The sequence below is a fragment of the Medicago sativa genome, chromosome 7 (genome assembly GCF_051527215.1).
Source record: "Medicago sativa cultivar Bolivia chromosome 7, Bolivia_mono, whole genome shotgun sequence".
Classification (NCBI taxonomy): Eukaryota; Viridiplantae; Streptophyta; class Magnoliopsida; order Fabales; family Fabaceae; genus Medicago; species Medicago sativa.
The window spans coordinates 19,911,934-20,034,217 of NC_140755.1; the positions used below are offsets into that span (position 1 = coordinate 19,911,934).

The 122,284-nt window shown below is 33.4% G+C and overlaps 5 protein-coding genes, 2 long non-coding RNA genes and 3 pseudogenes across 9 annotated transcripts in view; 7 read left to right on the top strand and 3 right to left on the bottom strand.

Annotated features, from left to right (window-relative positions):
* LOC146904888 (uncharacterized) overlaps positions 1-4,171 on the bottom strand; it is a 6,510-nt gene extending 2,339 nt beyond the window's left edge. The window contains exons 1-7 of one of the 2 annotated variants that reach the window (XR_015018441.1): positions 3,571-4,171; positions 3,424-3,462; positions 2,585-2,596; positions 2,395-2,460; positions 2,121-2,179; positions 1,511-1,571; positions 1-213 (exon numbers count right to left, since the gene is read on the bottom strand). The exon at positions 1-213 is cut by the window's left edge and continues 509 nt beyond it. This is a non-coding gene — a long non-coding RNA (uncharacterized LOC146904888). Of the gene's footprint in view, positions 214-1,510; positions 1,572-2,120; positions 2,180-2,394; positions 2,461-2,534; positions 2,597-3,423; positions 3,463-3,570 lie in introns of both variants that reach the window. The other variant, XR_015018440.1, reaches the window with a different exon arrangement.
* Positions 4,172-12,235: 8,064 nt separating this feature from the next.
* Positions 12,236-14,773, top strand: LOC146904889 (putative disease resistance protein At3g14460; annotated as a pseudogene).
* Positions 14,774-31,473: 16,700 nt separating this feature from the next.
* DPL1 (dihydrosphingosine phosphate lyase) lies at positions 31,474-40,622 on the top strand. The gene is made up of 15 exons (XM_085722861.1): positions 31,474-31,730; positions 31,849-31,894; positions 33,083-33,234; positions 33,380-33,439; positions 35,097-35,321; positions 35,404-35,545; positions 35,868-35,918; positions 36,023-36,114; positions 36,609-36,735; positions 38,333-38,348; positions 38,540-38,647; positions 38,799-38,853; positions 38,930-39,076; positions 39,186-39,264; positions 40,314-40,622. Exons 1-15 carry the CDS (start codon positions 31,528-31,530, stop codon positions 40,434-40,436), a joined length of 1,626 nt encoding a protein of 541 aa, XP_085578987.1. The 5' UTR covers positions 31,474-31,527; the 3' UTR covers positions 40,437-40,622.
* A 1,741-nt stretch (positions 40,623-42,363) lies between these two features.
* LOC146904891 (uncharacterized) lies at positions 42,364-44,513 on the top strand. The gene is made up of 4 exons (XM_085728387.1): positions 42,364-42,721; positions 42,779-43,268; positions 43,511-43,670; positions 43,842-44,513. Exons 1-4 carry the CDS (start codon positions 42,364-42,366, stop codon positions 44,511-44,513), a joined length of 1,680 nt encoding a protein of 559 aa, XP_085584513.1.
* Positions 44,514-59,235: 14,722 nt separating this feature from the next.
* Positions 59,236-64,262, top strand: LOC146904892 (protein LAZY 1-like). The gene is made up of 5 exons (XM_085725354.1): positions 59,236-59,285; positions 59,391-59,460; positions 60,460-61,322; positions 62,854-63,043; positions 64,019-64,262. The coding sequence occupies exons 1-5, from the start codon at positions 59,280-59,282 to the stop codon at positions 64,036-64,038; spliced, it is 1,149 nt and encodes a 382-aa protein (XP_085581480.1). The 5' UTR covers positions 59,236-59,279; the 3' UTR covers positions 64,039-64,262.
* Positions 64,263-72,825: 8,563 nt separating this feature from the next.
* Positions 72,826-76,161, top strand: LOC146904893 (Gap junction beta-4 protein). Its single transcript, XM_085723807.1, has 4 exons — positions 72,826-73,609; positions 74,343-74,583; positions 75,443-75,560; positions 75,662-76,161. The coding sequence occupies exons 1-4, from the start codon at positions 72,984-72,986 to the stop codon at positions 75,751-75,753; spliced, it is 1,077 nt and encodes a 358-aa protein (XP_085579933.1). The 5' UTR covers positions 72,826-72,983; the 3' UTR covers positions 75,754-76,161.
* Positions 76,162-79,503: 3,342 nt separating this feature from the next.
* Positions 79,504-81,941, top strand: LOC146904894 (large ribosomal subunit protein uL10 pseudogene; annotated as a pseudogene). Its single transcript, XR_015018592.1, has 2 exons — positions 79,504-79,640; positions 81,087-81,941. The product of XR_015018592.1 is annotated as a large ribosomal subunit protein uL10 pseudogene (transcript).
* A 4,715-nt stretch (positions 81,942-86,656) lies between these two features.
* On the bottom strand, positions 86,657-87,412 carry LOC146904895 (secreted RxLR effector protein 161 pseudogene; annotated as a pseudogene).
* Positions 87,413-109,242: 21,830 nt separating this feature from the next.
* LOC146904896 (uncharacterized) lies at positions 109,243-112,296 on the bottom strand. The gene is made up of 3 exons (XR_015017552.1): positions 111,174-112,296; positions 110,534-110,643; positions 109,243-109,978 (listed from the first exon to the last, which is right to left on the bottom strand). It is a non-coding gene; the product is annotated as an uncharacterized LOC146904896 (long non-coding RNA).
* A 1,733-nt stretch (positions 112,297-114,029) lies between these two features.
* On the top strand, positions 114,030-121,385 carry G6PD2 (glucose-6-phosphate dehydrogenase 2). Its single transcript, XM_085722764.1, has 10 exons — positions 114,030-114,281; positions 115,652-115,884; positions 115,987-116,081; positions 116,967-117,081; positions 118,292-118,500; positions 118,856-119,005; positions 119,092-119,212; positions 119,522-119,751; positions 120,042-120,242; positions 120,773-121,385. Exons 1-10 carry the CDS (start codon positions 114,107-114,109, stop codon positions 121,026-121,028), a joined length of 1,785 nt encoding a protein of 594 aa, XP_085578890.1. The 5' UTR covers positions 114,030-114,106; the 3' UTR covers positions 121,029-121,385.
* The last annotated feature ends 899 nt before the right edge of the window (positions 121,386-122,284 follow it).

The following is a 122,284-nucleotide window of genomic DNA, read 5'->3' on the forward strand; positions in this document are numbered from 1 at the left end:
TAGGGGAATAAACAACACAGTGTTATGTGAATTCAATATCAAGATTAAAGGAAGTTAATCAATCTTTTAATAGACAAAATACTCAAAAATCTATTCATGTGTTACTTATCTTTTTTCTTTTTTCGAGGGAATGTGTTACTTATCTTGTCTTGGGTAACATCCATCAAAACATCTTGTCCATTCCAACTGATTTCAGAAAAGGAACTTGATCACCTACAAACAACACATGAATCATTTCAATGTAAAATAAATCAAGGAAAAAATACAACTATAATTTGAACTTCAACTTTATGCAAATATTTTAAATTTTGGCTAAATCCCAATCTCAAGAAAATGGTAAAAGATTCTAAACTCAGTGGATCAACTTCATGCAAATCACATGAGTTAGGCATATAAATACTCATGAGTTTCATATGAATAAGGACATGGGATGTGAGATAGTTAACTTTGTTAGGCCTATAAATACTCATGAGTTTCATATGACAACTTCACATAACCAAATTCATATTTGATGATCTTAATGAGTCAGTTACACATACATGTTAGGTCAGAACATGGGATGTAAATTGTTAATTTTTCTAGGCTTATACCTTCTCATCAGTTTCATATGACAATTTCACATACTCATCAGTTTCAAATAGGTTTTAATAAGTCAGTTTCACAGTTGCTAGTAGTCACATGAGTTTGATAAGTCATCTTTAAATTCCTAAGGAATTAAACTTTGATAGATATAGGAAACATTAGACATGACAATCAACTTTAGTTAACAATTTATTAATACAAACTATAATTCAAAAGTATATTTCAATCCCTTTTAGAAAAGATTTGGTTACTAACTAAACTTCATAATATGAATGAGAAGGAAATAAAAAGTAGAAAAGAGTATTTCACAAAAGCACTACACCGCACACTCCATTGGAGGCTTGTAAACTAATGTAGAATAACAAACAATCAACACCAAAATTTAATTGGTATAGTTATATTAAATGGGAAGCAAAATTCAGATTAAGCTAGCAAACATGTGTCAATGAGTAAATTGAAATGATCATGAACGCATCAATGAGTGAAACCTCCGACAATTACTTTGTTTTTGTGGTTATTTAAGTGTGAAGTTAGAGTGACTTCATAGAAGCTTTTTCTGTAATGTGAAGTGAGACTGAAATGATTGATGTGTTCAAAAGATGATTATAAGAATAATCTGACCAACAAATTTAGGGTCATTAATAAGGAAACAAACTGATATAGTTTTGCTTCTAGGATATTCCAAAAACAGACCAAAGTAAGGAGAAATTCTCTAGTTAAATAGAATTTGTGAATAACATATGTATCTCTATAAGAAGATAGCAAACCACTATTGAAATCAGTCGCATGACAGGAATATAACAAAACAAAAGAAGAAAATATATGTAAGCAAACTTCAATTGCAAATATATTTAGTCAAATACAATTTTAATTCAAATTGAAATAAGATAAACATAAAAGTATTTCAACAGTATGATAGAACTTGAACCATTAAAGTAGTTTCCATGTAGAATTACACTTGATCTTGTTCTGATTTGATGTCTTTGCATCTGCAGATTTTCCACTAATGATTAACATATGTAAGGAAAGATGATTAAACAATTAGAAAGTCAAAAACTAAAGTGACGTTAAAAATAGAAGCTCATTAAATAATATTCTGACAATAACATTTTTACAATCTTTTATTAAATAATTAAATAACAATTCTTATAATGTTATTAAAGAAACAAATATTCCAAATTTACTGCATTTAAAATCAACAAAATCATCATAATGAACAATAAATGTGATGATAAACAGATTCTGGTTAATTGTTATAACATGCTATATTTTCAGTCCAACCCAATACTCTGCCAGTTGTAGTATAGCAATCTATGAATCAGAATTTAACAACACTTGTTTTCATATAAAACTGAATCCAAATATTTAAAATATCTAAAACAAAACTGAAGCCAAATCAATCCAAAACTACTAACACAACACTCATTTGTACAAACTTAAACAAATCTAATTTTTATCCACCTTTTAATGTATGAAAATGAAAATAGAAAATCATACATCATAGAAATTCAAGCCATGATTAAAAAGCAGGATTATACCTTCTGTTTGATTGCCTCTCCAATATCATTTATCTGAACTCTCATTTGATGCATAAAACCTATCAACAAACAAAATCAGAATTAAAAATTGAATAAAACATATCATTCTAATATTTAGTTAGTCAAAATTGCATGTCTTTAAGTTTAGAAATCATTGAAGTTTTAATGACAATAACATTTTTACAATCTTTTATTAAATAATTAAATAACAATTCTTATAATGTTATTAAAGAAACAAATATTCAAATTCAACAACTTAATATAACATTTATACCTCATGCTGTACAAAATGTGTAAGAGCTTGAGTTGGTGAATCAATGAATTCTCTTATGTTGTATAACTGTTAGGTGCCATAAAATTAATAAGATCTATGTGCAAATGTCCAATAAGTTACTAATAAGATAAAAATTATACCAGAGTTGTATTTTTTTATAAGAATCTCTGTTAACTCATCATATGCTCACCTCAAAGGCCACCTGATTTGGAGAGGGAAAAAAAACGATGTTAACAACAAAAAAATCTAATTGAACAAAAACAATATATTGGAGGTCTAAATGAAAACATATCCAAATTTTAAACTCTCCAAAAAACAAACCATATAAATGATTAGTGGTGGAGACAATTTTCCTTTGCCTTCCCCTTCTCTCTCTTATAGTCGTCACCAAAACCCTAGTTTCTTCACTTTCATCTACTAAAGAGGGGTGATTTAGGGTCAATTTTTGACCCAAAATCACCCCTCTAACTCGTTTTTTCTATTTCCCTTTTATTGAAATAAGTGATTTTCACATCTATTTCGTTTTTTCTTTCGTGATTTTGTCGTCTTTGTGCGACGTTGTTTTGTTCGTCGTCTTTGTACGACGTTGTTTGTTTTCTTGTTTCGTTCAGGTATTTGTTCGGTTCAGATTGTTAGATCAGCTTCGATCCAGTGCAGATCAAATCAATGACTTTGGAGTCATCAATGTTGCAGATCCGGAGACATGAGTATTCCGGTGACTTAAGTATAGTCATATATGTAGGCTTTAGTACTTTGCCGATTTATGCTATTAACATGGATGTTGTGAGTTTGTTCACAGAATCATCCTTTTCGTTTTTAGCGAATTTTCATTGTATCGATGTACTCTATCAATTTGAATGAATGAATGTCATTTATTTTTGTCAAAAAAAAAAAAAAAAAAAACCATATAAATGATTTGAGGGATGAATGATACTTAAATAACAATAAATGAAAACAAATTTCATCCCAAAATGGCTATTTTCGGATCTGAGAAAAAAATGGGTTAGAGGTTTGAAATTCAAATATCACCTTGGTTAATCTGCTTCCTCGATTTGTTCTTGAAAGAACCTGCACGAAAAATGAATGAACTCATAAAACATCAGAGACTAAATGTGAAAAAGAAGAGAAATTTGGATTAGATAAATCTGGATTAGGGTTTTGAAATTAAAATTTTACCTTCTGATCGTAATTCCGGAACGGCGGAAACGAATTCCGGTGTGGTGGTCGCCGGTAAAGTTTCTTCGATTAAGTAAAGTTGATAGATATATAAATGAATGAGTGTGTTTTAAAGAGGATGAGGAGAGGAAGATTATGGTGGTTTTATTTTTGTGTGAGGCGGACGGAGTTGATCGGAAATGAAGAAAGAAGGTAGAGGAAAAAGGGTTTGATGGAGGGAGGGTGAGAGAAACGTGAATGAGGAAGAAAGAGAGAGTTATGTTATGTTTGTGTGTGAGATAGAAAGTGAGGAAAAAAAAAAGGAAAGAAGTTTAGAGTGAATGAGAGAGAAATGATATAGAAAGTGATGTTTGTTGGGATAAGAGAAAAAGTAGGAGGGAAAGAATGATTTGAAAATTTTTTAAATTTGAATTTTGAATTGAAGAGGGAAAATGTGTGACAATAATATTATATTGTTTGTATTGTGTGAATACTTAAAATGGCAAATCCAAAATTATTTTTTAATGATGATGTGACATTCGGGGGGTTGAGAGCTCGCCACATTGGATTGAGTTTGAAAATTTTCCTATTTGTGTCTCCATGCTTGTATATTATTAAGATACATGAATTCTTGTCAGAACAATTAATTCCATCTGACTAGTACACAAAAATACACAACATCGTTCGTAAACTAATATGAGATATATTTGCATAACTCATCCAACTTCTTCTGCTTTTCTTCAACTCAAACAACCGACTTGCGAACAACCTCTATATCTGAAATGAAATAAATGGATTTAGGTGAGAGAGAACGTCTCAGTGAGTTCCACCTATCCCAGGATGTAGGCAATCTTGGAGATCTTATGATCGCCATTTGTTTGTACATATACATAGTATAGGGTTTACTGTTCTGTCATGCCTATCACAACTATCATAAATCTTGTCATATTCGTATCATATCTTTCATATTCATAATTATTATGTTAGCGTGGAGCAAACAAATTATCTGCATTCATTTTACAGAATGAATCTGAGTGAAGTAACCCCGAACACATTCCCATAACATAACCGATGAAAATTCATATCGTAATAGGCTAACACCGGACTCCTCTTGTCGTCATGTGGGCAATCCAGTCAGAACATACTCCACAACAACCATTCATGGATGTGGGTCATCCATTCAGAACATACTCTCATCATTCTTATTATGGAATCACTAGGATCACGACTTAACTCATACATATACTTATACTTATTATTGTTAGGATATATTACTATTCGAATATATCACTGTCTGAATAATAACATAGTTCGTATCATAGGTAATAACTCGTCCAATTAATTTTTTATCATCATTTACCCAACATATGTTTGAAGTAATATACCAAACACTCATGTTAATGCAATTCTTATTATACTCGTCTTCGTATGAAAAATTGAATAGTAAACGATTACCAAGTGTACGCATTCAGGACAATTTCTTAAGAGCATTGCTATTTATCTAGTCTAGAGAGATTATATCAAGAATTGATCATGAAAAGATTTTAGCCAATTAGATTTGTTATTGGGCGGAAATCATGGAGTTAATGGGGTATAATTAAGGAGTGTTGATTAGAAAATATACCATCGTGAAATATTCTTGAAACTCTTTTTCGCTATATCTATCAAATCCCATTTCTTAAATACTAGAATGGATAAAGGACCTTAATGCCTATTCATAAGTAATTCTTCTCATACACGATTAAAACGATACTGCAAGCTGCTAGAAATTAAGCGGGATACTACACCCTACTCCCTACATGATTGCCCAAAAACCAGGAATTAAAATGTGAGCAAATTTGTGTTGTCATTGACTAAATACACCTTCGTGAAATGTCTCGTGAATTTTTTTCGCTTGATATAACATTACTAATAGGAAAATGCTACTTCTCAAGAAAAATAGCTTCAAGAATTTTTCAAGACACAGTTGGCAAATTTTAATTGGATGATTTATTTGTCCACTTCCTATTTTCCAGCCACACCTCCTTGAATTGTGGCAAATAGTGCATTGTGATTGGCTACTCTTTATTCTTGAAGAATTCTTGATGTTATTTTTCTAGAGATATAGCATTGCTCTTAATAATATATGTAAGTGTGCGAAAAAAGTAATACATATTTTACAAGTTTATTGCAACGATAAAAGTTTCTGTTCTTGGAGAGAAACTTTCTGTTCTTCTTGGCCAGATATTGAAGTCTGTTTGAGAGCATGGCCATTTCAGCAGCATCTGGTTCAGAATCTGAACTTGACTGTTCTTCCTCTTCAGATTCAACTACTTTGAGAGCTTTTGATGACTTGCCTTTGGATGGAAGAGCTATTGATTTACTCTTCTTAGTAGACTCATGTTCATTAAGACTTAACTCATGAACTTTGAGAGAACTAACAAGATCTTCGACACTTAAAGTGTTTAAATCTTTAGCTTCCTCAATGGCAGTCACCTTTGGTCTCCATCTGGCAGGTAAGCTTCTGAGTATCTTGCTTACATGATCAGAAGCAACATAGCTCTTCTTTAGAATCTGTAGCCCAGAAACTAAGGTTTGAAACCTTGAGTACATTTCCTCAATAGTTTCATCATCCTTCATCTTGAATAACTCATACTGATGTACAAGCAGAAGAGCCTTTGCTTCTTTGACCTTCTTGCTCCCTTCATAATTTGAACAGAGAGAAGCAAACATAGCTTTAACAGTGGATTTGTCACTCATCTTCATGTATTCTGCTTTGGGTATGGCAGTGACAAGAGCTCCTCTGATAATATGATGCTTCTTGTAAAGTTTCCTCAGTTCTGGAGTATGTTTCTTTCTATCCACAGCAGCTCCTTCTTCATCAAGGACTAAATCACCAACACCATCTTCCAGAATATCCCATAATTCTTCATCTAGGCTCATGATGTAACTGTAAAAGTTGGTCTTCCACCAAGAGAACTCTTCAGCATCTCCATTGAACTTTGGAACTTTTCCAACACTGGTTTTCTTACTATCACTATAATCATGTGAGACATGTTTATAGCTAGTATCACTAGGACCAGTAGGAGGAGGAGTAGACATGTTTTTCTCAGATCTTTGACTGTTGCACGGTTAAGTGTTACACAACAGACCAAGGCTCTAGATACCAATTGAAGGTGAGAAAAACACAAGAAGGGGGGTTGAATTGTGTTTTGAAAAATTCTTCGTTTCTCCTAAAAACTGAACACACTGATCAGAAGCTAGGTGAGACAGCTTCTGAAGTGATAATCAGAATCTAAATGCAGCGGAATAAAACAGAGAGAGAAGAAGAACGACACAAAGCAATTATACTAGTTCCTTCCACAATCTGGAAGTAGTCCAGTCCCCCTTGCACTTCCAAGGAGATTTCACTATGAGTAATATCTGATTACAAATGCTCAAGCACACAAGCAAGAGACTTCCAATGCTCAAGCACACAAGCAAGAGACTTCCTTTGCTCAAGAACACAATCAAGAGACTTCCTGCTCAAGCACAACTGCAAGAGACTTCCTAACTAAACAAAATTACACAGAAAATTGTTTAAGGTTGAACACTTGATATACAATCAGAGGTGCTCACAATACAAATCAGATACAGACTCAATGGACTTAAGAATTTCTAAGATATGACTTTGAGACACAGAAATTCTAAGTGAATGCAGAACAATTTCAGCAGAGGTTTGGTACTTGTGAAAATCTTGTGAGTCTTTCGTTCAGCGTTCTTGCATTACCAAATCTCTAGGTCTTCACTCCTTTATATAGAGGTGTGAAAGAGACGTTGTGAAATTGCCAGCACACCAAAGAGTCGTTGTTGAAGCTTGATCTTTCACCAATGATCTTTTGCCTGATTTGGTTGTTGTCCTACGAAGAACCAATTTGAAATCCATTCCCCATCCAAAGGAACATATATGCAGGCGAGACCGTATTCTGGAGCTGTTTTCTTGTCTTGTAGCGTGGACACAAAACAGAGTGGTGGAGAACGTGGTTGTACAATTCGTACAAAGTACAATGTCAACGCTTTCGTCCAAATTGCAAGCACAAGCCTTCAAACACCTTTGAAATGACCGTTGCAATGTTCCACTAATTTTCTGCTATGTTTTCGAATCCAATAGACAGCTTTTGCAATGTAGATCCTTCAATCTTTGAATGTTTTGCAAATCCAGTTGATCTTCAGCTTCTGGTGAAATGACTTCTGATGAGGCAGCTTCTGATGATGCAGCTTCTGATGATGCAGCTTCTGATGAAGCAACTTCTGCAGCTTCTGATGGTGCAGCTTCTGATGATGTGGCTTCTGGACCTCTTGTCTTCAGAAGCACTATTCTTCAGGAGCAGCTTTACTTCAGGAGCGGTATTTCTTCAGGAGCAGCTTGACTTCAGGAGCGGTATTTCTTCAGGAGCAGCTTGACTTCAGGAGCGCTTTGCCTTCAGAATCATCTAAGCTTCATTTCCTTTGCTCTTTATTTGCTCATTCAGAACCAATGATGATGTAACTTTATAATTATGGTCCTGTACACTTGAACAAATATTAGCTAGTCCAATTTACAATTTTTAATACCTTGTTATCATCAAAACTCTTTAAGGTTCATTGTTAAACACATTTTGTTCCAACATAGCTTGTGTTGGTGTGATGAGGAAGGTTGAGGATGAAGGGGAATTTATAAGAGAATGAATGTAGAGCTTGCATTTATTTTAGACTTCACCTACCACAATTGGTGAAAGACACGTTGATATCAAGGAAAAGATATTTAGTATACGAGGTATTATGATGTTGTAAGCTTTTTATGCATATTACCAAGAGTTTCCTTAAGTTATTGGAGAAAGTACACAACTCAGGCCCTTTCTAGGGTGAGAGACCTCAACAGGTCTCCTACGGTGGGAAAGTTAGAGATTTTTTTTTTTTTTTTGAAAAATGGTTATAGAAATTTTTTTTAACCGTTTGGATTATAAAACTTTATGGATCTTATTATATGTTGTCAACACCCAATATTTTCTCTCATCTATCCACTATTTCTGGTTCTATCTTTTTCCCTCAAACAATTTAGATCTGCAAAAACCACCAACGAAGGAGCTTGCTTTATTGATGTGCAGTGACAAGGAACTCAGAGGACGAGGTAGAGAGAGCCTCTTCCAGCGGCGAAAGTCCACATCAAAAAGTGTGGGAAGAAGTGAAATGAACTCTTTAATTGTGAATCCTCTTATTGATTTGTTACTTGTTTTATAGAAGCATGAATCTTATTATTCAATGGGTTTATCTGAAATCTTTTTTTATAATAAATAGATATGAAAATTTGAATATCACTATTAAGTTCATGCCAAATCTGAACATTTATTTTTCAAGAGATATGTGGACAATTAGTTCAATATAAGTACACAGAGTGATGAAGGAAGAAAGAAACATAGAGGAAAAAACATGTAAATGACTGCAATGGCAAGGAGATGGTTGAGATCTGCAATAAAGAAAGGTGGATGGGATGAAGAGGAAAGAGCCTAAAGTGACAGTAAAATAAAAAGTATTGGGTGTTGTTGGTGTATACTAAGAATCATATAACTTCACAATCTAATGGTTAAAATTTATTTCATTCTTTGTACCAAAAAAAAAAATTTGTTTCATTCACTCACTCATGGTAGGAGACCTATCAAGGTCTCCCACCCTAGACTGAGCCCACAAGTCATGCAAAAAAACTTACAACATCACAAAACCTTGTGTACTAGATATATTTTCCGTAATAACAACTTGTCGCTCACCAATAATGATAGGTGAAGTCTGAAATAAATGCAAGCTCTCCATTCCTTCTATAAATTCACCTTCATCCTCGACCTTTCTCATCACACCAACACAACCTATTCATCCTTGTATGATCAACTCAAAAGCTCCTTCCTTTTCTATCCTTAACCTTTCACTTCACACCAACACAAGATATTCATTCCAGTTAAATCAAGAAAAAAGTTATCTCATTTTTGTTGAATTTTATTAGATACCCTTTTAATAAAAATTCTATTCAATTTTATTTCGATATTAGTCTCTATCCCTCCAATTGAAGTTTGTCTTGCATGGCTGTAAAAAAAAAATACTATCATGTCGGGTAAAATTTTGCAAAATTGAAGGACTGATGAAATGGTAAATAAATTGATCCAAAGCAACATTCATCAAATGCACATGGTCCATGATTTTTTTTTTCCATTCAGATATACACAAATCTCCAAATGGAGCAAAATTGTTCATTTTATATATGTACAACAACTAAATTGAAACATGAACTACATTAAAGCACAAACACTTGACATATATTGGTCAATTCAAATCAAAATTGTATATAATTTAGGCATAAATATAATTTAGGCATAAATATAATTTAGACAAATAAAAAATATCAATATTAAATTATATGGATATGAAGTTTACAGGAAGAAACAATTACTTGACATTGGTGTAGTGATGATAGTAGTTTTGCATCAAAAACAAGATAAGTATTTGTATCGTCTCCACAGGGATTAGTGCGACATCACGGATAGTTTAACATCAAATATCTTTCTAAGTAAAAAGGGTTATTGTTTGTTTCATTTACAACTATGTTAACTAATTGCAAAAAGTAAAAGATGAGATTAATAAGGATTGAAACTTGTTAGGAGTAGAGTTCCTTAACCAAGCGTCACACATAACCTAACAATCCATACGAATTCTAGCTTTATAACCAATATTATCACAATCAATTCTAGACTATCCTTCGTGTCCAAAGCGATATAATTGACTCTAAGGTATCGTTTAAACATTCGTGTCCAAATCCCTTAAACGATCACAAAGACGATCAGATAACTTAATCGACCGTGTCCAGTCTGACTAAGTGTCCGAAAGCATTAAACTCTTGATTATGGTGATTATCAAAGATAAACAAACTTGTCAAGAATGACATAACCTAAGATATATTGCTACTCTAGCTCTAGATTCAAGAGTTCGTGTCCAAATCATCTTGAATCTCATTGAAAGCATTAACAACAAGAATAACAACAATAATGAATATAAATTGCTAGAACCATATGTAAGCTTAAATCAAAGGATTACATGTTAGCAAGGATCAAGTACCTCTCATCCCAACAAAGGATATTTAGCTACACATCATCATGGAAGCCTTGCAAGGATGGATTGAAAAGGAAGGAATCATTACACCTTGTGATGTCTCACAAAGGAAGAAGAATCCAACTTCCAAAATCACTCTCACTCTATATGCTCTACCCTATTTTCTCTCCTAGCATCTATAAAAATATCTAATGGAATAGTATATATCTATGAAAGAGAAGTAAAAGTGTTATTTAAAGGGGCTGAACTTTTGCACCTACGCTAATAGCGAAATCCACGCTATTAGCGAAGTAGGTCGGCCTATTTGGTGGCCAATGAGATTCTGCCACGTTGGTCCTTGGGCCTTGCTTCGCCCAAATTACGCTAATAGCGTGGTTCTCTGGAGCATTTACGCTAATAGCGTAGATCACGCTAATAGCGTATTTCTTCATGACTTCTTCTTGGCTTCGCTCCAGATACGCTAATAGCGTATCTCTCTGGACCTTGACATTTCATTGAACACGCTAATAGCGTAGAATACGCTATTAGCGCCATTTCTTCAAGCTTGCTGGACAGCTTCTGCCATTTTGCACTTTTTCATGATGAATTGGTCTTTGATCAGTGTCTTGAGGCTTATTCCTGCACAAAAGGATAGAGTAATGATAAGTAAAGCGTAATAAGGCATTTAACGCTTATTTCTCGGCTTTTCCTTCAATTACTTGCAAAGCAAGCAACAAAAAGTGCTTAAAATATAACATGAATTTAACACTTTTATGACACTTATCATGTAGCACTATTTGATACTTCATTGATGAAAATGGTAGATGAAAGGTGTGTGAAGAGGGAGTACATGACCTCAATCATGAATGGGAAAATGACTACAACATGAGACACAAGAACTATAATCCTAGAAAGGGTATTTATATATGATTGGTTGAATGTGAACGTATTTATGACAATGTGAATGTATTTATGACCGTCTGAACATATTTATTATAATATTAAATATATATTTTTTGAAATGAATATTAAATAATTATATTACTTTATTTACACGTACCAAAATATAAGGAAAATAAGTTTAAAAAGTCAATGTATTTAATCAAAAAGTTTGACTAAATGTATTTGACTTTAAAGATCATACACCCTCCGGTCATTAATATAAACAAAAATCCACTTTTTAGATACATTCAATTAATGATGTATGTGGTCTTTATTATATGCTACATACATCATTAATTGAATGTATCTAAAAAGTGGACTTTTGCTTATATTAGTGACCGGAGGGTGTATTTGCTTATAATGGTAAAGATTACTAAAAGGGAAGTGTTAAAATGAAAATAGTTAGTTAGTATGTTGAAAGTTTTCTTTTGTCAGGTTGGCTTCTGCAGCCTTTCGTGAATTTGGACGGATTTATGGTTTTATGGAACACAGTTGAATCTGTCAGAGCTGTGCTCCTTGATGCCGAGGAGAAACAGAAACAAAATCATAGTGTGCAAAACTGGATAAAAAGACTCAAAGATGATGTGCTTTATCCTGCTGATAATTTGTTAGATGAATTTATTATTGAAGATATGAGACTCAAAGCGGATGAAACTCCTAAGAAAAAAATTGATACAATGATGGTGAAGTAAAAAAGGTTTTTGAGAAGAGTATGTGGGTATGTATCTCTAATAACTTTGATGTCAAAACTATTGTGAAGAAAATGTTGGAGTTATTAACCAAGAGCAAAGTTGACGATAAATTATCATTGGAAAACTTGCAAAATATGCTTCGTGACAATTTAAATGGAAAAAGATACTTGCTAGTCCTTGATGACATTTGGAGCGAGAGTTGTGAAAAATGGGCTCAATTAAGGACTTATTGTCATCAAGACAGTAAGGTTATAGTGACAACTCCTACTAAAATTGTGGCACAAACAATGGGCGTAGTGTCCCGTATGTTTTGAAGGGTTTGACTCCAGAAGAATCTTGGGATTTGTTGAAGAACATCATTATTACAAATGGGGATGAGACCAAAGGAGTGAATAAAACTTTTGAATCAATTGGTAAGAAGATAGCAGAAAAGTGCAGCGGTTTTCCACTAGCAATCAGAACACTAGGAGGCCTTTTACAAGGTAAAAGTGAAGAGAGAGAATGGATGGATGTTTTACAAGGTGACTTTTGGAAATTATGTGAAGACGAAGATAGCATTATGCCGGTGTTGAAACTGAGTTACCAAAGCTTGTCTCCTTAAATGAGACAATGTTTTGCTTACTGCTCTTTGTACCCTAAGGATATGGAAATAGAGAAGAATGAGTTGATTCAACTGTGGAAGGCACAAGGTTATCTTGACTGTTCTGCAGAAAAACAGCTCATGGAAGATATCGGTAATCAATTAGTAAACCTTTTCTTGAAGAAGTCACTTTTCCAAGATGCAAAAATTGATGTTTTTGGTAATGTACATCGGTTCAGAATACATGATTTAATACATGACCTTGCAATGCAAGTAGCCGGCAATGATTGTCGTTACTTGGATAGTGAGACAACAAGACTTGTAGGAAGTCCCGTGCATGTAATGGTGAAAAGTGATGCTATAGGTTTGTTAGAGTCATTGGATGCAGGCAAGTTGCGAACTTTAATTTTGCTTACCAACATTTCGGAGAATTGGAACGAGAAGGAAGTATATGTTATTTTAAAATTCAAATACTTACGCTTCTTAAAGATATCATGTTGTTCTTTATGTAAGGTGTGTGAATCAATTGGAAAATTGAAGCATTTAAGATATCTTAATTTATGGCGTTGCAGAGATTTGGGAAGCATTTCTAAATCCAAAAGTAATTTTGTTTGCCTACAGACACTAATATTGAGGCAGTGTAACGAAGTTAAGTTCTATGCAAAAGGTGGATCAAAATTAATTAATTTGAGATATCTTGATGTTAAATTTTTAAAAGCCTCCGAAGAGAAGAAGCTAACATCTGGAATTGAAAGATTGGGTGTGTGGTGGTGGAATAAGGGTGTTGTTTTTGTAAACTGGTTTTCTTTGCTAACAAATGTTGTTATAATCTCTCTACATCAGTGTCGAGGTTTACAATATCTCCCACCATTGGAACGTCTTCCATTCTTTCATTTAAATTCGCTTGATGAATTGGAGTATATATATTATGAAAAGCTCCTTTTGCGTGAGATATTCTTTCCGTCTTTAGAGAGGCTCCTTTTGTGTAAGTGCAAAAAGTTGAGGGGATGGTGGAGGATGGGAGATGATGTCAATGACAATGATACTGACAACTCGTCAAAATCACATAATCTCTCTGTCCCTTCGTTTCCTCGTTGTTTTTCGTATTTATCAATCAATGATTGTGAAATGTTGACTTGCAATGCCTAATTTTCCAAACCTTGACAAGGCATTGACACTGATTGATTGTAATTTGGAGACGTTGGAAGCAACAATAAACATGGTTGGTTCAAAATGTTTGATTGAATCCACTCTTCTTTCCATGTTAAAATCCATGATCCTTGATGGAGTTCAACTGGATGTGAAAAAATACCCGAAGGATTGGGTGCAAAATCTGACTTCTCTCGAGCATCTTGTTTTTATGAAGCTTCCAAGTCGAACATTTCAGGAAATAGAAATTTGGTATAAGGACGACCTCAACTATCTTCCCTCCTTGCAAAGTATTGAAGTTTCATATTGTTCCGATCTAAAGTCATTGCTAGATTGGATTTGCAACCTCTCGTCACTTCAGCACATCACCATTAAAGACTGTCAAAATTTGGCTTCGTTGCCCAAAAGAATGTCTCGTCTAGCCATCGTACAGACCCTAGAAATCATTGAGTGCCCCCTCTTACTTGAAGAATGTGAGATACAAACAAGTGCAACATGGCCCAAAATTGCTCACATCCCAAACATAATCTTAAAGAGATATGCATTTCTCTAAAAGAGGTACCGATATCGTCTTAAAACCGCTGATAATGTTATTTGCTTTCTGTTGATTGATTTTCTTGATTTCCAAAAAATAAATGGATTTCATTCTTTGTAAATGGCTTCTCTGGAAAGGTACCAATGTCCTAGCTTATTGATTTTCTTTCTAACCTTCAAAATGTCTTATCAATCTAAAACATGTAAAATAGACTAAGGTTTCTTTGTTTTTGATCCATATATGTTGCCATCTTACAATCTTCAGGTCAAATTTTTAATTTCTTTCAAATATTCTTTTTTGAAAAGGTTTTTGAACCCAGTTAATAGCATGTTGTAAAATATTTTTAATTTTTAATTTCTTTCAAATAATCTTGGAATTTTGTTCGTCTCAAGTATAATTTAAATTTTTGTTGTTAAACCGATTTATCTCACCAAATTCTCACGAACATGTGGTTTAGAATAGATTATTTCCATCATTTTCATTTCTTTCTCTTGAAATAGTTGATGAAGCTAGTGTATCTCAATAGTTCCTTAGAGTAGACGAACAAAAATCTTGGTCAAAAAAATTCCCTTGTTCATATACATTTTTCAACACCCTTTTTGCATCTCTAACTCTTCCCCTTTTTCATAAACATCCATTGAAGGTGACTAAGTTTGATGAAAAATTAAATATTGAAGAACACAATCGTCCAGCATAACTCCATTGTATAGCTAAATCAACATTTAAGTGATTTTCTACGTCTTCGTTTTTTTATGTTTGTGAATCCTTCGTTCTCGTACGCAAACTCGTTAACGTATTCGTAGATCCTCTTTTCTTTCGTATTCTCTCTTTTCTCCATACCAAAGATTCCATTGCCACCAGCATTCTTTCAAGTCTACGAATACTGTTGTTTATGTTCAATCTTATATTGAGTTACCTTACTGCTGGATAAACATGCTTTTAATAAAAACTAGTTACAAACCCCGTGCGAAAGCACGGGGTTCAGTAACGTATTTGACAAAATATTATATTGGAAGGATAGATTGCGAAATGACAGATAATTATAAATCATAATACAATATTTAGAGTACTCTTGCATTATGGATTACAAAATTAAATCTTCAAAATGGCTTGATCACGAGTAACAAATGAAAACATATTTAGTCAGCGGTAGAAACACTTTTCCAATAATAATTGATATCTATCTATAAACCAATGAAAACCCTATTACCAAAGCTACCTGATTTATATCATTTTGACTTTCAGCTTCAACATATATAAATCATTTCACATGATCTACAACAAAGGCAGATATTAACTGCAATTTAGTATCCAGTTCTTTCAGGTGAACAAACTTCTGCATCAGACAGATAGCTGAAAGCCTCTCTACCTAATTTATATCATTTTGTGTTTTAGCTTCAACATATATAAATGTTTTCACATGATCTACAGCAAATGTCAATGGATACCCATGGATACGGATAATATGATACATGTCCCCGCCCCGTTGGATAAATATGATACCCATGCCCGCCCCGTATCCTCGTGGGTACCCACTATACTGGTACCCGATGGTATTGAGGTATCCATGGGTACCCATGGAGTTTTGAATTTATTTATTTTTTGGTACAAATAATAACTTTTTTTGATTACCAAAAAACTTCAACTTTTAAACATCCATACATAATCCACTCAAAATTTCATAAATCATACATAATTCATAGAAAATTCATGATTCTTATATAATTTATATGTTTTATGATGTGAATGAAGTGGAAACGGTGAACTTAATAAGATGAATTAAAAAAATTTAAAATAAAAATAGGTTATTATTGAGGATTTTTAGGTGGGCGGTAAAATTTTCTTCAATAAGGTACCAACTTTAAGTAATAAGATATGATATATAAAGATATATTAGTAATTTACTTAATTTATTATCGGGTATGGGTACCCGTGGGTATGGATACAATCCAATCCGTGTCTGTGTCCATATAATAATGGGTAGTCAAATACCCATTTATTATACCCGTGGATACCCGTTTAGCTACCCGCTCCATACCCGTGACAGATTTTACCCACGGGTACCCATGGGCATGGGTATTTTTGCCACCCCTAGCAAAGGCAGATATTAACTGCAATTTAGTACCACGTATATAAATCCCTTCACATGATCTACAACAAAGGTAGATATTAACTACAATTTAGTATCCAGTCCTTTCAGGTGAACAAACTTCTGAATCAGACAGATAGTTGAATGCCTCTCTACTTGATTTATATCATTTTGCCTTTCAATTCAACGTATATAAATCATTTCACATGATCTACACCAAAGGCAGATATTAACTGCAATTTAGTATCGAGTCCTTTCATGTGAATTATAGGCACTTTTAAAAAACTTATTTTAAAGGAGAGATGTTCAAATTACGGAATATTACCATTCTTCGTAAATTTGAGAATGAAGGTCGCATAATCCAAATATTTGTGATGCATGGTCTAAGGCATGGGGTTCAGTAACGTATTTTGTAAAAAAAATTGTTCCGAAGGAAAAATGAACAAATTAATGAATATTGCACAAAAATTATAAATCTTTATCAAAATATTTATGAAAGCTTTATCAAGAGCAGAAAAACATCATAAATTACATATTAGTTAAAATTATAAAAGTGAGCGCTACTGTCATAGAGTTACCAAAAATGGATTAATACCAATATTTACATGACACAAAATGAACGAAAGAAACACATTAAACTCTTTAGCGTCTTGTGTAGGAACTTGATTATTAGTAATTTGACCGTTAAAAAATAAAAAATCTCTTTGACGTCAAAAAAGTAATATCAACTGAGCAATATTCAGCCTCTTCACATATGCTTAGTAATATTCACTCTGGAAGATTACATTGAAAGGATAGATGGTAAAATGACGGATAATTGTGTATCATTGTAATATGTCAAAATATAAACCTTAAAAACCATGAACCATCAACTTAGTTTTAAATAGTTAAAAATAAAAAATTGTAAAATAGTTAAAAGTTTTTAAAAATATAAAAATTGGAAAATAGTTAAAAAAAAATTGGTGAGGTATCACTCAACCAAGCAACACTAAAAAAATTATATGCATTAGCGTAACAAAAAAAGACAGACGGACATAAAATATTACTCTATACGTTAATGTGTGTATATATTCGCGAGGTTGAAGAAATGAGATAAAAAATATTTGGGATCATTAAATGACAACGTGAATAAAAATATTTGTGAGATTGTGATGATTAAACGATATTGAAATTAAATATATAAGTGATAAAAAGATAATAAAATTCCTTTGAAAAAAAGGTAATAAAATTAAATGGAACCTCCTTAAAAAATTAATGGAACGGTTAAAAAAAATAAAGTTAAATGGAAGAAAAAAAACATATTGAAATATAATATTAAAAAATAAAGAAAAGGTTCTCAGCGTGAGTTGAAAAGAGGTGCTTGTGAAATAAATTGTCAAGAAGTAGTTTTTTAGTAACATTCAACAGCTTCTGGTCAAAGCTCATTCCATTCAATTTTATGCTTTCAAAAAAGTACTTTTTTTAGTAAGTACTTAATTGATATTGTATTCGGTCTAACTTCTCCTTAAAAATGTAGAGAAGTTTTAAAAAAGTCGGGTCAAACGATTCCTTAATCTCCCACAACGGCAATGTAGAAGCAACTGAATTTGGGAGGAAAAATTGAAAAATAGCTAAAAATATAAAAATTGGAAAATAATTAAAAGTTATTAAAATATAAAAATTAGAAAATAATTTAAAAAATTGATTAGGGGCAAAAATGGAAATTCATAGGCCAGCCCTAAAAAAAAAACTTCCAATAATTAATTTACCAAAATGCCCCTCCTAGGGGCAAAATGGTAAATTCGATGGACATTTATTTTCATATTAGTTATAGATTAGTGGAGGATCGATGATGATTTTATTATAAAATAATTATAAAATAAGATTTACAGCTTTTATTTGTAATGTTATTATTTGGTAACCTTTTCTTTGCATTGAAAACCAATCTACTCATAGTCTTAATGTTTTTTTAACCGCACCTTAAATAAATAAAGGGTCATGTTAACTTGTGCCCTTAGGACACATGTTAAGGAACCTAAAAAGGGTAATTTTGCATTGGAAAACATAACATTTTAGCTTTTTTGAAATTGAATGCACGACTTTTGATGCATATATTTCTATAATTAGTTCCTTAAAATGTGCCCTTGAGGGCACAAGTTAACATTTGCCATAAATTAATTGGTTTAATGTATGAAATTTTTTTTGATCAAGTAACAAATGTTTTTAGTACCGATTCATATTTTGGCTATAAAAATATGATATACTTTGACACCAATGGAGATCAGAATAAAATATAAGATGTTTATGGTTGCTTTAAAAATATTGTAGCGAGTGATAAAGAAAAGGATACCGAGCAGTATTGGTAGTATTGAGGGTGTTGGTTTTGTGAGTTCTCTTTGTGTAGACAGTATTCATACTCAAGTTTGGGAGGGCTGTTTTATCCTAGAGATGACAAGGCAAGAAAGAACTGTTGCACCATTAAAATAAAACGGAAAAACATCTTAAATAAAGTGACATTGTCCACGACTCAACTCAAATTTTTTATCTAACGAATTACTTTGGTGTTCAACTTTGATTTTTTTACAAAAATAATTTCAGGTCTTCGATAGATGCAACAACAATTTCAAGAGTTTAAGAATTGTTCGAACAGTTTCTCATCACAACTGAATAATAGTGGTGGAATTCATAAATTATGCATCAAATATAGTTGAACATTCATCCAATTTTAACAAGCATTGACTATATCATTATATGCACCATTGCTGGCACCAAAATTTAATCACCATTTCACACTTTTAGTTTGGCACTTTCTCTCATCTATCACATTTTTAGAAGTTACTCTTGTTTTTTGTATGCTACACTTTAAACCTTTTTATCTCAGTAAAGACAAGCTTCAATGGTCTCCACCTCTTACACACAATAACTGTATCACGGTTGAAGACGTGAAATATTTCAATAACAACGAGCGTAACTCGAATTTACTCCTTAATTTTATTGATGACGCAACTCAAATTTTATCTTTAATTTCATTGGTGAGGATAAAATAATCAAATCTAAGATCCAATGTGATTAAATATGATATTATGTTAAGAGGATATGGCATACTGCACGTTGTTTTCATCACTTATATTATTGATCGCTATACATAGGCTTAGATATTATTGGTGATGATTTCAAGGTTGTAATAATGGATTGCAAAATGACATTTAGGTGGAATAGAAGGAGCAACATTGAGAATCACCAATATGGTAAATAGTGAGATCATAATAACCAACACATATTTGTATATTATAGGAGATAGGAGACAAGAACACATATCTGTCTCCCACATGATACCACGTAAAAATTTCTTAAGGCAAAAAGAAAAACATCTTAATGAAATTGAAGAAACAAGCTAACAGTTTTTTTTTTTTTTTTAAGGGAGAAACAAGCTAACAGTTTTTTTTTTTTTTTAAGGGAGAAACAAGCTAACAGTTAGCATGTCCTTTCCACCATCATTGACAAATCATCATAACTTGTTTGATTTATTATCCCTTAGAAAGTAATTTGAATTAGAATTTGTAGTAACCTTGTTACCGATAGTGCTCGTTTGAATTTTATTAATTCATTGTTTCAATATACTCCCTCCGTTTCACAATACTTGTCCATTTTGAAGAATAATTTTGTTTCACTTTACTTGTCACTTTCAAGTTTCAATGCAACATTAATTATTGGTTTATCAATAATACCCTTACTTATTTATTGTAGATAGCGAAATAATATAATGAAATAATAAATGAGTAAGGGTATTATAGAAAAAACACAAAGAATTTCATAAAAAATGACAACATTTATTTGATTCCTTGTTTTGTGTAATTTCTTCAAAATGGACAAGTATGGTAAAACGGAGGGAGTATTTGTCATTTTCTATTAATATAATGCGGTAATTCATTACTTATATGATTTAGTATGTAATTATTAATTTCATAACAATGATATTGGTAATTATGGGTTTTCAAAGTTATTTAAATTTTAAATTAATTATGCAGTTATTATTTCGTAATAACTGTATTGACATTATTATCATGTTAATGTTACCAATGTTATTTAAATATATTTAAATAGCATCATTAACGTTAACACAATAAGAATTAACACAGTTATTATGAAATCATATTTAACAGTATTATTATTTTCAAATTTAAACAACATTGATAACTCGTAATTATCAATATCATTATTATGAAATTCATAATTACAAATTCAAATTGCACATTTATGCTTATAACTAATGAATTAAAACCATCTATGAGTAAAAAATACAAAGATATAAAACCGACGAATTAACAAAAATTCAAATAATATATAGAACCATAAGTAACCAACTTACTTCTAATTCTAATTACACTTAAGGGATGAATGTAAAATCATATATGGCTAGCTTTGCTTTGTCAATGGTGGCGGAAAGGGCTACTCATTGTATTATTGTTTCTTCAATTTCATTAAGTTGGGTTGTTTTTGCTTCAACAATAACTTCTTCATGTACCATTGTGTGGAAAAATAAATATATATTTGATCTTGTATCCTATAAAACACAATCATGTTAACCATTTCGATATCGTTCTTTACCTCGGAGAGTTTCTCAATACTTCTCCTTCTATGCCATTTATAGGTCTTCTCATAGTGATTTAACCACACACCATCAAAGGACCACTCCCTGCAAGCCTTGATGAACATCATTACAACCTTGAAATCCTTATATTATTATAGATCTTATTTTAACATGAATTAATGAAAAGACCGCAAAATATGCCATACCCCTCCTAACGTCTTGTTTAATAACATAAGGATCATTTAATTGATGATCAATATTCTCATCATGAATTGATGATCAATATTCTCATCATGAAAATTGATTAGTAAATTTGTGTTACGTTCATAGTTAAATCTCTCTTGGTGGAAACCATACACTTTCAATCTTGAAATGTTTGTAAGTGGTGGAGGCCATGGAAACTTGCACGTACATGACTAAAAGGGAAGTATGGGGTTCGAACCCAACCCTTGTTTATACAATGTGATGGACCAACATAACTATTCTCACGGACTATTTTTGTGAAGAAAAACAAACTTTGTGTTTTATAGTTCGTTATTTTTTCTCATCTCTGATCACTCCCTTTTCTTTGCGAAAATCATGAAGGGATATATCATTGAAATCAATGACTCATATTTGCTTATGATTCAAACACTCGTGATAAAAAATAATTTCCCTTTAATTTTCAACTTTTGATTATTTTCAAAATAAGGAACAGACATAATCATAATGCTAAAAAAAAAAAATTAAAACAAATGTCTTATTTGCACTTTAGCTCCCCTGTTTTATCACATTCACAAAAATAATTATTTTTTAAAAAAAAAAGACATTTTAGTCCTTCAAATATCAAAATTTGTTGCAATTTTAATCCATATTTTTAATCCTAAAAATGATGTTTTCTAGTTCCAAAAGTGACGATTTTTGTCTCAAAAATTACATTTTCTATTCAAAATAAAAATGTCCACGCTTATAAGGTAAACAAGTCTAATTTGATATCAAAATTCCAACATATATGATACTTGAAGATAAAAAGGCTCAATTTTTAAAAATGTCTATTTTTACGAATGTGATATAATAAGAGATTAAAGTATTAGTAAACCAATCTTTTCATGAAATAAGCTAAAAACAAATGGGTTCCTAAACAATCAAAAATCCAAAAATTAAAAAAAATTAACGAATGACTAGAAATTGCAGGAAAAGAGATAAAAAAAATAAAAATAAAAAGAAGAAAAGAAGGATATGGAAATTGCAGTACTCTCCCATTCGAAGCTGGGCCGGGCGACACTAAAACTAAACAACCATACAACTTGGTTGACGAAACCAGTGGCGGATGGATCTTGCCGGTGAGGGATGACCGAGAACTCGTCAAATATCGCGACATGATATCCCTTTTTTGCTTTGTCATTAGAGTCAACAAATCCTTTCGCTTGCTCACTAATTGATCAATGGGTGGGAACACACAACTCTAAACTCAAACAGAATCAAAGATATCAAAATAAATAAAGGTTTATACTGGTTTTGTCATGTAATAAGTTTAGATTTTATCATTAACATATTTTTATTTGTCATGTAATAAGTTTAGATTTTATCTTTAAAGGGGCCGAAGCTCAATATCCTTAACATTTTAGGTTCTTCAATTTTAATCCTTCATTTAACTTTAGTCATTTGAATATGTCTAACCAACATTTTAGTCCAAACTTAAATGAAGGACTTAAATCAAAGAATATGAAATGTTAGGGGTAGAATCTATTTATTTATTTATTTTTTTAGAGAGACTAATACCGAATTCGCTCCATATATATATTGTAGAGACCAAAAGATATATTAACCCAAGAATAAAAACTAGTCGATCTACTACATTTGTTCTGCTCAATCAATAATAGTAGAGAATATTTACCAAAAAAAACACCGGGGGTTGAAAAAAAACTGGGTTACAACTTACAATCTCAACTTAGACCACTTAGTGAAACTCAACTAAACTAAACATAAATAAATAAAATAAAATAAAGAAGGGATAAAAAGTAACCTAAAATAAGTTGGGAGAGTGAAAATCTTAAAAGCATGTAGCTAGCTTAAAGAAACGAGAGAAAGTAAAAAAGAAGAATGATAAAGAAAGGATTTGCAATGGGTTTAACATCTTTCCTTCATATTTATAATCGACCAACAAAGTTATGATCCATGCTAGAGGTAGAAAAACACCAAACTTTATTTTAATGAGAAACAACAAAAATGTACCATTTGCTGCATGGAGTAGTTGGAGATGATGTACTATTGTGTTGGCAGAAAACAAAATAATAAAACAGAAATATGTACCATTGTTAGAGGGAGTGGTTAGTGATGATGCACTATTGTGTTGGCAAACACAAAAATAAAGCAGAAAAACAAATACTTTTTTATAATGGAAAACATGTTTTTTTGGTCATAATTTATTGAATCAAAAAGGAAAATAATTTACCAACACAAAAAAAAAAAAAAAAACGATTGTATTGTTTTATGATAAAGAAGCTAATTCAATATAAAGTGTATCAATTATTTAAAACTAAACACACTTACTCATGTAAGCACAACTCACTTGGTAGCCGAAAGACAATAATATACAGGGGTCAGAGTTCGAACTCCGGACTCTTTACTTCTCTATATTTAAAATGTGTGAGTTTCAATCACTCGACTACTTGGAAGAAGAAAAAAAAAACTAAACACACTCGTCGGTGTGAAACATGAGAAATATTAAATTGAAGTGTGTATTTCATGAAAACTTAAATCATTTTGGCTTTGTCAAAGTTGATGATGACGGGACCCATTTCACAAAAATGTGAGGTACATATTGTTTTTAAAATTTTATTTTTTGAAAAAACAAAAAGAAAAAATCATGGAAAATATGGTGCAACAATGTAACCAGCCCAACAACTGATTTTGACTAATTTTTCTAATTTTCTTCTAGTTTTATGATTTCCCACACGGTTCTATTGCATGGTGGTTTTAAGGGTCAATTATTTAGACTAAGACAGAAATATAGTTTTAACCAATTGAACTGATATTCGATTTTTATATATACAAAGTAGGGCTGGCAATGAACCGAGCTAACTCGAACAAAGTTCGGAGTTCAACTCGACAATTAACTCGTTGAACTTGGTTCATGAACCAAATGAGCTGAACTTGAGCTGAAAATTAAGTTCGTTAATTAAATGAGCTGAACTTGAGCTATATATAGTTCGGCTCGTTTGGTTCATGAATTAACTCGATAATATATAAGAGAAAAAATAAAAGCTAATTATTATAATAGTGTAACACAGAATGTTGATGCAATGGCAGTCTTTATAGTTCAAACTTTTAAATTATAATAGTCCCACATCGGGGAGTTAGTAAACAATAGAGAGGAGGTGTGTCTATATAACGGAAGCGCATCACCTCACTGGAGCAAGCTTCTGATGGTGAGCACTACAACAAATATAAAGTGCAACTACCATTCTCCCCTAGTAATATTTATTTTTGACGGACGTTGGTATTATTATTTTGTTTTCTGGTACATATTATTCTTCCATATGGATATGAGTTATGATGTACTAGTCTGATAGAGACACAACGTTTTGGTTCTTTAGTTTTATTTTAGTTCAATCTTTGCCTTTTAAAAAAAAATTAAATTGAAAGGCCAAAGGAGTAGTTTTATTGAAAAATAAAAGATTTTTAAATTGTGTGATTTGAGCTAAAAATTTGAGCCTAATGAACCGAGTCGAGCTGAACCGAGTTGTTCGTGAATCTTAAACGAGCCGAACTCGAGCTCAAAAAAAAGTTCGTGTCGAACTAGAGTCGAGTTTCGAGCCGAGTTAATTCTTATCGAGTCGAGCCGAGCTCAGACAAGTTCGACTCGACTCATTTCCAGCCCTAATACAAAGTGATAAGTATCTATCGAAATTCACACACATAATTCTGTGATTTAAGAGTTTGAATGCAAATAAAAGTGTTCAGTCTAATAACATGGACAATGCTCTTTGTCTAAGTTGAATTATGCATTATAGACAACAAGTTCCATTTTGATTACCCTGAGTAAAAGTGAGACTATGAAAATTGAGGGTGGAGATAACATAGTCCGCGATTAACTTTACCGCTTAATAATACAAATATGTTTATAAATTCTAATTCAACTGATAAATTTTGAGATTTTTAGACCGAAAGACTTAACAAATATTCAAACACAAGATCTATGTTTGTTTGTGTGTTAGTTTTCAAATGATTGTCATTGTATTTTAAACAAGGGTAGTATTAACTTGTGCCCTTAGGGCACATGTTAAAAAATCTAAAAAAAGAAGTATTCTATAAAATTTTGTGCATTCAATTCATTAAAAAGTTAAAGATTAAATATATTGCACACATTTCAATAAAATATTTCTATATTTGATTTATTAACTTGTGTCTTAAAGGCACAAGTTAACATTTCCCTTTAAACAAATAAGGGTCTTATTAACGGGTGTTTTCGGGATATTTTTTAAATATTTTGATTTTCAATGCAATGAATACATATATTTTTATAAATACTTACAACTTATGATTTTAAAGAGTGTCTCTCTCCCATACAAAATTAGTTACATTTATTAATACGGTGAAATGGTTAAAACGACTTATAATTTGGGACTTGGGGAGTACATACCTATCTATAGTATATACACACTTATAATTTGGGACGGAAAACTAAACACACTTACTCATGTAAGCACAACTAGTTGGTAGCCAAAAAACAATAATATACAGGTGTCAGAGTTCGAAACTCCGGAATCTTCACTTCTCTATATTTAAAATGTATGAGTCTCAGCCACTAGACCACTTAACAAAACAGAAACTAAACACACTTGTTGGTGTGAAACATGAGATATATTAAATTGAAGTGTGTATTTCATGGAAACAAATCATTTTGACTTTGTCAAAGTTCTCATGAGTCCCAGCCACTAGACCACTTAACAAAACAGAAACTAATTAAACACACTTGTTGGTGTGAAACATGAGATATATTAAATTGAAGTGTGTATTTCATGGAAACTTAAATCATTTTGACTTTGTCAAAGTTCTCACGAGTCCCAGCCACTAGATCACTTAACAAAACAGAAACTAAACACACTTGTTGGTGTGAAACATGAGATATATTAAATTGAAGTGTGTATTTTATGGAAACTTAAATCATTTTGACTTTGTCAAAGTTTGAGATGATGGGACCCATTTCACAAAAATGTGAGATGACATATTTTTGGATTTTTCTTAATTTTTATAAAAGGGTATTGTTAACGAGTATCTCAGGAACACTCTTTAAGGATCCCAAATTTTAAAAATATTCCTCAAAAAAGTCAAATGCTACAAATTCTGATGCATTGATTACACATATTTTTGTAAAAACTTATTATTAAAGGTATTTAAAGAGTATCCTGGGATACTCGTTAACATTTCATTTTTTTTAAAAATAGAGAGAAAAAACATGGAAAATATGGTGCAACAATGTAATTAGTACAACAATGTACCCACCACCTCACCCACGTAATTGCGTGAAGTATGAGTTGAATTCAAATAAAAGTGTTCAGTCTAACAATATGGACATTGCTCATTGTCTAAGTTGAATTATGCATTATAAACAACCAAGTTCCATTTTAATTACCTTGGGTAAAAGTGAGACTGTGAAAATTGTGGGTGGAGATAACATAGTCCGTGATTTAACTTTGCCGCTTAATAATACAAATATGTTTATAAATCCTAATTCAGCTAACAAATTTTGAGATTGTTAGACCGAAAGACTTACAAATATTCAAACTTAAGATCTCCGTTTATTTGCATGTGTTAGTTTTCAAATGACTATCATAGAATAGAATCTAAAACAAATGAGGGTCCTCTTAGTTTTCAACTAACTATCATTGCATCTAAAACAAATAAATGTCGTTAACGAGTGTTTTTGCGACATTTTTTAAACATTTCAAAATAAACAATTACCCTTTAAAATAATTAAATATTTTGATTTTTAATGCATGAAATATACATATTTTGATAAATACTTACTTTCGCTGGTCACTATTATAAGCAAAATTTCACTTTTTAGATACATTAAATAATTAATGTATATAGACTTTATTATAGACTAGATACATTAATTATTTAATGTATCTAAAAAGTCAAATTTTGCTTATTACAGTGACCGGAGGAAGTATCATTTATGATTTCGAAGACAATTAGTTAACATTTTTCCAAGCTAGGATTCTCTATATTTAAACCTTTCTCCATTTCTCCCATTTAGAAAGAGAAAGACACCAAACATCTAAAAAACGAGTTAAGATTCTCTCCATTTGGTATTCTTTCCATTTCATCCATTTGGAGAGATATAGACAAAAAAAAATCTCGAAAAACTAAAAAGTAATTAATGATGGTGGGACCCATTTAATAGTGGGACCCACTATCTATTTTATGTGTCTATCTCTCTCCAAATTGCATACTCCATTTATTATACAAAATGGAGAGGATCTTTACCCCTAAAAAACAAGAGTAATTAACAACGCTGAGACCCATTTAATGATAAAATCCATCACTTATTTTTGTGTATATCTCTTTCATAACGATAATCTTCATCTATTTTTATAACTCCCACAAATAACAGAACACTGAACTGGCTTATTTAGAAAGATTCTGGATTAGCCAATTATCTCAACACAAGACTGTACGTAAACGCAGAAGCAGAAGCAGAAATCACACGTGACGGACTGGACTTGCATAACATTATGGCGGGCTATGTCACATGACATAGTCAATCGGTGTGTGCCACGTGGATTTTGTCCATATAACCTTTTAAATCGGTTATTTGGAAAAGCGATTTTAAAAAGCTTTTGTTTTTGGAAAAAAGATATTTTTATTTTCTTTTTTATTTTTGTTTTCACCATTTATCCCTTAGGATTGTATTACTGGCTCTGATACCAGGTTGGGGCAGAGTCGCCAGCGGAATTTTCTCGAACTTGATTTAACATGTTGTTCTTTACTTCCTTTAGTAAAAATTAATATGTCATCGATATATACAAAACAAATATGATCAAGACCTTTAAGAGTATTGTCCATAAATCTTTGATATATTGATGGTGCTTGTTTTAAACCAAATGGTAAAACATTCCATTCAAAATGTCCTTCTGGACAACTGAAAGCTGTTAAAGGTTTTGTTTCTTCTGATAACCTTAACTGCCAGTATCCAGATTTTGCATCTAAAGATGAAAACCAATTACATCCTCTTATTTTTTCAAAAATGTAATCTTTTCTTGGTAACTTATATGAGTCACTTACAGTTGCCTCATTAAGTTTTTTATAATTAATCACCATTCGTGCTTTCCCTCTTTTTATCTCATTATGTTTCCTGACATAAAAAGCTGGCGCTGAATGTGGACTAATTGAAGGGCTTATTAATCCTTTCTCTAATAGTTCTGCTATTTCTTTTTTAAATTCTTCCTTATCTTCTCCTGAATAAGGGATTTTGTATAGGGCTTTGACTTCCTTTTTAGGATCTTTAAGTTTTACAACAATTAAATCTTGTATCTTATTTATTATAGTATCTAATGGATTTTCAGAACAAACTTGATCTAGATGATATCCTAGATTTTGTTCAGTCGTTAAATAAAACTTTCTCTTATCCCACATGCATCTAAGTATATTAAGATTTTCTGAAATTGCTTTTAAAATTTCATTTTTTGTTATAATGTTTGTAGTAACAAATTCACTTTCTTCTGGGTTATTGACATCAAACCAATTTAATGTTATGGTGTCAGATTTTTGAATAAAAGGATTATATAACTTTAAAAAGTTATTTCCTATTATCAGATCTATTCCAGAGTCATGTTCATAGATTGATTTTACATAGAAGTATCTATGTTCAATTTTTATAAAAACATGTTTTAGAACAAACCATATTTGGTGTTTTTTCTTATCAGCAAAGATAATTTCTTTTGGTTTTTGTAGTCTAATCCATCCTTCCTTAATTATGGATTTTCTACCAAAACATAAAGTAGCACCGGTATCTATGTAACCCATGATTTTCTTTTTATTCAGTGTTACCTGGATAAATGTTGCATTAGGATTTCCATTTTTTAGAATTTTCCTACTCATTCTTCAATTTCTTCTTCAGTAGTATATTCAAAAATACTACTTTCGTCAGAATCTATATCTGATTCTATTGGTTCGAAACCTACTTCCCAAATTAATTTCAAGGTTTCTTTTTTAGAATCTTTCTTTTTAGGACATTCATTTGCATAATGTCCTTCTTCATTACACAACCAACATGTGCAAGTTTTCTTTCCTTTAGGACATGAATTCTTTTTAGGATATTTTTTATTCCTCCTAAAGTATTTTTGTTTATTGAATTTTTTAGGAAATTTCTTTTTTCTCTTATATTCAGAACGATCTATTTTCCTAAAAACTTTTTTCTTTTTCCTTCTTCTAGGTTTACTACAACCGTAGTTTCCTATTTTGTCTCGAATTTTATCACAACATACATTTATTTTTGCTTCTCTTTTAGCAGTTTTTTCCATGCATTTTTCGGATATCCATTTCCTTAATGCAGTTATCCTTGTTCCTAGAGTATCCTCTAATCCTACGATCACTTCTAAATGTTCTTGGATTACTTTTTCCATTATTGTTCCTACAGATGATGGAAGTTTATTGTAGAATAATCCTAAAAGATTATATTGTAATCTCTTCTGTGGAGATATTGCATAATAATATTTGCTAAACTCACATATAAATGGTTCAACATAACACATATCACATATTCTTAGATTAAAGATTCTATGAATGTTTGTGCTTTCTAGGTCTGACTCTGCTTCTGGCGCATCAAAACCTACAAATTCTTTTTTCAAAATTGAATAAACATGATTTATTACTTCCTCAGTTGTTGATGGAAGTTCTGAGTCTGATTTTTCAGACATAAAACTCCAAGCATTTCCTATAGTTTTTGTTTTTAAGTAGTTAAAAATACTCTTTGGACTTAATTTCCCAAGCGTAGGGTCTAATTGAATTGTTACCATGTGATCATGATACCAACTTCTTAACTCTCTTTTAACATCCTCACTACAGTCAATGTTTAAAACATCATCTTCTTTGTGGCGATTTATTGTTGGTATATATCTAGGTGGTATTTGTTTAAATTTTCTTTCATCCATTTTATTTTGAATGATTTGTTGATCAATAAATTTTTCACTATCTTCTTGGCGTCCTCTTTTACGTCCCATTTCTGATGATTCTGGATACTCATTAGTTTTTACAAGTCCTACTTGTGGTTCTTCTTCCATACTAAAAGAACTTTCTGAACCTAAGTCGTAAACAAACTTGTTTTCGTCATCAGATTCTTCAGTTATTTGGTTTTTCCTATTAATGTCTAGAGAAGCCATTAATGTTTGTAATTCATTTAGCTGGTTTGCTATTTCTTCTTCTGTTTCGTCCATATTAAGGTAACGGCGCGAAAAAGTTAATTTCTTTTTCTGATTTTTCAATATTCTCTGAAATTTCTATCATGTCTCCCCCTTCTTTTTTGACAAAAGTTTGTAATTCTTCTAGGGTTAGACATTTATCTCTTATAGGTAAGAGTTTTAATAGATCGATCAAATCATCTATTTTAACACAAAGTTTCTCATCTAACAATTTTTGGTTTTCTTCTAAGTTAGATAATTTTTCATTGAGTTTTTCTTCAAACTCTTTTTCTAGTAGAACTTCTACTATTTTATCTAACTGTTTCTGAAGTACTGTTAGGTTTTCAAAAATATCTTGTATATTTTCACTTACACCTTTACTAGCCATGTATAAACTTTTGTATTTTAAGGCTTAAAAGATTTGCAAAGTTTTCATATTCCCAATATGTGGAATAATTATCTTCAAATATTAGAAACCAATATGCTGTTTCTCTTAGCCAATTAATCTGATTTCTCATTCTAATTATATTATTATAATTAGGCTCTAATATAAATGGTTGGGGTATTACTTTCCCAAATGGGTTTATAAGACCTTCCATAAAATATTTAATTTTAGATATTATCCAAATTATTTTATTTCGTTTTAGACCTTTAAAGCCGGTTTTTATAAGAACTGGTTTTAAAAGATTTCTGACATGTGTCAAAATTTCATTGGTCTTATGTCACAATGTCACACAACTAGTATGTCACAGAAGTTTTTTCCCACACGTGACAATGACCCACTACGCAGCCACTAAAAGTCAAAAACAACTTACACGCTACGTTACAAAACCAAACGTGATTATCATCAACAATAATCCATTAAACAACTCTTCCTATAAATAATCACTTATTTATTTTCCTAATCAATCAACGTTATCTTTTCATTTTCTTCTTCTTTCTTCATTGCTTTCTTCGCACGATGGATTCTTCTGCGTTGAAATCGCAGTTTAATCACGTTCGCACCACCGCGAATTCGTTTCTCTCTCAATATGAACCTCTCACTATTCTTCTTGTTCCTCTGTTTTCTCTGGTTCTCGCAAACGCGGTTCGTTCGTTTTTTGGAGTTATTCATGATAAAGGATTCAAAGCTACTCTTTTAGGGTTCTTCATGAACTTCATCAAGTAATCAAAACTATCCCATGCATTATAATAGTTGTGGTGATTAGTGATTGGTCTTAATTATGTGTTTTGTTGATGAAATTTAGTTTAATTTGAGATTATTTTTTTATTGGTTTTACAGATTGATCCCTGGTGTGAAGAGTTATATAGATGCTGAAAAACAGAAGGTTAGTATAGTGTAGTAATAATTCTAAATTTGAAATGGATTGATTTAAATTTACGTGTTTTTTTATACTCATTAATCGAAGTGTGATTTGTTTTTGGAATTGAATTTGATTATGGGAGATATACTAACTAACCTATTAGCACCTACACTTATGATCGAACCGGTGTTCAAATGAATTGTCATTTTTTAAATTATTATTGGTGTACCCTATCTGTGTCGGTGCTTCATAGATACTAATGCATATTGCATGTTTGTTTGTCAGATTATTGGTTAGTTTAGTTTTTTGGGTTTTTGAAATGGTGTATGTAGTTAATTATTTTACTTTTTATTTATAATGGTGTATGCAATTTTTTGTTACAAGTGTTTGGCAACATGTTGTAGTATGTGGAATTATTATGAGTATTAAAATGATTTTGTGAAAGATGAGATAGTATTGAACTGGGTATTGTGGAATTTGAGTTTTTGAAAGTGACGTGTAATTAATGGCAATGCCTCTAGGTCAATATCACTTTTTGGACATTTCATCTTAGTGTATGTGTTCATGTGATTGATATTTATTGCACTTGTAGTAGCTTGTCAACTTTACCTTCACCTTTGGGACCAGTTTTATGGAGGTGAGAAAAGTTAGGTATAGGGGTGAATAAAATTATGGTTATGATTTGTTGGTAAAATTGTATTGAAAAGTGATTAATGAATGTTAAATTTAGGGTCTAGGAGGTGAAGAAACCAGATAGGTTAGTTGAGTTAGGATTGTAGGGTTCATTTTATGGCATTCATATTATTCCTTAAGTTGTAGACTCTGAAGCATGGATACTTGTCGTACCTGGTACTGGTATGCATACGATACTCGGTACTCCAGTCTGGTTAGTTGAGTTAAGATTGCAGGGTTCATTTTTGTGGCATTGTTGTTGTTCCTTAAGTGGTAAATGAATATTTGGATTGGAAATGTAAATTTTTTTAACAGGGTTACACTATTATTTGTTAATATTTACTGGGGGTGCTCGCCGTTTTAACAGTTCAATGCTTTCTATGAATGTTTGGATTGGAAATGTAATTTTTTTTAACAGGGTTACACTATTATTTGTTAATATTTACTGGGGGTGCTCGCCGTTTTAACAGTTCAATGCTTTCTTTAGGTCATATAGTGTGGATGGTAACTAAAGTTGTTATTGATCTGGTCATTGAGCAGGTTGTGGATAAGTTGCAGTCTGATGGTAAATCTAAAAGAGAAGGTTGGAAGACAGAGTTGCCTAGCATGGGGTTGGGGACATCCGTCCTTGAGAAAATGAGAGAGGAGAAAAGAAATGATGCAGTTTGGCAAGGCAAATGCTCTGGTACAGTGTATGTTAGTAATTTGTGTAACATTAAATGTTCAATTCTGATCATATATGTTTGGGGTGCTTATATTTATTGGGGGGTGGGGGTCCATTTGATTGTGCTTGGGACTGATGACCTTTTTTCCTTATAAATTATTTATTTCTTGCAGTTACATTGGAGGAGATGAGTCTGGTGGGCATTTTTCTGTCATAAATGAGGCTTGCTCAATGTTAGTAACAGCTGGAGAGTTTTCAGTTGAATTTTTATGTTTCTTTCAATATTATCTTTTTGATATGCTACCAATGAACATTTATAGAAACTGGTAAACAATAATTTTTTTTTACCAGTATAATTGAATCCTGTTAACAAATAATAGTGTAACCCTGTTAAAAAAAATTACATTTCCAATCCATACATTCATAGAAAGCATTGAACTGTTAAAATGGCGAGCACCCCCAGTAAATATTAACAAATAATAGTGTAACCCTGTTGAAAAAAATTACATTTCCAATCCAAATATTCATTTACCACTTAAGGAACAACAACAATAAGGGAAGCACTAGTATAATTGAATCCTGGAATTTTGTATTAAAACAGAACCAGTGGATCTACAGAATATCACACCAGTAACTGACATAGAGACACTAAGAACAGATTGGTCTACTAATGCCATAAAATTCCCTTCCAAGAAATTTGAGAGTCTTGGTCTCTCCCACCCATTACCACTCAATAATATCCAATTACCACTTCCCCCTTTCCTTTCTCTATTTGTTCTTAAAAATAAATAATATAACTTATTTTTAGTGAACAAAAATAAATAACATAACTGAAAAATAATAAAAACATAACTGCTGTAATTCTAACAATAAGAAGTCTAACACAATTATGTTATTTAGGTTTGTAATATACACATAATTGAATTATTGTTAGTACAGTGGTTCTGAGACGGAGTATAATTTCATTATACCTAGTTCAGAGTACCTACCCAAGCTTGTTTGCTTTTGGAGCTGGAGTCATCCCACTAATCTGGCTTCAGACATAATATGCCCCAGGCATACGGGAAGTGCTTCCCTTATTGTTTGAACTTGAAAATGCTCAAAGCAAACCTGTAGTTATGACTTCCAAATGAGCAATAGAGTTGACATCTTGTTGCTACTATCATAGAGTTGACTTCTTGATGCAGTTTGGCAAGGCAAATGCTACTATCATAGTGTTCTATAAAACGTGAGTTCCTACCAATGTTTATTTGCTTTTGGAGATGGAGCCGTCCCACTGCTAAGAAGTATTATTAAATTATGCATTTTGCCTTAACACTAAACTGGCTTCTGACATAGTTTGGCCCAGGCATTATAGAAACTAGGAAGTGCTTTTCTTTTTTATTGAGCTTGAAAATGTTCAATGCAAACCTTTGGTTATGACTTACTATTAGAAATGAAGTTGACATCTTGTCATCGAGACCGTGTTCAGAACATAAACAGAACGAAACAAGACAATCTGTTCTGTTCCTGTTATGTACTCTTTTAGTTCATTTTTCAGTGGAACCAAAAGATTCTAGTTTTTATTACGTTTTGTTCCATATTGTCCTACTTTCAATATGAACCTATCATAGAACTCACGTTTTATTTTGTCTTCTGCTAAATTGAATCAAATCTACTTGGCTGTTACTAGATTATTAATAATCGTAATCTGGACTAGTTCTAATATTTGTGTCATTTGGAATTGTTTTAAAATTAGGCTTTGACACTAAATTCGTTTATGATGTTGAAGCATTCAAATAACTGACAATTTAATGAATTTGAAGTCCTGAGGTTATTCCATGCTTATTAGGTGGTTTGCTGATACTGCTATGCATTTGTATTCCACAATTAATGTTAATAAAATTTCAGGTTTGCACATACCAATCCCTTGCATTTGGATGTATTCCAGAGTGTTGTACGCTTTGAGGCAGAAGTGGTTGCAATGACAGCGGCACTTCTTGGCAGTAAAGAAAAGACATCTGGAGGTCAAATATGTGGCAACATGACATCAGGGGGGACTGAAAGTATATTATTAGCTGTTAAATCATCTCGCGACTACATGAAATCCAAGAAAGGAATTACAAAACCCGAAATGTATGGTACTAATAATCAGTACAATATCTTTGGTATATTGTCTTCTTTTTGATATATTTTAAAATTAATTTTTCAATTATAGGATAATTCCTGAGTCTGGTCACTCAGCATATGACAAAGCTGCACAGTATTTTAACATCAAACTATGGCGTGTTCCAGTTGACAAAAATTTTCAAGCTGATGTGAAAGCAACTCGGCGTTACATTAACAAAAATACCATTATGGTATGAAGTTACTCAATCATGCTATTTTATTATATTTTTTTCATTTAAAAGATTCAAACTTGATATAGGGTGTTACATATTATGCAAACTCCTCACAACTTTAATTCTTATTATCATTTGAAATTAACTATCATGTGAAAGCAACTCGGCGTTACATTAACAAAAATACCATTATGGTATGAAGTTACTCAATCATGCTATTTTATTATATTTTTTTCATTTAAAAGATTCAAACTTGGTATAGGGTGTTACATATTATGCAAACTCCTCACAACTTTAATTCTTATTATCAACTGAAATTAACTATCATTTGATAATGCAGTTAGTTGGATCTTCTCCTGGGTTTCCTCATGGGATAATAGACCCCATCAAAGTAAGTTTCTTCAATTTATTTTGTCTAATGCTGAAAAGAATTCATGAATTCAGCTGGCTTTCTGAACTACCATAACATAGATAATTTGGCAATTTCTTCTGTAGGAACTTGGTCAACTAGCATCAAACTTTGGCATTTGTTTCCATGTGGACCTTTGCCTTGGTGGCTTTGTATTGCCTTTTGCTCGTGAGCTTGGGTATAGCCGGAACAACTTATTTTATATCAGTGAACTATTATTTGATATTGTTGTTAGTTTTGTTATACTTTTACCTTTGATTTATTTTTCATTATTTCAGTTTCTATATTTTCATACTAAAATTTGACCTGTGGAGATAAATCTGTCAATGTGTTAGAATTTTTCTTCTCCATCTGACAACATATTCCAACTTATTTCTCAATTATCTGGACTGAACATCTTTCCAAGCATTAGAGGAACTACAACTATTTCACTTTTATCAAAAAAATAAAATAATTCTCTGTATATATTGATCTTATTGTTTGTATATGCATTTCGCATATTATGTTTTGATGGCTGAATTTATACTAACCAAGTATAAAACATAAAATCATCAATCCCAGCCCCACACAAAATGGGAATAGTGGCACTGTTTGTACATGATACGCAGCTCTTAATTTTTTATTAAATGACATTACCAGTTTGAATAATTAATGTTTACCTTTTCCTCCCAGGTACCCCATTCAACCTTGTGATTTTACTGTTAAAGGGGTTACTTCAATATCAGTGGATGTGCATAAATATGGGTTGGCTCCCAAAGGAACAAGTGTTGTTTTATATAGGAACCATGAAATCAGAAAGGTAAGAGTCTTTAATTTATACCAGTGGAAAATTTTAGCTACATTTTTTAACATCTAACTGAATATGATGCATTTTAATATTCAAAAAGTATACTTCCTTTCTTTCATATCCGCTTTTTCCCTTCCTTTCGGTCCGAGATGCATCAGTGCTGTAAAAGTAGTGATTTAAGCTTCTTTTATTCCATTACCGATATTTTTACTTTTTACTTCATAACTTGATGTTTTCCGGAGCAAGTGATTTTTCACAGATATTTACTTCATTCCTGGAATATGAATACATTGACAGTAAAATAAATATCCTAGGCTACACAAACAAATGGACATAGTTTAAGAGTTCTCTGTTCCTTACTCTTATTTAGGAAATCATGAAGAGTTGCTCAAAGAAATTATCTTGCATTAGGTTATTGTCAATGGAGATAGAAGAGGAACTATATAACATGGCAAGTGAATGGTTGCCAAATCGCAATATAAATCGTTTATTGTGTTAGGTAACCAAGTAAGTAAGAAAAAATCATATTGGTAATTCGCAGATATAATATACTGAAAATACACTGATTAACTGTATTATTCAGTCTTATGAAATTAAATACAATGATTCCCAGAGCTTAAAGTTCCCATAGAAAGGTTCAGCCCTTTGCCAGAAACAATATATTGCTTCCTAAGTTCTACCCCTAATGTGATCATCATTCCCTCCCAATAACCCACTAACAACACATTTTCTCTCCTCTAACCCACTCCCTGCCATCTCTCCTACACTAACCTTCTAATTCCATGCTGCCTCCTGTCACAATCTTTGTTGACATTGGATGAAAATTTCATTTGAGGTGTAATCTATTGTCAAGAACAATACAATGTTCTCGGTAAAATAAATAAATGTTCTCGAGTAACATCCTTCTTCCATTTCATCTTTGTCATAGGAGCCACATAAAGTGATTGCATGAAGCCTGTGTGTTATAGAACAAAAACTCAGCAATTCTATATCCAAATAAGGTGCATGTACAATGAACAAATGACCTCTGTTTTAGAAGAATAAAAATAAAGTAATGAAAGTATGAAACAGCCAATTAGGATGCAATGAGAGTGAGCGAGTGACTGTGTAAAGCTACTGTGCATAAGAATAGTCAAATAGGATGCATTTAGTCCTAAGTTCATTTACACTTGACAATTTAATTGACGGAAGTTGGTGAAAGGAAAGAAAAAAGAGAAATAAATAGCATATTGTCGAATCGTGCAATTGAAATTGTTGATATGGAATTTCACCAATGGCCACATGTATTGCAGTTCAAAACCATTTGCAATCCATATCCATGACATGGAATTGTACTATTAAAATGAAAAACAACGTGATGTATCTACCCCTGAGACCCTTAATGATGAATATACAATCAATACCTGAAATATGAAGTGCATCATTATTTTTCATATGCCCAATCCTAGTTCCCTTTTATCTGTATTCCTCCTTCCCTCCTTTTTCATTTCTATTTTTTTATGGATTAACTTTTCTGCATCCTGCCTTTCTTTGTTATTGGAAAATTGTCTGTTGACTTACTTACAGCTGATTACTAATGTATTTTCTTTGTGGCTTCTGGACTCTACAGCATCAATTCGTTGCAGGTAAGACTACAATTTATTTCAGATAAATGTATTGGATAATTTTTTATTTTACTTATATGTTGAGGGGGAGATATAAAGTGAAGCATGAGAGTTGACGGGACATAATCTTGTTCATACATTCGTATAACCACTTGTCTGTTAATGGTATTAACACCGTCGCCGTTTTCTCTGTGGCTGCTCATTTGTCACAGTTACTGAGTGGTCTGGTGGGTTGTATGTATCTCCAACCATAGCTGGAAGCAGACCTGGAAGCCTTATTGCTGGTGCATGGGCAGCAATGATATCTCTAGGGAAAGAAGGTACCTGTCCAGAACCTATAGGAGTGTATCCGTGTACTTGTCTGTTATTGGGATTAATACCACAGCTTTTGAAATAAATAATTTTATTCGCTTGCTGTTAACGTCCTAATGTATCGTGTAAGGCTAATTGACAGTCCCATTCATTATACAGGTTACTTGGAAAATACAAAAGCAATTATGGAAGGATCAAAAAGACTACAAAAAGGGTACAAATAATGCTCTTTATCTATCTTGTGTGTTGTGAGTTTAGATTTTTTAATGTAATGGTTATGTTATATGCAGCATAGAGGAGATTCCCGAGTTGTTTATCATTGGAAGACCCGATATGACAATCGTGGCTTTTGGATCAAATGTTTTGGATATATTTGAAGTGAATGATATCATGTCATCCAAAGGTTGGCATTTGAATGCATTGCAGAGACCCAACAGGTTGGACTGGGGAATATCACACTTTCTAATTAGGATTCTGACCAATTGAGGATTATGGCTTACTTTTAATAAACTGATTTTTTTTCCGTCTTCTTTGTGCATGAATCAGCATCCATATCTGTGTGACATTACAGCATGTACCAGTTATTGAGGACTTTCTAAGGGATTTAAAGGAATCTGTGAAAACTGTAAGTTGTTCACTTATATAGAATCCTGGTTAAAATTTGTTTATTTTTATAGGCAAATGTTAGTAAGTTGGAATTTATTTGGGAGTTTGGAGAGGAGGGGAGGACTTTGCTGGGAGAAGAGGAGAGAGAGAGAGAGAGAGAGAGAGAGAGAGAGAGAGAGAGAGAGAGAGAGAGAGATTTTCCACCTTAGTTTCGAGAATGTTTTTGTAGTGAATGATAAAAGAATGCTTATGATTAATATATTTTTAATGTTGAGTATTATAAGTTATAACAACAAAAAAAGGATATGAAGAATTTATCGAAGCCCTCCAGAAACCCCTCCAATACAGTTTTTGAGTTCTCCATATCAAGGAGATTTTTTATTATGAAGAGAAATAAACTTTCCATTGAAGTTGAAAGACTACTTTTCTTTTCTTTTTTGTCAATGTTTTCCCCTCCCCTCCTAAACTCTTTGGTTGTGTTTGGGAGTTTAGAAGGCGAGAGAATGAGAGGGTTTGAAAAAAAGAAAGGATGAAGTGAAAAGAATAGAGAGCTTTGGAAGGCGATGACTTTAAGGACTTTAGTTTTCTTCATAATACAAAATTCCTCTAATTTGGGGGAACTTAAAAATTGCATTGGAGGAGGATTTTAGAGGACTTAAATAAATTTTCCTAATTCGATCTATGATTTTATAATACTCTCGATATTCAAAATCTATTGATAATAAATATTCGTTTATCATTCTTTACAAAAACACACTTTTAAAATAGGTGAAAAATTTCTCTATTTTCCCCTCTACTTCCCTCCCTCCAAAGTCATAATGCTAGTAGTTATCAGGGTTTAATTCTGGACCCCACTTAAAACACCTTCTGTCTCTTAATCTCTTAGTTCACTGACCGGCTATCTACTTGAGACTTTGGTTATAATTGGGTTATTTAGTACGTGACAGTTGATGTTAGAGTTCATGGCTTGATACAGCCATCTTAATTTGATTTGTATCTTCTACTTAACTATTTTTGGTGTTTTGTGTGGTGTTAAATCTTTGTGTCTTGTGTGGTGTTCAATTTCAGGTGAAAGAAAATCCTGGTCCAATAACTGGAGGACTAGCACCTATATATGGTGCCGCTGGGAAGATGCCAGATAGAGGAATGGTCCAGGAATTGTTGGTTGATTTTATGGATGGCACATGCTAGTTTGCGGTTCATAAAACTGCCACATCTGTAATTTTATTTTTCAAGGGGAACATGTATCATTGTATTGTACTAGACCCCCTACCAAATAATATTTGATTTAGACGTACATTCTTTCATATGATAAGAAAACGAATTATAAGTGTTAAATTGAATAGATGAAAAATACAGTCTGGTTGTTTGTGTGTACATCGACTATCAATTTTCGTTGTTGGTATGAACCGGGTTATCCATTGCACGTAATTGTATTGTATTAGAACCGGCAAAGCTCCCCTCAAGAGAGATAACCTGTTACATTTCTTGGGTTGCATTCAAACGCATGATTTTTGGAGAGGTCTTATCATATCTGGTCTAGTATGTAAAAAAAATTAATGAAAAATGTGAATGAAATTTATTTATTCAAATATGAATGGTAGAGTATAGATTAAATTTTTTTTTGACCGAAAAGTATAGATTAATTTAGAGAAATGATATTTGTACAACAACTTTTTTATAACTTTTGTGACAACTTTTGACATGTGGAGTTTCATTGCCCAATAAATATGCTTTTTGCTGAGTTCAAATTATCCCTTCTGTTGTTTAAATGTATTATTATTAGTGTCACACATGCATGGTGCATTCCTTTACAATTGCACGTTATTTAGAAGGGGGAATTGTTTGTAACACGTGGAGTTGTACCTCTCTTGATCTATTGCCTTGACCGACAAAACCATGACACATTGAAACACCTTGGCTGTGTTAACATTGTAAATATGCATGGTGCATTCCTACGTTTTTTTTAACCCTAATTAATGGACTTGTTACACTTTATGCACCATTCTTCACAAATTCTCCCCTATAAGTACCCATAAATTCTTCATAAATTCTTATTTCATTTCACATTCTTTCCTTCTCTTTTCTTCTACAATGTTTCACGGTTAGCCTTACATAGAAAGGTTTCTTTTATTTTTATCTAAGAATTGTAAGAATGATCAAAATGAAGTAACCAACTCTGCAAATTGGCACCCTCTATCTGGGTGTAAGTTTGCACTATGATGGGAGAGTGCCAACTTATTTCACCCTCCATCGTCTTTTATTAAAGATTTAGCTTTAGGTGTCTAATAGTTTATTGTAATAATGCTAATGTAAATGTACTATTAAAATATTGATCAATTAATAAAGTGAGAATTTGTATCATGCTTGTATCTTTACATTTTGTGCATCTTTACATTGATTTCATTTTTTGTCATTTCTAATTATGTCATATGTTGGTTATATAATAATCTGAAGTTATGGGTAAAACAACGTTTCAGATTATATAATCCAAAAATCCCTATAAATGAGTTTGGATTATATAATCTGAACAAATGTATTTTAGAGAGAAAAAATAGGACGCGTAAAAAGCGCATAGTATGTGAAAGATAATAATCTAAATTTGTATATGCATAATGAGTAGATATATGTGGATAAAATCCATCACAAAACGAGTAGTTTAATGGATATTCACGAGTAAAACGAACGACTATATTTTCAACTATCCATCATTTAATTGATAGGGAGGAAATGATATTTGTACCCATTAGTAATTAGTAAATAAGTAAAATTACTTTCAATATCGTATTGCTTAAAATAAACCTTTCTAGAATGAAAAAACCTAACATAATTTCCTTCTATTATTGGAATAGTAATTTTTGTTGTCCAAGAAAGAGTGCAATATATTAACATTTTTATGTTCTACGCATTTCAAATCCAATAGGGAGGAGAGGCCGGGGTTGGATGGCAGCCATTTTCGAAAATTATCATACATCCAAGCAGGTACTCTAACTCGGCCTTTTTCTTTGGATGAGGTAAAGGACACGGTCTGGGACTGTGACAGTTTTAAAAGTCCGGGGCCGGATGGTATTAGTTTCGATTTCATCAAGCAATTTTGGGATTTATTGAAGGATGATTTATGAGGTTTTTGGTGGAATTTCATCGGAATGGGAAACTGACTAAAGGGGTAAATTCAACTTTTATTGCTTTGATCCCGAAAGTGAACAGTCGTCAGAGGTTTAATGACTTTAGGCCTATATCTTTCGTGGGGTGCATGTATAAAGTGTTGGCTAATAGGTTACAAACTGTTATTGGAAGTGTGGTTTCAGACACTCAATCGGCTTTTGTTAAGGGGAAGCAGATTCTAGATGGTATTCTTATAGCCAATGAAATTGTTGACGAAGCGAAACCTTTGAAAAAGGAGCTTTTAATGTTTAAGGTGGATTTTGAAAAGGCGTACAACTCAGTGAACTTGAACTATCTTGATATGGTGATGGGTCATATGAATTTCCCGACTTTATGGCGTAAGTGAATTAATGAATGTATTGGGACAGCAAAAGCTTCAGTTCTTGTGAATGGTTGTCCAACTGAAGAGTTTTCTATTGAGAGGGGCCTCCGTCAAGGGGACCCTTTGTCTGCTTTTTTATTTTTGTTAGCGGCGGAAGGTTTCAATGTTTTGATGAATGCGATGGTAGGGGCGCATATGTTCCATGGTTATGGTATAGGCCGAGTTCATGATGTCAGGTTAACCCATCTTCAGTTCGCAGATGACACACTGATAATTGGTGAGAAAAATTGGTTGAATGTGTGCTCGGTGAGGGCAGTGTTACTCTTGTTTGAGGATGTGTCGGGTCTTAAGGTCAATTTTCACAAAAGCATGTTGACAGGTGTAAATGTTTCAGATTCTTGGCTGTCGGAGGCTGCCTTGGTAATGAATTGTCGAAAGGGGACCATTCCTTTTATTTATTTGGGTTTGCCTATTGGTGGTGATTCGCGGAAGCTGAGTTTTTGGAAACCTGTTCTTGATCGCATAGTGGCTCACCTGTCGCCCTGGAATAATAAATTCCGTTCGTTCGGTGGCCGTCAAATATTACTAAAATCTGTCCTATCCTCTCTTCCGGTTTACTTTCTTTCCTTTTTCAAAGCTCCCAAAGGTATAATTTCTTCTATTGAATCTCTTTTATAAAAAAAAAAATGGGGGGGGGGGGGTGAGGATAACAAGAAAATAGCTTGGATAAAATGAGATTTAATTTGTAAACCTAAGGAATTTGGAGGTTTGGGGTCAGGCGGGTGGATGCATTTAATCTTTCTTTGTTAGGAAAATGGTGTTTGCGGATGTTGACTGACAAGGAAGGATTGTGGTATAGAGTCCTTAAGGCTCGTTATGGTGAGGTTGGGGGCCGGCTGCAGGAGCGTGGAAACCAAAGTTCTCTTTGGTGGCGTATGGTGTGTAGGGTGCGAGAGGGGGTTGGTGAGGGAGTTGGGCATTAGTTTGATGATAATGTCCGTCGGGTGTTCGGTGATGGGCAAGGTACTCTTTTTTGGTATGATAATGGGATTGGGGAGATTCCCTTACGTTTAAAATTCCCAAGACTTTTTGATTTATCCGTTTGTAAGGAGAGTACGGTGGAGGAGATGTCGAGGTTAGGGTGGGAGGCGGATGGTTTGGCGTGGGTGTGGAGGCGTCGTTTGCTAGCTTGGGAGAAGGAGAGTGTGAGGGAGTGTTCTGCTTTGATAAATAACATTGTTTTGCAGGAAAACGTACATGATACTTGGAGATGGCAGTTGGATCCTATTCGTGGTTACTCTGTTAAGGAATCCTATCGGTACATTACGAATTCAGACGTGATGCTGGATAGGACCCTCGTGGACGATGTCTGGCTGAAACAAATTCCATCAAAAGTATCTTTGTTGGTGTGGCGCCTTCTTCGGAACATATTACCGACTAAAGACAACTTGTTACGGCGGGGTGTTATTAATGGTGATGCATCGACTTGTGCTGCTGGCTGTGAAGCTTCCGAAACGGCATTGCATTTATTTTTAAATTGCGACGTTTCCGGTGCTCTTTGGGCAGATGTACAACTTTGGTTAGGTATTTTTTCGGTTACTCCAGGTGACATTCGACATCATTTCCATCAGTTTACTAAAATGGCAGGCATGCCAAGGAGTTCTCACCTATTTTTATCGACCATTTGGTTTGCAGTTGTTTGGGTTATTTGGAAGGAGAGGAACAATTGTGTCTTCGAAAATGTGGTTGCTACCCCTTTCATGCTTTTAGAAAGAGTCTAGCTAAATTCATTCTTATGGTTGAAATCTAAACATGTTTCCTTCAGTTACAGTCATCACGACTGGTGGAAACATCCGCTTCCTTGTATGGGCATAATTATGTAGTTTAGCTTTTTGTTTGGTTGGTGCTTTCTTTTTGGCACCGTGACTCTGTAAATATTTCCTGGTGTTTCTCCTTGCACACCTTGTGTGGGGGGTAACTCAGCTGTTTATAATATATCTCATTTTGATTTGTTAAAAAAAAAACATTTTTATGTGTTAATACTCTTTCGTGTTATCAAAAAATAGGAAGAAATTCTACATAATTACAACAAAAGTATTTATTTATGTTTACATAAATGCATTTTTTCACAAATGCATCATGGATATCTTTTTGGTGGTGGCCGGGGTTCGAACATTGTCCCTACCAACTGAGCTAATCTCACGAGGACATGAATATCTATGAATACCTACAAATATATCAAAATCCACTGAATATTCGTCTAGCAAATATCTCCGTGGATATGAGACGGATAAAAAAATTAGTTATCTAATGAGACAGATATTGATGACTACTGTTTATTCTCGAAGATATACATTCTCATCGATGTTGATGGTATTGTGTAAAACAAATGATAACCAATAACCATAGGCTTTGTATAAAAAAATTTCCTCTCAAGTCAAGTTAACTCATTTCATTTGCAAAGAAAATTCAGAATACAATTAGTATAGGATAATGAAAATCATTGCAGTGAACATAAGTGATAGACATCTCAAATAAAATGTGATTTTTTTGTATAAAATTACTGAAATCCTTTTACCATTAGCTCGGTTATACACTGCTGGAATAAATAAATAAAAAGAGTTGTTTTATCTAACTTAAAGAAAAAGAAAATTAAGATGGATACTCAATTGGATGGGGATTCTTTCCAATGAACTTTTTTCCATTTTACTTTTTCTTTTTGGTGAAATACACTCAATATTTATATTTTACAATTGCAATGTGTTAGACTGTACTACTATATACATGTGAGTCTCCAAATCAGAGTACTATATATCCCTAGGCAAAAATCAGTAGCTACTCCTATATATGATAAGAAATTAACTATGCATGTTGCACAAAGGGTCAAAGACATGCATTACAATTTAGAACAATGTGGAATGGTGATGTACTTTCATTAATTATCTTGATAATATTACAAAGTAATGACTACTAAATTTGGAACACCATATGTATGGCAAATTCCTAATTAGCAATTGATGCAACACATTGTGGACCCTCTATTGATTGAGTAGTGCCACAACGTTACTATACCTTAATCAAGCTGCGACATGGCCCCTGTTGCGTTTCCACTTTCCACTTTTCAAGATACACTTGGTTACGAATGAATCTCTCAAGTAAAATTAAAATATTTTCAAATGGCAACAAATAATGAGATTAAATCGTGATGCACTCATTAATGTAAAACTTTGGTTTAAATATCACTTTGAAAATATTACATTGCTATAACTCTCGAAAGAATTTTGTTGTTCATTGTGGTTCTATCTAATTCAACAGATTAATCTTAACAGTTATGCATAAATGATATTCAATTTACAAGTTGTTAAAAAAAATCGATTTACAAACAAAAAGATAGCAAAACTTTGGTTTGAAAATGTTTTTGATTCTTGCAAGTATACTATTTTTTTAGTTTAATTTTAATAAAAGAAATTTTTTGCTTTTAGTCTTTCCAAACATACACTATTTTTTTTGGTACATTAAGAGGGCAAAGCCCTAGTACAAAAAAAAAAAAAAAAACTATGACGCTATGCGCATATTGCTATGAATACAAACTCTAGAAATATCATTAAAAATATACTCTAGAGCTCTCTAAAAGAAATTTCCAGTTTTTTTATTCTTGTATTATGTCCATAAAATATTTGTTTATTTTTTGAATTAAATCCGGTAACAAAGAACATTTGATTTTAATCTCTTTAATATAAAGATGTATAAGAGCCAAAATGGATATTACGCATCCAATACAAACAAATTTTTATCAAACAAAATAACAAATGCGAGAAGAAAAAAATGATATTGTAAGGACAAAAATCATTAAAAGAAAAATTATATATACAAGGCTAAAGCAAAAAAGGGTATATTGACACAAACAAAAAACATATTTAAATTCAAAACTTATTATATCATCAATCAATCAGAAAACCTCCTTTATTTAGTTTATAAAGTGACTATAATTAAAATTTCTTATTTTTAATACTACAATAACAACAACCAAGTTTTATCCCATTAAGGAGGTCGGCTGTATGGATCACATTAAGCATAATGTTCTATCTAAAACCAAATTTATATCCAACTCCTTAACCTCTAAATCTTTTCTAATTAGCTTCCTTTATAGTTTTTCTAAGTCTTCATCTACCTCTTCTAATATGACTCTCATTCATCTGATCTACTCTTCATAATACAACATCTATCGGTTTTTTCTCTACATCCACAAACCACCTAAGCTTGTTTTCTACCATCTTTTCTACTATAGGTGCGACCCCAACTCTCTCTCTCTCTCTCTCTCTCTCTCTCTCTCTCTCTCTCTCTCTCTCTCTCTAATGATGTCATTCATAATCTTATCTCGACTAGTCTTACCACTCATCCAACGCAACATCCTCATCTCCACTATGCTTACTTGATTTCTGTGTTGGTTCTTAACCACCCAACACTCTGTACCATACAACATCGCCGGTCTGACTGTTGTCTATAAAATTTCCCTTTCAATTTAAGTGATACTTTCTTATCACTTAAAACACCTGAGAGTTTTCTCCATTTCAACCACTCAACTAAAATATAATGATTTACATCTGCTAATATTCCTTCGTTATGATTGTTGGAGAGTTTACAAACTTTTTATGTAAGTTAATATCAATTAATCCATAAAGAATATAATAATATATAGTAGTTCTGTTTATGATAAGGAATGATGGGGTTGGATAGTCAGGTCGGCACTACCTGCATGTTCTCACAAAGTGTAGTGCTTTTACAATTTACATTACGACAATAAAAGATATTTGTACTTATAGTCAGCCATCACTACTTGCATGTTCTCACAAAGTGGATTGAATCACTACTTGCATGTTCTCACAAAGTGTATTGAATGATAAACTCTATAACACCATTTGGTAATGTTACTAACGACACATATTACATACCATATTCATTTAAGAGGAGAGAAGGGGTAGCATGACCTACCAGTTTAGGAATAATGAGAAGTTCGTGAATCAAGGTAACTATTTGAGAGAAAAGTTATAGTTGAAATTGATGCAAAGTATATCAACTTGTTTACCAAGAGTACAAGAAGTTGCCAAATGTACCAACTTGTTTACCAGAGCAAAGGATTCTAAAATAGGTTTTCAAGTTTACTACATCAGTTGGTGTGGTAACCATGTCAGAAAATTATTCAATATTATATGATATAGAACACACTTACTTGTCGGATTGGATGCCATGGCTGAGTCTTCCTTTGCCTTTCACGTGCTCCGGTTCTTAGGGTTGTCGATGGGGCAAACCACTAATGAGCGTATTATCAGAGTGATGGCAAAGGGGACCTAGCCTTTCTATTTATAACCGTGCAACCCTAGGCACCACCCATCATGGGCCTAACGTTTGGGCCTACACTATGTTTCTACACAAATCAGATTAAGTGCCCAAAAGCCCATTATTAATTGATCACTTTTATTAGGGCCTAAGCATCATCAAATGGATCACAACATCAGTCCGTTTTTATTAAAACCAAAACCAACAATTGATTGTAGCCCACAAAATATTAGAAGAAATTCTAACATTCTCCCACTTGGGCAAAATCAATTGTGTATTTTAAAAATAAAATAAAAATAAAAATTTAAAAAATAATTTTTGAAAACGACTCTCGGACTGAGAACAAACTTCCTACCGTGGCCACTACATGATCCCATGATGCAACACTTAATAAAGACTCCGTCCAACTACGAACTGAATGATATCGAATCATGGCGGTAGTTATATCCTTAATTGATACAACACCTTCCATGGTTACAAATATCGCCAATTCCGTCGACTAGTCATCTGTGTAGAGTGTAGCAAGAAATGATATGTCAACGTGATCATCGACCATACTATCATTTTCATTGTCGGTCCTCAATTTCTCTCAATGCCTTAAAGCCAGAGAAATTTATTAAATTTCTCTCAAATGCCTTAAAGCCAAAGAAATTATGTGATTTCTCTCAAATGCATTAATGCCAGAGAAATTATGTGGTCCACGGAAAACCACATCGCCTCAGCTCCAAAATAGTGTCGATCACCGGCGTAGTGATCCCAATGACACTGAGCTATAATATTTCATATTTGATACATCCATACAATCATATAAATTTTATGGAAAAATTGACTTTATTGATAACAAGACAATTAAATGAAAGTTCTACATCAATAAAGTTCTACATCAATGTATCAAATAACAGTAATTCAACATTCGAACTACAAACAAAATTTAAACTCCCACTAACCAAGAACATTAAAAGAACTCACTACTCCCATATTTTCAACATAACTCTTGAAAACAATGGGCTTGAGCCCCTTGGTTAAGGGATCAGCCAACATGGAATTTGTGTCAATGTGTTTCACCACTATATTTCCCTCTTTAACAAGATCTCTAACGGTTAGATACTTCAAATCCAAGTGCTTCGACCCACTAGAAGTTTTGTTATTCTTTGTGTGGAACACTGCAGCGCTGTTGTCACAAAAGATGGTTATTGGCTTGTCAATGGAGTCAACAACACGAAGTCCTGTCACTAGATTCTTTAACCAAACAGCATGAGTAGCGGCAGCATAACAAGCAATGAACTCTGCTTGCATAGTTGAAGAGGCAACAAGAGTTTGTTTCTTGCTCTTCCAGGATATTGCCCCTCCAGCTAACATAAAGATGTATCCAGAAGTTGATTTCCTGTCATCAGGGCACCCACCAAGATCTGAATCTGTGTACCCTTCGATCTCCAGGTTGTCAACTCTCATGTATGTCAACATGTACTCTTTAGTCCTCTGCAGGTACCTCATCACCTTCTTGGCAGCTACCCAGTGATCATTCCCAGGATTTGACTGATATCTACCTAGGACGCCAACTATGAAAGCGATATCCGGTCTACTGCAAACTTGAGCATACATGAGACTTCCCAAGATACTCGCATAAGGTCTATCATTCATTTCTGCTCGCTCAACCTCATTCTTCGGACATTGCTCCATACTTAATTTATCACCTTTGACAACAGGAACTTCACCAGGTTTACAGTTCTGCATATTAAATCTTTCTAAGATTCTATTAATGTAAGCCTTTTGAGATAATCCAAGCGTGTGACGCGATCTATCTCTATGAATCTCAATTCCTAAAACGAAAGAAGCCTCTCCAAGATCTTTCATGTCAAAAAATCTTGTCAGTGTCTGTTTTGTCTCACACAGTAAACCAAGATCATTTGAAGCCAACAATATGTCATCGACATACAACACAAGAAAAATAAATTTGCTCCCACTGACCTTAAGGTATATACACTGATCAACTTTATTTTCTTCAAAACCCAAAGATGTAACCACTTCATCAAACTTTAGGTACCATTGTCTAGAGGCTTGTTTTAGGCCGTAAATTGATCTTTTCAGCTTACAAACCAAATTGTCATTTCCACCAACATGGAAACCTTTAGGTTGATGCATATATACTTCCTCGCTTAGATCACCATTTAGGAAAGCTGTCTTCACATCCATTTGATGTAATTCCAAATCATAATGTGCTACAAGCGCCATAATGATTCTAAAGGAATCCTTTGTGGACACAGGAGAAAAAGTTTCATTGAAATCAATACCCTCCTTTTGTGTGAAACCTTTTGCCACTAATCTAGCCTTAAACCTTTCAATGTTGCCATTGGCATCTTTCTTTGTCTTGAAGACCCACTTGCAACCAATTGCCCTACAATTGTCAGGTAACTCAACAAGCTCCCATACTTTATTTACTGACATGGATTGCATTTCTTCATTCATAGCATGTTTCCACTTCTCAGATTGAGGGCACGTCACTGCTTCGTGATAACACTTTGGATCAACAATATCTCCTATATCAACAACATCTTCACTGAGATAAACTAAAAATTCATCTCCAATAGTGGGTTTCCTTTGTCTAGTAGATCTTCTCAAAGGGACGGCTTCATTAGGCTCAATTTGTTGTGGTATTTCATTCTCAATGGGAGCATCTACATCACCATCATCATAATCATTCTGAGGAGCATCTTCATTACTAGCTTGAACATTTGTCTCTGTTGAAACAATTGGCAGAGACAAACTCACCGATGATGGTGGACGAGTGTTGTTTTCACTTGATGGGACAATAGGATCAGCTACATCAAGCTCTAAGAATTTTGCATTTATAGATTCCACAATTTTTGCACCACCTCCAGAACAGTAGAATCGATATCCCTTAGCACGTTCTGGATATCCAATGAAAAAACAACGACTTGTTTTAGGATCTAATTTCCTTTGAAAAGGATCATAAATCTTTACTTCTGCTGGACAACCCCACACTCTAAGATGGTTAAGACTTGGCTTTCTTCCTGTCCACAGTTCAAAAGGAGTTTTTGGGACAGATTTACTGGGAACTCGATTCAAAATGTAAAGGGCAGTTTTCAAGGCTTCACCCCACAAATATTCAGGCAAGTTACGTTTACTCATCATGCTTCTCACCATGTCTTTCAGTGTCCTATTACGCCTTTCAGCTACACCATTTTGTTCAGGAGTTCCAGGCATGGTGTATTGTGGAACAATTCCACAATCCTGCAAGTATGAGGCAAATGGTCCCATATGTTGTCCTGCAACACCATGTTTGCCATAATACTCTCCACCACGGTCAGACCTTACAATCTTGATTACTTTTCCCAATTGTTTCTCTACTTCAATTTTAAAAATCTTAAATTTATCAAGAGCTTCAGATTTCTCTTTGATCAAATAAAGGTAACCATATCGGGAAAAGTCATCAATGAAGGTAATAAACAACTTATTGCCACAAATTGTAGGAGTTAGGGGTCCACTAATGTCAGTGTGGATAATTTCTAAGAGTTCAGAACTTCTAGTTGCACCTTTTCTATTGGTTTTGGTGAACTTGCCTCTAATACAATCTACACAAGTACCTAGATCATCAAAATCTAAGGAAGGTAGAATATTCGCTTTGGTTAATCTCTCAACCCTTTCCCTAGAAATATGACCTAGACGCTTATGCCACAAGGAGAAGGAATTTTCCTCAACCTTAGATCTTTTAGCAACATGATTTTCAACAACAAAAGATGAAGCAAGGTTATTTGAAGACAAAGACAATTTATATAAGCCATCAACTAAAATTCCAAAACCAATAACTTGGGAGTTTAATGTCATACTTATTTTTCTACTACCAAAAGTGAAACTGAAACCAAGTTCATCCAACAAAGAAATAGAAATAAGATTCCTTCTAAAAGAAGGTACATAAAAGGTGTTTTTCAAAACAAGTTCAAAACCAGAATCTAAAACTATGCTGACATCTCCCACTGACTCCACAGCTACTGCTAGATCATTTCCTACCCTCAGTGTTCTTTCCCTTGGACTGGGCTTTCTCAGGTTTCTGAACCCCTGCAAAGACACAGCAATATGGGTTGTTGAACCACTATCAAGCCACCAAGAATCTATAGGAACATCAACAAGGTTAGACTCAAAACAGACAAGGGCAAAGTTATTACCTTCAGACTTTTGCTTATTTTCTAGGTAAGCTTTCAACTTTGCACAATCATGTTTCTTATGACCAGAAGCACCAACCGGATTTCTTAAACGAATTTGGATTAGGACCTCCTACAAAGTTGTTATGACATGTGCCTGGTTTCTTAACATCCTGACCTTTGTGAGAAGCATGAGATGAGTTTTTGTTTTTCCAGTTATTCTTGCCAGAACGGGGTTTGGAATGGACAGACAGCAAGGCTAATGCATTCTTTTCATTCTTAAGTTTCTCCTCCTCAGCTACACATTTAGCAATAAGATCATTCACAGTCCAGTCTACCCCTATGGTGTTATAGGCAGTCTTGATTTGGGTGAAATCAGCAGGAAGGCAATTCAGGGCATGTCCCACGATAAACTTATCGTTCAGGTCAATCTTGTGGTTTTTCAGCTTGCCTTGAATGTGAACAATTTTCAGAATAAAATCTCTAACACCACCCTCATCATTATCATATTTTGCATCCATTAACTTTTTCAACAGACGGCCAGATTCAGCATTGTCAGACACTGTATACCTCTCCTTTAAAGCATCAAGGAATTCCTTAGCAGTGCACTCCTCAGGCAAACCTCCAAGAAGATGCTCGGAGATAGTCCTTTTGATAGCAATTAGGCTTAACCTGTCAGCTCTCACCCACTTAGCAAGACGTTCTCTCTGTTCAGCAGTACTCTCAGCATTGACCACAGGCTTATCCTCGCGTAATGCTATGTCTAAGTCAGCAATCCCCAAGGAAAAATCTAAATCTTGCTTCCACTTCTTATAATTCGACCCATTCAACATTTCGATGGAAGCAGAACAATTGTTCACAGAAAAATTCACTGTAGAGACAAAACATGAATGCATTATAAATAAATAAATCATATGACAAGATATAGCTCAAAATTAACAAGCTATCACAATGAGGCCAATACAATAGTACAATCACCTTTGGGCAGAATGTACAAACTAAGGTTAAAACCCCAGTCAAAACCTCAGGTAAGTTAATCAATGAGCATGTATTGAATTCAGAAATTTGTCACCTTTGGGCAGACAAATTCCTTAGTTCAAAACATTCTCCAATAACTTATCCCAAATAAATTTTTAATTGTAAAATGCAATAACCACCTTTGGGCAGGAAACTACATGTTACAATTAAAAACATTCCTCAAACTACAAAAAGAAATTTCATCAATCAATCAATAGAGGCGGTCCCACTTTGGTGGTAACGGCCTATATCAACGCAAGAAATTCTTTTGCATAGGAATCAACAACTCTTGTCAAAATACGACACAGAAAAAATATGCATTATTTAAATGCATCTAGACTGGTCAGTATCATTTCAATTCGCATTCATCATAACTTTGTTTACTACAGGATTGCTGAACAATTCAATAATAGTGTATAGGGAACAAAAAATTAACTCATAATCATGAGTCATTAATTAGGGAGAGTGAACAGTTCTGTTGAACTCCGAATATTAAATTCTAATTTTCCAATATACTTTTCTATTATGTAAATATTATAAAACTGTTTAAATAAACATATTAATGTCAAATAATTTACGGAAAATATTTACGCAGCGGAAAAAATTGTGAAAAGTATATAGAAAAATCAGAAATTTGATTTCGAGATCAACGCAAAAAACGGAATCGAATTCGGACCTACAGGGAGGTCACACTCGCCTGCACTCTCTCTGGGTGAGAGTGGGCTTCGCATGAAGATGAAAACTTCATCTTCAACCTCTGGCGGGTCAACCCGCGACCAGAAACCGGGTCGGGCACGGGTTTGAGTTTTGAAAACGGGTTTTCACTCAAAACTTAACGGTTTTATGCGATTTTTGATGGGTTTCGACCGGAATTCAATTTCCAATTCACCACACACAAGAATCGCAAGGAAAAAGCAACATAATCATGTTATTGAATACAAAAGAGAACCGGACATATTTCATGAAAAAACAACATGAATTCATGAATCGATTTTCAAAAGAAAAATATGTTTTTCAATGATAATCGAATTTCTAATCGTTTGGTAACAAAAGCCCCAATTAATTTGAATCGAAATCATGAATTCATATTTCACATAAACCCTAAAAGTTTTAATTGATTTTATTCGAAATTCTCTCTCTACAGACAACGAAAATTAACGATTTTGATCTCATTGAATTCGTATGATCATAATCTACAAAAAATCTTTGAGTTGCATAAGCCAATTTTCAACGAATCATGAGATATTAATTTTAGGGATCATAATTTCGAACAAAATCAATTAACAATTCAAAACAAGTGATTATTAGGGTTCTAAATCATATAATAGTGGCTCTGATACCACATGTCAGAAAATTATTCAATATTATATGATATAGAACACACTTACTTGTCGGATTGGATGCCATGGCTGAGTCTTCCTTTGCCTTTCACGTGCTCCGGTTCTTAGGGTTGTCGATGGGGCAAACCACTAATGAGCGTATTATCAGAGTGATGGCAAAGGGGACCTAGCCTTTCTATTTATAACCGTGCAACCCTTGGCACCACCCATCATGGGCCTAACGTTTGGGCCTACACTATGTTTCTACACAAATCAGATTAAGTGCCCAAAAGCCCATTATTAATTGATCACTTTTATTAGGGCCTAAGCATCATCAAATGGATCACAACATCAGTCCGTTTTTATTAAAACCAAAACCAACAATTGATTGTAGCCCACAAAATATTAGAAGAAATTCTAACAAACCAATCCAGAAAGATTATGTTTGGCTTGTTAACAAAAGAGGGGTTTTATAAGGAAAAGAAAGAATAACACAAAACGGCTAGGGTTTCATATGATAACATATCAAAAGGTCACAAGACAATATATAATAAAATTTAATGGTCTACTAATTTAAAAATACAGAGGCTCAATAACTTCAATCCAATAACTTGTTATCTAGAATGACACTCTCATCGGACGTAATTCCATTCATTTGGGTCAGAACCTCAGTTTTCATGTTGTGAGTCTAACCCTTACACCTAATTGCGGAGCTTGAAAAATTTGTATGAGGGAGCCAATTTGCCAATGCTTGTGCATATACATCCATAAAGTTGGTGTAAATGAGAAAACATATTGTGTATTCGTTAATATATTTCCTTTTAGAGTTATTTCTATAGATGTGACAATTGTAACTGTTGAAGATTTTTCTCTAGTATGAGTATTATTAAGAATCGAACGTAAAATTGCAAAAGAAATGAATGATTAAAGGATTCTTTTTTTTTTTTTTTGTAAATGATTCTTTATCTAATTAAATATATAGATATTTTTAATTAATAATATGAGAAAATCATTCAATATTTTTATTGTCCTTGTGAGTTTATCTCAATTGGTAAGGACAATGCATAATATATGCAAGGTTCGGGGTGCAAACCCCGGCCACCACGGAAAAAAAATATAAAAAATTGCATAGAACAATGATGATATATATTTTCAAAAATAAAATACTATATATATTTATGTTGTCCTCATTACTCAATCCTTTTGGGTCCAAATCAGGAACAAGGAAAGAAAAAAAAAACTGAGATACTAACTTATAAGCCAAAGAGTTTCCCTCTATTATAAACAAAATTAATAATTAAACAAATACATGAAAATTAAAACAACATACAATTTTCTTAATTTCAAATCGCATGGGACTAGTATCACAGTTCTTGTGAATCACATCCAAAATTGATTTTATATACATTATGATGCACGAATTCAATCACAATTAAGCATGACGTCAATCTCTGCATGAATATATACATGTCTGTCTCGATCAACATTATTATTTATTTTCTTTGAAAGAAATCTCGGTTAACTTTATTATCTTGTCTATTTCAAACATATAATAGATGAAAAATATTATTGTAACATAATATCGTTTTCACAACTTAAAGTTGAGATTGGATGAAGAAGTATGTCATGATCCTGATGACCTTCAGAACCATACTCAACATAAATTTTCTCTTGTAATTTTCTTCATTCCTTATGCATTAAAAGTATAATGTTTTGTTACTGTGACTTTAACTCAGTTGGCAGATACATTCTATAATATATGCAAGAATCGGGGTTTCAAACAACCTATTTATGTATCTTAAGAAATGAATTTCTAGCCACTAAACCTATAAAAAAAGAATATTTTACTTTTCTTTTACATCTTTTATGTTCTTATATCCATCTCTAAATCTTAAATATATAATTTATCCTAACATCAACCCAACAAAATCAACTAATTGGCCAGAACTTGATATCACTTGTAATCATTAATTTGGCAATATGACTAGTCGATGTTTGCAACAAAAGTATACAATATGGAGAGTTTTCCTGTACACAAGCTTTTTTTTTCACCTTTGGATCAACTTATTTGTACTAATTTACATTACGCCTTCAACACTAAATATTTCTCCCTATCCATCCATGTCACTTTATCTGATCGGCCTCGATTAGGTTACTTTGATGTGTTTAGTATGAGTTAAATTCTATATTGAATATTACGTTCCTCTTATGTGTTTAGTGTGAGTTAAATTCTATAGGTTTTAAGTGAACAACATATAAACCAGATAAATCATAAACTCAATGTCTTAAGGTTTTAAGTGAACATGTGATGTCCAACTCACTTGCATGGTTGTTTTTAGCCTAATGTCACGATTCAACGTAGTGAAACTTCCCCTCGTAACCCAACAGTGGTATCAAAGTCTGGTTCAACTTTCTAGGGGAGCGGAAGAGATTTATGGTGTAGGATCAAGGACGAGTCTCACACTTGAGAGAGATGTTGCGATGCGTTAAATATGAGTTTAAGTCTCGTATGATCGTTCTTAACTCAATGAGACTCCTCTCCATATCCCAATAACTTCACACGCAAACCATGTCCCTGCCAAGCTTCATGGTAGTCCTCACTGAACCGCCACTTCCATTTCTCGTAGTGGGAATAAAAAAATTAAGATATTTATAAGTGATGGAGGGTGTAATTCCAGTGGTTTGAACTTTTGGATCATAAACCTTATGTCGACTACTTTTATTTTATAGAAAAATTAGTCGACTACTGACTTGTGCAATAATCCACAAATTTCATCACAGATGGTGTATCATGTTTCAAGGAACTTTATTTACATTATAGTTTCCACTTGCTTCTTTCAAAAACAAAAAAAAAAAAGTTTCCACTTGCTTCAATTGCCAAGTTGGGACATTTACCATCATTCAAACTTCCTCTATTTGAACAAATTACAAACATACATGACAACTAAAACAACTATTTCATACAGTGTATATGTATATATATGTGTATATATGTATATGTATATATATATATATATATATATATATATATATATATATATATATATATATAGGGATTTGCTAGAACACACCCACTGGTTTTTAGATTTGCTAGAACACACCCACTGGTTTTTATGTGGGAGTGTTTTAGCAAAGCTACACCTTAGGGTGTATTTAACCACTTTTTAGTTATTCACTTGCTAAAATACTCCTTCTAAAAAGTAAGTGGGTGTATCCTAGCAAACCCCTATAGGATTTGCTAGAACACACCCACTTGTTTTTGTTAGAAGGTGTGTTATAGCAACATACACCTTAAGGTGTATTTATTAACTTTTTAGTTATAACTTGCTAAAACACTCCCACATAAAAACTAGTGGGTGTATTCTAGCAAACCCCATATATATATATATATATATATATATATATATATATATATATATATATATATATATATATATATATATATATATATATATATATATATAAAGGAATTGCAAACATTTTAAGAAAACAATATTTTATAGATATTAAAAATTATTAAAGGTAAAATACAAGCATTTGAAACTTTTCAGTTCTCAAAAATCTTAAAAGAGTAATGATATTTTGACATCCATTTGATGACAACTTTATTGACAACCTTGTTTTTCTCATTTCTTATTGGTCAAAAACAATGGAGAGAGAAAAAGGAAGAGAGAGGATAACAACATCATGTGAGTATGAGAGATAAAGTTGTCCAAAAGTTGTCCAAAAGTGGTTGTCAAAATATCATTTCTCATCTTAAAATGATTTAGTTGGTATATATTTACTTGATAAATAACTTTGTAACCAAGAAACCTTGATAAATTAATTTGTAAATATACCATTAATTAAATTAATTGGATGTTGATTACATCAATGAGTGTTGATTATCAACAGTTAAAAAAAATACAAATTTTATTTGATTGGAAAATAGACAAAATGACAATAGTCATTAGAAATTCACAAACACAAGTGATGGTGTTTTGATTCAAACTCGATCACGACGTCCAAGTTAACAATTTCAACATTTTTTTCTAGTTGAGCTTTACTACGTTGAGAGGTATGTGCTGGAAAGTGTTTTGCTAAGATTTTTGATAGAGAGATTATTTCCTTATCATGAACTTGAACTCACGTTTAATATACAGTATGAAATAGTTACTTTTGCCCCATTGGAATCCAACTGAAATACTAATTGGCCCCCACCAATGATGTGGGTTACCCCCCAAATCGAAAGAAAAAAATAGTTAATCACTATTGAAAGAATGCACGAGGCACAACATGTTTTTTCCATACAAAATGTGACTACTTGACGTAGACAATTTTCAACAGTGTTTATATACTTTAATCCCTCAAAAAAAAAAATTAATATATATGCATGCTTAAATACCAACCATGTATATTTGGAGCAAGTGAATTTAGACTATGCATGAATTCTTAATAATGGACTCAAGAAATTAAAATGTTACACATACCAAATAAATTTTACTATTAATAACTCGACCTTGCACATGATCTTGATTAGAATGTTCATTAGGACCCCACTTGATTGAATGTTGAGATATAACAGCAAACAATATTTGTAAGTATCTCTATGTTTCTTTACATTTGTTCTCATTAATTTTATGTAAGTTCTTTTTACTATATAAACTATCACAATTTCATTCATTAACATTATCTTCTCAAGTTAGAGCTCAAATTTTTTCTTGAATATCAAAAGATGACGGTAAGATCAATTTTCTAAAAATGCAAGCCTTTTCAGAATCAAAACCAATCATATAAAATTATCTTCTAATTAAGTTGGTTTAATTTATGCAATTCTTTGTTGCAGTTACTTGGCTGGATGCATAGGAAATTTCGTCAGAATAGTAGTACAGAACCATTCAAAGATTTGGTCATTGGTAAGCCAACATGCTGTTTTCAAGCTACATACATATTTATTTATGTTTTTCCTAACATGCATTGACTATTTAATCATGTTTCAATAAACAACTTCATTAAACATAAGATATAAGCACTTATGTGTAAATTATTTATACTATATAAAATCAAATAAAGTTAAATTGTTTTTTGTTTTCGTAAGTTATTTGGAGAGCTTGTGAAAATAAAATGAAAACAACTCATGAACATGCCGTAAATTTTTTTCATAAGTTCTCTCAGTCTTACATATTTTTCACGTGAATAGACAAATTCCAATAACGCAATTCAAACAAAGCCTTGATGGCCATCAAAATAAAATAGTAAAAACTCTTAGTAGAGCATGAATAATGAATTTACCAATCATGGATGAGTAATTGGAACAAAAGTATGCAGCCAAGGAGAACTAAACTATAATATGATCTTGCATGCACATGAACATAAATGTAGCCCAAGAAGACAATTTACCTAACAACAACCATTGAATAAAGTTATGTGCTAAATTTGAAGTATTGATAAAAATAAATCAACATAAAAAAAATAATGATTCAATAAATCTTTTGTACCAATCAATAGGAGACGCAACATCATAACTTCTTTGAAAGTCACTCATCTTAGTATTACTCTTGTCTAATTAAGAGGACACCTCTTCAAATGTTGTCCAAAGCAACAATTTTGAGCGGGACGATAATCATTCTTAGCGGACCTTTTCAACATGGTTTCAAACGGCCACTATAACTTTTAAGTTTAATAAATCTCATTATGTTCCTATTCATATCTTGACTATAAGTGCATGTTTAGACTCACTTTTAAGGGAACGGAGACTTAAAATTTGCCATGTTTAAAGGTCCTCAAATATGATTAACTTTTTTCGTTGTTTAAAGCAATTTTTGGTTCTACTTGCTTTCACATAAACATAGTTAAATAGACATCGTATTACCTTAAACTCGCTTTTAACGAAAATCAATTTTTCTATGTCGCAGGAAATTCTTGCAATTGTCTATCAGGGAAACCATCACTTGATGAAGAACAAAACTATCATCAAAAACCAAATCTTGGAATCAGATTCAACAAACAAACACAAAAACCTCAAAACAACTTCAGAAAATCATTTGCTGGTCTAGAATCAACAAGAGAAGAACATGAAGAAGAATATGGAAGACAATCACAAGATGATGATGCTATGTTTGATCTCTTCCCTGGCTTCCTTGCAATTGGAACACTTGGAACAGACCAACCAATTTCATCAAATCCATCAACACCATCATTTCAAATCTCAGTTCAAACCATAACGGAAAATGAAAACGAAGACGAAGTAACTGAAAATGATCTCAAACTCATCAATGATGAGTTAGAGAAAGTTCTTGGTGCTGAAACAAAAGATGATGTACCAAGCTATGATTCTTCAAGCAGAAACAGCCATGTCAGCACTGGAAGAAGTAGCCATGTCAGCACTGGAAGAAGTAGCCATGTCAGCATAGTAACAATAAGTGGAAAACCAATTGAAGGAACAGACACAAATGCTGTTTGTCCTTTACAAGGTTATTTGTTTGGAACAGCTGTTGAAATGTCTGAAACAGCAGTTACTAGTGTTGGTAAGAAAGAGCATAGGACTTCACTAGGTGAACTTTTTCAGAGAAGTAAATTGGCTGATGAGATTTCTTTTGGAATGAAATTTGAGAAAGAATTTGATAAAAGAAATGAAAGGGATTCTGAGAAATATTCTGCTTTGAATATGGTGAAAGAAAAGCTGAAAAAAAGAATGTTTCATTCATGTTCTAAAAATTCTTCATCTGCGAATGGTGCAAGTGTTGATTCTGCTTCAGCTGAGAGTAAACTCAATAAGGTGTGCATATTGATTCTAATGTTAGTTAAACATTAATTTTACGTTTTACGTTGTTTATTTTTAACCGAAATAGATGCATGTTTGATATCGTGGTGAGTTTGACAAAATTATTGTGACAATGATTTTGTTTAAAGTGTAGTTTTTTTTTTCTTCTAAATTATGATGGTTCATCAAAGTTTCTACTTTTCTTTTGTTGATCTTAACTAAAATAAATTTGTTACTCATTAGTGTTAAATTTAGCTTGAGTCGTGTTTCTCAATAGTTAAGCTAAATTTGTATCACAATATGTTTGGAAAATGTTTGGGCAAGATAATTGAAAATTTTGTCCTCGTGAGTTTAGCTCAGTTGGTAAGGACAATGCATAAAATAAAAATATGCAAGGTCCGGGGTTCGAACCCCGGCCACCACCAAAAAAAAATTGAAAATTTTAGAATTTAGAATTTTAACTTTATTAAACACTTCGATTTAATTTTCTTTATTTGTAATTTTTGTTGTTAGAATAGGGCAATTTTTTTTTTTAAGATTGTCTTGTTTATATAAATTTTAAAAGTTTTGGAGTAAAAATATAAATATATACTATAAGAAAAGTGGTTTGAAATGATAATTTTAAAAAGTTCAGATCAAATTAATATTTTGAGAAGCTGGAGGAGCAATCTGCAAAATTTGAAAAGTTACATTGACCAATTTAGAAAATTTGAAAAAAGTAGGGGTTATTTTGCAAATTTTGAAACACATAAAGAGCAATCAACAAAATTTGATAATTTTTCCCTAAAAAAAAATTGATAATTTTATAAGGATAATTTGAAATTCACGGTAAAGAATAACGTTTTTTTATTTTATTTTTTTTTACAAAATACTTACAATATTATAGCTCGGTGCAATTTTGAATTTGAAATATGATTGGCTTATTCATGCTTATTAAACTCTTTTTATTTGTTGTAAAAAAAAAAACTCTTTTTATTTACCTCATAAAATATAATATAATATTTTAATTATTTTTGGTTAGGAGTGAGAATAAGTTAGGTCGATCTAAGCTTTGTAAAGTCTAAGTCTGTTCTGTCAAAAAATTTAAGTCCTAAATCTGACATGCGATCTATTATAGGCTTATTTTTTAAGTCCGAGTCTGAAAACCTTATATGATATGGTAATTTATTTAAAAGTTTATTTCATATAAACATCTTTAAATAATTAATGTGATTTAAGGCTAAATAGACTAACGTTCTAATAGATCAGAGAGATTAAACCCGCTTTTGATATTTAACATGAGTTTTTAAAGTACTTTACTATATATTATATCATATTTCAATCATAGTTTATAACATTTTGGGGGGAATAATACATTTAAATATGCGAAAAAATAATGTAGGTTTTCAAAAAAGTCTAGACCTTCTTTGTTTATGAAAAAATTTACCCTGTCTTGACCTGTCGTAGCTAACGTTGTCGGCCCCTGTAAACTCATCCCTATTTTTAGTCTGGGTAGATAAATGGTATTGTTCTGTTCATGATTATAAATTTTGGATTTGGTTTCTAGATTCTCCATATGTTCCGGAAAAAAGTTCATCCAGAAAGTTCAACAGTTGGACACAAATCTGGCAAACATCGAAAGAATGAGAACAAGAAGAAAAACATGAATGATGGAGGTCCCAACAAAGGCTACCTTGTGCATCCAGAAGAAGATTCATCTTCTTGCAGGGAGCATTGGATCAAAACAGATGCAGATTGTAAGTATGCATTATTTTTCCATATATATTTTGTAGTATATTGTTTACACCTGAAAATAATTATAATGTACACATTAATTCTTTTTTACCTACAACAATAATGAGAAAGCCCTACTTGTATCCTCCTCCTTTCACTATATCACAAAAAGAAAAATGACAAAAAAGAACAATACATAGAAGAAAAGAATCACTAATGGTGTGTGGAAAACCTCATTGATAACTTTGAAAAATGATGAATCATAAATAAAATGATTGATTTTCGATGAACAGTATTATCAATGTTTGCTTTAACTTTTTTTTCAATATTCATTTTTTTATTGAAAAAATTCATGTGAGTTCCACATATTCAATATTCATTTTTTTATTGAAAAAATTCATGTGAGTTCCACATAAATTGATGAGCTCATGTAATTTTCAACCAATAAAAAGTCGAGTTTAAAAAAAATGTTAACTTAGTGTTGTTAACCTATCTCAATGAGATGAAACATATGTTAATTAAGTATCAACTTTCTACTCTTAATGTCATATTATTAGGAGAATTATTTTTCTCCCTTTTAAAATTGCTTATTTTCTTGATCCAACGGGAGTTAACTCACGCTCGACATTTTTCAGTGGTAGTTAACTCACGTACTTTTAAGATTGGTTGACCCGACTTAAAAAGTGATTAAACCGATTTAAAAAGTGTCAGCGTGAGTTAACTACCGCTGAAAAATTTCGAAAGTAAGTTAACTTCCGGTGGATAAGGGAATGATCAATTTTAAAAGAAAGAAGGGCAATTTTCTATTATTAGAAGTCCATTGATAAGTATATCCCTTCTTTTGTTGGATATAGCCAATTGATAATTTACAACTGATTCTTCTTGTATATGCCACTTTGAGGCTGGAGCCCATATTCTGTTACACCTTGCCTACTACTTTTAGCACGCCTATATATGTATTTGTTTGTTCTTACTTGTTTTTTCTATGCATATTGCAGATTTAGTTCTAGAGCTTTGAATGGCAAAGAAGAAATTGGGTTGTTTAAGTTGTTATCCTCTATTAGTAATGTGTAATGTCGTGTTTGTACTTATATATTGTGGATCTTAGTAATTACTGTTTGTGACAAATACAGTTTGGGTTGATAAATGGAATAATTGAGGTTGTCATCTCCAATGTCTGCCTCATAGTATGTACTACGAAATGGAAGGTTTATCCATAATAATATTGATGATAAAGGTAAATTATACACTGAGTTGACAATATAAAGCATAATTGATTTAGAGGTGTCCATGTAGATGTAGCCATGTATTATATCATGCGGGCATTTCTATCCACACCTCAGTGTTAAGCAAGGGACCAGGTTTTGCTGCTATAAAATTAGCACGCAGATTTCAATCTCAGTTGTTCATCTTAGATCAAACGGCTTGAAAACTGTGTGTTTTTAGTTAAAACAATCATGACCGTTCAGTTGTGATCAGATGACTGTAATTGATTACAGCACCCTGATGTAATAGCAGGGAATCCTGTTTTGTTAAGCAAGTATGTCTTTCTATTGTTTTTGTGATGAAAAATGATATTTGGAAAACTTTTGGGATACCATTTAGTTTCCTTCTTTTTTTATTATATATATAGAGATCATGATAGAGAGTTATCTTAAAAGTTGTCACAAAGTAGTTGTCAAAAATATCATTTCTCTTTTGTGATATATCAATTATTTTCACTTTTAATAGTCCTTCTATTATTTTAGTTTTTGATTTGAAAATGTAATTGTGATGATGTGAACCTATTTGGGTTGGTCCATTGGTGTTAGCTTGGGACCTTGGATTGTGCTCTTCCTCAAGGTCTCAAGTTCGATTCTCTCTATTGCCAATGCCAATTTAGATGAGTTAGTTTAGTTTTTTTTTTAAAAATTGTGATGATGCTAAGAATCATGTTTATTTGATACCACTGTTCATGATACAATTATGTCTTATCATTAGGGCTGGCAATGAACCGAACCAACTCGATAATAGTTTGGAACTCCATTCGACAATTAACTCGTTGAACTTGGTTCATGAACCAAATGAGCTGAACTTGAGCTGAAAATTAAGTTCGTTAAATAAATGAGCCGAACTTAATCTGTATATAGTTCGACTCGATTGGTTCATGAGTTGACTCGATAATATATACACATATATATTTAATTTATTACAAGCTTCCTCTTATACTAAAATCATATGTATACTAATTATAAGAAAAGAGATCCTTAAAATAAATAAGAAAAGAGAGAAAAAAAAAACTAATGATAAACTAGTGCAAGATTAGGCTTTTAACGACACATATATACTATATTTTGTCCCACATCGGTAAGTTTACACACACTAGTGAGGACAGGTAGTTATAAATAGAAGCACATTACTATGGACAGCACAACAGCATAAGGTGCGCATGCTCTTTTCCTGGGTGGAGAGGCCAAACATTTTAATATTATTTTGTTTATTTAAAATATAAATTTAAAGGTCAAGATATACTTTATTTTGACAAAAAAAAAACTTTTGAATTATGTTACCTGAGCAAACGAGTTGAACCTAACGAGTTGAACCGAGTTGTTCGTGAACTTTAAACGAGCCGAACTCGAGTCAAAAAAATAGTTCGTATCGAACTCGAGTCGAGTTTCGAGCTGAGTCAATTCTTATTGAGTCGAGTCGAGCTCAGATGGGTTCGACTCAGCTCGACTCATTTCCAGCCCTACTTATCATATACAGGTCGTAGATTTCCCTAAAAAATATGTATTGGTCGTAGATAATAGGCTAGGAGCGCTCTAATATAGGCTAGGTGCGCTCTAAGGATGATTCTTGATCATAAATTAAATCGTTATGACGTTTGAATTGCAATTATGGGATAGATAGGGTATAATGGTAGTTATTGATAAGTTAATTTGTTGTAAATAAACTCAAATCACATATATGGGATAGATGTTCTTGCAAGTTTCATTCATATAGAAGGCATGTCGTAGGGAGATGTGGTGATAGAATTACAGTTAGGAGTGTTTAAATTTAAACCACTCCAAAATCAAATTGCAAATTGATAAAAAGAAAAACCAAAAATCACACAAAACCGAATAATATTGAATGCAACGATGTTGTTTTGTGAAAGTCGTTCGGATTAGATTGGATTTCAGATCACTTGTTCAAAACCAACCTGAATCAAACCACATAAGCAAAATTTTATTACTTATTCAATTTTTTTATGAGTACTAATGTCAAGACGGACACGTTTCCATTGTATATAAAGTCAAAAAAAAAAATTTGTAGAGTCCAACATTGTTTCTATTTTTGTGGATTGTTCCTCCTATTGTTGTTGATTGTTCTTATTTTAATGAGATTTAACTAAATTTTTAATTGATAATTTAAATGAAGGGTAAAAATGGAAGAAATATTTTAGCCTGTATGGTTGTATCCGATTCAATTACTACTTTAACCCTAGACAAGCCATACTAATACCATCCAATTAAAACCAGAAGGATTACCATTGATAGAAATTTTTCGTATGTACTTTGGAACACGAAGCTCAAGCTCACTCGTCCACTGGATGGCATTACTGGAACCATCCATCCGGAATATAATATGAAGATTCCCATTCCTCAAGCAGTGTTCCCATTGTGTAATGGACCACAAAGGCTATCTCGGCTATCATTGATAGGGCTGGTTGCTCAACCTATAGATTTCAAAGGAAACCCGTCGCGTGACCATATATATATATATATAAGGGTGTTTAATCACATTGATATATTAGTTCGCTAGTTTTTTTAAACACATATCAGATTACTTATTCACATAAATTTATATGAAATATAATTTTAAACAGACTTTCAAAAGACTAGACTCATACTAAAAAGTAAACATATGATAGGCCACATATCAAGTTTATGCCTTTTTTTTTGTTGCAAACTAGACTTAGGTCTTACAAATCCTAGTTCAACCTAGTCTATTCTCATCCTTAGTCATGATACCTATGGTGTCATTCAATAAAAACACTTCATATTGCCGTATAAACTTAAATTATATCCATTTTAAAAATAACTATCAACCCATAAAACTTAGTTCAACCGACAATATCAATATTATTAAGTTTGACGTTATTCCCAATTTAAAATTCATAACTTTATAGTTTTTGTGTGAGTCTCATATGGTTTTCCCACTAGTACATAAAACACTTTTTAAGTAGGGTGAAAAGGATTTTTTAAGTTGGTTGGGGATCTTACTTATAGGTGGCCGATTTAGTAACTATTTTGATTTTAAGCTGGACAATTCGTCCCACTTAAAAATGTTTTATTAAGTCAGGTCAGCCCCCTTAAAATATGTTTATTAAGTCGGGTCACCCCACTTAAAAAGGCTCAAAAAGATTTAAAAAAAAATCACAGTTTTTAAGTTTACTAGACTTTTCACCCGTGCTACTGCACGGGTCATATATATTTTAAATGTAGTAGGCCAAAACAAAATTCAATAGCTCAATCATAACTTATAATTTTAATGTCATTATTTTTTGTGTGGAATAATGTCATTATTTTTTAGCATATATATTGATCCTGTTTTTTCATTACTTATTTAAACACCACGTTCGAAGTACTATTAATACAAAGATCATCTTCATCTATTAGCAAAATTTTCAGACAATGCACAAACCGCACCATGAACGATTCCGCCTAATGTTAGGCAGCATTAAGGCTGATATATTCCTACCGTGCGATACCTATACAATAGCTAACACAAACCACACTCATGTTTGTCTCGTGTAATGGATTTGTTTGTACCTTACTAAGCTCAAAGCTCATATGGCATTATATATTGACATGAGCAACCTGGTTATTTATTACTCCCTCCGTTTCAAAATGAGTGTCGCTTTAGCCAAAAAAAATTGTTTCAAAATGAATGTCGCTTTTAATTTCCAATGCAATAATAACTTTTTCTTTTCAATTATACCCTCCAATTAATATTCTGCACACTACTTCCAAAGTATTACTTTTAAAACTAACCAATAGCTAATAAGGATAATTTGGTAAAATAACCATTCTCTTTCTTTTAATCATTGCATTTCTTAATATGTGTGTAAACACCTAAAACGACACTCATTTTGAAACGGAGGGAGTACATTCAAGCTATCAAAGTATGGTAAATGCAAAAAATGCCTTGAGCACCATATCAATTAAATAAGCAACCGCTACCAACAGTAATAATGACACTATATGACTATCAATAAAGCAATTAAGCATGAGATGGCCACGTGACAGCGTGTATAGATACGGTTAAGCTTATTAGTTAATCTCTTCTTTTAGGGTGTGTTTGGAACCCAAGAATGTGGAAGGAAAGATTAGTTAAGGATGAAAAGCACACAAATCAAAAATCTTTCCATGGTTTGTTTCAAGAGAACAATGATAGAGGAAAGAAAGATAAGTGGGTCCCACCCACAAAATTGTTTCCGACCTCTACAGCGCGGAAAGTTGAAAAAGTGTATATTTTTGTGTTTGTTCCAATTTTACCCCTCACATATATACAAATAAATATTATAGTTATATAACATATTATATTTATATAATATAACATATCTACAAATAAATTAGTATATATTCATGTATATATATTAATATCCTGACAATAAGTTACATGTATTAATATATATTAATTTTGTATTTAACTCTAAATATACTATATAATTAATAATCAATTTATGATTAGGGATATTTAAGTCATTTACTAATAAAAGCATCTTTCTTTCCTTCCTCGTTCACCAATACCAAACAACTTTCTTTTCACTTTCATTCCTACAACATTCCTTCCTCAAACTTTCCTTCCTCAAACTTTCCTTCCTAATCCAAACATTGCCTTAATGTTGTTTAGTCCCAACTTATCTTGAGCACCTTACACAATAAAAGCATTTTGATTAGTCCCAACTTACAACCATGTGATAAGAAACATAGTGCAGAACATAGATGACAGCAAAGTAAACTTAATATTCATACAACCCTTGAAAGATGCTGACAAAAAAAAAAAACAAACATGGGACACAAAGTTGTCTTCAATTAAGTGTGCTCAATCTTGGCAGCTTTGAGCTTAAGGGTTTTGGTGGTAGATTTTTCCCCAGCTTCAGCTTTGTCCACCTTATCTGATCCCATTTCATTGGCAGACCTATTTCCAATTACTTTGTTGCAAGGTGTTTGTTCGCCATCTACCAGGTTGATTACATTGTTGCAGGACACTTTGCTGCAAGGTGTTTGTTCGCCCATTTATAGTGAGCCATGGTTTTACGCTTGCTGTGAGAGATGAGGGTAGAACAAAAGGAACTCATTTCTTCCGTATATAGATTATGTGCATTAGTAATTGCTGCATGGGTAGTAGTTGCTCCATGGGAAATATACATCATTGAATACGTGTATGGTTTTGCACTTGGGTATTGGAATGGTTTTGGGGGAAATTTGAACTTGAATTGGGGTAATTAAGTAGCATGGGAATGTGTATCACTCTAACTAATTACGTTTGAAAAATGGCCCAAGTGAGATTATTAGGTCATAGTTGTAGACATTTAGTGGGAGATTTGAAATTCAAATTCTGCATTAAATGAGATTAGAAGCCAGATTTCCCTCCTAAATCATTAGGTTTAGGGTTTCTAAATAGGGTTTGGAGATGTACTTTAGGATTAGAAATAAAAGAAAGATAAAAGATGTGGTGAATCCAAGGGTTTCACGGTGGAGATGGATAACACGGTTGAGAATGAGAATGAGAATGAGATTGGGTTTGGCTTTTGGCACTTGAGCGGGTAGATGTTTTCACCAAAATTTGGTTTGGCGTTGAACTTGTTATTTTGGCATTTTGTCTCTTTTGCCGAGGTTTTTAAGTCAAATGGATAGCTGCCCATTAAAATCACTAGGTCAATAACCTCCACTTACATTTTTAAGTAAGGTGGATAGTTGCGCATTTAAAATCCTTGTGTCTAGCCTCCACATAGGTTTCTAAGTTAGGTCTACTTAGGTGGATAAATGCCCACTTAAAATCTCTGTGTCAATAAGTATTTTTTTTTTTACTAGTGTCCATTTCATTTTTAAAAAAAAAACTATCAATTATTCAATTTTTATTGAACGTTGTTATACAATTAGATAGTCTTTTTAATAAAATAATAAAATTAGATTACTTAGAGTAGAATTAGTTTTATACTGACAATATACTAACTTTTTCTTTAAAATAAATAACAAAAGAGAGAGTTTTTTTTTTTTTTTTTTTTTTTTTATAGAGAAAAAGAGAGAGAGATATGACATATCAGTTGTCGGAATCTTAGGATGATTATAGAAATTGCAAATCAACAATAATGGTAAGCACTTTTCAAAACGAAATAAAAAATGAATACTATGGTTGCTGTCTACTGTCATCTTCGTTGGTCTTGTTGGACCACACCACCAATGCAGCATGAGCATAGCATGGCATATGCCCTTCGTATATTTTCTATTCCCATTCAACAACCACGTTACATTAACATTAGTGGCCATTATCAATTTTGTTTTTGGTTGATGCCAAATTGACAATATTAAAATCAATAAATGTAATATTTTGTAAGAAAACATAGGAATATATAAAGACAACTTTGCTCGTTTCGGTTGGTTGAATGAAATGTATTTGATGTAAAAAAAAAACAATTAATTCAATTTTAAATAGTTATGTGTATGAACACTAAACTTTAGTGTCTCATTTAAAAAATTATGTTGGATCATCTTGATCCTAACATATTAATCGTGACATCAAATATACATAGAACAACATAAGACAGAACATCACACGAATTTTGTAAGTATTGAACAATTTTTTGTCTTTGTGTGATTTTGATGAAAAAAAATATTTTGATATTTTAAACAAATGGTATATGAAACAAAAGGTTGCGATGTGGTTTAACCAAAAAAAATTCAGTTTTTTTTTAGTATCTTGCCCTCATTTTGTCTGATTCCAAAAACAAATTTAAAGTTAAGCACAAAACATTGAAGCTGTTCTATTCAATTCTTTATTTTTCGGTATATTAAACACACTCATAATCTTGTCTCTTAGGTTATTTGTTAGTTGATAATAACTTTGTCTGTCCATTAAAAAAAGAAACGCAAAGTCTCACTTGCAAACTAATAACATTATCTTTTTATTAGACTTAGAGACATCTTTTTATAATTTTTACACATTTATGAAGAGTGGCATTGTTTCACAAATTTAAAAACCAAAATTATTGTTTACTCAATTCATATATCAAAATAAATTATTATGACACTAATATTAACATTTTCATTAATTTTTATATGAAAATGAATTGAATAATTTCCTTAAAATATTAATATTAATTTTATTATTTTGACTAAAGATATTTTCCTTATTTTTATTATTATTACTTTGACTGATAATAATATTTCCCTTATTTGTTGTTTGACTCAAAATATTTTTCTAATAAATTTAATTAGTATAATCTATCGTGTATAATTATTTTATAAGTAATGGAAATTTTTTTTTTTGTACCCTACTTTATTGCCAAAAATCCAAAACTACCATACTTTTTCGAAAAATTGCAAAAATACCCTACTTTTTCTGACTTTCTGGTACCACTCCACTTGGAGTTGCGGGGTACCCTAAAAAGTGACAAAATTTTTGTCCTTATTATACCCCTCAATCTCCACTTGCGGGGTACTTTATATTTTTTTTTTCCGAAATTTTATGCTACAACGCAATCTCCACTTGCGTTCTATTTTTGGCATTTTTTTTAAAATTTTTAAATACCCCTCTACTCCAAGTAGAGTGGTATAATAGGACAAAAAATTTTTGCATGCATGGTGTACACGTTAATGATAACTTAATGATAATAATAATAATAACTTAATAATAATAATAATAACTTAATTTAAAAAAAAACTAATTAAAATTATATGTTTTGTGTCCTATTATACCACTCTACTTAATAATAATAATAATAATAATAATAACTTAATAATAATAATATTTTTTTTTAAATTAAGTTATTATTATTATTATCATTAAGTTATCAATAACGTGTACACCATGCATGCAAAATTTTTTTGTCCTATTATACCACTCTACTTGGAGTAGAGGGGTATTTAAAAATTTTAAAAAAAATGCCAAAAATAGAACGCAAGTGGAGATTGCGTTGTAGCATAAAATTTCGGAAAAAAAAAATATAAAGTACCCCGCAAGTGGAGATTGAGGGGTATAATAAGGACAAAAATTTTGTCACTTTTTAGGGTACCCCGCAACTCCAAGTGGAGTGGTACCAGAAAGTCAGAAAAAGTAGGGTATTTTTGCAATTTTTCGAAAAAGTAGGGTAGTTTTGGATTTTTGGCAATAAAGTAGGGTACAAAAAAAAAATTTCTAAGTAATGATATATGAACAACTATTTCGTGACAACTTTTGAAACAATCTTCTTGCATTTTATTGTTAAAAAAAATAAATAAAAAAAATGTGGGTATGAGTGAAAAAATTGTTCAAAAATTGTACCAAAATAGTTGTATATGTACAATTTCTCTTATGTTTTTACATGTATCTAATGATTTTATCAAAAAATACATTTAATGATGTGTCTCCATATCAACCAAAATAAATACAATTTTTTTATCGTCAAAAAAAAAAAATAAATACAATTTTCCTAAATAAAAAAACTAAATAATATAAAAATAATTATTTTAATTAAACTCTTTCCTTTTTATTATTATTATTGCAAGAAAGATAATAAAAAAAATTATTTTTCGGTCTGAAATGGAATAATACCGTTGGTTAACGTTCACATTTATCCACGTGTCTTACTCTCCCGCTCCGTCCATCTATCCGTTAATTCCCTCTCTCTCTCTCTCTCTTCTGCAACTCTCTTCTCCCTCCATTGAACAATCTTTCTTCGTTTTCAAACAAGGAGAAAAAAGTAATTACACACACATTCATTTCATTTTCTTCACAATGGGAAAGCTTCTATGTGATTCAACCACCGTCGCCGCCGAACCGTTTCAAGGCTCACCGGCGTCGGCGCTTCCTTGGATCGATTCCAAATCGCCGACGACACAAATGGACACCATCGGAACCACCGTAGATCTCGTCGTTCCGGTCAATCTCTCCGCCGACGCTTTCACCGGCGGCGGATGGGAAGATGTTGTTGGTTTGGAAGACATTCAACGACGTCATCTTCAACGTCTTCATGCAAAGGGAGTTCTATGGAAGCCACCGGCTAATGTGGATTCATCTCCGTCAGATCTGAGATCTGTTGTTTTCCGGCTTTCTCACGGCGGTGAGGTGGAATCTGACGGAAACTGTTTATTCACGGCGTCGAGGAAGGCGATGGAAATGGAGGATGTGGATGCGAAGGAGCTGAGACGGAGAACGGTGAAGAGATTTTTGGAAGATTATGGATCTGTGAGTTTTGAAGAAGGTGAAGCGATTGATGATGCGATTCGGCATATGTATTCGCCGGATCTGATGTTTGGTTGGGGTATTCATGTTGTTCAAGAGGTGAAGTTGTTGGCGAAGAAGGAGGATCGGTTTTCTCTTGATTCTGCTATCGACGAACTCGTTCACCTCGGCATGCAAAGGTATTGAATCAATTCAAATAGCTTATAGATTCTTTGATAGATTTTGCATAATCTTGAATGTTGTTAATTTGAATAGAAAATGAGAAATTAAAGAAAGATTTGATCTTTTATTGAATTGATTTTTGATAGTATAGTATTAGCATAATTTGAAAAATGATTTGAATATTTTGTTGAATTGTTTTTCAATTTGTGTTTGTTCAATATGTTTTTAAGGGTTTAGAATTGTTGATTTTTAAGGTTTTAGAATTGTTGAAAAATTTAGAATACAAGTTTGTAAGATCTGAAAACAGCTATGATTCGTGTTATTCTTGTTTGCATTTTGATTTTTGAGTGAAGACTTAAGACCCAATTTGGTACCTCCCAATTTTTTCTCGGCCCAATTTAGTCTCGACTACACATAATACACAAACTACATTTTTATACTGTGGACTAATTAGTCACTTTGTTATAATGAATCATAGACTGATTAAGTCTTCCGAATAAAAATGTGTCAAAAACTAAATTGGGCCGCGAAAAAATTAGAGAGACCAAATTGGGTCTTGTTTTCTTAACTTGTTTACACTATTTGTTTTTTTCTTTGCTGAAAAATGAGATACTAGACAAACGTTTTGAACATATTTTGGTTTGAGAAGACAGAATATTAAATTTTGTAATGATGTTTATTGTGTCTTGTTTTATTGGTTGTTTTCTTTACACAATTTGTTTTTGTTTTGTTTTGTTTTTCTGATTGAAGAGAAATGGCGGCGGAGTCTATTTACAAAGAGAGATGTATTCCTGTGAATGATGGTCAAACTTGGGCCAAATACATGTTGATCTCAGGTTCACCTGATGATGAATATGATATCATCACATTGCAATATACTGAGGAGGGTTTGTTATCTGTAGATGAGAATAGAGAGGGTCGTGCTGCAGCTTTCGGAGATGATATTGCAATCGAGTGTCTTTCTACAGAGTTCAAGCGTGAGATATATGTGGTAAGAAATGCAGGAACCTTCAATGGAGACTTGAAGTTTCTTTTTCATTTTTTTAAGAAAAAGTTTCTTTCTACAAAGAGAGATGTATTCCTGTGAATGATTGTTCCGATAACATGTTACATTGCATGAGTTGTTGTAGAATCTCAAGATTGTCAATGGTTTTTTTTTAATGGATTAGGTTAATTCTTTTAAAAAAGTATCATTTTTTATTTGCCAACAATCCTTTCTTTCCTACTTGTTTTATAGCTGTTCAGTGCATAGCAGAAAAAATGTTTTGTTCAATTATAGTCTGGAAATTATTTGGAAAATTGATGGGATTAGAGGAGCCAGCCACTAAATCAATCACTCAATGATATTTTTTTGAGTATTACATATATTTAATAGTGTGAAGATGAGTTCTGACCTGTTGCAGATATACTTGTGTAATGTAAGACATTCAATTATTTGTTTGTAGAAGCATTAATCAAGTATAGTATTCTGTGTTGGAATGACGACCATCTGTTATATATGTCAAGTATTGGTGGCTGGCTGGCTTGCTGATTCTCATATTCTCCAATGTGTTTGATTATGACCTGAAATAACTGCTTTTGAGACTTTATGATTGGGAGTTCGTTTGTGATGATTATCCAAGTTTCTTGTTTTCTCATTCTGGATACGAGCAGTTGTTGCGAGTTATCCTTTTATAGTTACCATTACATGTAACATGGTGAAGATTTGATTATATGATTCCGGGTTCCAGAATATTGAAAGTTAATGCAACTTTTAAAATTTGTCTCTTTGTGGTGTTTGATTTGTGTACATATTTGTGGCTAACTGTATCTAAGCATGCTTCCATCTGAATTTTCTTCATCTATTTAAGGTGCAAGCGCATGGTTCAGATGCAATGGTTGATGAAGAAAATTGTGTGTTTTTCCTTCCACATCGTCCAAGGAGCGAAATTGCAGAACTTCCCTTCTTCCTTTTCATGAAAGGAACAGGTAATGGAGAAAATAGTTTTTTCTGTCATGTACCTTTTTTGCTTCCTCTTTTAAAATTTAAAATGGTTGAGTGAATTTTCTTAACAATTTTCGACACACAGGTTGGTGCGGTGCTGGAGCTGACCACTATGAGCCCTTGATTGCTCATCCTTCCGCTGTTGTTTCCCAAGAAAAGGTTGCTGTGGTACTGTGAGTGTGAGGCTTTCTTAGCCTGCAATTTTGTGGAGTAGAGGATTAAGTAGAATTAGAGTTTCTTCGACCCTATTTATGGCCACTCTAGAAATGTTTGGCCGCCAACAATCTGGTTCTCCCAAAGGCTGGATTTGGTCCCAAGGAGAACCTCATTGTGTCACATTTGTTTTGTTACTGACATTTAGAATCATTCATCTTTGACTCTCTTTGACATTTGACAAGCAGGTTTTGCTTGCAGTTTGCGCTACCCCTAGAGTATTGTATTAGTTTCACCGGCTTCTGTTTTGTTGTTCTTGTTATTGAGTTTCTTAGAGAGGTTTGTGCCATCTAGGTAGCGTGTTGTTCAAATTGAAGAGTTGTTGTATCTCAGTGGATTTCGTCACAGTAATGAAGTGGCTTACTTTCTGGATTTCTATATGTTCATTTTACTTTGCATTTCAAAATCTGATGCAGCCTGGGTACCACTTTCCACCGGTAATGTCGTACTTCCAAAGTACTCTTCTAGTCTCAAATATAAGCAAAATAAATACATATATATTTTTGCTTATATTTTAGACCGGATGATGTGTTTGATAAGCATCGAATGTGGTAAATGCAAGCTTCTGATACATTGTCGGGGTGTGCTCCTGTCATTGATTATTAGTATGTGAATAGTTGTTTTTGTAATGAAGTTTCCAGTAAGTCTTCACCCTGTTTCAGGAAGGAAGATCAGAAATGCACTTGGCATATAAGCACCAGCTGCACAGTGGAGACAGATATAACAATATGACAAGTTTTGAATATAGCGAATGTTTGGTTGAGATCATTTTCAACCCAAATTTGAAATTGCGCTTTTCAATTTACTCAATCAAATTTGAGTGTAGAGATTTTTTTTGGTTAGAAAAACAAGGTAGACATTTTTTTATTGGATGACTAGCATTGATTATTTTGGAAGCAAGATAATTCTAGCTTCTGTCTACTGTTATTATTTAAACGAACACAATTCATCTATAATCTCACTCTTAATAATACTCATTATCAAACACAAATCAATATTTTTAACTCAACTTTTCCAAATCAATTCTTGTAGCATATTCTGTCATTGATGCTATAAAACCTAAACCATGTGCATATCATTAATTTTTTAAGTTAGTTAAGGTTCTGCAACGAACTAAGAGGCTTACAGTTGTAATGACAAATCGATGGAAGAAACGTTCCTTTGCATGGAATCATGGTGGTGATGGCCGGATTAGCAGAAGAAATTTTTCTTCTTGGTTTGGCTGGAATCCATGACATCTTGTGGGTTCAAGTTCCGCTAGTGTTTTTGGAGGAATTTAAATATGAGTATTACTTTTCCCACCCTATGGCCTTCTCGCGCTCCTTGCAAAAATTCCAAAAATACCCCTGGTCTGGATTACATATTCCGAACCAGATTGTTAGTGTTTCCAGATTATAAAATCCGGACAAATACGATATGAATATTTTGTGTCTTTCTTTGATGTCAAGGGTCTCAGTTGACCGTTATACGACCCCCGCATAAGCTGAAATGCAATTGCAGGGGTCGTATGAGCGGTCAACAATGACCATGACACCACAAACACTCCTAAAAGCTACCTAAAAAACTAATTTTTTTTTGAAGAAAATGTAAGAAAGGAGGTGAAGAAGAATGAAGGAAAATGTTGAAGATCCAAGCCTTTTTATAGCCTTATATAAGTCATAGGTCTTAATTACAGTCAAATAAAACGTGTTCCACATTCAAAACCGTAAAAAAATGCATTCAAACTCCACTAACTGGCCAAAGCTTTGGTGAAACGTCACCGGCCAAATTGTTACTGAGTAATTCCGGATTTTATAATCCGGCCAAATGCATTCAAATTAATTATTTTTGTTTATTATTTTTATTCGAATTTTATTTTATTTTTACTTCTGGTAAAACAGTATTCCGGATTTTAAAATCTGGAAACATCTGCAAAATTCTAACAATCAAATCCGGAAAACGTAATCCGGAGCAGGGGCAAAATTGGAAAAAAAATAGGGCGCGCGAGGAAAGACATAGGGGTGGGAAAAGTAATACTACTCTTTAAATATAATAAATTTGTAAACTCTTTTGGGTTGAAGGTCTTCATTCACTCTAAATTTTAAACACTTAAACTGGTATTGAGTACTAAATACTTTTTTATAAACAAATTTCATACAAAGAAAGAGAAATGAAGAATTGACTAGAACGACTAGATCATGGCTTAAACATTCTCACCCTGCTCCTAAAACTCCTGAAGGTGTCGGAGATGGATATATACATCCTAACATGTTGTCACTATTTTGTACTATCGGGACTGGGACATATTTAACACAATTTCAGAGATGTATGTCAATCGAATAATGAAGACAATTTTAACTATTTTTTTTATCCAAAGATCAAAAGGAAGAAACTAACCGAGAAGTTGAAACTCCGGCAAGGTACCACACCACTGCTTAGTAGCAAGACGGTTAACCAACATATTGACATACAATCAGTAATCACCTCACTTCTCTATCTCGCTCGCTTTTAACACATATTGGCTATACATAATTGTAGGGATGGCAATTGGACCCAGGTCCAATGGGCACCCGCAAAAAATACCCACAATGGGTAGGGTAAAACCCCGCTTTCGTGGGTATGGGCTTGGGTCCGGGTAATTACCCGCAAATTTAAGTGGGTATGGCTGCGAATAAGGATACTATACTATCCAGCCCCGCAACCCGCATATACATATTTATATAATATAATAAATACTTTATTTATTTTTGGTGCATAATTATTTAATTTATTTAGCTATTTACGTCTATACCTAAACCTTAAAACTAATATAGTAATGGTTTCATCTTTCCCTTCATACCTTAAATCAATATAATGTATATTTTAGTATGCACTTTTTTATATGTATTTTGAATGTTTTTACTTTTATTTTCGAGGAATATTTTGGATGTCTTTTTACTTAGCTAAATATTATGGTTCGTACTATTTTCTGAGTTGATTTGAAAATTTTGGAACCATAGTTTTATTTTCAATTGTGATATATTTTATTGTCTTTTCATAGTTAAAGTGCGGGTAATGGGTGCAGGTATGAGTACTTAGGTGCCCATAGGGTACGGGGAAAGACACTAAAGTTGTTACCCACGAGGGTACGGGCTCAGGTACGGGTATTTTTTACAAACGCGGGTATGGGGAAAGGTACTATAATACCCTACCCATTGGGTACCCATTGCCATCCCTACATAATTGGGATGCAATGAGAGCCTTTTTATAGATACACAATACTTAATGTTTAAGTAAATACCAGAAAATCAGAAAACAAGATACACTCTTTTAAACAAAAAGAGTAATTATTTCTTTTTGACGAAAGTAATTAATTAATTATGTTATATAAAATATAATAAGTAAAATAATAAAAGAAAAAAAAAAAAACACTTAAGAAATAGACCCTCGGTTTACCAAATATAGAGTTGGAATTTTTGTTTTGTTGTTAACCTTCCGTTTTTAAGAGTAAGAACTCTGATAATTCAGAGTTTAGATAACTATAGTTTAACAAATAATTGTTTTATTCAATAATCAAGTTCATTGTCCTTAACTATTCATCATTTGGTAGGCTTATTTCTTAAAAAATAAAAATAAAAAATTCAGTTGGTAGCTTATGAACGTTAAATAACTTGATTTACTGAGTCAGAAATTTTGAGAAACCGTGAATCGTGATACTTTACAACCCAACCCCACTGTGGGCCGGTTGGACCGGCCCATTTCTACAGATCTTCAAAAACCTCTCCTATTCTGTTTCGCAGTCTTCTCTTCTTCCATTTCTTTCATTCACCAGTTCGATTCCCCTTCATCTTCATACCTCATCAAGCTTCATCTCTAAAAAACCGCTCCATTCTGTAAGAAAGATCTTTCCATTAAACTTCATCAATATAGTAGAGTCATTATTTTTTGTTTGTTAAAGAATGCTCATCCTTTTATAATGAATTAAAATTGATCCATAAATTGTTACTGTTATACAGATTCATCTTTTTTGCATTTCAATTTTTTTTTTCTTTTCATCTAAGACCGTGGAATATGTGGGAGACTTTGGATGATGTTATTTTATTTACGGTTCAATTGTGCACTGCACAGTATATGTTTGATAAAATGCCACAACGGGTTTTACTTCAAATTGTGCGTATGCATTCTTTGTTTTCTGCTGTTTGGTTTTTTTATGCTTTGTTAGTGTAAATGGCATGTGGTATGACTAGACATGATACGATTAGAAATGACAATATTAGAGAGAGTTAGGGTTAGGTAGTCAATCCCGGATAGCAGTATGAAGTGGCGGATCCTATACAGCGGGATTGCTGGGTTCGCTAAGGGTAGATTGTATAAGAACAAAGGAGAGATTGTATAAAAAACAGAGAACAAAAAAGGATGATAAAACAATTACTAGTTAGAGATTCAATGTGTTTTTTTAATGTGTATTTCAGTAGTAGCTGATTCCAACGTAACAAACAAAAAAAAAAAACATATGATAAAAAAACGTAGAACATGTAATGAATGAAAGAGTTTAGGGTTGAAAATGGAGGTTACAAAGAGAGAATGGAAAGGAGAATAGAGAAAGGGGTTATGGTTGTGCAAAAAACCCAAATTTCCCTTCAAACGGTTCAAAATTTAAGGACAGTGATTTTCCTAAAGCGGAAACCAGAGCACGCGAATTGGGAACCTGCTCTCCCATCTAGAGCAGCCGCGGACCAGAAGTGGGCTGGGATTCGCATTCCCGTCGCGGTTTTTTACTGAGACATGCCCCTCCTCCGCGATCCTGCCGGGATTGACTACCTAATCACCTATTGTAGAGAAGATGATAGAAACTTGGCTTAGGTGGTTGGACATGTAGAGTCTAGACATGTACTTGTAGATTCTATAGTATTAGTAAGGAGAGTAGGTTAGATGGAGGATAGTCAAATACCTAGAGGCAGAGTAAGACCGAGAAAAACCATAAGAGAAATTATTAAGAAAGATTTAGAGATTAATGTGTTGGATAAAGATATCATATGTGATAGGAAATTATGACATCATTTGATTGATGTAACCAACCCCACTTAGTGGTGTAAGGCTTGGTTGTTGTTGTTGTTAGTGTAACTGATGTGGTCATTTCAACACTGTTAATTAGTGAACTAGGTGTGATGTGTGAGTAGATTTAATATCAGTGATGTTTTATTCATATCAAAGTGTATGAAGTACGTTCCTTGTTTGCTTTGCTTTAAAATGCTTCTTGCTGCTTCTTTATTTTGATAATATTTTTTCAATTCAGATATTTTGTCTTAATCTGTAACTAAATGGTTCGATTGGTTCAGAGATTTGGATCGGTAACATGGCTGGGAAGGTGGCGAAGGCAGCTTACGACGCGAAGATGGGGAAGCTTCTTCGAGAGTACACACAAGTTTTGGTGGTTTCATCAGACAATGTTGGATCGAACCAGCTTCAGGGTATAAGGAGAGCACTGCACGAAGATTCAGTGGTTGTGATGGGGAAGAACTCAATGATGAAACGCTCTATTATCCAAGCAGCAGAGAAAACTGGAAACAGCCATGCTTTCCTTAATCTCGTTCCACTCCTTGTGGGGAACGTTGCTTTGATTTTTACCAAAGGTGACTTGAGGGATGTTAGTGAACGGATTGCCAAGCTCAAGGTTGTCAATCCTATTCTCATGTGCCCGAAGTACATGTCATATGACTCGTACAAAACTTGTTCCTACATGCAATCCGGACAGTTGCCATTGGGACTTACATGTTGTAACCAACAATCGTCACAAGCTTCCGAGCCTTTTCTTGTAAGCTCAAAATTCTCGCCGCCGCAGCACTGTTACATGATGAGATCGAGACAGTTCTTGTTGACAAGTATATGGTCTCCTTTTCTCCTTTTGGCTGGTAATTTGTGATGCAGATGGAGGATTTTGATTCCGTGATTTATAATTTCATGAGGGATGCCTATCGCGAGTTTGATCTTTTCCCCTGGCCCTCTTTCCTTTCAAACTTTTTATAGTTAAATTCTTCTTTTGTAGGAAATGATGGAGAATGGAAATGATGTTGTTTAGTAATTCTATTACAAGGATTTCTAATTCACAGAATTTTTATCTTATGTTTAAATAATGAGATGGATTTGTATGTCAGTGGAAATAGATCCCCTAATGTTTATTTTTTTCTCAAAAATATGTTGTTTTGATATAGCCTTTGGCTTTAGCTTTTAATCTGTATGCCACCTGAAACTTAAAATCTGTTTATGATTATGGTTTTGATAAAAGCAATTTTGAGTTCAGATTTCTAAATTGTGATGCACTTGCAGCCAATGGAATGATGAGTACATAAGTAGAGACTCGTGTTCCATGTTTAACCCTGAATTTAGTGCTTTGGATTTTTTGTTGAGGCTAGGAACAATATTTAGTATTTTGAGAAATTAGTTTGATGATTTATAATTGGAGTGTGTTTTCAATTTACCAAATTTGGACTTGGAAAAACGCCCTAGATACGAAGTTGTTATGACAGGATTTTAGAGTGTTTTAAGGTTAAACAACAAGGATTGTATGTATGTATGTATGTATAGATAGATAGATAGATATGAAGTTACTAGTAATGATAGTGCTTGAATACAATAGTAATATTCAAAATGTGAGTGTATCTGATTCTTGATTGTGATTTGTAGAGTAATTAGGAGAAGGAGAAAGCACTAAAGTTTTAATTATTTTACTTGACAATTTAGATGAGTATGAATCATTTTAAGCAGTACTATAGTTATTTGAAGATTATATTTACGTTACATGGACATGGTGGTTTGGCAGCTGATTTCTAGGGCTCGAAAGCATGGAGGACTACAGTTTGTATTGCTAGAAATAGAAGTTGTAAATACCAATTTTTGAACCAAAGTTAAGGCACATATATGTAATGTGGTCCCCTATCCATGAGCTGAATAAGAGGGTTAAAGACTTGTATGTAATTGGTGCTTGGAACTTACAACTGTTGTATATTGTTTTACCTATTGATCTGCAAAATTTCATCAGTGGCATAATTGTGTCTCGTAAATGATTTGGAGTTCTAGTTCATCATGGACTTACTCATGATGGTGATTATTCTAGGTTGCTTAGGCGTAAATATCCTCTGAGCAATTCTCTAGTTTTAGAGCTTCCTTCTAATATGCAATTTTTCCTTTGGCAAACACCTAGCTCTTCCTACCCGAACACTGAAGTTAAGTCTTCTTCTCGAAGTTTTTTCTTTCAAAAAGGAGATTTTACTTCATTGCTTATTTTCTTGCCTCATTGCTAAGGTTGTTTGGGATTATAGTGTCAATTTCCTATAGTCTCTGATATAAATATGATGATGTTTTGGATTAAACTGGCTACCCCAGTATTATGATATTCTTGTGCTAGGATCAAATAAATCTTTGAAGAAGTTGGGATACCTATTATTACTCCAATAACATCTAGGAAGTTTTTCTATGCTACAACATACTTCTATTAGGCAAGCTTTTAAGATCATTGCTCCTTAGGCTTCTCCAATTGCTCTTTTTTCCAAACGTCGTTGGCTGAGAGGCAATTAAGTGTTTTTTTTGACACTTTTTAGATCAGTTCAATCCCTTTTTAAATTGGTTTAACCGATTTAAGAAGTCTTCCAAATAACAGTTAAGTTAACTGTCCTTGGAAGTACAGAGGTAATTTCATGGGGCCTAATAGCAATTTGAGAAGCTTAAAAGAACAATTTCCAGCTTTTAATGACCTGTTAAAGTGCTGCATTCATCTCATTTGATTGACGTTTCTTGGATCGGACCAGAGCTGCATTCATCATCTGATTGCTGGTGTCCTTTTCTTCAGAGAGGATATTCACTCTCGTTTTCAAATAATTTGGATGACTACTATCTGAATTATTTGGAAGGAGCGTAATCTAAGGACTTTTCAAAACAAAGAGTCGTCTATTAGTTGACAGGGTAAAACTTCACTTATGGTGGTGGTTTAAGGTGTACATGCTATTTTATCTTTCAATTTTCATGTCGGTGGGCTAATCCGTCTCTTTGTATCGATTATTCCACCGACTAATGCCGCTTGTTTGGCTTTTTCTATTTTGACCGTGTCTTTCTTGTATTATGAAACTTTGTTCTGATTCTTTGGTAGACACACTTTGTTTGTGCTTAGCTTGGTCTCATTTGTTTCTACTTTAATATAATCCATTTGACTTCTTCAAAAAGAAAATAAAACACTGCTTCATTTTACTCGGGCAAAACATGGTTTGGGGTGGTGGCTTGATTACAAATGAATGAGCTCGCAATAGCAGCTAAAACTCTGTAACAAAAGAGAATACAAACACACACAACCAATTACAAGAAAGTAAACAAGACATCAACAAACACAACCCAACTTTCAGCAGTTCACATCAGAAAAAACAATCTAAAACACTGCTGCAACCATCCCGCAAACACACGACTCATGATGCACAAAACCATCAACCACTCAGCCATTCCATAGCTCCTCCGGAGGAATCTATAGCAACAAAAACTGATGGGTTCATGATAAGACACTATTTCTACTCAGCTACAACATATCATAAATATAACACCTTCCTCTGATCAAACCCACACACTATGAAGAGAGAGTGAGAGGTCGTTGGAGAGAAGAGAGAAGGTGAAAAAGTTAAAATGAGTTTTCTGATTTTTGATAGTTAGCTTAGGTCTATAAAGATGAGGCATTTTGAAATTCTAGCACGTTAGTTTAAGATATTCTATGCGATGTTCCAACACCAGACGTACAGAAGCGAATGTCGAACTTAATGTTTAAACATCGTAAAGACTAACACAATAATACATAAAAGTAAAAGACAAGAAAAATAAAAGGCACAGGAGAATTGTTAACTCAGTTCGGTGACAAACACACCTACTCTGGGGGCTACCAAGCCAGGAAGAAAATCCACTAGTGTAGTCCTTATTCTAAGTTCTCAGCAAACTCCTCGTTTACAACTCTAGACCTAGGACCTACCCGTCTTGACTTCAACCTAGGAACTACTAAATCTGAGATCCCATCTCACTTCCCTTAATCAACCACATCTCCTGTGATTATCAGATTATAACTCAATTTGGTGAAGTTACCTTCAAAAACAAACTATCTCCGTGCTTCAAAGCTTATGGATAGTAACAACTTACAACTCAATAAACAGTCCTATACTTGCATCAAGGTGATACAAGAAAGGCTCACAAATAACAAAGACTCAAAACCCTAAAAACTCTATTCATTAGAATGACGGCTTGAATGAATAATTAAGTCTTCTAGTCTTGTATATATACTGAAGTAGCACGGGCTTGATAAGCTTGGTTGGCTTCAGAACAATTGTAGATCCTTCAGCTGATCCACATAACAAATATAACAATTCCTAAGAAGTAGGAACATCTTTAGGAACCGCCACAAACAACACCAAGAAATCCTAAAATATAATCTATATTTTAGAAACAAATCACCCAGAATATTCTGGACAAAAATATGTTACTTGGTGAACAAGTGATAAGGCGTGGTTTCCTTAAAAAGATAAAGCGCGTGAAAACCAAGCCATAAAACCAGGGCACACTGAACCGTGCCAGGATGTTGGAACATCATATCCAACATCGTACAAGATGACAGAATGTTGGAACAACATTTCCAACATCAAACAAGAGTATTTGTTTTAGCAATAATGAAGCCAACACACCAAATACCCAACAATCTCCTCCTTTGGTAAATTTTTGGCTAAAACAATCTGAGGCCAATTTTGAGTAGAGGCGGGAGATACCACACATCCATTTCTTCAATCATCAAAGGTAAGCTACTATGAAGAAGGAAACACATACAAATAATTCTAAAGGAATACCTTAGTAAAAGATCTTCAGTCACATCATAGTCAACAGATCTAAAGAAGTATTATAGAACTCCAACATCCACTTCCATATTTTCATGCAATTTCGTCAAATAGAAATACGTAGACTGGAGAAAACAAAGTATCACTAAAGAAAAATATCATAGACATGCAACAGCGGATTCTTCAAAGAATTTTGCCTCACAGAAAACAATACACAGAAAGGGAAAAATAAATTCCCTCACACACATGCAGAAGAAACTTGGATGTTTCATCATCCAATCACACATAAAAAAGGAGAGATAAAAACGAATTCCCATCAGCAAGGAAAAAAAATAAATTTCCCATACACATAGGCAGAAGTCACTCTAGATGTTTCAGCATCCTAAGGCACATCCTACCACACAATAGAAAAGGAAAACTAAATTTCCATCTGCAAGGGAAAAAAATAGATTTCCCCTACATACATGCAACAATCATCTAGATGTTTCAACATCCTATACCACATTCTGCCTACCAGCTTGAGCACTATCACTATGAAGCACATATCATAGTATCACTCCCCCCTCAAAATAACAACCTATGAGTAAATACTAAAAGGAAATTCTATTACTCCCCTTGAACCTATGCATGTATACTAATAGAGAAGAACTTTAAAAGCATACCATATGAGGAAAACTTCAAGAAAACATCAGATAGATGTTTCAACATCATTAGGCACATTAGCCCAGAATCAAACAATAGAATGTTCCAATATCAACATGGATTATTCAACACACAGACTTCAAAGTCACAAAAATGTTTCAACATCAACAAGGACATTACACAGGGAACATACACAAACCAGATATTACAAAATAAATGCAAAAATCAGGCATACATATTACCAATGCAAAATAAATGCAAAAAATAGCAGAAAAAAATGGCAGGCTGGTATAAATACTGACATAGCATATATACTCTTACTCCCCCTTTTTAGCCATAAAATGTGTCAAAATAAATGTACGAAACAAATACGTGCAACAAAGGATGAAGACAAGCACGTCTTACACAACTGATCATTATAAATCCTCATGTAGGCAAATTCCTAACTTGCCCCTTAATTTCTCAAACTGCTTGGCATCTAAAGCTTTGGTGAAAATGTCTGCCAGCTGTTCCTGTGTAGCAACATGTTCAAGAGTCACAACCTTCTCTTCAACAAGATCCCTGATAAAGTGATGACGAATGTCAATGTGCTTAGTCCTGCTATGTTGAATAGGATTCTTGGAAATATTAATTATACTCAAATTGTCACAGTATAATGTTATAATATCTTGTTCAGCATTATATTCTTTCAACATTTGTTTCATCCAAACCAGTTGGGAACAACTGCTACCAGTTGCTATGTACTCAACTTCAGCAGTAGATAGAGACACACTATTCTGTTTCTTGCTAAACCAAGAGATCAAGTTGTTTCCAAGAAAGAAACATCCTCCAGGGGTACTATTCCTATCATCTGCACTTCCTGCCCAATCAGCATCACAATAACCAATCAACCTAGAACCTGTACTATGAGAGTACAAAATGCCATAGTCACTGGTGATATTGATATACATCAGAATTCTTTTCACCTGGGTGAGATGGCTCATTTTAGGCTCAGCCTGGTATCTAGCACAAAACCCTAATTCAAAAGTTATATCAGGCCTGCTTGCAGTAAGATACAGTAGCCTTCCAATCATGCTTCTATACATGCTTTGATCAACAACAACACCATGTTCATCTTTGGTCAACTTCAAATGAGTAGCTGTTGGTGTTCTTTTATGACTACCATTATCCATTCCAAACTTCTTCACTATATTCTTGGCATACTTACTCTAAGAAATAAATATGGTGTATTCCATTTGCTTGACTTGAAGACCAAGAAAGTAATTCAGCTCACCCACAAGACTCATTTCAAATTCTGACTGCATCTGCTGGACAAAATGTTGGACCATCTTGCTCGACATCCCACCAAAAACAATGTCATCAACATAAATATGTGCCATCATCAGTCTTCCATCATCATCTTTCACAAACAAGGTCTTGTCTGTTCCTCCTTTTCTGTAGCCTTGGTTTACAAGAAACTGTGTGAGTCTCTCATACCAAGCTCTAGATGCCTGCTTTAAGCCATACAAAGCTTTATTTAATTTGTAAACATGATTAGGAAAGCTAAGATCAATAAATCCTTTTGGCTACTCAACATAGACTTCTTCATTTAGGTAGCCATTTAGAAAGGCACTCTTCACATCCATCTGGAACAGTTTAAATTTGAGAATACAAGCCACACCCAGAAGTAATCTTATGGACTCCAATCTAGCAACAGGAGTAAAAGTTTCATCAAAATCCAGCCCTTCTACTTGTGCATAGCCTTGAGCAACAAATATTACCTTGTTTCTGGTCACAGTTCCATTCTCATCAGATTTGTTCTTGTAAATCCATTTAGTCCCAATGCCATTAATGCCCTCTGGTCTTGGAACCAAATCTCACACTTCATTTCTTTTGAACTGATTCAATTCCTCTTGCACTGCATCAATCCATAATTCATCAGTGAGAGCTTCTATAACATTTTTAGGTTCAATTTTGGACACAAAACATGAATTAGAAATCACTTCATTGGATCTCTTGGTGGTGATTCCTTGATCAAGACTTCCAATTATAAGGTCTTGAGGATGGTTCTTCTGAACTCTGATAGAGGGTCCTTTGCTTGTTGACATCTGATCCTGCTCAACTTGCTCTGTTTCTTCTTTCTCAGTCTTAGGTTCATTCACCTGTGTAGGTGCATTTGTTTCCTGAACAGATGTCTCAACATCCGGTTCAACATCAGGAACTCTGTCTATAGAAACATCATCTATCACCACATTGATGGACTCCATTACAGACTTGCTTCTGGTATTGAATACTCTGTATGCCCTGCTGTTTGTAGAGTATCCAAGAAAGATCCCTTCATCACTCTTAGGATCCATTTTCCTTTTGTGTTCTCTATCTGCCAATATGTAGCACATGCTTCCAAAAACATGAAAGTATTTGACAGTAGGTTTTCTTCCTTTCCATATCTCATACAAGGTAGTTGTAGTGCCAGACCTCAGAGTAACCCTGTTGTGAACATGACAGACTGTATTCATAGCTTCAGCCCAAAAATAATAAGGCAAATGTTTTGCATGAAGCATAACTCTGGATGATCCTTCACCTTGAATTCTTCTTTGCTATGTTGGAAGCTTGAATCCCCTTGAACCTTTGAGAAGTTAAAAACATCCCCCACAATTCTCTTGGAGGAGGAAAGAGATCCTTCTTTTCCTTTAGACCTTTGATCCTCAATCAAGTTCCTTGAAAGAAACCAATGTACAACTCCTATAACACGCTCGCAATCTATGACTCAAAATCTACAAATATCTTAGAAAAAGTGTTTAATCTCGAGAACAAGTAGAGAGAGAGGTTTAGAGTCTCTAGAGTGATATTTGCAAATTGATTCAATGAGTTAAAAGGTATGTGTTTTTAGCTATTTATAGACATAAGTGACAAGAGCAGTTTTAGTGGCAAGAATAATGACATGATTCGAATCATACTAAGTATGAATTGATTCAGACACGTGAAAATAGGAAAAATTGAAGTTGTGAAGATTGATACAATTCAAAGAACATGTGAATTGAATCAAAGGTTTTCCAGACGAATATTGATACGATTCAAGATAGCACAAGCAAGGGTATGAATCGAATCAGTGAAGCCCAAATGAAGATTGTTACAAATCAAAGAATAGTGATATGATTCATCCTGGCAAATCATTAGACCAGAGAACACAAATGAATCGATTCAGCAGGTTTCAAAATATTTTGATTCAAATCAACATGATGCAAATCATAGTGTACATCAAACGATTCACGTTGTCATGAATAGCAAGAAACAAGACCAGAGGATGTCAATGAATCGATTCATGATTCGATTCAAAGACTTTGAAAAAGATTTTTGCGGAAAAAAAAAAACTTGACACACAAGACATTTTGAGGAAAGCTAAGACCATGGATGGCTAGGTGTTTTAACATATGTGCTAACTAATTTGAATATGTAAACAATGAACGATAAATATCATCAAAATACTTAGTGCCTAATCTAGTCAAACATCATTAAAACAACCCTATCATAAGCGCAACTTCACACCTGAGACATCAAAACACCTAACAAAAGATACAATAGTTATAGTCTACTCTAAAGTTTAAGAAGTTAATGCAAATGATAACGACTAAAGAACCACGTCATATTGTTAACTTACACTTTACCAAATAACCTACAGAATAATCAATAAATATTTAAGAAATAATTATGAAAAACATTAGTACTTATGTGGCTAAGTATTCTAGTCGAAGATTATAATAACAAATAAAAATATAATAGCTAGGAACAACATAATTATTTATGTGGGAATATTTTAAGATATAATTATCGGAATGTTATTGAGGATGTGGAAGGGAAATTAGATATTTAGTAGACCACTTATTTTAGCTATGGTAAATTTATGTGTGTGTGTTTCACGCGTCGACATGTTGTGTCTTTTTTATAACTCCAAAGGAAGCTTATAAATAAATAATACCAAATAAAAATAGAATAGCTAGGAACAACATAATTATTTATGTGGGAATATTTTAAGATATAATTATCGGAAGATGTTATTGAGAATATGGAAGGGAAATTAGATATTTAGTAGACCACTTATTTTAGCTATGGTAAATTTATGTATGTGTGTCTCACGCATCAACATGTTGTGTCTTTTTTGTAACTCCAAAGGAAGCTTATAAATAAATATTTTTCAATTATTTATTTTTAGTTTCAGTCTTTAAAACTTTGATTTGTCAAATAATAAAAGTGGTAAAATTTCACACTTGATTTGTTTAATCAAATAAAAATGTGTACTTTATGGTTGTAAAATCCCTTGAAAATAAATATAATTAAAAATTTGTTCCATCGTATTTATAAATCATTTGTAAAAACAATCTTAGTTAATAATTAATAAAATAATTTTAATGAATGAGGATGTAGAATAAATCTTACAATTAACAAAGTTGATATGCATTTATATTGATCCAAATACTTGATTAAAAAAATGATAAACGATCTTCCTTTAAGTTAAACTTGTACATAAATATTTTATTATATATTGTGCATTATTTCTACATATAATTTCGCCATGTCCCAACAATATTTTTTAAAAACATTTTCCCCCTTTCTTTCATGAAAGGTTAAAAAGATAATAAAAAGTTACTTTAAAAATAATAAATTCTTATGAACACAATACATTTTTAATTGAGTTAAAAGGATAAACACAATACATTTTTTAATAAGCTCGAACAAAACAAATTGATCCACCCAAAAGACATTTAATAGCAAATCTAATTTTAAGCAATTACTTTTTTAAACTCTATAAATTCTATAGAATTTTTTTTAGGAGGGAACAAGCTTTAGGCACAATAAAGTTATTAACCATATTATATCTTTTACCTACAAAGAGGATAAAATATGGCTAAAATTCTCATGTTGTTTTATGTTATGATTGTATTTCATTCCATATTTCTTGTTACATCGAACCTTGATAGTAAGCCATTTTTTCATCCTTTTAAAATTTTCGTAATTACTTAATAGCTTGTACATAAAATTTTATCCCATTTTACAAATGTTTTTCAATTCCCTTTTTAATTGCAGCACATACTGATGAATGTTCAACTGATGCTGATTGTGTACCAATTCTATGCATGTTTCCTATAATCAAAATGTGCATTCAAAATCAATGCAAATGTGTGCCAACAAGTTTCGCTGAATCTATGAGTACCATACCCAATGGAGTACACAAGTTTCATATTATAAATTATTAGTTGTAACAAAAGATATACACAATATACCTTTTGTAAGAATATTTCACGAGCTGTCTTTTTTTTTTTTTTTTAGTGTTGATACCCAATAAATTTGTTTTTTAACTTTCACGGACCTTTATGTTATGACTTTGCACTCTAAGATGATGGTAATGAAATAAAATAAGGCAGCAAATAATATTATTAACATTTTCTTCTTCTCTCTTAATTTGAAGGCATTGTCATGGCCTCGAACTAAGGTATAATTCGTATTCTTTCCAACCCCACTACATATCAAATATATGTAATAATTAAGTTGAAATATATTATTTATGTTACTTCGAAGCTTATAATTTTTCTCATTGTTTTGTTGCATTTTTTTTTTACACTTCATTAATTATGTTTCTGTTATGCTTTATTTATTCTTTAACAATCTCATAAGCATCATTTTCTTTAAGAAGAAATGAAAAACTAGAACATCATTACAAAATTGTAATTAGATACTATTATCGTATGCAATATTACATATTAGCGTATCACTATATCCACTAATCTCAGTTTTCTATGTTAAAACATGTATATAAAATATGTTTATGCAGATATACGCACATGAAATCTGCAATGGGAGCAGTGCAAACATTGAACGACGTTTTGCATATATAATAAAAAGTTATTTAATGACGTGGCAATTCTTAATGTTTTGATTGGTTGTGTGTGCCAAATTATTTGGACTGTTGATCCACCACCATTAAGCTCTTAATAGAAACACTACATTAATTTTGATATTTTGAAAATAGTAATGACATGCGTTTTCAAAATTTTATCATATCAACTTTCTCATATATGTACGTAAAAATTTGTTTTTGCATATATATATATATATATATATATATATATATATATAGACACACACACACACACAAATGAAATCCACAACTGTCACAAATCAACTATTTAATAGATTTTTGTGTATATACGAGCATAATATTTTATAGAAATATGACATTAATACTGATAATTTTATTTAATATCTTTAAACATTTCACATTACTAACAATATAATAATTTTTTATATAATTACCACAATGTTATGTGACACGTGTGAAAGCACGAGACTTTTACTAGTTTAGTTAAAACTTGCGCAAACATTGACTCGATAACATCAGTTATCTTATCTTAGTACCTACAAATTTAAGTTAAGTGCTTACATTTTCAAAAATAAGATTGATATAACTACCCACCAACCACATATGCATTGTTAACAATTATAGACGAACATCTATTGTAAAATTGATTCTCAACTTGAACTATCAATTAATGCTCACAAGTCACAAAAACTCCAAGAGTCATACTTTGATGCTAGGAAAATAGTTGCATATTTCCCATGCATACTCAGTACAAGTATACATTATCGCAACAAGTAATAAAGAGTAAGTAAAATATCAATCCCAGAAGGATTGTTGTGGATAAGTTCTGACTATTTCCAAATGCTAAGTTTAATTATTTAAGATCCAAAAAATAAATAACAAAGACTCTTATGAATATTATAAGTGGATGTCCATATAACAATTGGGTTATTGGGTCATATTATTAGCTTATTGGGCTATATGGTGCTTGCTCCCCAAGTCATTGGTGCTTGTTTTCCAAGTCATTGTATTTCTCTATAAATAGAGCTCACTCGTAACCTAATTGTACACAACAAGAGAATAATAAAATCTTCTCTCTCTCTTCTCTTTCTTCCTCTCCTTCTCTCTCTATTCTTGTTCTTATTTCCTTAGTTTTATAACACGTTATCAGCACGAGCTTACCAACTGAGGTACACAATTCTTCTTAATCTATTTTTTATGTAAATAAGTTTTAATTTTGTATCGATGATTATAGTAGGCTATATTGTTACAATTCCATCAATTGGAATAAGTGCCTTATAGATACATTAAATCATTATTATATGAATGGTATTATATTATTGTGTTTATTTATTCCATATGTATTCATGAAGTATTGCATAAGGATCAATCTCGTATTATAAAATTAAAGAGATCTATTATGTAGTTCCAAAAGAACTCAATATTATTCTTTGAATTCCTGAAGAATTCAAAAGCGTAGTTCTTGAAGATCTCAATATTTTTCTATGAATTCTGGAAGAATTCATCAAAAGATTTGCATCCCTGAAGGATGGGTTAAAGAATTAATCTTATTGTTTAAATTTGTTGTATAGTTCCCAACGACTTAAACGATTCGGTTTTAATTTATTCTCCATGAATTCCTGAAGAATTCAGTAGTGATACATCCATGAATGGTCATGCAAATAACATATTAGATTTGTTATATACTTCTTGAAGAACTTAAAATTAATTTTTGTTTTCCATGAATTCCTGAAGAATTCAATAGTGATGCATGATTTGCACAAAGAATTGATTTAATTGAGTAGAGTTCATAAAGAACATAAAAACTCAATTTTTTATTCTCCATGAATTCTTGAAGAATTCAATAATAATTTATACTGAAGGATTGCACAAAAATAAAATATTGTAACTACTTCCTGAAGAACTAAAAACACTATTTTATTATCCATAAATTTATGTTAATCGATGGCAATTTTTTTGTGAAGGTTTTAAGATACTAAAATAGTACGATGCGGAAGTAAATAAAGTATGTAAAAAGAAATTAGAGAATCAAGTTAAAAGAGTGTGGTTAAAGAAGTAACTAGGTAAAGATAGAGGTTTGCAAGATTTAGAAAGTTATAACTCTAAGATGGAAGTTATAGCTTCATACAATTTCCTGAGGAAAGATGTAAAGAGGTATAGCTTCGCATAGCTTCCTGAAAACATGGTGGCCGCTGGGAGTGTTGTGCACTCAGCCTTCGTATTAAGCCCGTGAAGACATACCTTACAGTGTACAATCATGTAAAACTAAATACGCAACGTTGCTAGGTTAGGATCTCAACATTTCCCACTTAAGTGTTAGTATGTTGAGCCTTTGGCCTATGACAAGAGTCCTAGTTTGATCTTAGCACTTGAAGCCTCCTCCAAGATCTAGTACTCGTGTAAATTAGTCACTCTTGATCCCTTCACATTTCGATGTTTAAGGACAAATTCATATCAAAGAAACATGTTCCATTCTCATACCCTTTTGGTCTCAGGGAACTATTGCATTGAAAACAAAAGAGATAAAATTTTGCTTTCAAATATTTTGAATAAAAATAGTTTGTTTGAAAGAAGTTTTAAAGGTTGTAACAAACTGAACTTCCAAACATAATTATTACCTAATCCTTCCCTAACCGCAAAAGTGGTTAGTTCGTAATGAACTTAAACACAAAAATAGAAATGGAAAAGATAATAGATAAAAACGTAATTGCATAATCAATAGATAAGTGATGACATGCTGTCATTACGTAATTTTTAGGACTTATTGTGACATTTTGATAGAGTTCTCATGCAATTTATACTGTTCTGGAGTGCAAAAAGCTTAAATATTGAAGTCTGTTCGAAGGAAATCGCGCCACGCCAATTTCAAGCCGTGCTGCGATTTTTGAAGCAAAATTACATCCTCCCTGTTTGAGGGAAATCGCGGCACGCCTATGTACATGGCGCGGCACGATTTTGACGGGTCAGGCCCATGACTTCTATAAATACTGCACTCAATCTGAAGAACAGGGGTTACGATTTTGGAGAGCAAAGTGCGATTTTGAGACATCGGAGACGGCTAGAAGGGCGATTTCTTCAACCTTTTACCAATTCATGTATGTTTTAATTATTTCATTGATTATGCTATTTGTAAACTCGATTATGAGTAGCTAAATCTCTTAGAGATTAGATCCGAGATGAATCTTTGTAACCCTAATTGACACATGTTGCTGTGAAACTCTATTTTGTTTATGAATTCAATTCTAGTTTATTCAATTCAATTGTTCTTAATGCTTTTTATATCTTGATCACATATAACTTGATTTTGTGAGAACGAATGACCACTGACCATGGCTTTCGACTTAGACCTAATTGAATTGTTCTAATAAACAGGGTTGGTCTAGGAATAGATAATCGTTTGTTAGTGATAATAGGTTAACGTTCGGTAAAACCTTCAAGAATTATTAGACCACCTAAGGAATTAGGGGCTGTAGTTTAAGAAGAGGGTCCTAACTCAAGGGATTGATTAGGGCTATTTTGTTAATCATCGTAAATTAGAAGAGGATTCATAACAAATAGGTGCAGTAGACCAATTAGGGGAACTTTGAAGATTCGACGGATCTGATCTCATCTTTCTCTCATATTTTCTTAATCAAATCTAATTGCTTTTATTTGATTTCATAAAATCAAACCAAATCTTCCGCCTAGTGGCAAACTAAAAATAAACTTTATACATCCTAATTATATAACGCAATTGAATTATTGAAGTTAAAAACAGTCCTCGTGGGATCGATATTTTTACTACTTCGATAGTATTTGGTGCACTTGCCAAACGTCTATCAAGTTTTTGGCGCCGTTGCCGGGGACTGTTGAGTCATTTCAATTTGGCAATTACGTTATTATTTAGGATTTCTGTCTTTTATATTTTTGTATATATATATTAAAAAAAATATTATGCTCTTTGTTTTCTTCTCATTGTACTGTGCTACTGAAAAGTTTATCCAAGTTTTACAGCTATGATAGACAGGGTACTCCTCTTTGACACAGAAGAGATTGCTAAGTTGCAGTATGAAAAATATATGCTATCTTTTAAGATCAAAATTTTGGACAACAAAATCTCGAGTTGTGATCATCATGAGGCAAATCAACCAGGTAGTGATGGTGAAGGGAAGAAAGAGGTGATCAACATCGATTACAATACTCAACTTCAGAATATTTTAGATGATTTCTTGGTGTCAAATCAAGTTTTATTTGAAAAGTTTGATGTTCAGTGTGGTGATCTTGTTGAGAAAGCACATGAGTCTCAGAGGAAGCTGGTTCAGATGGAGATTGAGTGTCACAAAGTTGTGGTGGAAGAAAATCCAAAAGTGAGGAGTGCTGACATTTTCCCGAAGTCTGAACAAACAGGGGTTAAGGAAATCACTCGTGTGCAAATGGATGCATGTCCTTCTCTAAGGTGTGAGAGCTTAAATTCCAAAGGTTTAACTGTGAGCACGTGGGAGCACCTACTTCTTTATGCCAAGTTCATGGACTTCCTGCCTAACAAGAGGAAGAAGAAGGGTGATGTGTTCTTTCTGACATATTTACCACCCTAACAGTGGTTGAAGCGTCAAGCTCAATGACGTAAAAGAAAGCGCTTGGTGGGAGGCAACCCACTAGATTTAATTTCAGGTAGTATTTATTTTTATTGTTTTCAATATAAAAAAAAATAAAAAATATTTTCAACAACGAAACACAAAACAAGCAGGAATTTTTCTTTCAAAGTTTTAGTGTGCAAGCCCTGCCAAGAAGATTGTGATACAATACTAATGTTGTGTCACAATCTCCTCTTCAAAAACTCTTGTTTCTTAAAAGTGGAAGTCCAGGAAAAAATTGCAAACTTTAAAAAAATTTATTATGTCTTCAAAGTCGCGTTACGATTGTCAAATCGTAATACGATTTTGAAGTAAAACTGCCTGGACTTGACCGCTTAAATCGTATTACAATTGGGGGATCGTGGTACGATTTCAGAAAAATTTTGCACCCCTTTCTGCCTCAGCCAAATTGCGTCACGGTGGTGACAATCGTGATACGATCCTTGTGATAATTTGAAAAAGGTAACCGTTACAAACTGCCATCGCACCACGATTTCCCAATCGTAACGCGATTTTGCCAGAGCCTATTAAAGAACCAGCAGTTTCAGCATAAACCTCTTTCCATTTTCCTAGTTACTCTGCCCAATTTTCTCCAGGAACCCTAACCCACGAAAATCAATCCTTTTTCATTAATTTTTCATCTCCTTAGCATATCCCAACACCAATTCATCCAACATTCTTCATCTTCATCCATTTCAATTAACCAAAACAACCTACCCTTTTTCACACACTCTCAAACTTTCACACAAATGGCACCCAAACCACAAAATGTTTCAAAACCACAAACTAGACAACAAACCAAGCCTAAGACAACTACCACCCAACCTTCATCTAGCCAAAACAAACGCAAAAGAAACGCTGTCCCACCATCAAATGTTAACCGGTTTATTTCTGATAACGCAAGAGAATGGTTCGATTATCGCAAGAGTTTGAGGGTGATTTGCATACTCCTACTGTTCAGCCTATCACCGACAAGACCATGGATGTCTTTATGAAGAAATATGAGGAGTTTATGAGGAAGAAAGGTGGTGCACCTGAAGCACCTCTGTAATATCCCGCCTGTTAGTATCGGTATATTACCCGTTGATCGTGTCAGAGGAATAAATTAACGGAAGATAAGTGTGATGGAGAATATTTTATGAGATGTCAGCTTTATACGGGAAAAGTATTAGAGTCGTATTTAATACGCTTTAGACCAAGGGTAATTTGGTAATAGCACACGAAGGGAGTATTTAATTGGTTTGGTCCCTAAAATATCTTGTTTTTCTTATTCTTTCTCTCTCTTGAGTGGGTGAAATATCTTTCTCCTTCCTCCTTCTCTTCTCCATCGCAAACCTTCTTCTCCTCCTCATCATCAACCTTCCAAAACTCCTTTCTCTCCATGATTAAGTTTATGTTATAGTCCTACCAAGGTATGTGAACAAGTGGAAGCTTTTAATGAGTTGGTTTTCTAACTTTATCACCTCAAAGGAAGAATAGAGAGATTAGGGTTTTGTTGGAAAAGCTTTGGGATGGCACAAAGATGATCAAGCAAGGATCATGATGTCTTAAATTGCAAGAAAACAACAAGAATGAGATGGTGTGTTCAAAGGAAACAAGTTGACCAAAGCTAGGGTTTGGCTTGTTGAGCTTAGAGCTTGAAGAGTTGGCAAGATTATGTTAAGGTGAGTTCCATAGATAGATATCCTACCCTTGGGATTATGTTTATGTCATGAAAGATTAACATGAAAATTCTAGGTTCCAAGTATTATGTTTAGTACCCCTTTTGTACCATTTATGATCAAATATTGTTAATTGATGCCATGCACATGATATAAGCTGTTTTTATGATGTTTTGGATGATTAGAATGAATTACAACACTTGAATTGAGGTTTTTATGCAAAATCACGTTTTCTGCAGAATTCTGGACTGCTACAGTTCGCCAGGCGGAATTTAGCTCGCCATGGCGAGCTGAGGATCAGGGCTCTCTGGAGTAGCTCGCCATTGAGCTCGCCACGGCGAAAAATTTCGCCATGGCGGAGAGAATTTGGCCATGGCGAAATTGACTGCACAGCATGTGTTATCAATTCGTTTTGTGGCCAGCAAGGGCTATCCGAGGCTCGATCTTGCAGTATCTTTTTAAACTATGAACCCCTCAATTCCAAGTGCCTAAAGTACATTTTCAAACAAGGTTTTAAACAAGGGAAAGGCATGGCAATTGTTAACAATGATTGATGATAAATGATACGCAAGAGTGATATGTTATGCAATATGTCCGGGTAGTGATGAATTAAGAAAGGGCATGGATGTAGAGCCTCGACATAGTTGTTGAGAACTAACAAGATAGCATGAATCCCTAAGTATGTCAAGTATAGGAATGTGAATACATATGTAAGTAAGATGCGAAGGATAATCTCTTCGCACATGAGCTAGAATGACTTAGCAAGTATGTAAGTCGTGGTTTGATTAGTTAATCACTCCACCATGATTAAGAATTTACAAGCATGAACAAGTATGAGTTTACCGCTAATCGGTTCGATCAAGGTTCCGAGGTAACAAGTAAGCATGATTAGGTTTAACCTATATGAACGACAAGACTATGACTAATATAAGTAGGTGGCATGTCTCTTGCTATCCACATCAGGGGGATACAAGAGGTTCTCGATCTAAGGGGAACGATTCAAGCCGTAAGGGACCCGCATGTCACTGAAATAAGCAAGACGTAGGTGCTCGTGTCTCTTGTTATCCACGCTAGGGGGATACGGGAGGTTCTCGACCTAAGGGGAACGGTTTAAGCCGCAAGGGACCCGCACGACACCGAGGGAGTCCGATGTACGTACATCGGTCATGTATGGGATTGATCTCGGGGTTACTCCACCCGGGACTATCCGTAAAATGAATCCAGATTATAATTGTTTGTTCGACGCTAACATAATTGAATGAACTTAGATACGTTTATGATTTATGATTATGTTCACGAATGAAAGCATGTATGATTAAGTTATGTATAGAACAAGTAAAGAACATGACACCGATGACGATCTTAGGATTCCCCTAATCGTCCGGTTTAGAATCGTGCCATGATTATGATAAGTTTGGGCCTTGATACGTAGATCGTATTCTTGGCAATGCGGTTCTAGGTCCCCTTTCGACCGCCATGACACGTATAGGATGAGAAGCCTATAACAAGTGAGATATGATTATGACGGCTCTAGTATGCACGACCGTCTAAGTATGCAAGTCCCCACACACGTATAATCAACCGTCAGGTTGTAATGTAGACACGTGGTGACCATAGGTTTCCCTTGAGGTTGCCTATAGCCTAGGAATTAGGGGAACTCACTGAGACATTATGTCTCATCCCAATCCTTATTTGTTTCAGATAAGCAGGATGTTTATGCATGTTCGAAGCCGGATGAATATTACTTCAAGAGTTCGTTCGTAAAGCTGCAGGACGTTATGGACATCAAGGATGTATGTTTATGTATGGATGAGTTGTATTGTATTATGATTTGTACGAACGTGACTTGATGTAAATATTATTCATTTGTTGAAATTTTATGTTGTATATTTTAATGAATCCAGTACTAATATTAACGCACGTGCCAGACTTTTTAGATACGTGTGGTATGGGTGTTACAATTGGTATCAGAGCAGGTCGATTCAGACCGTGCCTTGGGTCATTAAATTACAACTAAGGAAGTGGGACCATTGGGTTCCAGGTAAATGTTCTAGTTGTTGTTGTTAGTTGAGCCTGATCAACTCAATTAAACATTCGACGATTAGGATGGATGCCTGAGAGCTGAATAGGACCCAGAAGGAACGAAGTATGTGATGAAGTAGTTTGATCGAGCCAAAAGGTGGCCGGTGAACTAATCAAGTAGAAGTGTGAATCCTCCGGGAATGTAAGACATGTTAAGAAGGAACGTTCCAACAATATTGGGTAAGATGTTATTGATACTTCGTGTACCCATAAGTGAAGAAGTTGGATATATATCTAAGCATGACCGAAGATTTCGGTAAGAGTGGTTGTTGGAACGGGTTTATGATATTTTGGAATGTCAGTATAAGGTTACAAGATAGTTGGAAGTCGACGTATGTTGACGGAGTTATCAGGCTCTCAGGAAGGGTATTATATGGATGAAGTTAAGGACATGTACGTTTGGAAAGTTGCGTAAGTGGCAGCGCAATGAGGTAAGCTATTCGTAGTGGAGAAAGATTTATGTTGTTAGAAGTAAGACATTGATTTCCGACGTGCCATGAATTGTATCAGAAAAATGTTGATGTTTCCATGCAAGTGTCATAGAATATTTCACGGTGATAGGAATGAATGATGTGCATTGTATGCTTGAGAAAAAGAATTTCATTTAAAGAATGTTTTCTGAAAAATAGAGTTGGAGAAGCTCACCAATAGCAAGCCTGGGACGAAATTTTCTGTTTTCTATCAATACGTTCCAATGGTTTGCAATGATTATTGGGGAGATGTCTTCACAAAAATTTTTATATGACGAAAATAATTTATGACATCAAGTAACGAATGCATATCATATCCTAAGTTTTTCAAGGAAAAGACATGGGCAACCATCAACGAAATCGATACGGTTTAAGGTAGCTTTGGAGGTTAATGTGTCAAGAGTCAAGAACAAGCCAAGACCAAGAGTATAGATGTTCCGGCATTTAGAAGGAAAGTCACCAATGTATATGCATGAGGTATGAAGTAAGAAGTTAAAGCAGTGCAAAGTTATGAGAAATCATAAGGTTCTCGGATTTTGAGGAATTGTGACGTATTTTTCGAATCTATGTTTTGCTTAATAGACTTGCTAAGGCTCGATATAATGTCGAATCATAAAGTTTAAATAAATTTTAGAAAGATTTACGCGTATGGGTGATGGAAGTTGACATTTTGAAAATTCATGAGATTTTCTAGGAACCGGTTTGCTACGAAACTCTTAGAGCGAGCTAGACTCATTCAAAATCTAGATTTGATGACGCGTATGTGTTATCAACTCGTTCTATGATTTTAGAGTAACAACCGGGGCCTAAACTCGATATTTATGTATAAAGTAGAAAATTATCAACGTCAATGACCCGTGCGCTAGTTTACGAAGTTTTCTTTAAATGAAAAATCAACGAGCAAGCAATGGTATTATTAAGCAAAAGGTAGTATGAGAGAATGCGAAGGTACAAGGTTAGAAGTTTAAGAAAGGTGTGTTCAATTGATGGATGAGATTGGCATGAGAATTTGAGTTACTCGGAAATCAAGTTTAATGTATGTTATGTGTACCACAGCAGGTAAATCCAACCAGCAAAGATGTAAGTTTTACCCCCAAGTCAAGCATTATGAGTATAAGATAAGTTATCATGAGTTTCGAATTTACAAGACAAGTGTAAGGTTGTGATGTCGGTTGCAACACGGAAGATCTCAAGAAGTAAGGATTCAAGTGATAAGCGTGAATTGAAGTCTCAATTGCTCTAACGGATTAGAGTAATGGTTTAACCCAACCGGTAGGAATCAGAGTAGCGCCATGAAAGCAAATTGTTAAACACGAAACATGGAATTATAGTATGAAAGAATCTTTGTGAAGAATATTCGGTTGGTAACACAAGTTTAATAAGGAAGCACCATAAGGCAAGCGAGGAGTTCTCGATGCGATAAGTAAGGAGGGATGCATATTTAGTCGGTGTTGGCTAAGGTAAAAGTTTTAAGTAAGTGTTGTCACCTAAGTAAGATAAAAAGGACAAGAATTGCTATATATGAATTGGTCAGGATGCATGAATGATGATAATAGAAAACATGTAAGGTTCAGAAGGTTACCTTTCGTGACTAAGGTAAAGAATCAAAGCATCAAGAATGATGACCGGTATTCGGAGAAGGTATTAATGTTCAAGTAATACTTGAAAAGATTATTTGAAGATTCAAGATTAGTGTTCCGAAGAAGAGGAACAAGTTAATGTCAAAAGGTTCAAGGACTTTCTATGGTTATGATAAGTGGTAATACAAATAAGTATATCAGATAAGAAAGGAAGAATCCACTTGCGAAGTAAGCATGTTATCACGAAAGGAGATGCAACTCTTGAGTATTATGCAACGAGCTTCATACCCTTGTATGCATTACTTGTTGAGCGAAAACGATATTTGTTAAGATATGTTAAAGCAAGATTTATAACTTTTAAAACTAAGATTGGTATTATGGAACTTGGGAACGATGCTTATTTTTTTTTAAACTCATGGAATTACACATTTTTGAAACTGATAAGATACGTCGTAAGTAAACTCACTTAAGACGTACAAACTACAGGACCAACTTGTTATGAACAAGTTGGGGCGAGTTGTTAAATCTTTTTCAAAATATAGAAACTCGTCCGGTAGTTCTGTGGTGCTATTACAAATTCAGTTTTGAAAATGATAATATTTTTAGTCATGTATCTATTCGTTCCAAGAACCCGAATACCAAAGTTTAAGAAAAAATTTCTTCAAGAAAGATTTTAGAACACGTATCGTTATCATTCAACAAGAGGCGGCACTTGAAAGTATGCACATGTTACGGAAATGACAATGTTCGTATGAAGCCAATATCCTACGGGATACATGGAAATGTGTTAAGAATGTATGATGTATGTGTAAGTAGAATTGCTAGAAAGTTTCAAGAACATGTTAACCACAACATTGGTTATTAGATTGTCAGATGAAGTGGCCAGTGGATTTCACATTCTCATGTCAAGCTATGTAATACCCTTCGCTTCAGGTGCAAATAAATTACATGAAGTTGGAGTATTCTTAAGACTCGAAAAGGTATACGTGATTTGTGGAAAGATGATTCAGAGTTACAAGTAAGCACTGCAGGGCAAACCTGGTTTCCGTAGGATCCCAGTTAAAAGGCAAATCCTGAGTGTTCATGTTTATGATAAGATACCTTTTATGAATGGTTTGTATTAAACGGGCAAGATATGAGACCGAGATAATAAGTTTATGTATAGCAAGGTAAGTTCTAAGTTGTGATGTGCTAAGATAACTCTAAGTTGAGTGATATTAAGATCAAGAAGGCTATGTTAAGTTACTTATGGGTTAAGAACCAAGATGAAATGTATGTTTTAAAGGGAAAATTATATGAAGAACTTCTTGAGAATGTATGATTAGAATATGTATGGCTTAGACCAAGGATGGTAAGTTTTTGTCATGATGATTAGTAGTCGATTTCTAAATTTCGAGGACGAAATTTCTTTAAGGGGGTAGAATGTAATATCCCGCCTGTTAGTATCGGTATATTACCCGTTAATCATGTCAGAGGAATAAATTAACGGAAGATAAGTGTGATGGAGAATATTTTATGAGATGTCAGCTTTATACGGGAAAAGTATTAGAGTCGTATTTAATACGCTTTAGACCAAGGGTAATTTGGTAATAGCACACGAAGGGAGTATTTAATTGGTTTGGTCCCTAAAATATCTTGTTTTCCTTATTCTTTCTCTCTCTTGAGTGGGTGAAATATCTTTCTCCTTCCTTCTTCTCTTCTCCATCGCAAACCTTCTTCTCCTCCTCATCATCAACCTTCCAAAACTCCTTTCTCTCCATGATTAAGTTTATGTTATAGTCCTACCAAGGTATGTGAACAAGTGGAAGCTTTTAATGAGTTGGTTTTCTAACTTTATCACCTCAAAGGAAGAATAGAGAGATTAGGGTTTTGTTGGAAAAGCTTTGGGATGGCACTAAGATGATCAAGCAAGGATCATGATGTCTTAAATTGCAAGAAAACAACAAGAATGAGATGGTGTGTTCAAAGGAAACAAGTTGACCAAAGCTAGGGTTTGGCTTGTTGAGCTTAGAGCTTGAAGAGTTGGCAAGATTATGTTAAGGTGAGTTCCATAGATAGATATCCTACCCTTGGGATTATGTTTATGTCATGAAAGATTAACATGAAAATTCTAGGTTCCAAGTATTATGTTTAGTACCCCTTTTGTACCATTTATGATCAAATATTGTTAATTGATGCCATGCACATGATATAAGCTGTTTTTATGATGTTTTGGATGATTAGAATGAATTACAACACTTGAATTGAGGTTTTTATGCAAAATCACGTTTTCTGCAGAATTCTGGACTGCTACAGTTCGCCAGGCGGAATTTAGCTCGCCATGGCGAGCTGGGGATCAGGGCTCTCTGGAGTAGCTCGCCATTGAGCTCGCCACGGCGAAAAATTTCTCCATGGCGGAGAGAATTTGGCCATGGCGAAATTGACTGCACAGCATGTGTTATCAATTCGTTTTGTGGCCAGCAAGGGCTATCCGAGGCTCGATCTTGCAGTATCTTTTTAAACTATGAACCCCTCAATTCCAAGTGCCTAAAGTACATTTTCAAACAAGGTTTTAAACAAGGGAAAGGCATGGCAATTGTTAACAATGATTGATGATAAATGATACGCAAGAGTGATATGTTATGCAATATGTCCGGGTAGTGATGAATTAAGAAAGGGCATGGATGTAGAGCCTCGACATAGTTGTTGAGAACTAACAAGATAGCATGAATCCCTAAGTATGTCAAGTATAGGAATGTGAATACATATGTAAGTAAGATGCGAAGGATAATCTCTTCGCACATGAGCTAGAATGACTTAGCAAGTATGTAAGTCGTGGTTTGATTAGTTAATCACTCCACCATGATTAAGAATTTACAAGCATGAACAAGTATGAGTTTACCGCTAATCGGTTCGATCAAGGTTCCGAGGTAACAAGTAAGCATGATTAGGTTTAACTTATATGAACGACAAGACTATGACTAATATAAGTAGGTGGCATGTCTCTTGCTATCCACATCAGGGGGATACAAGAGGTTCTCGATCTAAGGGGAACGATTCAAGCCGTAAGGGACCCGCATGTCACTGAAATAAGCAAGACGTAGGTGCTCGTGTCTCTTGTTATCCACGCTAGGGGGATACGGGAGGTTCTCGACCTAAGGGGAACGGTTTAAGCCGCAAGGGACCCGCACGACACCGAGGGAGTCCGATGTACGTACATCGGTCATGTATGGGATTGATCTCGGGGTTACTCCACCCGGGACTATCCGTAAAATGAATCCAGATTATAATTGTTTGTTCGACGCTAACATAATTGAATGAACTTAGATACGTTTATGATTTATGATTATGTTCACGAATGAAAGCACGTATGATTAAGTTATGTATAGAACAAGTAAAGAACATGACACCGATGACGATCTTAGGTTTCCCCTAATCGTCCGGTTTAGAATCGTGCCATGATTATGATAAGTTTGGGCCTTGATACGTAGATCGTATTCTTGGCAATGCGGTTCTAGGTCCCCTTTCGACCGCCATGACACGTATAGGATGAGAAGCCTATAACAAGTGAGATATGATTATGACGGCTCTAGTATGCACGACCGTCTAAGTATGCAAGTCCCCACACACGTATAATCAACCGTCAGGTTGTAATGTAGACACGTGGTGACCGTAGGTTTCCCTTGAGGTTGCCTATAGCCTAGGAATTAGGGGAACTCACTGAGACATTATGTCTCATCCCAATCCTTATTTGTTTCAGATAAGCAGGATGTTTATGCATGTTCGGAGCCGGATGAATATTACTTCAAGAGTTCGTTCGTAAAGCTGCAGGACATTATGGACATCAAGGATGTATGTTTATGTATGGATGAGTTGTATTGTATTATGATTTGTACGAACGTGACTTGATGTAAATATTATTCATTTGTTGAAATTTTATGTTGTATATTTTAATGAATCCAGTACTAATATTAACGCACGTGCCAGACTTTCTAGATACGTCTGGTATGGGTGTTACAACCCCCACAACAGCAGCCACCTCAAATGGAGAGAGGAGAAGGTTTTCCACTGAGTTTTCTGCAGATGCACGATGCATAAGAGGCCGATCACTGGCTCTTTCGAGAGATTTGACAAATCCCGTCAGCCTTCTTTGATGGGTTACCTGAGACTGGTGGTGATGAGGATGTGGATATGGGACTGGACTGGACCACTGAGGGTTCAACTTTGCTTGTTTTATTGTTTTCGTTGTACTTTTCTTTTTAGTACTTTGTTTCTGTTTAGTACTGTTTTTATATTCTTGTAATGTCAAAAATCCGTAAACAACTTATTTCCCCTTTTGTGATAAATTTGCACTTGTTTATTATTGACGAATTTGTTTTGTCTCATGTGACCTATTCCAGTTTAGTAACAATTGTTTGATGAAACGGTATTCCAAAAGTTCTAAAGAAGGGGTGACTTGATTCATAGGCGAAGTGTACGGCGTTGCTAGGTAGTCACATACTCCCAGAAATCTCAGCCATAAGGTTCATTGCCAAATTTTGTTTTTCAATTTACTTATATTTAGATTAGTTTTCCATGCAACTACATTTCTAGAACTTGCATTGTTTCTCTATTATTGATTGGTCTTTGTCGATTACACACTGAGGCAAAAGTGCTTGGTCCTGTGAGCCTTTTTGAAGCCTACCCTGTTTTAATTTGTTGAATTTATCCTTTCTTAATCAATTGTGAGCCGGTAGGATTAGAACTTTTTGTTCGGTGACAAACTACATTACAAGCCTAGAGACTTTTAGGACTTGTCCCTTAATGTATTTTCTGAGTTAAGGCATTGTAGAATGTTGCTAAAGATTAAGTTTGGGGTTGCTATTGAAATTTGCAACCAACTAAGTTTGGGGTGGGGGTACTAGAGAATAAGAGAACAAAAATGAAAGAAATATGAAATTGACATGCAAAATACACACAAAAATGGTGTATCAAAAAAAAAATTGAATGATGAAAAAGGGACAAAACATTTAAAATCCGAGTAACTTCAAACTCGATTGTCCCTAAATGTTAAAAATGTTCTCTAGTACCTTTGCATTGATTGTATTTCCACAAGGTGAATGATTAGAGGATTGAATTTTGTGCTTTAACTTCCGTAGGAATGCCTAACTCAAATTTTGTGTAGCCTACTTATCCAAATATATCCCACCTTTCACCTAAGCCCCGTTATAACCCTAAAGACCTCAAAAGTGTGTAATGATATTGACTTTGATTGATGTTTAGAAACTTTTCAAGCGTATGGTAATATGTAGACCTGCATGTCGACTGGTAGAACCCTATTTCAATTTGATGCGAGGAGTTGTGAATTGGTGGATGCGAACAAGTCAAACTAGCTCATCTTTAGCTAGAAGGAGAAAGAACTTTTGGGTACTATCGTTTTGTCAGGTAACTGTTATTTTACTGTCATTTGTCACTGTTGCAAGCAAATTCCTTGAGGACAAGGAATGGTTTAAGTTTGGGGTTGCGATGACATGCTGTCATTACGTAATTTTTAGGACTTATTGTGACATTTTGATAGAGTTCTCATGCAATTTATACTGTTCTGGAGTGCAAAAAGCTTAAATATTGAAGTCTGTTCGAAGGAAATCGCGCCACGCCAATTTCAAGCCGTGCTGCGATTTTTGAAGCAAAATTACATCCTCCCTGTTTGAGGGAAATCGCGGCACGCCTATATACATGGCGCGGCGCGATTTTGACGGGTCAGGCCCATGACTTCTATAAATACTGCACTCAATCTGAAGAACAGGGGTTACGATTTTGGAGAGCAAAGTGCGATTTTGAGACATCGGAGACGGCTAGAAGGGCGATTTCTTCAACCTTTTACCAATTCATGTATGTTTTAATTATTTCATTGATTATGCTATTTGTAAACTCGATTATGAGTAGCTAAATCTCTTAGAGATTAGATCCGAGATGAATCTTTGTAACCCTAATTGACACATGTTGCTGTGAAACTCTATTTTGTTTATGAATTCAATTCTAGTTTATTCAATTCAATTGTTCTTAATGCTTTTTATATCTTGATCACATATAACTTGATTTTGTGAGAACGAATGACCACTGACCATGGCTTTCGACTTAGACCTAATTGAATTGTTCTAATAAACAGGGTTGGTCTAGGAATAGATAATCATTTGTTAGTGATAATAGGTCAACGTTCGGTAAAACCTTCAAGAATTATTAGACCACCTAAGGAATTAGGGGCTGTAGTTTAAGAAGAGGGTCCTAACTCAAGGGATTGATTAGGGCTATTTTGTTAATCATCGTAAATTAGAAGAGGATTCATAACAAATAGGTGCAGTAGATCAATTAGGGGAACTTAGAGGATTCGACGGATCTGATCTCATCTTTCTCTCATATTTTCTTAATCGAATCTAATTGCTTTTATTTGATTTCATAAAATCAAACCAAATCTTCCGCCTAGTGGCAAACTAAAAATAAACTTTATACATCCTAATTATATAACGCAATTGAATTATTGAAGTTAAAAACAGTCCTCGTGGGATCGATATTTTTACTACTTCGATAGTATTTGGTGCACTTGCCAAACGTCTATCAATAAGATTAGGGTTACAAAAGATAAATTACAATCCTTTGAGGATGAAGGTGACTCTTTGTAGCCTCACTCAACAATTTACTCTAATGATTCTACAACTCTAAGATCCTAACTACTATATGTTTTCAAGATGAAATGGATGAATGTATGAGATGAAGAAAAATGATTTGAATCTCTAAGTTGGTGGCTAGGGTTGATTAGAAGATGTTGGCTACAACTTCTTACATCATTAGCATGTTTCCTAGTGCTATGTCTTTGAACATCTTACCACGATCTGTCATTCAAACCAACGCTAGAAAGCATGAAAGGTTCCTAAACTCAAATAAACATAAAAAACTATAAAATACTAGTTAGACTAAATTGATTTATCATCGCAAAAAATTGGAAAACAAATTTGATTGCTATTTAGCTTTGTAATAAGTGAAAATACACTTAGCTTTGTGGCGACAAGATTGAACCATCTATGATAGCATAGTCAAGAAAAACTAATCAAAACAGGATAAGATAGTATGCTACAAATATTAAAATAGCTTGAAACTCCTTCACATAAATGGCTCATGCAGTGGAAGAAGAAAGAAACAATTAATTCAAAAGAAAGGTACATTCCACTTATTGGGCATCAATTCTTTCGCATCAATCTCTTCTTATTCTTCCTCTTCTTAAGATTCTTCTTCTTTTTCTTTTTAATCTTCTTCTTCTGTATTTCACAGTATTGATCAAACAAGACCTTAAAGGGTAAAAATGAATGGGTCACAATGACCAAGCATCAACGCGTGACAATGAACAATCACGTGATGGAGAAAGAGGGATCTCAACTTCTGCGGTTTTTTGCATAGCTCTTCGAATGTGTAAGTTGGTTCTGGGAATGTGTAGCGATCTGTTTCGGGTATGTCGTCATCATCATCTGCACACAAAATGTGATGAGGAGATTTATCAACATATGGTAATATTAAGAAGGAAAAAATGAGAATATTTTATGTGGAATCCCAGTGAACTACACTCCCTCCACCCACCACGCGTTGTGAGTGTTTATTTGAGTATGTGTTGAACGCTAGAACAATATCAAAATAAAATAGAAGCGAAGTGGGAAAACAGCGACAACTAAATGCAATTTCCTACTTAGATATCTTTCAACTCATTTCACAAGAATATTTTAAAAAGATCTTTTGTCAACAATTTGTAATGCAAACTTCCATGCCCTATGCCAAAACAAGAATGCTAGAAATGATTTACTTTCCTTAAGGGGTGTACTTGCATGACAATGACTATATTTATACGCAATCACATCACAATATTCAAGACCAAGTTTCACCTGTAATTTTGAAGCTAACAGGTAAGAGATTGATTCAGTTGATGTCAAAGTAAAAGGGCAGCAGTAACTAAACTTTTGAAGAATGCAGCATAGCATATACTTCATTAAATGCACCAAATTCTGAAGAAAAAAATTAGATAGTCTTACCAAAATATGGAGAAACATGACTGAAATTAGTCATAGCAGCTGCCTCGGCCTCCATGCACTTCGTGTGATCATGTTGTTAAGAACATCCGAGTCGGATAAATTTGTTTCCTCTATTTTCCAAACAAAGAAAAAAGGTGAATGAAACACAACAATACTAATTCAATAATAGGAGTGCAGTAAATAAAGAACAATGAGTTTTTTATACTATGGGCTAAAAGAAAGTTATTCTATTTCAATTAAGAAATTTCATAATTTATCTTAAAATTTGGGTTTGACCAATTGATCCTACAAAACCAGCTTGCAAGGTTAGTAATGTGACTCTTTATTAACTCATTTTAAAGTTATATTTCATCGAATGTGAGATTCTTAACGCCCCCTTCCAACCCAAGGCTGGATATCTAGAGTGTGACCTAAACAAGCAAAATGAATATTAACAAGACACTATTAACTTAAAACTGCATGCAGAGCAAGACTTTCAGCTGATCAAAATCAACATAAATCAAACCTCTTCTAATCCTTTTAAGAGAGAATTTTAAAATATGCGGAGCACTTTCAGTTGAATATATTCCAAGATGAAACTATCATAAAGATAATAATACTATTGTTATAAGTAGCACAATAATGTCAGACAGAAACTTACTTTGGGGCTTTGAAGATTCCAGATTTCATCATCAATCATCAAGCGTTTTTCAGGATCAACAAATTTGTCCATTGTCTAATCTCACTTTATTCAGAGTGCAAAGATTGGATACCTGAAAATCTCCTCTAGGGTTTGATAGATGAAAGCAAGATCATGTAACTTTTTTTTTAAGAAGCTAAACTAGCTCACCCAAATTGGCAGCGGGAGAATCAAACCTCAAAACTTGAGGAGCACACTCCAAGGGAGTAAAGTAACTTGCCTTCGATATATGTAGGGTTTGTTAATTAGCAAGAAGAAGAATAGAATAGAGCAAAAATTCATGTTTGATTTTAATTTATAGACAAAAGGAAACAACTCAAAATTCATGTTTTTTTATAGAATTATCAACATTGTTTTAATTTTATTTTAGATTTATTTTACGACAAAGCATTAGTTTTTGTTTTCGTAATCAAAATTATGAAGAACAATGTATACCTGGATCAAGAGCAATAATAAAGAGCCGAGAAAGTGAAGAAAAATCAATAAGAAATCCGTGAAGCAGAAGCATGGTCGTGCTCCTCAGAAGCACAATCGTGCGCTCCGGTATCGTGAAGACAAGCACGACCATGCGCTCCTCCGGAGGCAGTAGAATATCAAAAGTCAGCAAGGCAAGTACGACTGCGTGCTCTGTGCAGAGAAAGATAGGTGTTACACACTCTTAGAATTATTTGGTTTATGACTTGTAATTCGTTTTTAATGTATTGTTTGAGGTTCTAGGCTATAAATAGGCCTCACTTCTGAGGAATAAGAGAGCTTGGACACTTGTAAACTTACTCTAAAGTGCAAAGCATAATTTTACATTGTTCTACGTTCTTTGCTCTTTATTTTTCTTTAAATCCTCGTTCTTTACATTCCAGTTATTTATCTTTTATGTTTTTTTTTACTTTCATGTCTTTTTATTTTAATCCCTTGTCTACTATGATCATGTGTGAGTAGGTTTTTTTAGTCTTGGATGTTTGAATAATCTAATGATTGAATCCTAATCAACCAAAGTTTAATTTTGGACTCAGAACAACAAATTCATTCTCTTCAAAATCAGGCGTGTAATTTATGTGCGTTCATTGAGCTACACAAAATTTAAAGATTGCACGCCTACCGTTCATTGAGCTACACAAAATTTAAAGATTGCACACTACCATTTATTGAGCCACGCAAAAATGTAAAGATTACACGCCTAATATTCATTGAGCCACACAAAATTTAAAGATTGATTGAGCCACGCAAAATTTAAAGATTGCACCCCAACCATTCATTGAGCCACAAAATATTTAAAAATTACACGCCTATCATTCATTGAGTCACACACAATTTAAAGATTGCACACCTACCATTCACTGATCCACACAAAATTTATTTAAATATTGCATGCCTGCCATATTTTGAGTCACACAAAATTTAAAGATTGCACGCATGCCATTTATCGAGCCACCCAAAATTTAATGATTGCACGTCTAACATTCATTGAATGACACAATATTTAAAGATTGCACGCCTACCATTTATTTAGCCACGCAAAATTTAAAGATTTCACGTTTACCGTTCATTGATCCACACAGTCGATTAATGCTTTCACGCCGTTCATGATTGCACGCCCACCAAGTGTAAAAATATGCAAGAGAGAAAATATGCATGCCCACCAATATGGCTGACATGTGTGTGGGTGATTTGGAGTGAAAGAAATGCTCAGGTGTTTCATCAAAAAGAGGCATCTTTACAAATTCTTCTGTACAAAATTAAGCTTCAATTTTATCAATAGTTTAAAGCGAATTAGATTAATTTTGTTTTTACGGGGTGGCTTAAAACTACAAAGTGTGAGTTTAAATGCAACTTGACAGTAATAATAATAATAACTTAAGAAACTTCTAATCCACTCTCTATCAAAAAGCTAAAACTTTAAGGGTCTGTTTGGATGATCAAAGAAAGTGAAAGGAAAGATAGTAAAAGGAAAGATTGTTGAAGGAATGAAAATGAATAGAAAGTGAATGGAAAGTGAGATGATTATTTAGTTGTTTGGTTTGAGTGATAGTATGAAGAAAGTGAAAGGAAAGATAGTTATATTGTTAGTAAATTGATATAAATATCCCTACATAATAGATATAATATTTAAGTATTTATTTATATAATTTATAGATATAAATAAGTAGCTTTCTCAAAAACAAGTAATTTATAAATATATTATATTATAAATTAGAGTTAAAAATGGTAGATTGAAGTGACGATTGAGGGAAGCAATAATTAATTAAAGGAAAAAAATAGCATAGATAATATGGACATGTTTAAAAATCAAAGAACATGGACATGTTTTCACCTAAATAGTAACACGATGCATATCCTTTCTATTTTTTTGAACGGGAAGCATTTATTTTGTTTCAACACCCAAGGTTACTTTGGTCATTTTCAGATAAATTTGGTCTCTTCCTCACCTTTCCGTCCAATTCAGCAGGGAAAGGTTTCCACTGTGGGTCCCACTTAAAAACATTCTTTCCTCAACTTTTTGCAGTATTGCCAAACAGGAGAAGGAGGATCAATCCACTCACTTTCTTTCCTTTCTCTCCATAGAACCAAACACACCCTAAAGTGAAACAAACTTTTGATTTTAAAAATTTAAAAACACAAAAAGCTAAAAACCAGCCAAACAAGACCTAAGAAAATCACACACAATAAATAGTACTACTAGGAAGGAATCAAATAGCGTATTGTCCTTCAACACCCAGCAAGGGAAAGGGACAAGACAAGCAGCCCTTCGGAGATCTCAAGAGTCTTTTCACTTGTCCTTCTTCTTCTTCCTCTCACATCCTCGTTTTCTCCGAACACTCTCTCTCTCTCTCTCTCTCTCTCTCTCTCTCTCTCTCTCTCTCTTATAAACCCTTTTCCTCCATTACTCAATCACTATTATGGCGACCCTTTATTCAACTCATTGTCGTTCATTTCCTTCTTCTTCTTCGTTTCCATCTTCTTCTTTGTCCTCTAACCAATCTGCTGTCACTTTCTCTAACCGTTTTCTTGCTGCTACTGTTTCTCTCAAATCTCAACACAATTTGTTACAACAGGTTTCAGTTCATGTTGATGGTTAGTTTCTTGAATACCCTTTTGTTTGTTTTGTGTAAATTTTTAATCTTTTTTGGTTTTGTAGCTTATTGTTTGAGTTTAATGGAAATGCTCCGTCAGTGTAAATTAATTTTACACTTGCATCCAATATGAATTCACTATTTCTCCATGTTATACCATTGAAATGGGGTGTAGTGGGGTTATTTGGCCAAATACATGACTGTTATTGGATGACAGTGTGAAGTTATGTTACACCTTCGGTGTGTATCTTATTTTTCTCATTTTGTTTTTTGAATTTGACTTTACTATTTCATAGTGTTATAATATTATTTTAGAGGGTAATAATAGATGAATGGTGCACTAGGCATGTCAGGTGTTCGAAACCAACATGACACCACATACATGTGATTACAATACCACTGACCCTGATACATGTGATTACATTGAATTTTATCATTTTTTTCAAATTATCATCGTTGGTGTCTGTGTGTTGTGTCGTGTCTGGTGTATGTGCTCGTGCTTCGTAGATAATACGTCTAATTAGAAAAGCAGCTCTTTATATTTAAACACGTTTACAGATTCATTTTCTGAAGTGAATTGATCACCTTAGCTAGAGGAGATAAATCCATGTGTGATATTTAAACACGGACGTTTAATCATATCTCAATAAGGGCCTGTTCGGATTGACTTATTTAACTTTAGTTACTGGTTGTGAAACTGTTTTGAGAGAACTTATGAAAACAGCTTATGACATTGTTCATAAGTTGTTTTCAGTTTTGATAAGTTCGCAAAGATAGTTTATGAATATAGTTTATAGCTTATATGTACACAATTTAACTTTATTTGATCTTTGCTATAGAAATAGCTTATACATAAATGCATATCATGATAATCACTTGTGTTACAACCTGCAAAAGTTGTTCATCCAAACAGAGCCTAGGTAGATATTTGTCCCAATATTTTATGAAATAATATTTTAACATGACACATAGTGATATGATTGGACGACTATTCAAACTTTTAAGGTGGTCGTAATTTATATATGACTTTCTTAGGTTTCTGAGCAAAAACTAAGGATATGAATCATATATCTAAAATTTGCACCTGGTTCGATTGAATATATAGCAATTATTAAACTAGTAGTAGTGTATATTAAACAATCCAGACCCAACTTAATAGATAGTTATTCAATAGACACTTACACCTCTACTATCGGTGTATAATTGTTAAACTCGTATGTTACTCCATCCATTTTATAATACGTCGACATGAAGTTCAATTGTACAGTGTGAAAGTTTTGATTTGTGTTGGGGAATTGAAGATGTTTGTTTATATTATAGTATGTCATTGGAAATTCTTAGTCTCAGTATGACAATGGCATGTAAATGCAGGTACCGTTGCAGCCAATGTAACCCCTGTTGAAAACAGCCATAGTGGCAAGCGGCTGCAACCTGAATTATTGTCGGTTTTATCCTCCATGGAATCTAAAGTTGAAGACGTTGTTGAAAAGGATGAAAATGAGTGCACTGTTAGTATAACTGTTGTTGGAGCCTCTGGAGACCTTGCCAAGAAGAAGATATTTCCAGCACTTTTTGCACTTTACTATGAGGGTTGTCTGCCTAAGGTTGGATATTGATACATAGTTGTCTTGTTTTTGTTTTGTATATTTTGGAAATTGGTTATGTGTATGTATTTGGGATTGAACTGTCTATTTTTTTCATGGCAGCATTTCACCATTTGTGGTTATGCTCGAAGTAAGATGACTGATGCAGAACTGAGAAATATGGTTAGCAAGACTCTTACCTGTAGAATTGATAAGAGGTAAATATATCTCCAACTTGTTCTCCTTCGTTTCAGTCTTATAGAGCGTAGTGTCTGCCAGTGTTGTTAAATAGCAGAATTTGAAGAAATCTCTATTGTTTTGCAATACGCTATTTTGTACAAAATATTGTCAAATAATGACTATAGCATTGTTACATAGCAAAATTTGAACAAACTGCGGTTTTCTGTAATCCGCGATTGATAACATTTGGGGTCTGCTCGTGTAGTTCGTGGACGATAGTGCTTTCTTTATCTTTTCTTGGGGTTATGGTTTGATTCAGGTTGTCAAATATTGGCCATGGCGGCGCCATGGCAGATATTGTTGACGGGCTTTTGGCTTTTTGCCATGGCCAATTTTGTGAAGGATGGCGGCATCTTGGCGCCATACTCGGATATGGCAGTGCCATATTTCGGCCTGTATGTCAGATTTTTGGATCTCCGCCATCAGCAACGTTGGTTTGCTTTGAACTTTGGATTTCTCATTGTGGGGGCCCTTATATTGCTAATGACACAAAATTTGGGATTCAATGGTTATTTTAGTTTAAGTTTCTTACTCCCTCCATTTCAAAATGAGTGTCGTTTTAGGTGTTTACACACATATTAAGAAATGCAATGATTAAAAGAAAGAGAATGATTATTTTACCAAATTATCCTTAATAACTATTGGTTAGTTTTAAAAGTAATACTTTGGAAGTAGTGTGCAGAGTATTAATTGGAGGGTACAATTGAAAAGAAAAAGTTATTATTGCATTGGAAACTGAAAGTGACATTCATTTTGAAACAATTTTTTTTGGCTAAAGCGACACTCATTTTGAAACGGAGGGAGTATTTGTTATGCTTGGGAGACATCTTTAATGTTTGAAAATTTTTGTTGTGGAATTTCAGGGAGAATTGCAGTGAAAAGATGGACCAATTTCTTAAAAGATGTTTCTATCATTCTGGCCAATATGATTCTCCGGAAAACTTTGCAGCACTAGACAAGAAGCTGAATGAGCATGAGGTAATTGGCCAAAACAATATCTTAAATGGTTTAATATATTACTCAATGTGGTTCCAAGGTGCATGTGAATTTTATTTATAATAAGAGAGTAAGCTTTCTGGTAGCGAACACGTTTTCAAACTTTCATCCAGATTAGATAGGTCTTTGCAGATTATCATTCCTGCCACGTGATTGTGCTCATTTGATCTATATATATATATAAAGAATCTAATATTATACAGAAAGACAAATGTTGGTTCTCTGAACTTATATAGATTCAATTAACAATATTCTGACTGGATAGTGACATCCTTGTACCATAAAGTTCCTTGAATATTGTGCTGTTATTGTTACATTCAAAATTGAAAAACAACGTAATTAAGTGCTTGTGTTTACACTATTTTTATAACAAAAGATAAATAACTGTCAAAATGTTTTTATATAAGTTGGTTTTCATAAACTTGTAGGGTCCTGTTTTGATAAACGACCTAATTAAGAGAACATATGGATGTAAGCTTAAAACAACTTATAGACATGTCATAAACTGCTGTCATCTACTACCAAAAAGCACCAGATAAGGTTCTATGTGGGTAGCATACACATGTTGGAACTGACATGTGTCAAACATCGGGACACGCATAACCGGCCAGGTGTCTGCTAATAAAAAGACTTTAAGGTTCTACTGTCCCAGTATTTTCCTAATGTAGAAGAAATAAAATTTCTCCATTGAAAGCTAAATGACTTCTAGATATTGAGAATAGATGATAAGAATAAAGGAATGGAAGCTGAAGAATAAAGAAAACAAGGAAGAATAATTAGAGTAAATTAGCTACCACATAAAACGTCATCTCTATAATTGAACTCCGTTACGTGTTGTTGCTAGTCTTTTTGGCCCTGTCATTCATTAGTTGTTACTTCATTTTGTTGACGTTCTATCTTTTCTATTAACATTTTATTCACATTCATTATATTCTTCCTAAGTTTAAATGTTAAATGATTGTATTTCCTAATCACATCATTATATTCTTCCTATGTATGCTCTCCACTGTGCAAATTTATCATACTGTATGTAGTTTCTGTGTTTTCACATTAGTTAGCATCAAACTCAGTATATGAATAATGAAGGAACTTAATATTTATTTATTTTTTCATTCTGTCCCCTTTTTTTTTAAAATATTTAAAACTTTCTGAATTTAACGAATCTTTTTGAATACAAAAATTGCTTTTGTAGGGTGGGAGAACTTCTAATCGCCTGTTTTATCTTTCAATTCCTCCTAATATATTCATAGATGCTGTAAAATGCTCAAGCTTGTCAGCATCTTCTGGGAATGGTGGTTGGACTAGAGTCATTGTTGAAAAGCCTTTTGGTCGTGATTCAGAATCCTCAGCTGCTTTAACAAGATCACTCAAGCAGTATCTGACCGAGGATCAAATTTTCAGGTTTTCTAACTAAACTATGACCGTGTTTGGATATATTAAGCGCTTGTACCATTCACACTTTATCATATAAGTGCTTATGTATAAGCTATTTCTATAACAATAGATAAAAAAAAGTCATACTGTTTTCATATAAACTATAATCTGTTTTCATAAGCTTATATTGGAGAGCTTTTGAAAATAAGCTGAAAACAACTTATGAACATGTCATAAATCGTTTCCATCAGCTCTTTCAAACAATCTTAGAAGTGTTTATGGTAGTAGATTAACTCAAACAAGCCAATCCAAACATGCTCTAATTATCTGTAGATTTTAAGGATTGTAAAGTGCTTTATTTAAAATGGGAAACATTATACAGGATCGATCACTATCTTGGAAAAGAGCTTGTGGAAAATCTTTCTGTTCTCCGATTCTCAAATCTCATTTTTGAACCTTTGTGGTCGAGGCAATACATACAAAATGTACAGTTGATATTCTCAGAAGATTTTGGTACCGAAGGACGTGGCGGGTAACCTCTCTTCCTTTGCAGCATTCACACTTATTCTGATCTTAAAATGGTGATTCTCATATATTTTATATCTTTTCCACGTGTAGGTACTTTGACAATTATGGTATAATTAGAGATATTATGCAGAATCATCTACTTCAAATACTAACCCTCTTTGCAATGGAAACCCCTGTTAGTTTGGATGCAGAGGACATTAGAAATGAAAAGGTCTCATATGGTTATATACTTTTGCTATAGGCAAATATTAATTTTTAGTATATTACTCCCTCCGACCTTAAATATAAGCAGAAAAGTACATCTATTTGATCCAAATACATGAACCTTTTTTGCTTAAATTTAAGGCCGGAGGATTTATATGCTAGAGCTTGAACTCTGGACTTTTTTCTGAAATTCCTTTGGGTGGTTTAGTTCAACCACTTGAGCTATGCCTCAGAGACTCATGGTTATAGACCTTAAATTCATTTGTTTCAAATAATTGTGATTTATCATGACTTTCAATTGCTTAATGGATGTCAGGTCAAGGTCCTTCGTTCTATGAGACCGATTAAACTCGAGGATGTAGTTTTAGGCCAATATAAGAACCACACAAGAGGAGGTGTTGCATATCCAGCCTACATTGATGACAAAACTGTACCAAAGGGCAGCTTAACCCCGACATTTGCCGCGGCTGCCCTCTTCATAGATAATGCAAGATGGGATGGGGTACCTTTTTTGATGAAGGCAGGGAAAGCATTACACACCAAGAGGTAAGTGAGAGGAATAAGTTTTGCACAATGTTGTCAATAGCAGCTCGTGAAAATATGTGGTTAGTTGAAATTTCGCTATGCGTACAGTGCTGTAGTGCTGATATAGCCGCTATTTGACAACACTTTGTACTAAATAGCATTTCACAGAATAATAGCGATTTGTTTAATTTCCACCATGATATAGTGCAGACTGCCGATATATCTGCTATTTGAGAACATTGGTTTGAAATATATGTTTGTGTTGTTTAACGCCATCTTTCTATTAAACTTCTAAATTGTTTTGGATTCAGAGCCGAGATACGGGTACAGTTCAGGAAAGTGCCGGGCAATCTGTACAATCGGAATTTTGGAGCCGATCTTGATCATGCTACAAATGAACTTGTTATAAAAGTTCAGCCGGATGAAGGTATTTATTTGAAAATCAACAACAAAATACCAGGGTTAGGAATGAAGTTGGACCGCAGTAATTTAAATCTTCATTATGCAGCAAGGTATTTTCTTTTTACTCAAACAAAATCAACTTTATGGGACCCCAAAAATACATTCCGTTAGAAAATAAGAGAACATCTCATTATGGCTTGGGATATCTTTGTTTATCTTCTTGGATCAGTTTTGAATCTTAGCATATCTTAGATTATCACTTAAGATTAATTTCCACATCTCTTATTGCTATTATTATTTAGTTCATGATTTTTCATCTTATTTAGGATTTAGTCTATGTATATCTGTAAATACAGATTAGTATTTAGTCTTTTAATATCAAGTTAGTATCAAGTTATTATCAACTATATTCAAAGTTATTACTTTTTTTGTTCAATTTATCTCAAGTTCCACAACTTCAACATTCCGCAATAGATTATTTAGCTGGTACAAATTCACCTCATTCCCGCCACACATGATCATGGTCGCGCAAAATGCACAACATTAATTTAATGTCCATATGATATTTGACACACATTTCCATTCCATTAATGCAGTGAAATTAAACCTTTTCCGAATAATATTTTAATGTTTATTTCAGGTACTCGAAGGAGATACCAGATGCTTATGAGAGGTTGCTTCTTGATGCAATTGAAGGAGAAAGAAGACTCTTTATTCGCAGTGATGAACTCGACGCTGCTTGGTCACTCTTTACGCCCGTGTTGAATGAGATAGAAGAGAAAAAAATAACCCCAGAATACTATCCTTATGGTAGCCGTGGCCCGGTTTGTGCTCACTATCTTGCGGCCAGATACAACGTACGATGGGGCGACCTTGGATTAGATGTAGAGAAATAGTCGTTCACATTTTGTTGCACCTGTGATCAGCCTTGGATGTTAGCTAACTCACATGTTGATTTGTGGTTTCTTGGTTGGTTGCAGTTTTTTCAAGTCAAGAGTATGGCATAGTAATACTGGTATGGTAGGCATACATGAAATTATGTAAAGTAATAAAGCATTAAAGTCAAGAGTAGTGTAATGAAGCATTGCGATTTTTCATTTTATTTTTGGTTTGGTGGAGGGAATTGGGATGGTGAATGCTTCTTGTAATTTTCATTTGAATGTATTTTGAATAGAGGGAATAATCAATTTAGATCTTGAAATTGTATGACTTTGGTCTTTAAAATTAATGAAGTTTTAGAATGATCATTGAAATTAATTTTTTTTATGACATTACCGAGGTTGTGAAAATTGTGTGTTAACACGTAAAATATTGCCCAATTTTATATTTTTAGGTGTGCTAATCGTGTTAAATCGGATGTAAGTAAATCAGAATTCAAAGTGATTTCACAACACCTTAATTCATGTAAAAATTTATCAAACTCTTGTTCTTTAGATAGTTTTTTTATTTTTTTTTGTGCGGATGTTTTGTGATTTGGCGGAGTAATATATTAAGTTTGATACAAGTTCATGAGTATGACATTTTATTATGATGGATGACTTGGTATATTTTTCTTTTATAATTAGGTTGACATTTTGAATTATTGATTCATGATAATGTCACATAAGTATATATGTCATGTATATACTAATTTTAATGTATCACAAAAAAAAATGTGTATAATAATTTTAATTATTTGAATGCGGTATGAATTTATGAGTCGATTCTCCCTCAGTAGAACGAGTTGCTATAAAAACTTGAGTCTAACAACCTTGATTAGTATTGAAAATTAATCTACTAAGACTATTGTGATTGAAGATTTACAATTTTAAGCATCATGTTAAAGTTTGGTTAATTTTAGGTGCCAAACTATTTGATGCTTACAATTGTAAGAATTTCTCATATTTTAATTTGGAATTCATATTCTGATTGCATTTTGAGATTAAAAAAAAATAAATATGAAGGGCATAGTGAATCTCCTTTCATGGGTCACAAACCTCCGATTAAACTAAGTGTGTCCCTGGTAACTATTTTATTGACGAAGTGTTCTTCGTAACTTAGTACACTTCATATTACAAATGTGTAAATTATTTGACTCCGACACATATAATCACATTCAATTATTTTCATTTTAGAATCATTATTGGTGCGTATGCGTAAATTTCTTATGCAT

Bases quoted from the DNA above. Each gene is read 5' to 3' on its own strand.
- DPL1 (XM_085722861.1), top strand. From the start codon at position 31,528: ATGGATTCTTCTGCGTTGAAATCGCAGTTTAATCACGTTCGCACCACC. The intron at 35,919-36,022 runs GTAAGTTTCTTC...TTTCTTCTGTAG, and splicing joins GGATAATAGACCCCATCAAA to GAACTTGGTCAACTAGCATC. The intron at 38,648-38,798 runs GTACCTGTCCAG...TTCATTATACAG, and splicing joins GATATCTCTAGGGAAAGAAG to GTTACTTGGAAAATACAAAA.
- LOC146904891 (XM_085728387.1), top strand. From the start codon at position 42,364: ATGAGGTTTTTGGTGGAATTTCATCGGAATGGGAAACTGACTAAAGGG. The intron at 43,269-43,510 runs GTCGCCCTGGAA...GTTTGGGGTCAG, and splicing joins GATCGCATAGTGGCTCACCT to GCGGGTGGATGCATTTAATC. The intron at 43,671-43,841 runs GTGTGTAGGGTG...TCCGTTTGTAAG, and splicing joins GTTCTCTTTGGTGGCGTATG to GAGAGTACGGTGGAGGAGAT.
- LOC146904892 (XM_085725354.1), top strand. The intron at 59,461-60,459 runs GTAAGCCAACAT...TCTATGTCGCAG, and splicing joins ATTCAAAGATTTGGTCATTG to GAAATTCTTGCAATTGTCTA. The intron at 63,044-64,018 runs GTAAGTATGCAT...TGCATATTGCAG, and splicing joins GATCAAAACAGATGCAGATT to ATTTAGTTCTAGAGCTTTGA.
- LOC146904893 (XM_085723807.1), top strand. From the start codon at position 72,984: ATGGGAAAGCTTCTATGTGATTCAACCACCGTCGCCGCCGAACCGTTT. The intron at 73,610-74,342 runs GTATTGAATCAA...TTCTGATTGAAG, and splicing joins GTTCACCTCGGCATGCAAAG to AGAAATGGCGGCGGAGTCTA. The intron at 75,561-75,661 runs GTAATGGAGAAA...TTCGACACACAG, and splicing joins CCTTTTCATGAAAGGAACAG to GTTGGTGCGGTGCTGGAGCT.
- G6PD2 (XM_085722764.1), top strand. From the start codon at position 114,107: ATGGCGACCCTTTATTCAACTCATTGTCGTTCATTTCCTTCTTCTTCT. The intron at 117,082-118,291 runs GTAATTGGCCAA...TTGCTTTTGTAG, and splicing joins AGAAGCTGAATGAGCATGAG to GGTGGGAGAACTTCTAATCG. The intron at 118,501-118,855 runs GTTTTCTAACTA...AACATTATACAG, and splicing joins ACCGAGGATCAAATTTTCAG to GATCGATCACTATCTTGGAA.